A 118115-nucleotide genomic window follows, 5' to 3' on the forward strand; every position below is an offset into this window, starting at 1 on the left:
GATAAAGATATGAGAGAAAGGAACTATGACGCAGAAATAGGAACCAGCTCCATAAGTTTTAGGGAAATAGAAAAGTAATTACCAGGATCAACAAAAGGCATTATGACTTGATTGTTATATGATAGTCTATCAAAAAATTCTACCAACAAACATAATTACAAACCACGCCCCCCCCCTGTCGACTGGTTTCTCCATAAATGAAATAACAAGTGGTCAAAAACTAAGGAAAAACAAAGTATCGGGGCTAGATAATATACAGCAGAAAATTCAAGCACCTACAACAATATCTCGCTACCTATTTGCCCTCTTTCAATAAAATATTGGAGAGCGGAACTACTGCAGTGGGATGGAATAAATTCTACCTAAGTAACTACACAAAAAAACTAGGACCACAGAAATTAAAGGGTTTCTGAGCTATAGCCATCACATCCTGTAGCATGGAAAAAAACATTTTTTTTTGGTTCACTCAAAAAACCACAAGCATATCACCTATACCAAATCTTCCCCCTCAAAAATACATTAGTCTATACAGGCCTAAGGAAAAATATACTGGAGCCAAAATTATCAGAAAAATAATCATGCAGAAAAGTACAAACACCCTTCTACTTTACATTTGTAAATTGTAGCAGAGGTATTGATAATGTTAATCATGCAGCTTCGTTGTCAGAGAAAGGAAAGACCCCAACATCTTCCAGATCCAGAAAACCACTAATACATGTTTGGATTCTTCGAAAATCAAATACGAAGAAAATTCCCTTCCTCCAAGGTAAAAAAGAAGTAAAACAAGGCTAAACTCTTGCCACTCCTAAATAAAAACATAAAAATAAAAACAAAAGAGAAACACTGGGAACGACCAATATATTATATGTAAACTCCAATTAAGATGTAATGTTTTGAAAAAGAAAAAAAGTTAAAGACTTTAAATCTTGTTAACTAGCAATAATAAAGAAAAATAATAAAATGAATAAAATAACAGTTTTCCTCCAAAGAAAGTGGGGAAGGAAAAATAATATAAAATAAAATGAAATAGATGACTATAAACAAATAAATGTCTCAATCAATGATTTAAGCAGTTCTACAGTCTAACCGGTTAGAAATAGTTTTACTAAAAAAAAATAATATTCTAACAAATAAAAACAGCAATATATGATGTTTTTTTTTTAAAAAAAACATACAGTCTAGTCTAGTTATAATATTTTTGGTTAAATAGAAAAGATCACAAATTTATTATATAATGCAAATCATAAGTCGATTCTACTTTTTATAATAAAATTAAACCTAACAGAGCATAATCGGTGCAACAGTCATATAAAATAAACAAATAATTGTAATGATCGTAATTCTTTCCCTGTGCATTAATTTACAATTAAGATGGGATGCAATTTTTTAAAGAAAATAAATGAAAAATCTTTAAAAAAATATATAAACATAACATTGTGTTTTTTTATAATTTACTGTATTTTAAGTAATTTAATATGGATATCAACATTTTTAATCATAAAAAATTATTATATTTAGAATCCCCATTAAATTCTCATTTTAAAGATGTATCGATATAAAAAAAATTTCAATGGGAGGTGCAGTGCATAGAACCAAAAAATACAAACAATTAAAATATGATTTTGTCATCAAGTAATCATTGATTTTATTAGACATATATAATACTGGGTGGGCTGGTGGGGAAGGCGTATATAGCAGTATTATAATTGATGGTAAAGGGAAAAACACTATCTTTACTTGGATAAATTGGAGAGCGTAGATGTGTAATTTTATTGATTATTATTTTGATTTGAATTTCCGATTTGACTGATTTTGAAAGGGGACAAGAAGGCATAGAAGGTAAGTCAGGATTGTATATAATCATTACTTTAATAAAGAGTATTGATGTCCCTATCTTAGTGAAAAAACATAATGGCCTCAAAAATATTCTTTAGAAAAAGACTCCTTATTGGATTCTATGAGAGTAGTTGACTTGATCAATATTGGTACGGTTTAGCATCTCCTGTTTTCATTGTTACTTTATTTTCGTAGATTGATCGACTCTATTCGGTTCATTTTTTATTTATTGAATCACAGGGCATCCCGGTGTTATACGCTCAATTCCAGTTAGTTGACTTGACGGTCTGACCTTTTTCTTCTGATCCTTGATTGATCGTTTCTATTCGTCATTTTCTTTATTTATCAGCTCGAAACGTCCATGCTTAATTAGCTTAGTTCAGGTTGGTTAGTTGACTTGATCGGTTCGGTATTGTTTAGATTTTTCTGTTGTCATTGACTCTGTTCTTCCTGCCCTAAATTAATAGGCACGATTCAGCTTGTTATTGATTTATACTCTAGATACGGCTTATCCTGATGCAATCGGCTCGTTTATTTTAGCTGACTCGATCACTTTAAAACCATTTGTCTTCTCCTGAAGTCATCAGCTGCATTCCTATATAGTATGCCGCCTTTCGGCTTATTTTTGAATTATCGGCTAGATAGACTAGGTTCAGGTATGGTTTGACTTCTTATGTCTTCATCAGCTCTGGTTTGATTGACTTAGTTGAGATTAGCTGACTATCGGTTCGGTATGGTTTGACGTTATCGCCTCTTTTCTTCTTGTAAAGGATTGATCGACTCTGTTTGGCTTGATCTCGAGTTATAAATCGATACGGCTTATCATAGCTTGATAAGCTCAGTATGATTTAGATTCTTTTGCCTTAATTTTGGCTTTATATGGTTTGACCCTCCCTGTCATCGGTCCTGTTCTTCTCCTTGACTTATTTAATAGGTTCGATGCGGCTTATCTTGGTTCAATCAGCTTGGTCCAGGTTAACTAAAAATGATGGGTTCAGTATTATTTGATTAATTGACATTGTTCCCGTCCTGGATTAATCACCTGTTTTTGATATATTGGTTCGGTATGACTAATCCTGGATTGATGTACTGGGTACGATTTCATTTTTTTTTATCTTGACTTGCTTAGTTCAATTTGGATTCTTCAGTTGTCATCGGCGTTCTTCCTTTTTTAAAAATCGTTATTTTTGGTTCTTGGTTTATCGACTTGATATGGCTTATCCAGATATGGCTTATCCAGATATGCTTGGCTCAGTTCCAGTTAGTATCCTCATCGATTAGGTATGGTTTGGGTAATTTTGTCGTTATCAATTTATTTTTCTTGTCTAGGATTGATCGGTTCTATTCGACTTGTTTATAATTTATCCTTATTCTGGATTGATCAGATTAGCTGGTTTAATCGGTTCGGTATGGTATGGCTTCTTGTTATGGAGATCTGCTCTGCTAGGCTTTGATTTGGGATATCATGCCTACGCTAGCACGATTTAAATAAGCTTCTATTGTCTGATTAGCTCGATATAGTTTGATCCTCTGATTTTATCTTGGCTTGGGTTGACTTGCCTATGCTTGAGGGGCTTTATTTTTATCTTTAATCGATTAGTTGTGAGTTGGTATCCTAGAATGAACGGCGCTCGCTACTTTTTGTTTTTACTTGAATTGATATATTATTAAAAAATATGATATATAATATATATATAATAGAATTTTTTAATTACGAATATGAATAAATTCTTTATTGTATTTTAAAAATAATGTCATTAATTTATCTTAACCAATATCTAACTATACAAATAAAGAAAAATATATAAATATTTTTTGGATGTATTATTCTTTAAAAAGATTTAACTCGCCCGTTATGATTTCTCTTCAATATTTTGATATATGAATTGGGAATCCATTCCAATATCGAAGGTTCAATTGAAATATATAAACATTAAGTATCCACAAAGTTAGGAATTTAAAATGTGTCATTAAGAATATTTTATGTATATTGTCGAAGCCAATCATATTCATTTATTTTGGATCGAAAGATTCTTTATTTATTTTCACCAAACCAGTCATCTAGGTTTTTAGGCTAATTTATTTTTAGATAAAGTATATATCAAAAAGAATTTATAAAATAAATATAATTTTATTAAAATTTATACAAGTCTTTATAACCTTGTTTTCAAAGCTATTCATTATACTAGATTATATGATACTAAATGAGATTTTATACACTTGCCTCTCATCTTCGTCTTACTAGTTTTAGATTTATTTAATGTATATTTTTAAATAAAAGTGGAATTTCTGGATCAAGCGACATCTTTAAATATTTAACTACAATGTCTACATGAGAGAGGGAGTAAGAGCGATTCACCTGCAATTATTTTTAAAGGGTAAGGGGGTAGGCATCCAAAGGGAGTTAGGGTAAAATATAAATAAAAATATTTGTGGTTTATAAAAATAACTGATAAAGAAATTAAATTTATTAATAAATACTTATTTCTCATTCATTCACATTATTAAACACATTTGCTGCCAATATTTAGAATATGGTTTGTAATTTATTATTCATGATCAAAATAATTATGAAGCCTGAAAGATTTTATTAGAATTGTTTTGAGGTTATAAATGGTGGCTCATTATAAGATATTTTTATTAATATCATTGGGTTATTATTGCATACGAATTTTTTAGAAGGTAGGGACAGATTTCAGAGGATGTTTACCTTCAGATTATTATCTATTATGTGGACGTTGCCTACATAATAATTTATTATTGTCACGATATATCTGATAATTTCTTTTTATATGTCATTCAATCAAAAAAAAATAGCTGATTGGCAAAAGGACACCGAAGAACCTGCACTATCTATTTGAAAATTTAAATTCTTATAGAATTTTGTTAAAATGAGACTACTTTTTGCCTCTAGTTGCTGTTAAATCTTCCAAATCCTAGCGATAGAAAAAAATTTCTAAGCCTTATCGCAAGAGTTGATTTTTTTCCCAGAATTAAACTATCCTTTAAATTTAATCTGCGATCGATGATTAGATGATAGTTTTCGCTTAAAAATTTAGCCTTTTTAGAGTTGGCTCAAACCCAGTTAAAACAGGTTTTAAATCCGGCCCGGAATTTTAATTTTTATAAAAAAATAATCCATGGTACCTTTGCAGGTCTCTGCTATTTATCATCACTTCCTGTTGCTAGTGAAACTTATTCTATACCTTAAATAAAGCAGAAGCGGCCGTGGCTTATAAAAATAATGAAAATAAAAATATTGAAAAACAAAACTTTTTGTTTCCATATAAAAAAATACGAAAAAGATTTTTGATTAATGTTTTTATTCTTGTTGAAGAAAAAAATAGCATTTTTTGGAACATTATCAACCATAGCATTCAGCTAGTAATGCATCATAGGATTAACATTTTTACAATAAAAATTTGACAAATATTTCATTTTTTTTTTCTATCAAGATTTGAAATAGATTATAAAGCATTCTGCTGTAATAATATTTACAAAGTAATTTATCTTATAGTATTCTCTATATCAATATTGCAACGATGGGCTTGCCTTGCTTAAAGTAGAGGCAGACAAATATTAAATTTATAGAGCTTTACCTTTGACTCAACAATGGATTATAATTTCTGAAATTCGTCATCTACTTTTGCCCTGATTTCCATAAGTTTCAATATAATGCTTTCAGCTAATCTCATAGTCTCAATCAAATCGATGTTATTTTTTTTTAAATATTTAACTTTAGTTGATAAAAAGTTTCAAATGATTTGGTGGGTAATTTAAATATTACGCCAATAAAATTTTGAAATCAATATCAATTCATAATTAGTAGCTGCAGCCTTTAGATGGAGGTAATAATTACCTATATTTAAAAATTATAAATATATGCGAAAAGATGTAGGAACAAGACAATTTTTGAAAAATATTTTAGCCGGCACTAAGATGCTGCGAACGCCAATGATAATATAATAGTATTAAAAAAAGACCAACTCATTTAAACATAATATTTTTTATAGTAAAATATAATATTTATACATAATATTTTTTATAGTAAATATAATATTTAAGAATAGGTTACAGAGATGCAGAAGTTAAGCGAATAAATAGATAAATTTTTTTAAAGTAAATCAAGGTTCTTTATAAAATATATATAAATTTAAAATCTGAAGAAAAATAAATGGTGGTCATAAAACTTTTAGTTTTTGTTAAACTTAAAACGTTATATTTAATAATGATAAAAATAAATTGTTATACAAATGAGAAATTAAAATAATATAGTAAATAGATATATAATTAACTAAAATTTATTAAAATTTTATTACATCAGCTTAATATTATATTAATCCGATTAACATTTTATTTATTTAACTATGTTTTTGCAAATAAAGAGAGTGTTTAGATAAAAAATTAAAAAATTAAAAAATATATACTTTAGTTTCATTATACTATTTTAAAAATTCTTTTAAATTTATTTTTAAAAAAAAATATACACCATTTTTATTATTTTTACTAAATATGAAAAGAAGTTTGGTTCCCTCATCTGGAAAATTTTCTCCGAAACGCACCCGTAAGCCTATAGCTATTTTAATAGTAAAAAAAATGTTATTATTACCTTAAGAATATTATATGGTTATTAGTGCCTAATTGCATCGTGATAATAGTATAACTACGCGTTCCTACAATTTTAACAAATGATTTGTACATTTAAACGCTCAATAGACTAGATCGCTTATAACGCCATAAATTATGCGCTAGCATATAATCATGTGGGATTTTCTAAATATATGGAAATTTGGAGTTTCTCAATTTTAAACAATTCACCTCTTTTTAAATGTCAAGAATCGGATTTTGTTCAGAAATGTATTTCAGAATTATTAGAGTACACCTACCCTAATTAAAAATTATTTTATGTATTTTCATATTTATAACTAAAAAAAAAAATATAAATTAAGAGTATCATCAAAATTTAATTTAAAAAATATCTTTATTTAAATGTAGATAATTCTATATATGCTAGGGGTGAAATAAGATTTTATTTAAAAAATCACCCTCGTAAAAATTTTTAAATTGAGAGATGCATAATTCCTATAGATTCCAACCACATTACGACATATATTCGGTGATGCAAAAAAAGACAATGTGTTGGACAAAGCGAATGGCTAAACCGATTTCAATGAAATTTCATTAAAAAAACATATTAGAGTTTAATTTCTTAGTGGTCGATTAAATTCTTATTGTGAAAATTAGATTATTTATTTTGTAATAATCATAACTATATTAATACTATCAAAAGAATATCCTAATATAATTATGAATAGTTCTGAGAAGGAGAAAAGAATCCTGGAATGCTGCAACATTGATTAGTAAATTTCCTGATAAGAATTGGAATCTTCACATACTCCAAAGAGATGTCAAATGATTTCAGAAAGTCTGATAATGGAGGATCAAGGATATCTAAAATGGAAGAAAATATTGCCAATTACTGAAGAGAATTTATATATTATGCTAGAAAGGTCAACCCGATACCCATCTATCGCAAAGAATTGTGACAGGCTCTTTAGAAATTTCGTGAAGAAATTTACATATAACGATGACAAGTAGAAGTCTAGAGGAAACTTTGACATTCAAGATTTAAAAAGAAAAAAGAGTTGTAACGATGTCAAGCATTTTACTGTACAAAAACTCATAAAAATGTGAGAAAAATGGGCTGTCTCAAGATTTGAAAGATTTGTCTTTACATGTACTTCATTAATGGACAAAATATCGCGTCAGTTCTTTAAAGAGTAAAAAATAACAAAATGGAGTTTTTGAGTGAACTCATTCATCACTGTAAATCAATTCCGGTAAAAAGTTACTTTAAGCCCATCAATTTTAATTATTTTTGTAAAAATGCTTATCTAACTCTCTAAAATTTCTAAATTTCATTGAAATTGATTAAGTCATTACTTTTCGGCAGCGTTTTAAAAAAAGGCGTCATTTCTTTGATCCGGGGGTAGTAACATAGGCACTCTCCTCGTAAGATGTTGGGCCAACGTTTAATGTTGGGCCAACGTTTAAGTATTTCCCACTATGTTATTTGGAACTAACTCCTACTAATCTTACCCTACTCATCCCACCCTTCTTTTGGTCGTGCATTGCAATTGATTGGAAGGTTAATAGATATTTATACAAAATTAACTAATTAGGAACAGACAAATTATATAGTAAACGGTGAAGTAAAATAAATGAAATGATTAATAATTTGATATGAGGTATTTTCTTCACATTAACTTATTGCAGGATAAAACACTTCTTATTTAACACTTTAAAAAATATAAATAAATTTTACCGCGTAATACTGATTGATTTGCAGAAATCTATATTATTCTATTAATATTTCCTTTTTAACACCATTGTATCTACATAACTTGGAGGGGGAGGGGGTGTGGAGGGTGATGCCAATTGCCAAAAAATATTTTGGGGGTATTGGATGAATCTGGTCCCTTTGTCTTCAATTATTTTTGAATACTTTTCCAGTAATTGAACTATCAAATACTTTGTGCTTGAATTGTGTGTCTTTAAAAAATTTCTAAATTTTATCCATCATATACAAAATATTTACCCTAGACCATGGCTCAGCTTTACAGCCATTCTTACTTTATATCTTCAAGATTTAGGATTGGATTTTATAATGTGTTTAATTTTCGTTTTATTATTTTACAATAACTTTTATTAATTTTTCTTTAAATTTTATTATTTTTCATTAAATTTTATTATTTTTCGTTAAATTTTTATTTTTCATTATTTTTTATTTTAATTTTTATTATTTCCATCCTCGGGAACAAAAAATGCGAAATAATTTTTTCAAGAAATTAATAAGGGATTGGAGGAGGGAAAGGTAGTATTTAAATTTGTATCTAAAAAAATTTTTAAACTAGAAGTGACACCATAAATAATGGTAATGAGGCTATTAAATCAGTCAACCAGACCCCCATTTAATTCTAATAAAGTTATTGCATTACATCCCCAATGATACAAGACTGAGCCGAATTAGCCGATAGTTAGCCATTACCCTATAGGGAAAGGAATATAAAAAAAAGGTAGAATTTACATTGTTTTTAACTTTTTAATTTTATATCTATCAATATAACTTTACACCAGTATAAAAACTCATTAAATAAAAATTTATTTAAGTGATAAAAGTTCACAAGGTTCAATCTAACTAAAAATCTTTGTACAATTTTGCAAATTATATTTTGTCAAAATCGACAATTCCAATGGGAATAGGAAAAAAGGAAGACCATATTGATTAAATTATGACAAAAAATTAACTTTTAAAAATGTAAAAGTGATATAATTATGAAATAACAAATTAAATTTTTTCTATATTCTTTGAAGCATATGTAAAATGATAATTTATATTTTTTTATAAACTACAGAGATTTATGTTATCTGTTAGTTGTTGATAGAAATTCATCTAGAAGAACTAAAAGTTGGTGGGGGGGGGGGCAAGATGGATATTATTAAGTTAAATAAACTTTATATATTTTTGAAGTGGGTAAAGTTTATATTTAAATATTGTATAAAAGTTTTTTTGCATGAAAAATATTAATTTTAAATTTTATGAAAAAAAAAATTGATTAATTTATTTTTAAAAAAAATTATGGGAAATTGGTGGATATTCGATAAGCTTAAAAATCTTAATAAAGACCGATTAAGTTTGATATTCACTGTGATAATTAGGGATAAAAGTAATCAATAAACTTTACTATATTTATTATTAGAAGCCTGGAACCCGAAAGTAAATTTTGAAACTGAAATAAGTCTTGGAACCCAGATTTCTAGATACCGAGAAAAACCTTGGAATTGGATATCAGAACCAGGAATTTATTTTTTTAATATAATGACATAAAGATTATAAAATATTTGAATAAAGCATTTTTTTTACATTTCAAATAATCTGATGTGGCTAAAAATAAAATTTATTCTAGTGTGTGGGTTTATTTAATTGTATTTTAATATATCCAAAACACAATTCTGCTTCACATCAATAAGGCGCCTTTTATGTTCCATCTATACTTAAAAAAAATTTTAAGTCGATATTAGAGAATATTGTCAGCCTAAAATTTGACTAAAATAGTTGTCGACAAACCATGGTTCGTATAAAATTAGGTGGACCACAATCGCCCTTTTCAATAGTTTCTTTCCTGTTTATTATAACAAACAAGCAAAAATCATTCTTAAATTAATTAAACCTTTCGACATACTTTCTCAAGCTAGTCTGAAAACACATCCTTTGCCGCAATTTATATACTTTCTAATTTACACAGCATTGAAAGCAACCTCCTCCCTCCTCAAAAAATTACACCTACCCTAAAAAATGTCCTTGCGGCATTATGAATTACACGTTTTTAATTATAATGGTACTCCCTTCATATATTTTTAGAATTATCAATACACTACTACCAACTATAAAAAAGGTGAACTTAAAAGAAAAGAGTTATTGTTTAGAAAATTAATAATTATCCTTCTCATTTACAATGAATACATTATTATAGTATATTGTTTGGTATCAGATGGGCAGTATCGCGAATACTTGTATCTAAGATACAAGATCCTTTTGTATCTTGTACTCAGTATCTTATTGACAATTTTTAATAAGATACTAGTATCTGTATCTAATTATTTTGAAAAGAATCTTGTATCTTTTTCATTTTCTTTAAAAAGATACAGATACAGATTTTTTTTAATATTCATGTTTAGAACATTTACATATCACACAATGTAACTTTATTTTCTTCGTGAAATCTTGTATTATTTTTCTTATTTTTTGCTATATTTTAAATATATTGATAACCAAAATTAGTTGGAAATTTTACAGATCACAAAGATAGATATATTAAAAATAACAACACCAAAAATAAGAAAAGGATATATTTTATATGAAATATTTTTTAATTTGTAGAATGTCATATATAGTAGTGAAGATGAAATTATAGAGATAGGTACTCCTGAATCAAATCCGAATCTTAAAATTCTAGATAGAAAATTTTATAAAGGAATTCATGTGAAAAAGGACAAGGTACAACCGAATGTCAAAATTGCACAAGTAAAAAAGTTATTAAAGGTTGAATAAACTCCTCTACAAACTTTGCTAAACATATTAAAGTATAATATACATTTTTATTTTATAATTATTAACATAATAATACCTATACATAAGTCCCTCTTAGATAATTGTTATTAAAAATTTTTATAGAAGATGGATGGTTGATTATCAACTTAAAATCATTTTTGGATATATACCGATACCACTTTTTAGAGGTCGATTTGATCCGATATTCCCGATATTAAATTTATATCGTCCGATTACCGATCCGATATAATATATAATTTTGTATTCTGTAAAGATACCAATGGTTTTAATTTTTAATATACTTTTTATTAGTATAACATCTATAATTTAACTATACCATAACTTATGTCATTTAAATATATTATAATGATCAGTTATAGTTTATATTCAATTCGATTGCAATTCAAAAGTATATTAAATATTTTTATTGTTAAATCACTTTTATATAATAAGTAATAACATTAATCTATATACATATTAAGTAATAAACAATTATATTATGAAATTTGGAATAAATATTTAAAATAATATTTAACATTAATATAGCGAAGATTTCTTTTTAGAAATACCAATATTTCCAATTTATCAGAGGTCAGCTTGCGGCGATAGTAACTGTCAATATCACCAGCTTCACTAAAAACAGATTCTGAAGAGATTATTGCACACTTTTATAACAGAATGCGCAAAAAAATAACAATATGAATGTTTATTAATTAATTATTATTATTAAAAAAATATACATAAAAATGGATTCCGATTTTATTTATAAAAATAAATGATTTCAGATATAACTATTTTTTTTAATTTTATAACATTTTAATTTTGTTAAAGAAGCCATTTTTATAACGGATCAAATTTTATAATATTGACCGATAACCGATATTTTAAAATGGGTAAAATATCGGCCCGATGCGATCCGATAAAAAATATCGACACATCCCTAATATATTTTATATTTAATTATTTTAGAAAGTTCTTATTAGAGGAAATATTTAAGCTACAATTAATATATAATATTAGATAATTTTAAAAGGCTCTTAATAAAATAATTATAATAAGGTAGAATTTAACTTTATTAGTTTATTTATGATATAAGTAAAATTAAATTACAGTATTTATTTACAAAATTTAATCAATTTAAAATGCATTAAAGAAAATTGCTATGTAATTAACAATTAAATAATATAATGTTGTACATTATTTTCATATTTTTTATATATAATTAATGATTTTGCAAGAAATTTATAAAAAAAAATTTGAAAAGAGATTTAAATGATATTTATATATATATATAATATTACAAATGCAAGAATTAATAAGTCAAATTAGAAAATATATCTAATTTAAAAAATACATAAATATCACAAACAAGTTATCTAGAATATATTATTTTTTTTAGAGATGCCATTTAGCCATATACTCCGAATATGATTTATATTTAAAACAACAGAAAATAACCTGCAAATTTTAATTAACCATTTGATTTAATTTTTTTTCTTATTTGCACATTTTCCATTAAATATACTACTCTCCCTTCCCTGTTTATACTATTAATGGGCAAAAATTAATATTAAAATCTCTGATTATTATAAAAAAAATTTTGTGAATACGAATGATTTTATTAAATTTCTTTTTACATAAAACCTAGTCATCAATAAATATTTTATTAATTATTGCAAATATTCATTTTTATATGTGTATGCTATGTTCTTCACAAATAAATAATAAAAACTGTATTTTATAAACTATTCTAATTCAATTGGTAATAATAATTTAAAAGTATCTGATACTCTAATTTAGTAAAAGATACAAGTATCTTTTATCTTGTATATTTTTACTATTTTGAAAAAGATACTAGTATCTGTATCTAAGATTCATTTTTTTATAAAGAATCTGTATCTGTATCTAGATTCTTTTTCCAGAGGACCTGCCTAACTCTGGGTATGACTATGAGTTTGCTGATAGAATGTCTAACCCTTTTAAATTACATATAAAAATATAGCAGAAAATTATCCAGAAATAGGTTTTATTAGACAAATAGTAACTATGATTGTTTGCAATATATAAATTTGATCAATGTTTAGCAATATTATTGTATTAGGTCTATAAAAAGTAAATAATTTTTTACTCCAATATATTGTGCCCATTTTATCCAAAAAATTTAATAGATTACCCCAAATAAATTTATTCCATCTCTATCCTACCCTCATTAAATTCCTTATATCGGAAGTAAACAGCACCTACCCATCCCCCCGCTTATTTAGGAGCTATATGGAGAAACAAATGCTGTGTATACATTTTTACCCCATCTAATAATAATTACGATCCATTAAGTTTAGCGGAAAAAAGAAAATCCCAAAAATATTCACAACAACAATATATTTATACCCATTAAACTATCAACAAACTGCTCATTTGAGGAAGATGCTAGATCCTTAAACAAACTAATTAGCCAAAATAAAGCAACAATCTCGAGAACCCTTTTGATCCATCAAAAAATCAGCCTTTAAATTTTACGTTGCAAATTAAATTACTTAAAGATTCATGGCCGTCACCAGAGAAGAATTACAATTTTTAATTTTTTCAATAAAAATATTGTTAAATATGGATTTTAAGTTTTATTTCTATACAATGTCATTTTTTATATATATAGTTTAGATGTTATTTTAAATTACTTTACATAATATCGATTATTAGATTATTTTTAAAAAAATATTTTAATATTTATTATTAGATTTATTTGAATTTTTTTATTGTTAATTAACTGAGTTTAACCCTTATTTTGAAATATTCTAAATCGCAACCCGAACCCATCTGAGTCCATATTTCAAACTCTTTTTTATTGTTCTTAAGTTAAAAATCAAAATATCATTTTCTTACAATTAGAAAAAAAAGGAAATTAAATTCAACTTCATTAAACATTTGGTAAGAGTCGGTTGGTAAAATTTTTCTTTTATTAGTTAAAAATATGTATAAATGATAAATTTTTAAGATAATTCTATTACAAATCGAAAATGTCCTTTAGTGTTTTTGAAGCGGACCACCTGGATAATAATTTTTAGAAACATAGAGTTATGTGACATTATACATTCCACTTTAAAATATATATTGATCCTCTTTACTTTAGACTATAAAAAACATGATTTTTTTTTACACGTGTGATCTTTGAATTTTTGGTAAGACATCAATACTGCGGAACAATAAAGAATATTTTGAAAAAATCGGTTTAAATTTGTATATTAAAGGTTTTTATGATCAATATTTATAAGTTTAATGTTTATATAATTTAATTAGCAGTTTTTTTTAATGATTTAGGTCTGGCTAATGGAAATTGCTGCTACTACAACTGTTTAAATTTCTATTCGTCCATTTATAATCATGATCTGTCAGATTTGGCAGGTTATTTGTAAAGATGATTAAATCTTATTATGACCTATTTTTAATATATCTTAAACCAAATCATATCTCAAACCTTAAATTAACCCTAACCAATATCTATCTAAACTTTAATCCTACTCTTTATTTCCGATACTTGTTTTTTTTCCAATGGAACATTCCTTGAGTGGAGCTATTATCTTACTAATTTAATACTCTTTATCGGCCCAAATATCCAATATTTGAACTACCAGGAATGACTTTTTAGATCCGATAATAAGACCTGGAATGATCTCATAGAAGCGATGCCAATTTTTTGTTTGTAACTATTCTTATATAGATCCATTAGCCCTATCTAACCAAACAGCAATCATAGCTCAAAAATTTCCAAATATTCGGAAATTTCAGAAGTTCATATTTTTGTTCCTATAATATCAACAACCTTAAATTCCTTCGAAGCTTGCATTAAATCTTCTATAAAGATTTATCGGCAGAGATCTACTCATTATATTCCAACACCATTTGTTTAGGATTAAGCTTAGCGGGGATCGGCTAGGTTTTTTTTTATTGCCACTTAAAGTTATATAAATAACATTTAGCAAAATTAATTAACATTTTTTCCATCTTATGCGATCTATATATATAATATATATCTAAAAAAAATTATTTTGACAAGACAAGGTTAGTCTTTCACTTATTTTGATTCAAAGTTTAATATTGTTTGTAACGATTAATTTAGTATAATTAATACAAAAAAAATTATAAATATAAGTTTTCCTTTTTTTTAACAGTATATTTTTTTTATCGTTAAAAAGAATGTATATTTAGATAAAAGAAAACGTGTTAGATGGAAATATCTGCTAATAAATATCCAGCAAATAATTTAAAAAAATTTTTTATTTTGAATGTATTTCTTTTCTAAAAAATTAGTTAATATTATTCAATTTTCTATTATATTACATTAATAATATGTAAATAAGAATTAATATAATAATCCTCCTAAGAGAATATAACTATAAAGATGATATTTTTTATAAAATTAAAAACGATGAAAGAAAATGCTAGATTACACCAACTAAATATTAGATTAATTTATATCTTTTTAAAGAAAACTTGTATAAAAATTTTTTTAAAAATAATTTTAAAACATAAATTAAATATTTTTATATTTTTTTAAACAATATTTAATTAAAATCAAAGAGATTAAGTTTCTCCTATAAAATAAATATTATAGAGAAAACATTAAAAAGATTGCAAATTTTTTTTAACCATCTCTGAATTTTTTTTTATATTGCTATAAATGTAAAGGATTACTGTAATACAGTAAAGTAATAAATATAAATTATAATGTATATATTTATATATATAAATATAGCCAATAAAAGGCTTTATCAATCAACTTGAATACCAATTAATTTCCAAAAAAAAATTTATTTTTTTAAATGCTAGAATGAGTATTAATTTATTATCTACTTCATTTTTCGTTATTTTACTTTTAATTAATTTTAAAAAAAATTCTGGTCTAAGATTACAGTCATTTATTCAATACAAATTTGATTAAAATCAAGAAATTTATTTAATAAACACAATTTATTATTTGATGAATCTTATATATTCTATGTTCAATAGGGAGAACAGTAATCGAAAAGGAAAATTTGGAGGTAATTTTTTTTTGTATTAAGCCTCATTTGGGTTTATGTTCAGGAGAGTAAAATAAAATTTTATTGCTCGAATGTTCTAAAGGATCTCCATCTCCCTAGAATATGTCACTATACTTAGTAATCAGTTTACTAAGGAGGGATGGGGTGGGAATTGCGGGGAGGAGTAAGGGTAACATTTTTTTGTTAGATAAAAAGGATTTTGTCAAGTGAGTAAATTTATTTTCGGGCCTCCCATTGGCTAGGCCGGGTAATGGGCATCGCTTTGAAAAATATATTCATATTTTCATTGGCGTTTAAAAACCCGATTATTTTATTTATTATATTTGATCCCACAAATCGTGGAATCTTAATTTTAAAAAATGTATAATTAAAACTCTTTAATCTACTTTTATAATTATGCTTTTGATATTTTATTCCTTTGCAAAAAAATATTTAAATATTTTTCATTTCTTTTGATGCTAATATAACCACTGTTTTTACCAATACACTTTATTTTAGCGGTCTCTCTTTCAAATTTTAATCAAATTAAATATAAAAAAATTCCTTTAATTAATATTTCATTCTTTAAATAAATTTTTTAAAAAACAATTAAAAACTTGGTTAGGTTGATTCCAACTTCATTTATGATCTAAATTAAATTAATTGAATCAGAATCTAAATCCTTATAAGATGTCAAGGATTTATTTTTTCGGTAAGCAATAATGTACTGTCCCAAGTTTACAAAAAATCAACTCAAGAGGTATGCTATTTTTTTGTTGTTGAAAAGGCAAAGGAGAAGAAACATGTTCTCCGGAATACGTACAAGCCATCCCACCCAATCTTAATAGCATTTGTTCAAAGACCAAATTCGAAAGGAAAGAGATAAAGCTGCTTTATCAAATCTTTAAACAAGTTAATATATATACTATTTGTATTTTTTTTCCCCATTAGATAATTAGTGGGGTTATACAATTTGGTGATAAACACTTAAAATATAAATTAATTTTAAAAAATGTTCCCCCTATACTTTTCAATACATCATATTAGGAATAAATTTGTTACATTTGTTTGCACGATTCCTTTTTAGGCTGATAAGCAAATGAATAATTTCTATATTACATACAATTTGCATAAATTAGGATAATGCGCATATTATTGCTAGTATATAAATCAAAAATGATTAAAAGATTTATGACCTCGGAAATTTATAGAATTGATATTCTACACATACTTGAATACATTTTAGGGCAAAAAATTAGATCATTAATTTGGCACGTTGATTAAGGTTCAGAACAGCATTGATTTGATCACGTGATTTGACTTTATCACATTTAATGTTGTTAAACCGCTCATTTTGAGCCGATTTTTAAAAATGGCTAACTCAATATTTTAGCCAGAAAAATATTGCCTAAGCCTCTAGATTTCGCTAATAGATATCCAAACCTTTGTTCCTTCTACAGACAAAATCTTTTTCTTTCTTTCTTTTTTAAGAAAGAAAGAAATTGCGTAATATTATTCTGGGTGAAATATTGAGTTAGCCGTTTTTAAAAATCGGTTCAAAACGAGCCGTTTAACAACACTTATCACATTATACATTATAAAGGGAATAAAGGAATTTTCTTTTCGTAATTTTTTTTCCCCTCTACAATTATAATTATAATAATAAAAATAAAATATTATTTATAGCACTGCCCTCAAGGATTTTTAACCTTGAATATATTCAAGAGCATATTCGAAATTCTTTTCCCTCTAGGAAGTAAAAGGCCATTATAATTTAATATTATTTATCCCTAAATATTTTTTTAATTACCAATTTTTTAAGATTCTTCAAGATATGCCTCCTATTTTTACAGATGTTTAGATGTCAATAAAGATGGCATGGTGGGATTCGAAGTTTAATTTTTTAAAATATTTATATCTTCCGTGATTTTTGACAAATTTTTTTTAATGACCGAATGGCTTTTAATCAAAATTCAGAGGCAGATATTCTAGACTTAAAATAGAAATAAACGAGATATTACTTTTATTCTTGATATTCTGATATTAACGATATTAGGAAAATTATTAAAAATAGGGAAGAAATTTGCAACTCCTTCCATTGTGCATCATTTAATATATTTGTTCTTTTAATAGTAACAGATACCTAAATTTGTCCAGGATTAAACTGTATATATGATTAATAGAGTTATTAAATTAAATTTTACATATTTTGGAATATAAAAGTAACCCAAATTTTTTTAAAATTACTTGTGTCACTCACATTAATCGCTTCTGTTTCATTTAGTTTAAGGAAGCTTATTTATGGAGAAAAACTAGCATGGCTTTATAAAACAAATTTTGAAAATAGTTTCTTGTTAAAATCATATAAAAATTTATTAAGGCCAATTTTTTTGCAAAAGATCAACATGCAAATAATAAATTTCCTTTAAATATATATTTACAGAAAAAAAAAATATAATTTCACAGACATTATATTGAAAATTTTGGCTAAATTATAAATATTTGATTTGGTGACACTTTATCAAAAGGGCATATATCACTCGACAATTTATTAAGTAATGCTTTATCACAACATCACTAAATCATGTGATAAAGTGTCCCGTAGTAAAATGTCGCGTTATCAAACTGAGGGATAAAGTATCGTTATGATAAAGCGTTGTTGTGATAAAGTATCGTCGTAAAAAATTGTCGCATGACAAAGTATCGAATGACATAGTGTCGCTAGGCGATAATATTTATAGCAATTTTTTTTAGTAGATTTTATATTTATTTATATCATAATTTAATATTCCTCATTTTTTAACTTTTCTAAATTTTTTTATTTCTATTAGTAACTTTTTATAAAAAAATACCCCCCCCCCCTCCTTTGTCGCTAGAATATAAATATATTTTTTTTAAAAAAACAGACTTTTATAAGCACTCTATCGAAAATGAATTACGGAACTTTCGAAGAACGGGCTACCATTATATTCAAGATTTACGATTTAAAAGACGAAGGCTTTTTAACCAAGGAATCACTTTTCAATATTATCTCATCGGTGTACGACCTAGCTAATTTAACAAATGATCCATATTACACTTATTCCAATGCGCAGCAGCACAGTGAAAGATTTTTCAGGGTATTATTTTATAAAATGGGTATTCTAAATAATTCAGATTTGATTATCAATATAATATAGAAACAGATTTATAGTAAACACGTTATTTTCAATCGTTGCGGTATTATAGCTGATTCAGTTTTAGAAACTAATTTAATATAAAGCTAAAAAAAAAAGAAACAATTATTTTATATAATATTTAAGAAAAATCATATACTTTATCGAATTTTATTTTTAACGCACCGATACATACGTTTCCAAATTTTATCATATTATTATCATCAATAACGCTCCATATTTATAACTTTATACCTATTTATAATTTTGCGATAACGCTGGTAAAATAACGCAACGCTTGAACAAAACCACTTACTATAAATGGCCTTAGATATTCCAGATCTCGAATCCCTAGCTTTATTCAATTTTTTTTTTAAATATTTTTTATGTATTCCGAACCGGAAATTTTAATTTCTTACGAATTTTTTATTATCGTCTGCCTGGCAGGAAAAAAATCCTTACCTGTTTTCAAGTAAATATGATCATAATGGATTAAAGAAATCATGATTTTAATTAGCCCTCGTGACTCGAAAAGTTTTTTGAAAGAGTTATATTTAATAGAGTTCCTATTATTCTTGTTAAAGACTGGTAAGTGAAACCTCAAAAGGGGAATTAAAATAAGGATTATTATCATTTTTATAGTATCCTCTAAAACAAATTATCTGTCCTTTGGGTCGTTTTTCTGCCACTTCCTTGGGGCACACTATAAAGGGCCTAAACATTTTTTAGGGACAAATCTTTAAGAATGGACTGGTCTGGAAGATTTTTATTTTCAATGACAATATCGATATTATACGTTAAATTTTTTATGACCATTTTTTTCTTCTCTCTCATCCAAAGTTGTGGTAACGAATAGAGCTTAAAAGAAAATAAATTTTTGATATTTTTAGTTATTGCTTTCAATAGGGAAAAGTTTTGAATTTTGCGAACAAGAGTCCCAAGTTCAAAGTTCTCATTGGTCTGTAATTAGCCGGGAGTTTTAACCCGAATACCCACTAGCACATTGTTTCAAAAAAAAATTAAGGTTCGCCCGTTTATCCCAAAATTTTGATACCCACCATCAACAATATTTACAAACTTCAATGTGCTTACTCAGCAGCCAACAACCGCCCCAATTTTTTGCCCCATGTATATTTTAAAAAACGCGAGTTGCTTCAAGGTAATGACACCCTACCCTGCGCTCATTTCAATTGAAATCCATTGTGGGATATAAAAACATCTCCAGGGATCATCAGGAATTAAGCTCAGTTTTTGGGTAAGTAAACAGGTTTTAGACGAGAGGCGAGATTGCTTTTCAGATTCAAATTTGAAAAATTTGCCACTTTTAATGGTAAATGAAAGAATTATAAAATTTTTGAATACATCATTTTCTTTGAATATAATATATAGATTAAAAAATAATATTATTTTGTTTTGTGTTATATACTTTATATTTATAAAAATTAAAAATTAAAGGAAGAGCTAAGAATAGGAACTATTTTTTTTAAATTTTGAGCAGGAGCTAGTTCCTCTTAAGAATACGTAGCCGACAATGTATTTTTTTTAAAATCCCAATTAGACAATAAATTTTCAATTATTAAATATTATATTTTTTCATAAATTTTAATTTGATTTAAATGAATTCCATCTTTACTTAATGAATATATATATAATTTTTGAATAAAAAATTTAATCTAGAAATTGAAAATGGACCAAAACGGTAAAGTAGCTATGAAAGAATTTACGGGCATGTTAATAAGGGTAAAATATAATTGATAATATTAATTAGGATGACATCTCGTCTTAATTTATGTGATTCAAGGGAAAAATCTAATCTAATATGTTAGGCGCATCTTTATTAGCGATGCATTTGTCAATCAAAATTCATAGTATTCGAGGTTAAATTTAGAACACTGTCATTCTATTTACTTTTCTGGGCGTGTTGTACAAATTATCAAATCAGTTTTTTAGGACGAAAGCAACATAATTTTTTTTCTTAATTTTTTATTTATAATTACTTTTAAAAAAATTTTCCTTTTAAATTGATTAAACTCGATTATATAAATGTACCATTATTATCGCGCATATTGATAAAAACTTTATTTTGAGTAATAAAACATTAAAACTTTGTGATCAATTTAAAAAAAAATTAGGGGAGACCAGGGAGAGTAGCCCGGGCAGCTAATTTTTTCTCAAATAATTTTAAAATTAATAAACTTTTGATATGAAATTTAAACTATGAATGTTTAATAAGATGCTTCAATGATTCTTAAAAATGTTTTGCAGAAATATGCTAATGAAAAGTTTTAAATGGAAATTTAACTTCAAAAAATAACTTTCTGATTTTTTATATTTTTTAATAATAAATTTTTTTATGAATGTTAATCAAACTAAATATCAATTCTTAAATGATAAAGTAATCTCTATTACGTATAAAAATATTGACAATATTTATGGTAATTTAATATCTTGAAATTAAATCTTAACTAAATTTGGGGAAGGTTTTGACGGGGTACGTATTAGTCATTTTTAGGCAGGGATTTATATTTTAAAAAAATTTAACTATATCTGTAAGAACACTTGAAACCACAAGTTTAGGGCTACTAAAGATAATATGAAGATGGTTGACTTATTTTTTTATAAATTATGTGACAGTTTTAAGTGACAATAAATCCTTTAGGGTGATATATGTAATATGGGTGGACTTGGTGCATTTAACATTTTTGACAATGCTTTTTCATTTATCTCAGGATTAACATTTTTTATATAAATTATTCGAAGGCTAATAGGTACCCCGAGTTTTTTCATTTTTTTTTAAATTATCGTTTTTTAGTTTAATATTAAAGAAAAATTTTAAAAAAAATTAATTTACCGTAAAGATATATGTAAAGAATAAAACTAAGTTTAAATATTTTGGAAAATTATCTTCATAACTTCAATATTTTGGACAAGATAACCCTGGTCTCCCCTAATCGTTTTTATAAAAAACACAACTCTATACCCTTCTGTTCAATTATATAAATATTTACTTATTATTTACTTTTTTTCTTGAGAATTTCAAATTAATATATTTTTCGATTTTTTTTTAAAAAAATAGGAGGAATGTTTGGAGAAGTCCCATACTAATTTTCCGATAGTATCTGCTAATATTTAAAAATTAAATGATTTTAAAAGATGTATAGTATTTTATTATATTGTTATAATAAAAAAATCATTTTCAAATTTTGCGGTTTTATAAAATTATTAACATTATAGGTATTTGGAATACATTTAATGAAAATTTTAATATGAATCACACCAACCATAATGGAAATATCCATCATAGAAGTTAGGATTTCCTGCCAGATTTTCTCTTATACGTGTAGGACTTTTGTAAGATTCTCGATACATCACTAGTAAATCTAGCATTTTATAGAAGACTTTATCTTTTGTGTCTATATTATTTTTTTCGTAAGGATCCCCTAGATATAAAATATATTTAATTAAATTTATTTATTTATATTTTGACCTCATAAGCTAATTCAAACAGGGAATATTTCTCTGCAAGGTTGTCAATTATACTCATAATTTATTTAAATAAAAAATCTAAAACACTTAGAAAATTATATTTATATTAGCTTATATCCTTTAAGTGAATGATGATTTGATCTCACAAAATGCTTTTTGTCGGAGGAACAAACTCTGGGCTATTTGAAGTTAAAGTATTGCGGTATGAGATAGAATCCTCGTTAAAGATTTTTAAAAAAGAGCACAGAAAGGCGTACACTGTAAAAAAAAGAAGCTTAAAAAATTTATAGTTCTGGCGTTAAGGGTTTACTTACTTGCTTAAAACAATAGGAAAGGTGAGAATGAGTAAGGGTTAGATAGGAGAGAAAATATAACTATAATGTATTGTAACTGTTAAGTATGAAAAAAGTTATAAAAGTGAACTAAAGGAGAGTATATATCTTTTACGTGAAAGGAACAAGAGTGAATAACAATGGTGTAAAAATGGTTAAGGGACAATATTTTAAGGTGCTGAAAGGTAATGCTAGAAATTTTATTAAATAAGATGGAATAGGATAAGTAAGTTTTTATTTGCCAAAATTTTTACGAAAACAAATGGAGATAACACGCTTTAATCCCCCCCCCCCAACACACAAAAATATATTTTTATTACTTCTTAAAAATAGAAGAAAAAAAATGGAAATCCGAATAAAAACTATTCTGAGCCACTACTTCCTTATCTAACTCTAATTTTATTTAAATGACACGGTGTTATCTTAAGCAACCACTTACCCCCTATAATTTTAATATAGATGCGTTATACCTCCTATTCGATAAAACAGTCCCTAATCCCTACATACCCTGTAATTATTTTCAATGTGCCCTGTTTTCTTTTATTTAAAAATTTCAAATATTTTAAAAATAATTTAAATTAAATAATAGAGAAGTCCGAGAAGTCAGCTAGCCTAAGTAGAGTTATTCACAAACGCTTTTCATTAAAATAAAAGATTTTATGAGGATTTTTTCAAAATTTTGTATGTGCTTAGGTCTCTCTTACTGATATGAGTAGAAATAGATTTGAAATATACATTCAAAACGAAAGGCAAATAAACTTTAGATGAAGAAATATATTAAGCTGGAGGTTAGAGGAATGAAACCACGAAAGGTCCAAAAGCCTTAATTTAAGATTTTTCTCAAGATAATTTAAGTTGGAGGAATCGGATATGGAGACACACTGCCTTAGCCAGATGATTCTAAACAAATGCCATAAGAATTGGTTTTTGCTGCTGTATCTAGAAGGGAGAGCTCGAAATTAATACAAAAGTTATTTATTTGGGCATTCTTATTTTAAAATGAGATGTCTTATTCATCCAATTATTTTAATTCTTAGTTTTTAAAATTTTCGATTTAGCTTAAAAAAATCTAAAATTATAAGAAAACGGACATTTCAATAAACCATCAGATCATACATAACATTTAATATTATATTATTGGTCAGGTTTTAAAAATATTACTCATGATGTTGAAATACCAAATATCATTTCTATCTATTTTCAATTTTTCAATATAATTTTCGAATTTTGGGTCCAGAATCTCATTTATACCCGAATTATTTAAAGTTTGTCCGGAACCTAGAAAATATGATATGATATTAAAAAAATATTATACCTCCTGAATACATTCCATCATTTATATTAACCTTCTTATTATCAGGTTTATACCAATCATCCATTTCTCCAGCCATACCCAAGAGTAGTTTAAAATTTCCGAATCTTTCAAATATACAATATATCAAAATATTTAATATTATGTAAACCTGATCCCGGCGAAAATTTTTTTTTTTATTATCATATTGATCAAAAAATTATTTCTAGGTGATGGAGCACTTGCATTGATTATACCCTTCCATTGACTAATGCCATCTATATTTAAGGATGTATTTATTTTGGGGTTAGATTTGGATTGAGATAAGCCACCTCCAGCTAATTCTATAAACGTAGGGTACCAATCAACCGCATGAAACAATCTATTGTATGTTTATATAAAAATATGGCTGATAACAAAATGGCCATTTTAAAATACTTTATTAAAAATTGTAAAAATGTTTCACTAAACTAACCTAAAAAAATAGGTTTTAGAACAATAAAATCTTCGAGGTTTAAAAATTATTTTGAATTGAATAATCAACAAAAATTGAATTTAAATTTTATTTCAACAAAAAAAAATGAATTTCTTACAATTTATATTGCGTTCCTCATGAAATTTACAAACCTCATACTTACATATCCCCTTCGCAAGTTTAAGAATTTGGCATGAATAAAACCAGGAGCTCGTATCCCACCTTCCCATATTGTACCTTTGTTACCTCTTAGAGGATAATTGTTACCACCGTGTAAAACCTGACCACCATTCTTAATGCGTGAAAAAAAATATTTAAATTAATTTTATAAACACGAAAACATTTAATTTCTTTAACTATATTTTGAAAATTTAACAACATGCATGATATTTGTGTATTGTATATATGATTTCAAGATGGGCATCAATTTCAACATCAGGGTTTGTTTCTACTCCCTCTTAAATCAAAGTAGTGCTTTTAAAGAGCTTGATTAAAGCTGATTTTTAAAAACGGCTAACTCAATATTTTGGCAAGAAAAATTATCGCCTAGGCATCGAGATTACGAGATTTGTTAATAAATGTTCAAATTATTTGTATGGCGATGACATGGTTGTAAAACATCGACTCTAAGATACAAATTTATTGTTAAGTAACTTTTTTGCAGCGTAAACAGCCCACCAAATTAGCCTTCTTAAAAAGCCGATCAAAAACTATCTGTAGATCTAGGAAAGCTTTATAAAGTTTCTTGAGTTGGTCCCCAATTGTTTAATCCGTTGATGGGATCAATCTTCGATCTTCCAGATATGATGAAACTTATTTTCTGCAATTTCGACACTATTTCTTAACTTTCCTATAGTTTTTTTTACACAATCTTAATGTGTCATTAGTTTTATACATATAAAATTTGATGGAATACATGTGTATACCACCTTTACTGTTAAATATAGGAATCAGATATCTCTACCTCCATTATTGAGAAATTTCCTTCCTGTTTAGCATTTTATTGTAGAGGTGATAAATCTTATTCATTTTCTTGATTTTTAATCTATATATTTACTTATCTAATATCATTAAACTCTATAAAAGTATAAATTGCCTATTTATAAATTCCGACGATGTGCAATTTTGTTCTATTAGGTATTTTGTCATAATTTAAAACTTTTTAAATTTTAGGTCTAGAAGGAAAGCCATTACCTAGATAACATTTGAAATAAAAAATAAATTTAGTAAATTAAAATACTAATTTTTCGCAGATCGCAAACAGGAATTTGTAAGGCAAAATTATTTAGCATATTTTTATTAAATGAAGTTATAATTAATATTACTATTAAATGTGTTTCTATTTTACTTCCAAAAAATAATGCCAAATTCAATATAGGCCCGTTTAAAGATAGAAATTCAACTGTTTCTCTAAATTTCGAAAGAAAAATTGTAATTCCTCTACGAGTTCTAATTCCTTTGAGATAATACTTTTCAAATTTATTCCAAAATATTATCAATTAGATTTTTATTAGCTCCAGATATGGTTCCCGAGCATAATTAGTATATTGTGTCATCTTGTGGTTAACATTTATTTTGATGTTCTCATTTGAGTGACATTATGCTAGAATAAATTGGAAATGAAATGACTGATTTATGTAATATATTGTTCATTTTTTAATATACAATTAACCCTTTTAGCTGCCTAGAGCTAACTTTAAAATAAAATTCGGAAATTTTAATGGAAAGTCAACTCCAAACCTCCAAATCTCCCTCTTCTCATTACAGCAACCCTTTAACTATATTGAGGTGAGGTGATATATTTTACGAAGTGAAATATAATAACAAAATTATTACATCAGATGTGAAAATGAGGTGAGGTGATATATTTTACGAAGTTAAATATAATAAAAAAATTGTTACATCAGATGTGAAAACTATCAAAGTATCATTATAAAGCCCTCTTCTTTTTAAGGCCAACACGATTTTGCCAACAGCCAAATCAATTTGTTCTACCATACCTATAAGTTTTAAAAAAAAAATTTTTGTAAGTTCTACTTTTACAAATAAAAATTTAGTTACTTTTTTGTTATGATAAATGATGTTGAGTAATAAAATAATTAAGAAAAAATAGTCCATTTCAGCCTGACCATTAATCTTATTATAAATTTTTTAAAAATAGTTTATAGAGTTGAATCCAGTAAGTCGACCCGAAGCCCTAGATATTTTTTTAAAAATTGGGCAGGGTGTAGCCACAAGCGTAAAAACTGATTTCTTTATTAAAATAAAGTCTAATTAGATTTTCCCCGGGATTAGAAAAAAGTCATTATATTTATTTTGATTTTATTTAACTTTATTTTTAAAAAAATGCTCATTTTTTAATGACCAGATCTGGCTCTTACTAATTTTATATAGAGCGGAACGGACCAGTAAAGCGCGGGCATAAACTCAGGCGGGGTTCTATTATAAAATTAAACCTTACTCTTCTCTTGATTTGTTATGATGTGGAGCAAACATTTAACTAAGATTCCTAACCTTCCATAATCTTTAGATCACAGAGAAGTAATCTAGAATATAATTTTAAAAACTATAAAATTAATAATGACCAAGTCATTAAAACCTCAGATATTAATTTAATAAGAAATTCAAACACATATTATTTATCAAATTACCACAAAATAGTCTCCGATTTTTATTAGTAATATTTTGACATCCAGATACAGGACTCCCTTTTGGTACCTGTTTACATAAATAAATATGTATTAGCAAATTATGATACAACCAAAAGAGGTTTATTTTGAAAAAGTATTTAGCCAAGGTTATTAAAATAAAATTAGACGACATTTTATATGACTACACCAGCTATTCGTGTTGGTTATAGTAAACTTAGTCGTTTCTTCATTACCTATTATCTTAAAAGACCCTTTAAAGTTATGGCAAATGGCTCTTGCATATCACCTGTTCATGTAGACAATCCAACTCAATTTAGAATTCACATTATTTTTAAAGTATCATATAAGCGGACGGAATAGGAACACTATCAAAAAATTGATTGTGGAACATTCAGATGGTTTGAAAAATAATTGATATAGATAAATTTTTAAAAACAAGTGTATCAGATTATTTCAGCAAATTTTATCGTCTTACAAAACTTTTATCGCGAATGTCGTTTGTCGTTAATAAATTTTATAGCGAGGGTAATAACCAATTCCGCGAATATTTTTCTGCAAAACATTTATAGCAAAGACAATATCATTATCGCGAATTTATTTCTGCAAACCCTTAATAGTGAATACTTTAGAGCGAATATATTTTAACAAAACTTATCGCGAACCCTTTATAGCGATCTACCGCGAATGTATTTGCGCCAAGTCATTATCGTGAGCACATTACATCAAAAACAAGACTTGATTCTTTAAAAAACAGTACACACGTACAGATTATTTTCTGATAAAGAGAAGAAAGAATATTTTACTTATAATATATTATATTTTGCATAATTCTATTTATATTTTATATTTAGGGGAAAAATTATAATTTGAAAGAAAGAACTTAACGAGTATTTTGAACCTCTCTATAATATTTTCGCGAAATAGTTTTCGCTATGATTGTCTTCGCTATAAGGACTTCGCTATAAAACTTTCTTGATTATTGATTCGAGATAGAAGTTTCATTATAATGTATTAACTTTAAAGGTTTCGCGATAAGGATTTCGCTATAAAAAAATGGCCATATTTGTTTCGTGGTATTGCTTTCGTGGAATAGTATTCGTTAATGTGGTTCGCTATGTTTCGCTATAAAATCCATTCGTGATAAACGAAATTCGCAATAAAAGTTTTACTAAAATTTGTTTAGCGATAATTTCGCTGAATTGACATGGTAGTTTATAGTTAAAAAAAAATGCTTTAAAAATATCTAAATTTTATATTATAAAACATAATTTTGTTATTAATTATAACATAAAATAATAAATAATAATCTGTTTTCTTTATTCTTATATTGTTTGATAATTTTTTGCTAATGTACAAATATTTTAATTATTATGCATAAAGTGTGAAGGAATTAGTACAGAATTAGGAATATCAGAAGTATCTTTATTAAATCAAACAATGGTAAAATTCCAATAACACAATTTTGATGTTAAATAATATCATTTATATATAGTATGTTTAATTATTTAACAAGACAAAAATTAATGTCAATTTACAAGATCAACAAGAAAATAAATAAACTTTTACATTTATTTATAATTTAAATATTTGATTTACTGATCTGCCGCAATATACAAACATATATTAAAGATAACATAATTTTATAAAAAAAGGTAATAATATATAGCGTGGGTCATCATGGTAATTTGCTAAAGGAACCATTATATTTAACTGTTCAAAAACCCTGCCTTCAGGCAATGATTTTAGAAATATCTGCATTGTTTAGCACAAATTATTGCTAATAAATAATTAAAACACATTTGCCAAGGGGCAAAATTAGGGAGTATTTAGGAGTAAAGGAGGAGTTCCTTACTGATGAGACCCAGAATATTTGTGACCGCTCTATAGTTTATGGAATGATATCAATCATCTATAATTTACTTTATTAATAAAAAAGGAAGAGTTTTTATAAATCTAATCTAATTTTAGGTGTGTCTAATTAAAATTCTAAGTCATTACAATAATAATATTTTAATCATTCAAAGGTAGTCTTCAATTCCCATTTCATTTGTGTACATTAAATCCATTTTTATTATCATAAATATTAAATATATTTCGTTTGAATCGTAATTAATAGTAATTAACATAATAGGTATAATATTTATTTTTTTTAAAGGATATTTTTTAAAATTATTTATAAGGGACATAAACACATTCCAATCTAATATAATATTATATAAACACCTTCTATTAAAGGGGAGGTGGGACTTCAAGTTCCCAAAAAGTATGTTAATTTCTAAAAAAAGTCAAATTTTTTTTATAATATCTATTAGTATTTATTTATATCTTAACATAAATACAATATAATATTTTAATCTCTGAAGATACTTTCCAAATATTAAGCATATAATCTATAAATTATTAATATTTATTTTGCTTTAGATTCTAAACAATTACCCCTTATAAGTTGAAATAAAGATGTCAGGACAAAGATTTACTTACATTTTTAAATATCGCCTGTCAAGATCATTTAATTATATGCATGATGATTTAAAATAAATGAACAATGGTTGAAAAAAAAAATGATCACATAATCCATATCGTTTAGAGAATATTTTTTTGATTGCTAATGAAGAATTCATCAAAAAAAGTTATATTTAAATTAAGAATTCCTCAGTTCAAAACTTTTGTGAGATATGAATTTATGTTAAATCAAATTCCTACCATTAAATAGGTTCCGCTTTGAAACTATTGCGGAAAATTCCGAAAAACTATGACCATAAGAGCGGAGTTTCTTTAAATTTTAAATAAACCTGTAGGGAACAGTAAATATAAAATAACCGATGCTTTTCGGGTCCTTGGTTTTAAGCCTACTTTAAATTTTTATATTTAATATGATCTTAGATTCCTAATTTATTTTAAAAAGATAATTTCTTAAATAATTTTTCTAAATGGTCATTAATAAATTTCCCAATTAGATATTATTTTTGAACTGATATTGTTTGTTATATTTGGTCCTTTTTTTAAAATAATATAATATTATAATATCGCAGAACAAAATCAAATAACTAAATTATCGATAATTGTAAAGGTTAATAAATTTTCTTGTTGATATGGTAAATTGACATTTTATTACTGTATAAATGTGATATTATTTTAATCAAGGATTATTACTTTCAATTTATATTATTGGAATTTTACGATTGTTTGATTTAATAAAGTTAACTTCAAATATTCTAAATTCTTAGCTAATTCCTACAATTTTTAGTCAACATTGTAACCTGTGGGGGACTATGGGGGTTTTGGAAAGCCAGATATATGAAAAAGGGTTTGTCCTCATCAGTATTGTTTATTATTTCTATAGTTCTTTCGGCATAAAGATCCTTTAATATTTTATTTAAAAATACATAATAATATTTATAAAAAAAATATTTTGAAGTCAATAAATTATTCATATAAAAATTAATTATTTAACTAACTGTCGAATAAACTCCGATGGCCTGCGGATAGGGGTTATAATTGTAATGAAAATCGTATCCTCTAAATTTAGTACCATTCTTCGATACACCAGCTATTAAATTATAAATTCATCATGTTATTCAAACAAAAGAAGTAGAAGAGGATAAAAACATAAATTAAATATACCAAAAGTTAACATTTATATAATTTATTTCTCTGTTTGAACTAATGTATAACTAATATTAATTTTAAAATTACCCATTAATCTTTACAAATATCGGTATTATGTTAAATATTTTATAAAATTTATTTTAAGGTTTATTCTGCAGTATTTTTATACGTAATAATCAGCATTTTTTAGAAAGATATTTTCAAAAATTATAATGAAATTAGAAGTATTTTGTTAATAAAACCAGTATAAAAAAATGGGTAGTATCTTGTTCAATATAAATTTTTCTGTAAATATATCCGTTTTTTCCAGTATTTTAATTGATTTACCATTAAATATTTTTTTTTTCACCAAGATTTTAATAAATTTATCAGTAAATATATATAATTTTTCTCTATTATTTCAAATATATCAGCAATAAGTATGCATTATTAAAATTAATTTACCGATAAAATAAATTGATTATTCTAATAATTAATTATATCAATTATGAGATTTTTATTTTTAATAAATCTTAATCACTATAAAATGTTTAATATTTCAAAATTGATACAAATTTTATTAGCTCTTGATAATATTTTATTGAAGTCAAATTACAATAAGCTTCACTTAATATAAATATCTTAGAAATTAAGCCCTTTATAAATAGATTAAATGAAACATAATTATTAATCTATTATTACTATAAATATATCCGGTAATTGAATTTTAATAATTTGTTTAAAAGTGGGAGGATAATTTAATATATAAATAAATTATCCTAAAAAAAATTACAGTTTATCTAGAAAATAAATTTCTCTAACCTTCTAATCTTTAATCTGGTTAAGGGGTTGACTTTAGAATTTTTTTTACTGTGCCTTGACAGAAACAAATTTCAAATTCTCTGAACATCAACTTAGGATACTCAAACTCAAGGACTAATCTTAATTTAATAATCTTTACTAAATTACTCTGCTCTCGTTTAATTTTTCTATTTTATAAGTTTCAACTTAAGATTCGCTTCTTCTAAAATAAATGATTGATTTACACGTGTTGTGGTAAAAATGATCTTGGCTTCCTAAATAAAATCCGAAAAACGAATCGAACCCTCTTGAAGTTGGAGTAAAATTTTTATTGCAATATCCCAAATGCCATCTACATGTTCATGCGCGTTATGTAAGTTTATATATTTATTAAAACTGATTGGCTATCGAAATATTTCAAATAATAATAAACATTATCATTAATAAAAAAAAATACATTGTAAGAAAAAAGAATATACGTTTAAATAAATTTTATAAACTTTGGATTTTATGAGAATATTTCTTATCTGAAGGCTTACCCTGAATTCACAGTTAGTGCGAATTCGCGACGGAGTATTATAAAAATACAACACAAAAGATATTTTGTAAACTTTGCTGCGAATACCTGTAAATGCTGGGTAACCTCTCATTCACAGTTGGCATGAATTCTCGGCGGAGAATGCAAAAATACAATAAATTTTAAGTAATTCACGCTAATTATGAGTGAGGTTTATAGAATATTTTTAAATTTGATACAAATTATAATTATTGTTTCTGCAAATATTTTTTCTAAATTTTCCTATGTAAAAATAATTGGAAGTTAATTATTTTAAAATATTTTGTGTATAAGATTCTTCACACTATGGAAACTACCCCATCTCATTAATGTTCAACCATTGATTATTTTTTTGCCTTATTTAAAATTTGAATTTAAATATAAGTAAAATAGAAGTAAATATTGAACAACAAAATTGAATATAAATTGTCGTATTTAACCCTAAGTTTGCCAGATATTTTTTATCAACAGGGCCCTAGAATTAAATTGAACTGAAATAAAAAAAAAAATTTTATATTAATTTGTTATTTTTCATTATAACATTGCAATCATAGTTAGCACGAATTCGCGCTGAATTATAGAAAATATGCTATGTTTTTTGTATTCTGGGTCGCGAATTCATGCTAACCGTGATAGAGAGGTTTTCCTGCATTCATAGCACGAATTCGAGGCGAAGTATAGAAAATATGCTGTATTTTTGTATATTTATGTATTTCGCCATAAATTTGCGCTAACTATGAATGCAGGGCAACACAAACACATCATATCGCATATTTATAATATGGTGGGACAATAAAAATACTTTAAATGTGACATAATATGAATATTCATCATATATATTACAATTTTTATTTAGTATTTCTTTAAAATATTTTTATGCCTTTAATATTGTAATATAGCACTTCGAGCTTTTGTTTTTTATGATCGTAAATATCTTTTGAATACAATCTGGTTAATTTGTCTCATAATTCCATATCCAAATCTTTTAAAAATTGAAAATTTTTTAAACTAACACCATATAACTTTATAGCTAACTGCTATTTTTTGTGGCACTGGACTCAAGATTTTGGCACGCTTTGTGACTGATTAATTTTTTAATATAGTTTCCAATTTATTCTTCGTTGCTGATTTCTAAGCTATCGTTCGAGTATATTCAAATGTCTTCGATAGGATCCCAACATTAATATTATTATCTATCCAGGTGTTTGTAGATTTAGCGGTAAAATTCAATAACAGAAGTCTAGTTAGATAATATTAAGAACCATTTTTTGTAGACTATCCTTGTTTGGGAGTTTTCTTTAAGTGTCTTCCGTTTTGAGTAAGCTCAAAAAATATATTTACTTAAAATAAAATCTCTAGTTTATATGTGAAATTCAATATTAAATTAAATCATATATATGATAGCTTATTTTTCATCATTTATAAAATATCTGTTATTTTCATGCTAAATCTTGAAATGATATTTTAAAATTGTTAAGATTATATTGTCAAGTTCATGTAGCGAAGAAAACAATAAGAATAAGTAAATATGCCAAATTTAATATAACTACTGAATTGATGGTAAGGCAGAATTTAGACATGAATTGAGAAGAGTTCCCAAAATCTATTTCCAAGATGAGAAACTGTTAAATAGATTCTTTAAATATGTTGAGATTTATATTTCGACTGTAAATATGCATAATATTTAAATAAGGATTGATATATTCGTAATTTTACAAAATAAAATTCGCCATTACTTATATAAAATGTGATTGTGTGCTCCACTTAATTTCTCTTTTCAAAATAATTTTAATCATTGAAAATTTGGCAAACTCATTTTTAGAATAAAGTATGTCAACACCCATTTGAATAAAACTTAAAAGAGCTATAAATTATTTAAATTACAATATAATTTTAAAATAATAAACAGACAATAGGTAATTTTTTGAAAGTATTATAAATAAATTAACATGAGCGAACAATTTAGTGATCTTATAATGGGTGATATCTATGCATAAGGTAAAAATTATTAAAACACTAAAATCTATAAAAATTAAATTTTAAATATATTTTTCATAAATTAAATTTAAAATTAAGATTTTAATTTTTTTAGAGGCTAAAAATTTATTTTTGTTTTTGAAAATGAATGAAAGATAAAAATCTAGAGTGGTCGGATGTCAATGTAAGATGGGGCAATATACGACAAAATTTTAATATCCTAGTATACCTCCATTTTAAAAAATGTTATGGCACATCCTACTGATTAGCCCCGGTCTCCCCTACTATAATATTTTTTTTTGTTAAAATTATACTTTCCAATCATGTGGGTCGAATAATTTAATTCCTTTAGCTTCTCTGGCATCATTGTGTAATTCAAACTTACGGCATTGGATTCAAGTGGTCTTAGACCATTTTGCTAAACGATTTTAGATAAATAAATAAAAATACGTAATAATACTGATCTAAAAATATTAAGTAAAAAAAAACTACATCATTTTAATGTAAATAATAATTAACATTTCTATATATTGATATAAATAATTTGATCCTTCCTCATTTGGTTACTATTAAAAGTTAAAACTTTCAACAAATTATAAAATATATAAAATTCCAATATCAAAACTTTAATAAAATGGATGCCCACCCCTATTATTAAAGATCTGACAATCATATTCAATTCTATATTTTTATTGGCTGGCTTATCAACCGGATTTTAAATGGTAGTGATTTGATTTGTGATCAAGAATTTTGTAATAATTTTTTTTTTGAAAATATACTTCATAAATATTTTAAAAAATTTTAATTAAATAAATATTGCTATCATTTTAATCTTAGTTATAAGATGGGTAATCAGGAAAAATATGAACAATAAAATTAATTTGAATTTGATTTTAAGTTTCAATTGTATTCTAATATGTTAACAAAAATATTATGATTTATTCATGGAAACCAAAAACAAAGATTTTATTATATTAATTGAAATATTTAAATAATCTCTATCAATTATAAATTTAATCATTAACAGGTATATTATATCTAAATCTATCTTTAATGAAATGTGTGGCATGAGAAAATTGTGAAATTATATTATATAAAAAATTGTTAAACACTTATATTAACCGCAATAATCTCTATTCTATTAATAATAGGTTAAGGCTGAATATATCGATAATTTTTACCAACTCCAAAAAAATTATCGATCTGCAGGGAATATGGTTGAAGAAATCGGATGTTTTGATAATTCTCGTTTATATTCCTCATTATTAACTATGAATTTTATGATAAGATTGTGGATAAGAATAACTAATCCTGGTAAGTTCTAAATTTTATGGCCATGAAAACCCCATTACTAGGATATTTTTTTCTCTTGAAATAAGGTAAAACTTAATTGAAGGTCTCTTTCTAAAAAGTGTTTATCCATAGCGCGAAATAATATGGACCCCTTGCTTCATCTAGGAATAATACATATCGAATGAAATATTTTTCATTTTTTTGCAATATTCCTTGCGATTTGAATAAAATTAAGAGAGCTTAAAAGGTTTTGCCCAACCTTTTCCGGCTTCGCCCCATTGATTTGATTCACTTAGATATTGCGGAATCACTTATTTTAGGGGAGTTTCGACAATTTTTTCATTGTGTAGACATTATTACTTTTCCAATAAGTCAATCTTATAGGATTTAAGTTATGTGAGGTCCTTTTTCATTCAGTTTCTTCGCTCGATTATATAATAAGTTATAACTGGTTATAATATTTAGGAAAAATCTCCCGCTTGAATTGATTTTCTTAATAGAATAGATAAATTTAACTTAAATCAATTGCATTTGAGTGGGACACCAAGCTTACTGAGCCATTTTTTTATGGAAATCAATAGTTTCTTCGCCATAGCTGCTCTTTAAGATGGCTGCGAATGTAGTTTTCAAGTTATTTTGTTTTTTTTTCAATTCGTTTTTAAATATCAATAACTTATGCCTTTGTATAATTTTTAAATTTATATACTTAATGAAAATAAAAAAAAAATTTAAAAATTATGATGTTAAATTGTATCATTATATCTCAATCATGCTTTCATTTGCCCATTTCACGTTCAATTTCAATATTTAAATTATTAAAATGTTAGCAAATGATAATTTTTATTGCATGGTATTAATAAAGTAATAATTTATTTATGGTATACATACTAAAAACTTGGTAACTTAATATATCGTTTAAAAATTAGTCAAATACTCATGTAAAACTTCAAGCAAATTAATATATAAATATCTTCCCCTTTTTTTCATTTCAGTTCAGAAATCAAATTAATTTGAATTTGATTCTAAATTTAGGCATATTATATAAATCCTGATATAGTTTTGATGACCAAATGCATCTATATATAAATAGTATAATCAATACTAGTATTAGAAGATATAAATATATAGACATTAACTTGATCAATAATCAATGGGTAAGAAGCCTCCTCCTTAAACTTATACCCTTACATTGAGGGCGGTCAAATAATGTTTGTACCACTAGAAAAAAAATGCTTATTTTTAAATATTTTATTTTTAGCCGTATGAAAAGTCAAAAAACATTTTAAAATTCTATAATCTCTGCCAAATGGAAAAGTAGCCACTATCAAATAACTTCATATAAAAAATTTTAAATAAAGATTTCCGAGGGGATAAAAACCATAAATGATTATTTTGGTGATGGCCATATTTATAAGCTTTATTTGTATTTGTAAATATCAGCAAAAATATATATTATGATTATGACCCATTATTACTTGTAATCCCAATTTATAAGGAAAGTATCCCGTCATAAACGAAACTCTGGATCTTATAAATATATTAAGTAAATTTATTTTTATGCATGATATAAAACTAGTGTTGTAAACGTTACTTCAAAAATGAAACGCGTTAGACTAAATCTTAATTCCACTTTTGATATGCCAGTTCTTTTCCCTCCTCTAACAATGTTCTTATAAACGTTTAAAATGATCAAACTCGTCTTGACATGCCTCATTGCATCTTGGCAAAAAACTGATACTTCTTATATAATCCCCCATCCCCCTAATAATTTTTTATTAGTGGAGTTTGATTGGCATGAGAAGAATCAAGCGAAACTCCTTTTGTTTTCACAACACGAAAGGGCAATGCTATATCAGAATGATGTAGAGATAAAGAAACATTATTGATAAATTTTAAAAAATTCTTTATTATAAGACATAAAGATTAATGTACGGATATATAGAACTTCACTTTTGTCATCCTTATGATTCACTTTACATTTAAATTCGCAATAACAAAAAAAATCAATACTAACGGGGTACATGTAGGCTGGACATATGACTGATTTAGTATTATACCATTCTCCGCTAACGTGTCTAGATTAGGAGTATGCATATCTGGATTGTTCCATCCTACATCATTCCATCCTATTATTTTTTTTAAAAAATCATTTATTTTATTTATTGAAATTGTAATCTTAAAAAAAATTAAATTTAAAAGATATATATAATAATTATTAACAATATTAAATTGTGTTCCTACAAAGGAAAGGAGCAGGAATTATATATAGAAATCCATTTGAATTTTTTGCCCTCATTTAAAAGTTTAATACTGTGCCCTTAAGGTTCATAAAATGATATGTTATAATGGGTCCCAATAAAAATGTTTAAATTTTTGTATTTTTTGATTTGTTAGAGATTTAAATTGATATTAGCGGGGAGTGAAGACAACATGTATAATCTCAGATTGAAGATTTTCTAGAATCCTAAGGAGCCCATCGGGCCTTTTATCATTATTTGGAGAAAAATTAAAAGTCTTTAAGTGATTTGGCATGTGAGTTCTCTGTTTAAGCTTTTTTGATAAAACGATTTAGAGAGGATTTTGCGTCTTCCAAAATTAAGACCACATATGCCAGATCACGTATGCCAGACCACGTATGCCAGACCACGTATGCCAGACCACGTATGCCCTTAAAATTAATTTGTAGATTTCTTTGACGCAGACATGAGGTTGAATAATGTCTCGCATCAAAGCCGCAGGCCTATGTTTGCATTCCGTTGTTTATTTTATCATAAAGAGGGTATCAAGACTATGACTCGGGTTTATGACAATTAAATATTTAGCTTATTAAAACCATATTTATCGACATATATAATTAAATTATGTAACAAAAACAAGTTTTCCTCTAGAATTTCTAAGATTGAAAAATATTTAAATGATTTTGAAAACAGTTTAAAACTTATTCTGTAAAATGTACATTTAAATTGACACATGAAAAGCAGGGATCCCACTTGAACCGAACCGTTATACAGGAATGAGCCTTTATAATTTTCTGAATAACCGAACCTCAACTTTTATATGAAATCACTAAAAAGGAGCAAATCAAATCTATATTATTTTTATGACCGGTTTAAACCCGTTTATTTTTTGGTCTAATATCTGGCATATTTATTTTTATTTATAACCTTCGATAAGTTAGATTTTTTTTATAAAAATATTTGAAAATATTTTTGTTGTTTGATTATATTTTAAATTTAGATAATTTTTAAAAGTAAAACTTTCACGATGTATAATAATATTTGTTTAATATATAATTTAATGTTTTATTTAAAATATACATTGGTTGTTGACTAAAATATATATATACATTCCTTTACAAAATATAAAATTTCACGTAATTAATTTTATGTGAAGGATTAAAATTATCTTTATTGATAATATAGTTATAAATTATTGCAAATATTTCTGGGTCCGAGTTTGGAGTTTAATTTAACAATAAAATGGTAGATTCCCTAATTGATTCTAATTATTTGGTTAAAATAACTTCTAAAGATACTTCCTTAATGGTTTTACTGAGAGTAGAAAAATGTTTATTTCGGCTAAATTCAACGATGCTAGAAGTCCACTCAACCAAACCTTCAGTTGAAAAGGCGCTCTCAGTGAATATCCCAAAAATTTTAATCATAAATCCAAATTTAATTTTAAATTGTAAAATTGAATAGAATATTATATATCATACCTAAATCATCTGCGACTATAAAGAGTATATTTTTCCTTTTTTCAGTTTGAGAATCAGTGGATATACTTGAACGTGAAAAGATTGATAGGTATATAATATTAAATGTTAATAGCCAGTGCATTTTTCTTTATAAAAGTTGTACAATTTATATATGGCTAATCTTTTAGTAAGGATTGGTTAATATTTATTAAAATAAATTAAAAAAAATTTTAATATAACTATTATATAAGTAGAATAAAAAAAATTTAATAAAATTATTAGAATTACCTATAAAAATATTAAGATAATTATTTTTAAAAAAAAAATAATTCTGGGAAATAAATTTATAAATATAATTGTTATAGTAAATATGTTGGCATAAGCATTTTTTAAGGAGATTAAAAGAAGGCATTTTCCCCTCCACCATCGCCAGGAAGATATTTTTAATTTTTTGTAAGCAAAAATATTGTGGTAGAGGGTGGGCTGATTTTTATGTTAAAGAATCTTTAAGACTAGTTATTCTTCCTATATTATAAAATTTCCCCAATGTCAAACTTGGTCCGCGGTAAAAAAAAATTATTATAAATTATTTTTAATTTAGCCAAGTTTTTTACTTAAATTAGTCCCGATTTTTAAATAGGAATTTCTGTCAATATTTTTCTTAATTAGCAATAATTTTTTTCACCTTTAAACCATCCATCAAACAGAATAAATCAGTAAAATTAACACTAATACCACACTTTATGGTTTGATATAGGTTTCAGAATTAAGATTTCTAGAAAATTGGCTCACTTCACTCTTGAAACTTAACGTCATTATTTTATTTATAATTCGGTTCATATATTTAGGAATTAATAAATATCTACTATTCATAAAATATTAGCGCAAAAAAACTAGATATTTAGCTCTTTTTTATTTCCCATTTTAGTATAATACCAATTGCAATTGTTTCTTATCTTGCTTTATAACGTTTTTATGCACTCTACCCAAACGAATTAAAATAATTTACAATTAATTACTAAAAATTGATAAAATTTTCAGGAAAAAGCTTTTAGTCACTTTTTAAAAGTAGGGTTAACCAGAACTTTGATAACGATCAATTCCTAGAAAATATACTTAATAACGAACCAAATTTTTTTCTTAATAACAACCAAATGAAAATGCAATAAGACACATTTTTTTTTAATATTAAAAGGCAGAATCACGTGATCGCTTCCGATATTCTACACAACATACCCCTTAGCACAGAACTACTTAGGTGGCTTTAGGAAAAAAATTTGTCCTTGCTGAATTCTAACCCAGATATATACGATTGGTGATAACATCCTTACTTGCCCACAAAGGCTATTCAAAAATATCAATTTTCGTATAGGAACAAACTACTGGACAAAAGTTATATAAAAAAATGCGGGAGTTATCATTATTCAAAAATTTTGTTCATTATTTATTTTTTTACTTTTATATTGTGGATTAAAGCACTCATAAGAAATAATCGAACACAAAACTTTTTCATAAAATTTAGAATTAGTGCATCCAATTGTTCAGTCAGTCTTAACGGATGTGATATATAGGTAATACACCTTATTCAAAATAATACTTTTTTATAGGAAGTGTCAGACCAAAGGCTGGGCAGAGCAAAACCCTTGTAACCCCCCCCCCCTTCTGGAAAATCCTGGTTAAGCTAAACCATCAACTTACTAAATTATTTTAAAAAAATAATGAAATATAAAATATCTTTATGTATTTATTAATTCTACCATTGTTTTAAAAAAAATTACAAAATGTATAAATTTATAAATTCAAAATTTACATTTTAAATTGTAAAATAAAATATATTATTTGAATCTTAACTAATTTATATACGACTATAAGGAGAATATTTTTCCTCTTTTTTTAGCATTTGGAGAAGCAACTATGATATTTTTTTTTTTTCTCTTTAGCTTTCACCTTTTCTGGTGGTAAGCTCCTTCAACATCTCTCTCCACTTTATGTTATTCGTACAATCTCTTTTATCTATTTTATACTTCTTTATATTGGCTCTAACTTTATGGCCCCATTGAAGTTTTGGCCTTCCTCTTTTACGTTTGCCCATCACTTCCAATCTTTCAACTTTATTTCCTATGTAGTTCATTAGGCCTTCTCATTGTGTGCCCATACCACCTAAGTCTGTTTACCATTAACTTAGTCTTAATGGGCACTACCTTTAAACTATTTAGTATTCTTGTACTGCGCACCTTATCCTTTCTTGTTACCCCAGCAATCATCCTCCAGCATTCTCATCTCCATAGTTTGTAGACTTCTCTCGTCTGATTCTTTGGTTGGCCATGTTTCCGAACTATATAGAATTAGTTGGTTGTACTATGGAACTGTAAATTTTTCCCTTTAATTTGTGTGGGATTCTTTTGTCAAATAGCACTCCAGATAAAGATCTCCACTTTAACCACCTTTGATTAATCTTATTCTTTATCTCTTTTTCTATTGTGCCGTTTGTTTGTATAGTGGAGCCCAAATATTTGCAGCTTTCAATTGCGGATATCTGCCAATCATTTACATCAATACTCTCCGTTTCATCTCCTCCTATCACCATATACTCCGTCTTTTCTCTATTTACTTTTAATCCGTGCGTTTCTAGGATATTTATCCAATTCACTAACCTTTCTTTCATTTCATCCTTGGATTCGGCAAGTATCACAATATCATCTGCAAATATCATATTCCACGGGACTGTTTGAGGTATAGACTGTGCTAATACATCTATTACTGTAATGAAGAGAAGTGGGCTGAGAGCCGACCCCTTGATGAACTCCTTCGGCTATTGTGAAGCCTGCTGAAGTACCTGTTGTGCTACGGACCATTGTTGTATGTCCCATATACATATCCTCTATTATTCTTATATATTTTTCGGGAACTTTTTTGTGGCGTAGCGCCCACCAGTTTTCTTGGGATTCTATCGAAGGCCTTTTCTAGATCGAGAAAGACCATGTGTAGCTTTTTGTTCTTTTCCCTGTATTTTTCACTCATATGCCTAATTGTGGATAGCATCGGTTGTTGATCTTCCAGGCATAAAGCCAAACTGTGTCTCTCCTATTTCGATTATATCTCTTAATCTTTTTTCTATTATTTTTTCGTATACTTTTAGACAGTGTGACATTAGTTTTATGCCCCTGTAATTTTTTGTGTGGATCCCCTTTATTTTTGAAGATAGGAACTAGATAGCTCTGCCTCCATTTTTGGGGGACCTCTTCATTTCCAAGTATTTTATTGAACAGATTTGTGAGGAGATGTATTCCATCATCTCCTAGTGCTTTAAGGCTTTCATTGGGGCTCTATTGGAATATCGTCTGGACCCCTAGCTTTGTTGTTTTTCATATGCTTGAGGCATGTGATTATTTCTTGTTCTATAGGTTGTACAAGGTTTTGACAAGGGGAGTGTTCGTTGAGATGCAATATGTGGGAATTAAAGTTGAGAAGCTCCAAATATTCTTTCCATCTATTCATTATTTCTTTTTCCTTTATTATCAATTTCCCATCTTTATTTTTGATTACTTTCGGAGCTCCGTTTATATCCCTAGAGTTCTTTTCTCGCTGTTTGGCTAATCGTATATTTTATTTTGCCCTTCTTCGTACATGTCATCGTATGGCCCTAGCCACCGCCTTTGTAGCTAATCTCTTGGATTTTTTGTATCTTGACTTGTCATCTGCATTTTTGGATTTGTACCATATAAAGGGCTTTTTTCTCCTGTATAGTGGTTTGTACCTCTTGATTCCACCACCATAGTTCTTTGTGTGATTTGTTGCCTCCTCTTGTCAAGCCTAACGTCGATTTTGCAGTGTCTATTAATCTGGAAGTGTCTATTAATCTGGATGAAAGGTCTGTCCATATTTTTTCACTGACTTGTGAGCAATTTATTGTTTCAATGTTTGCATTGATTGCAAAGGCATCTGTCATTGTTTTTAATTTGCCCCATTTGATGCATGGTTCCAGTTTTATCTTATTTTGAGTTGTAAATCCATGATTAGTAGCTTGTGTTGCGCGGCGATATCTTCTCCTGGGATGACTTTGCAGTCTATTACATCTTTTAATCTTCTGCGAGAGATTAGTATGTAATCTATCTGTGTTTTCCTAGTACCACTTTCATATGTTATTAAATGACTGTCTTTTTTCCTATAGTAGGTGTTGGTTAAGGCAAGGTCGAAGGCTTGCGCAAATTTCAGTAGGTGTTGGTTAAGGCAAGGTCGAAGGCTTGCGCAAATTTCAGTACGTGCTCTCCTTCATCATTTCTTTCTCCGTATCCAAAACCACCATGATGCCTTTTGTAGCTATCTCTTGCTTTTCCCACATGCGCATTTAAGTCACCACCAATTATGAATGACTAGGTCATCCTTAGGGATTTCCATTACAGCTTCATCAAGGATAGCTCTAAAGTCATCTTTCTCTTCTTCCTTGCAACCCGTTTGAGGAGCATATACTGATAGGATGTGTAGTATTGATTGACCAATGCAGAGTTTTATCTTCATTAGTCTATCAGAGATCCTGTTGACTTCTACTACTGAAGAGGTTAGGTCTTGGCTGAGGATGATGCCGACACCGTTCCTATTGCTAACAAGTCCATTATAGTACAATTTATACCCATCTCCAATCATCAAAGTTTTCTGTCCTTTCCATTTCGTCTCTTGTATACACGCTATATCAACTTTTCTCCTGTTCAACATTGATGCCAATTCTCTCGTCTTACCTTTAAGCGTCCCAATATTCAAACTTGCCAGTCTTGTCTTCTTTGCTTTGACCTTTACTTTATTTTTCACAGGATGGAGGTCTACACCCTGCGCGTCGCATGGAGGGAACGCCCTAGCTTTCATATTCATATTTTCATTTGTGTCCTTCATTTTGTTGTTTATTGGACAGGTATCCTTAGCACCCGGCTGTCCAGGCCTGTCGGTGACCGCGGTGTCATCTCTAAGCTCCGAAATTCATCATACCATATGTCTTTACACATCAGTCATCGAAGAAAAACTTGAAAGTTTTTATGGTTCTTACCAGGATTGAACCCGCGTCCTTGTTCATGCTCGTGTTTCCAAGCCTACATCTTACCCATTAGGCCACCCCGGCGATAGAAGCAACTATGATATACTTGAGCTTAAATCGATAGGAATATATATAAACAAATAATTTTGATGACAACTGCATTTTTTTTACATAAAATAAAAAAACAGAATAATTGACCCCCTTTAGTAACGATTTGCTCATCTTTTATATAATTTTTTATAAAATAATTTTTGATAAAATTATTTTTTGAATTATTTTTAGATCGAATTATTCAAAAAACAACATCTTATCTATTAAATAAATTTATATATATAAAAAAAAAAAATTTTTCGTGTAAATATTGTTAACTATGCATTTTTAAGGGGAAATGTAGAAAGCATTGACTCCTCCACCTAATCTCCAGATAAATGCTTTTTCTTTTAGAAAAAAATAAACATATATAAGGCCTACTGTGTTCATATTATTCATTGAAGAATGATTACTTTAAATTATGGATGTATTTTGACTTTTTGCCAGAAAATAATTAAAAGATTTCGTAGGTTTAAAACTGCTTGTTAATTCTACATTCAATTTCTGGAGTCCCCCATAAAATAAAAAAACTATGAACTACCTTAAGAATGAAGTCAGCTAAAATTTTTGTAGTACTAACTTTGAAATTTATATAAATAATCATTCCGTATTTATTACACTTTTAGTGCTTCGAACCGTTTGGTAGATAACTTAAAGAAAAACTCATAATTGTCAAAAATAAATTAAGGATTGATATCATGTTGAAAGGAAAATCATAGAAATATACTGAATATCTTGGGTGAGTCAAAATGCAATGCATACTAATTCCAAAATCAGTTTTTCCTGTCAATAAAAAACCAGTTATAAATGAAATAGAGTCTCAAATAATGGATTTACATCTTAAAAAATAAATAAGATTTTTATAATATTTTTAAATCTTATGATTTTATTTCAAATTTATTATTTATTCTTTACAGTTTATTTGATTTATATGAAAATAAAATAATTTAAATCTCATTGTATTTTGGAACCATTATAACTTCAAAATTTGGTATGAATCTTAACTCATATTAAGACGCACTAGGCATGAAGTATGCCAAACTACTTTATTTCACAGCCTTAAGGACGATATTAAATGATTAAATGGTATATGGTGAATTCCATATCAAATCAACCAAGGTTTCAACCCGACCCCTTTCAATTTTTTTTAAATTTTGCATACTGATGGTATATACTATAACTAAGAAAAAAATGAAATTTCTCCCAAAAAGGCTTACCCGCTAAGATATGGGCGTTTAAAGCGCGGAAAAATGGTAGATTTTTGACAAAAAGTGCCTAATTTATTTTCAAATATCTCGAGAAATAATTAAGTTAGAAAAATAATTTAAATTTTATTATGTAGCTTAATAATAGTTCTTTAATATGACATAAAAATAAATATGATATAAATTTGATTGATGAATGTTCAAAACCGGATGTATAAAACCGGAAATGGCCATAGAAAAAAAAAGGTATTTTTTTTTTTCGAAATTTTTTTTCTATAGATAGATATAACACTGCTTTATATTTGTGCCAAATCCTAGCCTGGGATAAAAAAGGGTCTAGGAGTTATGACTCTTTATATGGCTTAAATTGATCAAAAATATCTTCATTTAATGAATACTTATGAAATAATGTTTTTTTAAAAATTATTAATTAGGCCCTAACTTTTTTTTATTTTTAATTGTTAACATATTGTGAGTGAATAGATTTGCATTCTTACGACCCAAAAACTGTGTTTTAGCAGGTGGTCCAGGTACACATACCATGTGTATCTGCACACTACACCAAAATTTTAAGCTTATTTTAATAGGGGGAAAATTAAAACAGCTTACAAACAATAATGATCATTATAATTATCCTCCAATAAACGATTATAAACATTGTATTGCACAAAGTCTTTGCAATCCTGCCCAGCCTGGATGTTACTTCAATAAATGTAAATTTTGTCCTGGATCATCCCAAATAAAAGAAAGACTTATTATATTATTTGATACGAATTCAATAGATTATTTATATATCATTTAAACAATGGTTGGTAGTTGATAGAACTACGCTCGAAACGCTGACAAAATCAGCTTATAAATTCCTAGATTATTTAATTGAGAAATTAGACAATTTGATTCCACATTCATTTATAGCATCACAACAATCATTATTTCAAAACAATTTAAAATCTAATTTAAATGTTGGCGAATACTAAGTTATTGCTGACTTTTCGGAAAATTATGCATTTTTAGTGCAAGACCATGCACAGGGATTTCATTGGACAAATAATCAGTCCACTATTCACCCTTTTATCATTTATTATCGTCAGGACAACACTATAAAACATATAAGTTTAGTGGTGATATCAGATTGCTTAAAGCACAATGTCTGTGCCTTTTATTTATTTCAAACTAAAATGATCTTATTTTTAAAAGAAAGATTTGATACATTGACCAAAATTTATTATTTTTCTGATTGGGGCCGTAATCCAATATAAAAATAAAAAAAATTTCATAAATCTCTATAATCATGAATGTGATTTTGGTATAAAGGCCGAGTGGCATTTTTTTGCTACAGCTCATGGAATAAGTCCGTGCGACAGTTTAGGAGGTATTACAAAACAAAACGGCTAGCAGCTCGAGCTAGTTTGCAACTGCCATATCAAAACCATATTTTGACACCAATGGATTTATTCGACTTTGCAACAAATAATATACATGGAGTAAATTACATTAATGAATACAATAATATGGAAAATCATCTAGAAAGCAATTTTTGAGAGCAAAAAGAATTCCGGGAACACAAAAATACCATGCTTATATTCCCCTTGATGAAAATAAAATTAAAGTCAAAATTTATACCAATTCTTTAGATAATTTAATATATGATATATTGTAAACATAATTATGAATTATTATATTATATGTAATTATGCATTTCAGAAAAATAAAGTTATAAATTGGTTTAGAATTATTTTGTCAAGTAATTTTCAGTCACAACATGTTAACAATTAAAAATAAAAAAAAGTTAGGGCCTATCATTTAGACATAATTTAAAAAAAAACATTATTTCATAAGTATTCATTAAATGAAGATATTTTTGATCAATTTAAGCCATATAAAGAGTCATAACTCCTAGACCCTTTTTTATCCCAGGCTAGGATTTGGCACAAATATAAAGCAGTGTTATATCTATCTACGGAAAAAAAATTAAAAAAAAAAAAATACCTTTTTTTTTCTATGGCCATTTCCGGTTTTATACATCCGGTTTTGGACATTCATCAAATTTATATCATATTTATTTTTATGTCATATTAAAGAACTATTATTAAGCTACATAATAAAATTTAAATTATTTTTCTAACTTAATTATTTCTCGAGATATTTGAAAATAAATGAGGCACATTTTGTCAAAAATGTACTATTTTTCCGCGCTTTAAACGCCCATATCTTAGCGAGTAAACCTTGTTGGGAGGTAAAATTTCATTTTTTTCTTAGTTATAGTTTATACTACCATTATGCAAAATTTAAGAAAAATTGAAGAGGGTCGGGTTGAGAATCGACTTTTTTGGTTGATTTGATATGGAATTCACCATATATATTTTAATGTAATCTTCAATCTTTGTGGTAAACTATATAAATAAAAAATATATTACCAAAATACGAAAATTAAAATTCATATCCTGATTCAAGATATAACGGAGGATCTAGAACTAAAAAAAATATCAAATTTTTTATAATCGGTCGATAGCATAAAAATTAGTAAATATACTTATGTCATCTTTGGAAAATGTGATACCAAAACAAGATGGGTTGGTTACGGTGAAATTTAAAACGATTATCCTAGCTTAATAAGATGGTTTATTCGTATATTTTTAAAATCTCTCCACTCACTTTTTCTAGAAAAAAAAGATTCTGAGATTATTTTATGAAAATAGATATTTAAGGGAATGAGTTTTATTTTATTATTAATATAAAAGAAATGAAAGCAAATTTTCGTCTAGATATTAATATAAAGGTTTTATGAATGTGAAAAATTTGAACTAATCATTTTTTTATGGGGGTTATCTTAACCTTAAACCTTCCACCCTTGTCTTCGCCACTAGCAATTGTACACATTTAAATTTAGCATTCGATTCAAACATTGAATTATAATTTAATACATTTAATTGAATTCTCTTTGCTTCTATAAAGAGTATATTTTTCTTTCTTTTTTCAAGTGGCGAATCATCATAGACTTGAACTTAAAAAGACCGATAGGAATCGTTAAAAAACATAATAAAAATTGGCCCCTTTAGTAATGATTTGCTCATAATTTTTATAAAACAATTTTTAATAAATTTATTTTTATGGTCGAATTACTCTAAAAATAACCTCTTGTTTATATAAAAAAAAGTAAAATAATTTCATTCGTGTAAATATTGTTAACATATGCATTTTTTTAAGGGGAAAGCAAGAAGGCTCTTCATAGTCGTAAGGAAGATACTTATTTTAAAGGGGCAGAATATTTTTGCTCAGTAGCCCCTACCTTTTTGAGCGACGGAAGCCCCCCTTTCCCCTTAAAAAATGCCCGCCTCCACAAAACAGTTTCCCTAACCTCAATTATATATTTTAAAAATATATGCTTTCAATGAATCGAAAAATTAATTAGCATTTTAGAAATTTTAAACGCAACGCCTAGAATTTTTATAACAATATAGTAAAAAAAGTTTTTAAAAATTAATAAAAATTTTTGGCGAGTCTGCATTAGGCCGGTTTTTCCTTTTTTTTTGGACGGGCGTGGTGGGTTCTCTAAAATATTTACATTGGGCGAGTGGGGCATAAAAAAACATTTTTAAGTGATAGGTGGGCATGGGCGGGAGAATCTTAATTATTTTTCAGTGGAAATAAGCGGAACAGACTTTTATTTATTAAATAATAGTTTAAAAACATTAAAATAAAGGAATAAAGAGCCAAACCAGCCTTAAAATAACATTAGGCGGGCGAGTTTAAAAAATTACAAACAACGAGTGGGTGGGCTTTTTGGTTAAAAACTCGGCCATTGCAGACCTCTGGCTCAGCCCCTCCCCAAAATTTGGAAAGGAGGCTAAAAAATTAAAAATGAAGTTAGAGGAGAAGAGAATATATTTTATAGAGTAACATTTTTACAGAAAACAATTATAGGGAAGGCATTTATAGAGAATTATTTTTTAGCGAATGTAGTTTATATAAAAGATTTTAAGAAAATGTTTTATAAGAATAACGTTTGTAGAAAATGACGTTTATGGATATTTATTTTATAGAGAATGTCTTTTATAGAGAATGATTTTAAAGAGGATGATTATACAGTGAATGTCATTTATAGAGAATGATGTTTATAGAGAATGTCGTTTATAGAGAATGATGTTTGAGGGTGATTATACAGCGAATCTTATTTATAGAGAATGATTATAAAATAGAATTATTTTATGAGAATAATTTTATTGTTTATAAATATTTACCCACAGGGACCCAAAGCAAAAATATTTTTGCGTTCCTGTTTCGGTAAAAAAAAAATGTTCCATTTCTGTTCGTTCTACGTTTCGGAACACGTTAAAATATCAAATTTTATTCCTTATTCTTACTATATAGTTCAATTATTACAACTAAGCATTCATTAATCTCTAAAGATTCATTTTAATGTGTGTGGCAATTTTGATATAAATTCGAGTGTGGAAAAGCGTCTACCTATAACCATACAGTAATACAACAGAAAGGGGTTATATCAATAATACCTTGCATAATTTAATAATAATTTTATATATATGTTAGCGTCAATGTGTTATTTTTTAAATAATTTATTAAGCGCGTTTTTTTAAATTTAAAAATCTGATTAAACCAGAAATATATTCCAACATGTTTATAATACCTATCTTATGAATTGTAGACAATTTTACATTATAACTTTGAGTCATTCTAAATTTATATAATAAATCTATGGGCAAAAATAAATATTAATTATATTAAGGGATAATTTAATAATAACTTTATATATATGTTAGCGTCAAAGTGTTATTTTTCCAACTTTAAATAATTTTTTAAACGGATATTTTTAAATTTAAAAATCAGATTTTACCAGAAATATATTCCAACATGTTTAGAATACCTATCTTATGAATTGTAAACAATTTTTTCGTATAACTTTGAGTCATAAATTTATAATAAATCTATGGCAAAAATAAATATTAATTATATTAAGGGATAATTTAATAATAACTTTATATATATGTTAGCGTCAAAGTGTTATTTTTCCAACTTTAAATAATTTTTTAAGCGGATATTTTTAAATTTGAAAATCTGATTTTACCAGAAATATATTCCAACATGTTTAGAATACCTATCTTATGAATTGTAAACAATTTTTTCGTATAACTTTGAGTCATAAATTTATATAATAAATCTATGGCAAAAATAAATATTAATTATATTAAGGGATAATTTAATAATAACTTTATATATATGTTAGCGTCAATGTGTTTTTCCTGGCAATGTATTATTCTTCCAACTTAAAATAATTTTTTAAGCGGGTATTTTTAAATTTAAAAATCTGATTTTACCAGATTTAGAGTACCTATCTTATGAATTGTAGACAATTTTTTCGTATAATTTTGAGTCATTTTAAATTTATATAATAAATCTATGGCAAAAAATGAATATTAATTAAATTAAGTTCAAAGGTTCATAGCAAAATTGCCTTAAATTCGTAGGTTAGGTATTCCAAACATGATAGGATACATTTCCGGTAAAATCAAATTTTAAAATATTTAGAAAAGTGCTCAGAAATGATTTAAAGTTCAAGAAATAGCACACGGGAAAAATACATTGACATATATAAATAGTTTTAAAAATAATAAACGGTAACTTGCGGATTGAATATTATTAAATTATAATAAGTTTGGTATTACTATTATTTAGGATTATTCCTATATCTCTAAAACAATAATTAATGTGTTTCTTAATATAAATCTTCAATTTAGATAAGCTAAGCTAACATTGCATTAAATTATTTTTATACTTTTACTTATTTATGTCTTTTATATGTTCTTACATTGTGTTAAAAATAATAGTAAGTTTTATGTTAAATTATATGATTAATTTTTTAAAAAAAAAATCATATAAAAACCAGAATGAAACGAAAAAAACCGCTATAAATTATAAACCGGAAAAACAGATATGAAATCCTTCATAAAAACAGGAATGGAACAAAACCTTTATAAAATTTAAAACTAAAAAACCGAACCGCTATAATTAACGGTTCGAAGCCCTGAAACAGAGAACCCCAATTTAAATGTTCGATTTAAAAAAAAAAAGATATTGTAATATCGTATGGATTTTATTTATGCGCCAATTTCCGAATGGTGGAAACGTCCATCCTTCGCTATGCCTATGGTTTTGCTTTTAATAAATGATTTTATCCGCGTAAAAGATAGAAATTCGATAACTCATATTGGCCGATTTATGATTACGTTTTAATAAATAGGTATATCTTAATTAAAATTAAAATGTCTCGTCATTCGTAATATCCTCCTGACTAAACAATCAGTTATATACAGTTATAAATAAAAAAATATGAATGTGATACGCGATATATTAATTTATAATTTGTTGTATTAAATTTAGGTTTGTTTATATATATATAAAAGTGAGCTATAATTTACTATAAAAAAAATTGAGCGATTGTTGTTAAAATTAAGGCAGCACCGTGTTGATCCATCCAAATTTCCTTTCTAAGTTATGAGTTATTCCCCAATTACTCGCACGTGAACATTAAAAAAATGGCGCCCATCCTATATACATTTGGCAAAGTAAGTTTTCGTCGGTTGTTTGTCTTATCAAGTAGTCTACCTGTATATAAATATAAATAATTAAGGCTGTGTCCTAAATGTTTTGAAAATAAAATCTCAAATTATATAAATTTTCTCAAATTAAAAATTATGAAACATGTCCGAAATCTCAAAAAAACGGAAAAAAAACAAAAAAAATAACCATGAAAACAAGAAAACGAGAATAAAATACGAAAAATAATATACTTTAATATTACTTACAAGTTATTTCATAAAATTACCCAAACAAATCAATTTTTAAAAATATTTTATTCAAATATTAATTTCAATTATTTATTTAGGACACTATTTTATTTTTACATTAAAAATAGTTATGATATTTTTCTTCCTTAAAAATTAATAAATTTATTTTATTTATATATTATTTAGATTTAAGACACAGCCTAAACTAAAATAAAAATATCTAATGAAATCAATAAATGTTTATAAATTTAGAATCACGTGTTTTAATATTGGATCAATCTTGATCATTCGTATTTTTAAGAATATCGGATATCGGCAGATATCGTTTAAATTGGCTCCCGAATTAATATATCAAAATGGCTGATAAAAAAAAATAGAATATTCTACCTCCACTTTTTGTAATTTTAGAGAGCAATTTATAAAAAAATTAAGTTTCTAATATTTTTTTAACATAGGATTTAATTTGAGGTATTTTATAAATATTTAGGATATTTTGTATAATTATATAAAAAAAGTGATTTATGTTTAAAAAAAAGTCATTTTTGACAAAAAGTGGATATAGAATAATCTAATTCTCAGGTGACGATATGTTAATATTATTCTGATTTAAATTATTTTTTATAAAATGGTATAATTATCCCTCTTTTAACAATGGAATAGCTCATTTCACTTTATAATATTATTTATTTAGTTTTATTTTATTTTATTTTTTTTATAATTTATGTATCAAATTTATGCTATAATATCTTACCTGTCCAGCGATAGACAATGGCAGGCCTACTGACTCCGTTACTAAGATAGTAGAACTAGAATTGCAATCTTCTTTGTTGCCATTTGAGTCAATTCCCAAATTACCATTCAAGTGTTTATTTCGTTTACCATTATTTTCGGGTTTATTCGAATCGTTTTGATTATTCCGGTAATCCACGTGACCTGTCAGCCTTAGCTCTATGTTATTGACATGAATTCGAGCCTGAATATTGTAAGTCTCGATATCGTGTCGTTGCTTAATTAAACTTTTATCGCACGCGACTTGACTCGGTTGCAAATGTAAACGATTGCGGGACGGAACACGTTCCGATTTAAAACTGTTGTTACAACCACTCCATTCGAGGAGCGGGTCGTGAATGAAAGGCTTTAAAACGCTCATGAGTAAATCCTTTTGGTTTCTCATTACCTATTAAAACAATATTTAATAATCTCATGTAAGTATTTTGTAATTTGCCATCTCATATTATTATAATTAAAAAGTAAAGTATATAAATAATTATTTTTTGTCACAAATATCATTTTTCAAAATATTAACTAGTTTTTTTTCTAAAACATAGTGCTCTTCTTATTCTATCTAAAAAAACAAGAGGTTTGTCAAATAGTCTAGTGGTTAACCGTCAAACTCTACTCTATTTTAGCCAATGCCTTTGTTGGCCTAAATCTCCCTCTTCCCTTTATAACTTGAATCTTCGATAACTTTTGATTTCGTCAAATTGATATCATGGGTTTAAAATAGGAAGCTTTATTTTTATAACTTATAACACCCATTAAAAAAGTTTTCATTTTCATTACATGTTGCATAAGTCATCTTTTCTAACACATTTCATCCTCTATTACATGTTACCAACTTACATTAACCCCTAGTGTGTTTGAAAGCCCCACCTTGGCACATATGAAACATAAAATGGGCTAATAAATGTGGTTTATACTATTTATTTATAGGGTTTACTGATTCAAATACCATTCGTTCAAAAATTAACCATCCAATGTTCATTAAATAGGAAATTATAAAAATAGCACCTTTCCAATTTATCGAATATTATACTCAAAATGTGAATATTCAAAAAATTTTTTACCATGAGAGTAACTTCGCAAGCTTGCCTAAATATACCTTCGTATCCGAGTGGTCCCATGGCATCGACCATGTTGTGGGTTAATCTGAACTCTACTTTTTCGGGGTATTCAAAGGTAAGGCCTAATAAATAAAGAATATAGCTGGTTTGGGTTGTATATTGAATAAAAAAACAATGGTTCTTATTTTCTACTTTTCAAAAATTTGTTTATTCAAACGATTCTAGGCAATAAATAAGGAAAAACCTTTATTGAATAGACAATTAAAATCGACGTGAAGAACTTCGCCTGAAATCTTATCGATGAGTATATTTTCGCCATGTCTGTCGCCCAGTCCTAATATATAACCTACCATGCTCATGACTGCTAATGTTCGAGAATACGACAATTTGGCCAGGTACCTGATAAAGGAAATTGAATCGTATCAAACAAAAAAATATTAAATATATTATAACTAGGTTCAGTGTTGCAAATCGGCAGTAATGAAAAAATTGATAACCCAAGAGGAGCGAGCTAAAATCTCTAAGCTGAGGTAAATATTCCTATTGAAAAATTCGGTTTCGCATTTTTTTATGCTAAAACCAGTTTATAAAGCAAATTAGCCGCATTAGCGCAGTCAAGTCAACAGATGTGCAGTAAATTTAGAATTTTAAAGAGCCCAACGAATATAAGCAAGATAATCAACTTAAAGTCTTTGTTAAAAAATTATGAATAAAAGTATGGTTCACAAATTATCACGTTTTCCGAGATGATAAATAAAAATGGTTGTTATTATTAAGATGTAGGAAAATTATCGAAATATATTTAATCTAGAAAAAAAATTTTTTTAAACCATTATATTGAATAATAAGCAGGTCATAAAAAAATTTACTTTGTTTAACTGCTTTATATTTAATATATAAATTATATAAAATCATATTTTAGTTATAATTTTTTGTAAATTAAAAATTAATTATTTAAATAAATTTTATCACCCCGGGCTGGGCCGGACAGGAATTTTATTAAAAGGGTAAAAAAAAAATTTTTAAATAATCCGAGCGACTTTAAATTATGGAAATTATATGGAATTTTTATAACCAATAAGCAGAGGATAAAAGTTTTAAATTTAAATTTTTGTAAAAGACATTTTGCAGTTATAATATTTTTGGCTTGCCATCAACATATGCTTTCGAACGGTTGGTATGGGCATTAGACTTAATCGCACTCATCTAAACTTTTAATTTGATGAGTAGTGTGGGTGGAATTTGAACCATAACTATCAGAACCGCATCTAAAATTTCCAGGAACCAAAATCAGATTTTTTTAACCATAAACACTGATTATGTCTATAATAATCGGGCAAGACACTATACCACTAAAATATAAGATTGGTAAAGAAAATATCGATAAATGAAAAATAACCATGAAGTAGGATCCGAAAACGAACGAGTAAACCATTCGTGGAAGATGGGAGGGGAGAAAAACGGTAAGAGTTTTTTCTTGTAAACATTTAATTTTTTTTCCAAGGGTGAATTAGCAGGCAGGCGGTGTTCGATCATCTCTTTGCTACTCATCACCTTTCCGTTCTCCTTTAAAAAATATATAGTAAATATTTGTAATTGGAAAATATTAAATTAAACATAATCTGAATGTATCGAATCTAACCACAGAATCAACAATTCATTAAACAACACAATATCATATTTATTAAGGCTTTAAAATAAAGAGCAGTTATAAAATATTATAAGTTATGTCTTTTTAGAGTCACGTACGGCTAACATATCATCGTTTGATTATTTTGTGTTCTCGAGGTCGAGATGTACTTTTGTTTAAACCTAATAAATCATCATTACTCAAGATGACACTTTATTTTTAAATAAAAATGGATCAGATGTTTTATCTGATATCTTTAAAAATGCAAATGAAGCAAAGATAGTATTATACAACCAAATAAATCAACATTTTTCCAGATGACACTTTTTTTTAAAAAAAATTTTCTTAACTTAAATTTTTTAAATATACATGGGCCTTGCTGGGTCTAAATTTAAATACCGGTGCCGGGCATTGTAAAACCGAATATTTTAAATAGCTATTATTATCTATTAAAACATAAATTTATTTTATAAAAAAACGAGGCCAGGTCAGGCTGAAAATATAAAACATGGATCGGGCAGAAAAAATTTTGTAAAAAAAAATCAAAGCCAGGTTGAAATTATTTTTATAAAATCTGGGCCAAAAAATATATAAAATAACTAAAATTTTAGGCATATAATTACATTTTATTAGAGAATTATTATTTGTAACTTATCTTTTATCCACCACCTCTATCATATAATAATGATTGAATGATTAATTATGAAGAATATTTTATATAGATAAAATTAAAATATTTTATCTAAATTTTTATTTACACATAAGATATCCTAACATCTCGTCCAATTATTAAAAAAATTGGCCCTGGGCTCAGGTCGGCCGGGATAGAGTACATTTATTTAAAAAATATTTCAAATTTTCTTCCTTATTAAAAAAAACATTTATTTTTAATATAAATTAAGTAATAAAAATTTTGGGATCATAGAGCAATAATAGTTAAATTCTATATGTTATTCTAGCAAAAAAAACATTTTGTAAAGCATATTTTTTTACAAGAGATATTTCACGATTGAAATTCTTGGCATTTTTATCTTTCTTAAGAGTTAATTATTTTATTTTTTTTACTCGATAGAGCTCTTGTAAAATGATCCTATAAGGCTGCATGTTGGGCACCCATTCTATTAGGCCGCATTCTTCGTTTAAAGGAGTAACAGAATATGTTTTAATTTTGAGATTCCTCTTCCTAGATTCGTGATTCCTTAGAAGGCAATCATTGACTAAAGCATTGAATTCCATTAGCCTAGAATCCTTCCTTAGATCGTCTTTAGGCTTGCAAAGCATGGGGTAAGATTTTCCTTAGCGCAAAATATCACATGGGATAATATATAATTAAGATACAGCATATCTTTATTTTTTATCAATTATATGATTGAACACGTGGGCGAATAAAATTCCTTAAAAAACACGGTGAACAACGGCGTTCCTTTCATTTCAAACAAATTTTTTTAATGCGAACGTATCTAGATTTTCTGTTTTTTCGGTCAATTAAGAAAAGTTCAAATATTTAAATAATCTGATACTCAACTGTTTCCTTTAATTATTTATCCATACTTTATATTGTTTCGTTTATAGTTTATTACGTCTTAGACTTTAAAGATTTGAAAGAATGAATATAATTATTTATACACCGTTATAATTTTTAATCTATGGCTAAGGATAACGAAAATTAAATTTTTTTAAAAAAGTAACGTGCCCAACCCTATCCCTTTGAATATAATTGTCCAGTCTTAACATTAAAGATAATTGATCATAGGTTTTAATTTTGATTCTCATATATATTATACTAATATTTTTCAAAAAAAAAAATTTGATAGTGAAATATTTGGAATTAAAAAATAAATGTTATTTAAAGACTAATATCAAAATTTGGGTACAAAAAAGTAGTTGACTGTATATTTCATAATAATTAAGCCATTATGATTTGGGAAAAGGAACTTTGATTAAAATTTTTGTTTTTAAACTAACCATTACTAGTTCGGAAAGAAATCTTTTTGGGTCTTTGAAGTGATGGCAGGACTTCAATATCATCTTCTATCCCAACTATATATATTTTCTCTCTATAATTTTCTATATTATCAAGGGAATTCATGTTTAAATTAGATAAATCGGAAAATTTATCATAGAATTTAGCCTTTTTAGAAGGTGGAGTCTCATTGTTATCTCCATTCGTGGGCATCGATTCAGAAGAAGCGTCGGAATTAATGGAATAACAATTGGGATTTATTGACATCTCGGATAACAAAGGAATTATTATGTGGCTCAAATTGGGGTCTTCCAGTAATCTTTAAAAAAAAGTCATCACCATTTTTAAATAAGATTTATAGTAGAAATTCGTATATACTTATAGTAATTTATGATTATCATAAGATTTAATAAATTTGGGACAAGAACCTTTATAACTGGGCAAAATCTAAATACCATAACCTATTTTTGGAACCATATTTTGAAAAATATGTAGATGCAGTGGCGTAGACAAGTTGGGGAGAGGGGTGTTTTTTAAAAAACAAAATTTAATCATATAATTTATATTGTTAAATATTACATAAAATGAAAAGAACAAGTAATCTATAAAGATCATAAAATCATAAGATTCAAAAATATTTTGAATCGGGGAAAAAATGTATTTAAAATTCGACATTTAAGATTCCGCCGATGTCGTGCCGTAGTTTTTATTTAGCTTATAACTTATTTTTATTTATTGATTAGAAAATCTATTGCTCTTTGCTTCTACAATTTTCCCACTCATGATGTCAATCTTAGCAATTTATTTTTATTTTGCCAATAATGTTCCTTAAACTACAAATAGTTAGAAGTATTAAAAAGTATGAAATGCAATAATTATTGCAATAAATATCTGAGATAATCCTTCCATATCTTTGGATGACTTTACGCTTTATCATAGTTTGTATTTGGTTCTTAATTCGGTTATTTTTTTTGTGGCTGTGAAGTTGATTAAAGAAAGTAGGCACTAAAAGCAAACCAGATAGTTATACAACTTCTATATTCTCCGTCCTGATATGATGCTAATTTTGACAATTTTATATTTTTTACCAATAATTCTTTTCCCCTTTAGACCATCTACCAAAGAGAATAAAACAATAAAAATTCTTATAAAGCTTTACATAATGGTTTGGTAAAAGATTTGTCTAAAAACTTGGCTAACTTTCTCGCTTAAAGCGTGACGTCGTAGCTATCATTTTTTTATAACTCAATTTCTTTTTGTGGATCTTTAACTATATTTAATTGAGGTATTAAAAGCAGTTTTTAGGCACAAATATTAGCTTACGCCAGATATATATTTTTTAAATATATTTCCCATTCTAGCATAATGCCATTTCCTATACTGTGTATCAAACGAATTAAATTAATTCATAATTGAGCATTAAACATTGGTAAATTTTTTAGAAATAATGCTTTCAGTCGCTTTTTAATAGTAAGGTTGGCCAACATTTTGCTAATAATTTTTTCATTTATGCTGGCTACTATACTGCTAATGGTCAGACGCTAATAAAGCACAAAACATTGGCATATTTTAGAATTATTACAACTTTAACGTAGATGATATAAAGATAACCGAGAAAAAAATCAATAATACATCATATTTTTTTATAGGAGGGACGAAGCCAAACAAAAAAAATTCACCCCCTCCCCTCCGTAGATAAAATCAGGCTATGCCACTGTTTAGACGGAAGCCCTTTTTTTAGTTCAGGTTCCAAATTAGACTGATTATCCAATTATTTAAATTTGGTTCTAATAAAAGGATTTAAATTTAACCTAAAGCCTGAGCTGTGGATAATATATATTAGTTATTATATGGAGAAAGGTCTGATGTTGGTTAGGGTTATGAATTTATGGAAGTATACATCCCTAGCCAAACATCGGACATTTGAGCACATCTAATGCTATCCTCGACATTAGTCCCCAACCAGGGCCATGGCTTAAATGTGAAATTCTTTTCATATACCGTTATTAATTTAAGTAATGTATTTGGATGTGTACGTTATGTTGATTAACATAAATTTCTAAAAAAATAATTGGTAACTAATTTTAAGAGTTAGGACGGGGACCAAGCTTTAGGTTAAATTTTTTAACATTTTATTATTTATGTAAAATTCTTGACATTATTTTTGAAAAAATTTTTAAATAAAAACATAAAAAAAAAACTTTTTGAAGTTTCTAAAATGAACGGACATCTGAAGAGTGGTAAACCCGGGTTGTTCAACTTCTCTATTCGCGATCTCGAGAAGTTTATCCGCCAATTTAGTGGCATCGGATAAATATTTTGCCAAATCGGAATTGGATTTGTCGTTCGAAACTATATAATCAATAAATTTATAAAAATAAAAAAGAAGGAAATAATGAAATATATTGAAAAAATCTCATTTGTTAAATACTTGAAATCGACCGATAAAAATTTGAAAGGATATTTTAGCCGATAAAAATCGGTTTTGTTGCAATCATTAGGAAATTTTGAAGAGGAGAATCGAATGCCCTTCCTGACATTAACCCCTTTAGGTGATTTTTACACTCAGTCGAGGAGACAGTGATCCTATTTTAGCGCCAGACGACAGGAACCTTTTAAACCTCCATTAACCGTTCAAAGACGTACTCTCCTGCCATGATGAGGCTGAAGGTAAAGAACAAAATTTTAGCCGATACAAAAAAAAAATTGAATCGCAATAAAATATATCATGATTAAATAATGATCAAAATTATGTCAAATGAACATGAAAGTGTTAAAGATAATTTTAATCATCATAGATTGGTTATTTGATCATATAAATAAGAGTATTGTGGAGAGTCAAAATATTCCTTCGCATACTAACATTAGGCTAATGGAGTAAAATTACAAGCTTTTTATTATCATTAAAAAAAAATTATCTAACTGACCATATATCTTCTTCTTCTTTTTTTTGAAAATTAAAAAATAAATAACTTTTAAAATAATATCATCTAAATAATTTTGCAACAAAATAATAAAATATTTTACCAGGCAAAATTGTATAAAAGTAAATCGAGGGAAATAAAGGAACCTTAAAATAATAATTATTTTCTCATTATAGCAGGTTAAAACTTTTTAAGGCTCGAGTACTAAAAGGGAGCGGAAAGGAAAGGGGGGGGGGGATAGATAATGTTTTATTTTTTATAACGAACAGAAAATTTATGGCTAATACCAGATCAGAACATTCCATTAAAATTGAGTGTTTATTATAAAAAAAATTAACATGAATATACATTAATTACACCATGTGTTGTTAAAAGGCTCGATTTGAGCCGATTTTTAAAAATGGCCAACAAAATATTTTATCCCAATATTATCCAAGCCCGAAGATTTGTCTCATAGATGGTCAGAGATTTCTATGAGCGAAATCTCGAAGCTTAGATAATATTTTTTTCTGGTTTAAAATATTGAGTTAGCCAAAAATATAGAAATTATTCGGAATATAAATAGTAAGCTGGCGATAAAAATTATAATGTTTCAAATTTCTGGAAATGATATTTTGTAACGGTCGATTTTTGGCTTGCTAACTTTTAAAATGATGCGCACCGAACGCTAAAGGGCTTTGGTATGTCCTTGGTAGGGTTGTTAAAAAGCCCGATTCGGGTGAATGTTTGTTGAAAAGCGAACCCGATTTAGATCTTAGGCAAAATAAAATTATGTAAGCCTGAAGATAGCGCATAGATTGCAGAAAAGGTTTAGACCTCTATTTGCCAAATCTCGAGGCTTCACAAAATACTATTTTGGCTAAAATCTTAATGGAGTTCGTTTTTAAAAATCAGAATCGAGCTATTTAACAACCATTGTTGGCCTAATCTTATCACAAATATTATTATTCTATTCTAAGTATTACTAATCTTATGGGAATGCCCCCTAAAATTAAGAATAAGTTGTATATTGTAACCTTTCGAGCCATGATCGATTCTAATGGCTTCCAGGTATATTTGTTTGCATCGTTCAGCCCTAATTTGGTGAGATGATTTAGACACGGCCACCGTCATCCAAAAAACCTTTTCCTTATTATTCCTTAACACGGTGACAAGACAATGCTTCAAGACTTCCCAAACTTGGACGTGGGGGTGACATATACGAGAAATGAGTTGAGGATACGCGGTTAGGAAAATGCTAGACGACATACCATCGTCTATGAGGTCGGTCACGCAATCGTTAATGAGGTCCAAGTTATTTGACAATATTTTCAATGTCATGTCGTTTTTAGAGTTATTTTTAATGTCTTTTAGATATTATTTTTTTGTGAGTTGAGGTATATATTCATATTGAGATGTATTTAGCTAGTGTATAATAAGACTATATAGAATTCCAGGTTTTATCCAAATTCACAAAAAAAGACTAAATTCTATAGAGACAGCTGGAATTAAACATAAATTAAACTTATACTATAAATGGAAATAATCGTTTATTTCATCATAACAAACAACCTTATTTGGTTATCAAATTTTACCAACTCTAAATTTAAATATAATATGATGGGCATTCTTATTTGTATTAAATATTTGTCTAAGATTCCGATTAGAAAAAAAACAATTTTAATTATCAAAAATTTAAAGAAAATTAGTTCCTTAAATTTACCTCTTTTATTGTATTAACTTTTTGTTTAATAATGTATGTCATTTTTAAGTCTAACTAGGGCAATCAAATTGGATAATACTGAAAAATTAAATTATTTCTTCCATTTGATGTGGTATATGATCAAATTCAGATATTTTAAGATATTACTGAAACACGCCAATTGGTTTTTATAATACTTATACCTTTAGCTATTTTATACATTAAAGTAAGGTATAAATCTAAAATGATAATCATATTTTATTATGAGAGGCCCCGCATAGCATCTAACCTAACAACTCCAGCATTCAATTTAAGATAGAAGGTGGAGGTGGGCTCAAAAAGTGAATATATTCATTATAATTCTGTGTAAAAGGTTTAAAAAAAACCCTCATAAAAAAATCGTAATAGAATATAATTAAAAAAAATATGAAGAAAACTAGCAAAAGTCTCGGCCCCGTAATCGAGCCAAACGCTGAGCAAACGTGGCAGAGCTTGATGACAATATTTAGTGCCTCTCTTCAACGCGCGCGAATAAAATTCGACGGCCCTCCTAGCCGCCTCCGCCCTAATGCTGGAGCATGGGATCGATCGCTGATAAAGCTTGTCATAATGGCGAGCGGAGTGAAAGTACCCATGTTCAAGAGTGGGCTCAACCTTTATCGATCTTTCGTAATAAGCTAAGATGGCGGGGCTGTCCAGCTTTTAAGCCATTTTTTTGTTTATATATAAATTACATATATAGTAAAACCTGGGTAATATGGGCTGTGTTGGAATCAATATTTATTGACCAACTTAAACAGTTGCCCGATGTATCAAGAATTTTAGATACTATATAATTAAAGACTTACGTGACAGGCCTCTTCCGTATAATTTCCAAGTAACGTTAGCGTTTTGCACAATTCCCGACGCCTCTGATAAGAAAGCGTTGGAAAGTCGCCCTGATCGTCTTGTTGAGGAAAATGAGTATCGAGACAATCTCTCAAAGCTTGAATGGCCTGTTGTCTCAAGCCTTTACGCGCTAGCCATTTGGCTCTTTCGATTTGGTATTGGGGCAGATTAAAATCCTTCGTATGGAGCAAAAAGTGTTGTGCTGTTTGTAGGTAACTAAAATATTTATGGAAAATATTTCAAAAAACGTATGTATCATAACTTATATATTTAGACGATAAGATTCAAAGTTGAATAAAAAAAAAGATGTAAACTTCAATTAATAAAAAAGAGATAATAAACAAAAAGTTAACTAGAAGTTTTAGGAATAATCCTCTATTAAATATGAGCAAAACAACTCGCGCAGAAAAAATAAAGATTGAAAATTATTATTGATATAATATACCCGCATTTCCTAGCCAATTTAGCGCTTTCTAGGTAAAGCCGCCCTCTATGGAGTTGAAGCTCGGCTTCAAACTTCGAAGGTAATATATGACGAGCCACATCGGCCAGCGTTCTGTGCAAGCTTAGCAATGGTTCCATACAAGTAAAACTGTGTTGAACGTTTTTAAGTCGACGTTCGCTGAGAGAAAACAAGCGGTTTAGATCGGGTTTGGGGTCTTCTGTGGAAATAATAGCTAATTGGCAAGGTTTGATGGTGCGTGATGCGTTTGAATAGCCCCTCAATATATGCGCGGCCTGTTCTAAATCACTTATCAAATGAAATTTCAACAGGGTTTGGTAGTTTCCTCGATAATAATCGGCAAAAACGAAAGGCGCTCCGGTTACAAAGTGAGGCGCATACCGGAGCGAATTGGATTGATGTAGAGTCATGCGCTTAAGGATAGCAAAAAACTGGGAGGATCCTGAATCGTTGCGGATTATGGATAAAGCGTGTCCTAAAAAATAAAACCAATTATCGCTTTTGTCTATATCGTGATAGGGTGGATTGAAAGGTTTAGAAGATGCGTCAGGTTTGATCAATGCGTCAAGTTCGTCCCATCGATTTAGCCTCCTCAAACACTCAACCTGATAGGGCAATATTTCGTTAGCCCAAGTCTTGTTACTAAATAAGACTCCGCGGGAGTAATTAAAGGCGGTTTCGGCTTGTTCGAGGCACAGCAACGATTCTATTTTGCCCAAGTAATTTGAGATATTTAGGGGTTCCGAGGTAATTGCCAGCTCGTAACAAGCCGCGCACTCTTGATAATGGCCCTGGGACTGAAAATACATAATCTGTTGCTTGGTCGATCTTTTGTTCCCCGATCCAACGCTATTGTGAGCGTTTACGCCGCCTATACCATCGGGCTCATTTAAGGCACCGTAAAGTTTGATAAGTAAGTCGGCGTCAAAGCATTTCGGTGATGCGCGAGTTCGCCAATCGATTTCGTGATATATGAGGGCTCGGTGATAATCTTGGATAGAGTAAGCGGCCTTGGCCATTCCCTCGTAGGGCAAGCGTATGTGAAAACGCTCTAATGCTGAGAACTGGGGGTCTGCTTCCTTGATTTTTGGGCAAACCTTAGGCGAATTTGGACCAAACCGAGAAGAAATCAGAGGACTGGTGAGGCGAGAATGGCTCAGTATGATGGCCAAGTGCCTGCGTCTCCATTTGGAAATGTAGTCTAGAATGTCAAAAACGGTGAACAAGCATTTCCTGATCATATCGAGCCGTTGATCGTGTTGTATGCGATCCGTGGTGATTCCTTTATTGCTAGACTCGAAATTGTTATTATTATAGGAATCGTCACTTTGCTCAATTTTTTTATAAGCTTGCTTAATGTGGAAGAGGCAGTTAATGATGGCCTCCAGTTCAATTATGACAAAGTAGCATGTGGTGGACTCATCGCTGGAAAGTATGAGGTTCAAACAGACGAAGGGAATTACGAACCTAGCTAAACCAGCGTCGTACTTGAAGGCGTAACTACAAACCTTAAAAATTTTATAGAGTCTGCGTTCGGTATTAATACCGTCAGATTCGCGTCTAGCTAGGTTAGTCGTAGTTAAAAGGTTGATAGCACATCCACACCAATCGATGAGCCAACGATCAAAATCGAGCCATTTGGAACGGCAGCGTATATCTGTTGGAGAGTTGTAATAGGAGACAAAAAGGGGAGTGGAAGGAGGAAATTGATCGTAGGTTATGGTGTTAGTCATCCTATAATGAGAACTAAGGAGTGGCGTCAAGGTTGGCTTGAGCTCAGCAGGTATTTTGCTCCAAAAGAAGTTTTTTTGATTGACATCAGTAGTCATAGGAATTTCATTGAAAAGAGCCAAAATTTCTTGCATAACGAAAGCCGCACAATCCTGCATGCCAGCGTCCGAAGCCGCGTTGAATATTTTGTCCAGCATGGCTAGTAAGGTAAATGTAAATTCGTCACTGTCCAGATTGTAATAAATTCCAGCTAGGGATGATGGCATCTTTATGAGTTGCTTATCGGTCTGATGATGGATATAATGTAATAGACGTCCCGGGTCTAATGCTCCTATTAATCCCACGCAGTGAGAGAACAAATTCAAGCATTCAGACATGTCCTCGGGCAATTCCGTGTACGTTTTCCTTTTGGTGCATATATTAGTATGTTTAGCGATTCGATTGTGATTACGGAAGTTGGTTAAGGCGGTTAAAAGGCATATAATCAGTTCGTAAATAGTTTCGTCAAGTGAGTCCAGTGGAGTTAATTTTTGAGCATGATACACGTATAACTGTATAGTGGCAAAATTATTGAACAGTAAACGCTTTAAAGCTTTTATATAGCTAATTAGAGCGCCGGCCTGATTTTCTGAGCATGATAGACCCTGGCGTATGGTAGATATAAGATGACGAATATTAAATTTACTAGAATCAAATGATGGGCAATCCATTTTAGTTTGTAGACACCTTACACATGGTAGTTGAATAAAGGAATAAGAATCGAAATCAGGGTATGTTCGCTCTAAACAAATGTGAGGTATAAATAAACGTTCTATCAAAATATTATTTTCGGATAATAAAATATATTCTTTTGTTAAGGTCATATCGGAAGATTGGTGTTCAAGTTTTTTAAAGAGATGGTTATAAATCAAAATAATTCCATTTTGATAGTTCTCACTCAACGCCAAGCTTTTAATGAACTCCGAATCAAACGTTATCAAAATTTGACTCGCTACTTCCCTTAAGATAGAAGGTTCGAGATAATCTATCACGGTCGTGTAGGCTTGAATTAGCAAACCAAAATTAGTTGTTCGCGTTGATTCCCTATACTTTCCAATGTTATTGATTCCTATTTTGAGAGTAGCTAAAATTTTAATCTTGTATTTCAAAATAGCGGCTGGTCCCAAGAACTTGATCAAGGATACAAAACTGCCAGTTAGGTCGTTTGATTTTTCCTCTTCATCTTCTGTCATCGCATAAAGATTCATGTATTTCCTGAACCGCGCATCAAAGTAATAAAGAATTCCAAGAATCCTGGGATTTAGAGAGTTTCTAACCACTTCTTCCAATAATACGTTATCTCCTTCCAATATAATCTCGATATTCATAGAACCCGTTTCGTCCGATTTATACTTATCCTCGTACTTGGAAAGCAGATAAAGACTCTCGAGGGTCCGACGTTCGTGGCAACCGGGGATCCGGGATACTAAATGATTGCAGATGTTCTGAGCATCCTGAATGATGAGTCTCCCGAACTCAACTTTTGTCACGGAATGCACGTAGAGAGCCAAAGATTGCATGAGAGTCGGGTGATGTAGAGCGAAGTAAGGATAAATGTGTTTCATATTGTCCACGATGACGCGCAATTTATCAAGTCCAGCTGCACTAATAAGAGCTGAACATGAGTCAATTTTTACGATTTCCAAACTTTCTCCGTTCTCGTATGATTCGTTTTTGTGCAAGAGGCACATTCTAATGGCTTCAGGAAGAAGCCACTTCAAAGATAGATCAAAAAATTTCGAAAAATTCGTGAAGCCTAGCAGTTTAGAAAATTTAAAAAGGACTTCTTCGGGATTGCGTTCCAGGAGTGATTGCTCATGGATCGCGTTAACTATGAGATTAGACACCGATGCCGAATATGTCTCGTACAATTGAATCAAAGATTTTCCAGACCTCTTGGCGATGGCTAACAGATGATAAACCGCTTTGGCAGACACTAATGGAGTTAAAAAAAGACTTGATTCGAATAAATTAGTTATGTGAGTTTCTAATACTCGATAAGATAAGGTGCAATTAAAATCACCAACCGATTTTTTGATGAATGAAATATAATTTATCAGGAATTTTCCCATAAGATCAATTGCAAATAGAAGTCGTTTAAGGTTTCGTTCAACTTTGCAGAATAGATAAGCTTTTTCGACAGATAAGCTTAATCTTTTGATAATTGTTTCGAGCTTTGATGGTTCAAGGAATGACAAAAACTTTAAAATGGCTGGCATCGATAGCATTAGCCGATCTAAAACATGTCCATCGGTCGAGTCGTAAATATAGGAGATGTGATGATGCAAAATTGGATCAAGGTAAGATAAAATATTCTTTCGATTACTTTTGGCTGATTCGAATAATAAAATGTCTAGATATTTAGTGGTAAATTCCGTGTAACAACTATAGTAGGAGTCAGTATCCATTAATGAATATGCTGAACTCAATTCAAGCTTAGAATCGCAAATTAAACAATTAAAACCAAACGCACTCCGATAATCAATAAAAAGAGGTTTGGAGTGAGAGGCGGCAAGGGAACATGGATATTTAGTCAAATGGCGGAAAATATTAAAATTGGTGGAAACGTCGATTAGGGACACCTTATATTCCTTCCAACTATGCAAAACTTTTAAAAGTAATTTTTCTCTAAAGGTGGATAACATTAATGGAAACAGGCGTAATAAACGATATCTAAGGTTTCTGTCAAGTTTAATATTGGTAACTTCTCGCAACCATCCATCCATCCTTTCCTCGGGGAGAATCATGGGAGATATTATGGCTAATAATGCAAGGTTTTCAGTGTTTAGGAAGGGCGAGTAATCAATATTATCTTGAAGAATTTTTTTTTGGATTGGAGTTATTGAATTGAATTTAAAAAAGGGCAAGTTAGAGGAATATAAAATTGTTTCTAGGGTAAATTTTTGACTTTGACTAAGGGATTCATCGGTAACAAAAAGGTTGTAGGTGAAAATGATACGAGTAATGAGTCGCGATAATATAGGCAAGATGTGTTTAAAATATAGATTTCCTTCTTTGCTATCATAAAGGTACCCTTCTGATTCGTCGAAATAAGATAGAGAGATTTTTGAAATACACTGAGAGAAGTCGGATTTCCATAATATATTGATAATATCAGTTAATAATTTATCTAATGGGGCAAAATAGGGGTCGTTCAGTATTGACGATTTTGAATGGATTAATGCTGATAATGTTAGGGATAATTCAAGGCTAAAGAGGTATTCCTTCAAAATATATAAAATATCAAATAATTGCATAGATTTTTGATCAGAGAGAAAAGATGAGAGGGTTGCTAACACTTGAGAATTAGATTCTTGAGTAGATACGTTTTTGAAGGTCTCAGTCATGGCTTTTGATTTAATAATATTAGTAAAATGTATCTTTAATTTTGAGGGTTCAATGAAAAATTCTGAAATATCCTTGAAAGCAACATCTATGCCTAGTGAGAATAAAGTGGAACTCAGAATGACATTGATCAAAGATTGCCTTAATTTTAAACATTGAGTAAATTTTTGTAGTAATTTCATCTTATGAATAATCTGTACATAATAATCGATATTCAGAGTTTGATCTAAACTTTTTGAGGAATTTTTATTTTTAAATTTATTATCCAGAAGAATGATAATGATGTTTAGCATGTAAGTAGTAAATTTAGTAACAGGCATACACTCTTGTATTATGGGATTATATTTGTCAAAAAGTTTCTCCAAATTTTGGTCTATTAGAACTAACTCATTATTAGTTATAGACCAAATATGTGTAAGTTCATCATATTTTGCAAGTCTGTGAACATAATTCAACATATCCTTGATGACATTACAATAACTATCTATCTCATTAAGATAAAATACTCGTGATTCAATTGTGTGTGGTGATATATAGGATTTTAAATAATTTTGTAAAATATTGAAAAAGGATATTAAATTTTTAAAAAATAAATTGGAATTATATAAAATTGATTTGATTTCTATTTGATGGCAATAAGAAAGTTCCATGATCTTAAAACTATATTTAGGATATTTACGAGAATTTTCCATGACTGAAATTTTTCCCAATATATGTGCAATTTTAAATTTAAGCCCACAATCCAAATTATTTATTACAGGATTAATAATTTCACAAGATTTGAAATGTAAATCAAACATTATTTTTAAAGTATCGTAGACAAATTTATAACATATATCATTATTAATATCTAAGGAATATGGATTAAACTCATTAATATTAACAATCTGAACTTTGGCCTCATTTGTAGTATTACACAACACAAGAAAAGGACTTAACATATCTGTTATGATTGAATTTTGGATTTCAATATCAATGTTTGCCAAATTTTGAAAATAGAGTATAAACAAATTTTTTGAGTTACCTTGTTCTTTATCATTTTTTTCTGAAGAGATATTTGAAACATATTCAATAATTGTGTAAATATAATTGATTATATATTTTGTTAACTCGTGAAATATTAAATAGTTTTTAGAATATAGGCAATACAAGAGAGAATATATAACATTAGATGACTTTAAACTGAGTTCACTGTATTCACAGAACCATGAATGTAAAGCTAATAATTTGAAAATTAAAGCCCTATTTTTTAGTTTTAATTGAATATAACCTCTGTCAATAGGTAATGTGTTTTTTAAGGTAATAGCTTCATCATCATTTGATTTGTTAGGTACTGTAAAGGTTTCAGGGAATTCTTTAACACAATGTGTTATAAAATCAAGGTAATGTTTATTCCCTAATGATTTTTTTACCTAAATTATATAAAATTACTAAATAAATTTATTTGATTACCTGAATTTCTTCAAGCATTTCATTGATTAACATAAAAATCGTTTTATAAATATTTGACTCAATGGGATCATCCATTTAGTGGGACTTTTAAATTTTAAATTTCAAATTTTAAAATAGATTACTTACATTATAAAATATGATCTATTAAAATGATTGACATGCGTCATTATTAGAATGATAACTATAAATGCTATATAAATTTACTTTGTAATTTATTAAGTTTTTTTGTAGTAATTTGATTGTGTGCTTTTCATTATTTTCTTATATCATTAGTCATTTTCTTTATTCTTCTCTAATTTAACTAAAAATAAATATAGAACAAAATAACTCACAAATTGAGTTTCAGATGTATTAACAGATCCCTATATAGAATAAAAATAAGAAAATTCACTAAACACATTTTTGCTGCCCTTCTAGAAATAATCGGTCTTTTTAGCTAGCAATCAGCTGTTAACTCAAAAAATGATTGACATATTTATGTTTAGTTTTTATATTGTATTAAATTAATTTATTCTAGGCTATATCATGGAAAATTCTATAATAAAGCATATTTTTATAACTAATTTTCACCATAAGAAAGGATGTGAGGTATATATAATATTTAGATAAATCTTATTATAAGTATATTAGATAGAGGTGATATATCCTGAATTAGATCTAACTGCAGCCAACAATGATTTTTTGAAAAATTTGCCTAGTCTTAGTTTGCCTGATGGTGCCCATAATTTTTCCCAAGGTATAAAAATTTAAATATCATGTATTATGATAATTGTTACAGATTATGTCTATTTTACTCTTCCCAGATTTATTACAAAAGCCCTTCCTTTTTATGGTGTATCATATTATAAACAAATAAATGCAAAAGTATAAATTTGACATTTTCTTTATTTAAAAATCTATTTGCATCAATTAGACAAAAATATCTGCATGGACCAGCCTGAAGCCCATTGGCTGGACAAAATAAATTGATGGGCTTCTCAAGTTGTTCATTATATTTATAAGGGCATCATTTAAAATTATTTTTAAAAAAAAATTGTTAGAAATAGGCAAATATATTCCATGTTCTTTTATAAATAATTATTTCAAGTCAGGCTGGTCCTATATAAAATATAGGGGCTGAAAAATTTTTATAGGCCCATGGTTCAGTCCACACTGACCTCTAATTTCTAATATAACTAATTTGCAACTTGTGGCATTTTTTCTTTTTCTATTATATTATCATCGTAATCTATATAAATTTAAATTGATTTTTATGTTAGATTATTTTATAAAATGCTTTAAAACAATTATCAGAGATGCTGCCTAGCTTATATATGATGGCCATATTATAGAATGTAAAACAAGCCCCTTTCAAATTTTTAATCTCCCCTCAAGTATAAAAATCTAGTAATGTCCCTTGACTATACCATATAATTTTAAATATTTGGCCTCTGCCTAAAAATAAAAAGCCAGAGTGGTATTTATTAAAATTTACTAGGAATATATATTTTTTATATTTAGATTATATCAAATGAATACCTAAAAAAAAATTGTAAAATCATATTAATTAAAAAAGCATTTGTCAAAATCCTTTTGTCCAGCAGAAAATATTTGTTATGACATTAAACTTTACATTTTTATTAAGTCATTTTCAAAATATAGCTAAAATTATATTGAATGATCAAATTTTAAAAACTCCAAAGTTTTGTCATGTTATAATATTGAAAACATCTGTATTCATTTTAAACTTGTTTAGAGAGGCTTGCTTTTTAACATGAATTTTAACAATAGTTAAATTAAAATCAGGGACCTAAAATGAGAAGATTGATATATCTCATTCCAGATTTATACACATAATCTATACTATAAAAATTTTATAAAATAAAATAAAAATTAATATACACAGATATTAAAAAGAATTGTTCTTTATTCTAATTGCAATATAAACAATGGTTAGCATTTTCATTATTTGATTGAATTATTTGAAATTATTCATAAGCATTCAACATGTTCCTTGTTATTTCCTTTCGATAATGTTAAAAAAAAAGAAATAAAGAAAACTTGAATTTTTCTTATATATTCTTTAAAATCTAAAAAATATTAATATTATAATGCTTCATTTTTTATCGATATTTTTGAAAATTCAATCAAAATATAAGTATTACGTTTCCTAGCATCTACCAATATTATTTTCTAGATTTATAAAATATTCCCTATTTTTTTTTGCACTAAGCTTTATTTTCCATATCTATTAATCTTCCTTCATATTTTTTAGTTTTTCGTTTTAAAAAATATAATTTTCAAATTTAAATCAAATTAATGTTTTAATTATACGTACAAATACAAATAATGCAATTCATCAATTACTCCATTCATATGTAGCTTGTAGGGGGCCAGGATACATTTCAGCTTTTTATTTTTATTTATTATCAAATTTATGTGGCCATTATTATGTTTTCGAAACTAACTCGCTAGATATGTTTATTATTTCAATATGTTAATTATTTAAATAAAGAATTAAAAATGGAGGAAATGAGAATTTTAAAAATGAAAATTTTTTGAATATTTTTTTTAAATGTCTTATTTTGTTCAGAAATACATCGACGCTGAAAAAAAATTTTTTTTAATATTTTGATACTCCTTAAAATGAATAGGAATTTATTTCTACCAAATATATCGTTGCTTGAGAGTCAGATTATTCTATGTCCATTCTTGTCTAAAATGACTTTTAATCATACTGAAAACAATAGAAACTTTATTTTTAAAATTGCTCTCCTGTAGAAATTACAAAAAGGGGAATAATCTAATTCTAAGGTGAAGATATATCCAGGTAATTTGATATTTTTAAAACCAAGTTCTAATTTGTATTAGAGCTGCATTCATAGTAGGATCCGATCCATCACTATTTTTGATTATTTTAAAATTGTTTATGAGATCAATTTTTTTTTATTAATATTAATCTTTATCTCTAATTCCATTCATGATATTAATCTAATAATTATTGATTTTAATAAAGTGAAACTGATCTCACACATACAGATTTAAAAAATCAATCAGTTAAATCGCGACGAATCCGATCCCACTATGAATGCACTCTTAAACTTTGAGGCCCCATAAATCCGAATCTATTAGAAACTTAAAATTGTGATAGGTCGGTGAAATTATTTAATTGAACTTGTTCCAGGTCCCTGACCTCTGGTAAACCTTTTTTTTGTCCTGCTTGCTAAACCATTTTTATTAATATTCAAGGATTTTGCCAACAAAGACAAAGATATCACTAGGAGCACCGTACAAAAAAGTATATGCGTTTTAAGCACGATGGTAAATATAAAATAATATAATGATTATGCATTTTTTATATGAACTTTACTAAAATTTTATCATTTTGAAAGGTTATTACTTCCTTTTATCGATAAAAATTCATCCTTAATATATTTATAATAAAAATTAAATTGATAAAAAAAAGATAATAAATTCACGATATTTTTCTAATTTATTACGTTCATTTTTTTTAGCCCTTATTTGAGTACATCAGAAAAAAATTGAGCGAAGCCCTTGACGAATATTTTTCCTACGAAAATTGCGATTTTCAAGAATTCTTAAAAAAAATATACTGCGAACTCAACACTTTGCTACCTTTAGAAATGAAGGAAAATCCGAATCTCACCTATCAAGGTATCGGATTAAATTACAATAAAATAAAAGAAATTAAAATTATGAATTTACTATAATGGTAAGAGCACCCGATTTTAACTTTCATTGAGGGATCCTATATTTAAAATTTAAAACCTGGAATGCCCAAATTAGTGATGCATTGCATCCACATTTGAACCCGATGAATTCGGACTCGTTGCCGGGTTTAATATCCGTTAGATGCCCAATATAAAATTTTGATAACATCCCATTTTTTCATGAATTTTTTTTAAAATAAAAACCAAAATGTATGAAATAATAAATAAATAAAAAGAAAAAGAAGGAAAAAATCTAAAATAGAAATTCCGAGAATTGATTTTTTTTAACGTGAAATTTATAAGCATCATTAGCGATATTGTCATGGTCAGCGTCCATGTTGTTTACATCTATATTGAATAAATTCTATCTTTTCTTTTCAATTTTATCGTTATCATCATCATCTTCCTCATATATATACACATTTCTGCTGTCTTTATTTTAAAATTGTGTTCTATTATAGTGTTGGCTTGTTGTATATTGTCTTATCATAATTAATAAAACTTTGAGTAGATTTCCCATTGTTATTAAATCTTTGATTACATCTTGAGCCATATGATTGTCTGTAGTTATTAGTTCTGTAATTATTTTTCATTATTAAATATAATTTTTGTTCATAATTGCAATTTAATCTATTATTTAATCCTGAATATTAATTATTATACGATCTGTCTAACCTATCATAGTTGTATCTTGGATTACTATGATTTTTGATATCTTGAAATATAGTAGTTGTTGCTTGTAATCTTTGTCCCGCTGGGTATTTTGTCGTACTATATTATCGTCGTTACTGTATCTATATTTTTTGTTCGCGCGTTTTTTTTATCCTCCATCTTTTTAATTTTTTTTTACTCCTATTAGTTTTATTGCTGACTCAGCTTCTATTTATTATCTAAACGAATCAATTTTCGCTATAAATTTATTTTTAAATTCTAATTTTCCAACTCATTACTTATATTGAATACTTCGTCTAATGTAGTGTTGATTTTTGTCCGATATCTTTGTTAATAGAAGAAATCGAACATTCTCAAAAAACTCTGTCATATCCTCTAAATTTATGATATAATTAAACTCGCAAAAACGAGCTACCCAATCACATTATTTTTTTCTATTCAACAGCATCGAAATTGATAAGTTTGCAATTCTTCGATTTATAGGGATATAATAACCAGAATTTTTTTTGATGCGTTTCTAGGGTTTGGTGAACTCGGAGATGGTACAAGTAGCTTGTAACTTTATAAATTCATCATCCGGTAATTGATGCGTGAAAGATTTGCGTCAGGAACTGGACTGTCCTTCAAAACGATCCCAACTCTATTCATATAAAAATTTAAATTAGAATTATCAATTATAGATTTTTATTTTGGTCGACTTTATTTTGGTATTCAATTATTAAAATATTAGTAATTTATTTTTATTAATTAAATATATTATATAACGTATGCACATCGAACGAAAATAATTAATTCACGAATTTTTTTTATACATATCGTCGAGCGTGGATAATAAACCATTCGCCGTCACCTAGTGTTGCTAAACGGCCCGATTCTGGTCTAAATTTTTTAAAAACGGCGCTATTAATTTTGGGCCAAAATAATAATTATGTAAGTCTCGAGATGTGGCACAAATCGAGGTAGAGGCCTTTCTGCCCTCTATGAGCAGAATGTTTCATGCTTGCGTAATATTATTTTGGCTAAAATTATAATCGGATCTTTAAACAAGCTTCTGTATCGTGATAAAGATATAGTTTTTCATTTATCCTCATAATTTTGGGAAAGCTCCTATTCATATCCGGTAAATATCCGACGTTACTCGACATCTGCGCTGAAAATTTGATAATTATCAAATATCTTTTTCCATTATACTTATATTTATTTATAGGTTATGATATGATATAAAAATTCATTTTAATAAAATTTAAAATGAAATAATCTTACAAAAAAAAATACTGTGATTTGGGTAGCTCGTTTTTTTTTTTGAAAATTGAATATTGATTGTAAATTTATAGGCCTATGACAGAGTTTTAGAGAAGGTTAAGATTTCTTCCATTAAGAAAGATATTATAAAAATTATCATTTAGAATATAATGTAAAACACGGAGCATAGATAATATGGAGAAAAAAAAATATGAAATTAGATTACTTAATATATAAAAATAAATCTTTTAAAATGATAAGATGTAACACGCCAATTTCAGTAAATAATGATCTTAAGACATTTTTTTTTGATTGAATTACTTTTTATTTTCTAAATCAAAAAAAAAGATGAACAATTCCCATGGATATAAGATGAATGAATGACTAAATATCTTTATTTTCTATTTATCTTTGTATAGGTCTATCACCTTTAATACTTTTTGAATTGTTCCCGACCAAATCCGTGCTTTTATTGTTCAAACTCTTGCTCCTGGAGAAAAAAGTATGCCTTTTTTTAAAAAAAATGTTTATTTAGTCTCATAGTCTACTATTAGTGTTGTTAATCGGCTTAGCCGAGTCGGCTCGAACAGAGCTGACCCAAATTTTGGGTCGTTTTTTTCAACTTCGACTCAGAATTTGGTCGTTTTTTTCGACCTCGACCCGAGTTCAAGCCAGAAAACGACCTCGACCCAAAATATGGGTCGTTTCGACTCCGACTCAAAGCTTGGGTCGTTTTTCGACTCAGTCTTAAAGTTTGGGTCGTTTTTTCGACTCGCATTCAAACATCGGGTCGTTTTTTACGACTCCAACTTATTTGAATTTTTTTAAAGCAAATGGTTAAAAATACATATTGTAAAATGTTAAATTAATAGACAAATGGGTAAAAATATATTTTACAAACATGTTAAATTAAAATTTCATTGAAGTTGTACCATAGAAAAGTGACAATTGTCATAATCGTTATTTTTGAATTTTTTTAAGGCAAATAGGTAAAAATATATTTTGTAAACATGTTAAATTAAAATTTCAGTGAAAATGTATGTGACAATTGTCATAATCGTTATTTTTGAATTTTTTTAAATAAAATGGGTAAAAATAAACCACCCATATTTTGGGTCGAAGTCGTTTTTTAGGGTTGGACTCGGGTCGGAGTCGAAAAAACGACCCATATTTTGGTTCGAGGTTGTTTTTTGGCTTGAACTCGAGTCGAGGTCGTAAAAAACGACCCAAACTCTGAGTCGGAGTCAAAAAAAACGGCCCGAACTTTGGGTCGGGGTCGCGACTCGCGGCGTTTTAACAACACTATCTACTTCTCTTTTTTTTAAGCTATTTTAAAATATATCTAGCTACGCGATGTCTAAATTGTTTTTGTCGACGACTTGTTTTTTATGGAGTGTCTCGGGTGAATTTTCTCGTTTGGCTTATTACATTACAACATACTTTCAACCATTTTCAAAGTCTGAAGAGATTTGAGCTTACGTTTAGATTGTTAATAATAGGGCTGTGCCTATATTATATACCGGGTGACAGCCGACGCTAAGCATATTTTAATTGAACCGATCCGATTTCATTGTTGACTTATGATTTCGGCTGTGCCGATCCACCAATTTTTCGCCGATCTGATATTTCCTGATTTTACTACAAAACCGATCCGATATTTTTGGATTTTATAATACAATATGAAAAAAAAATTAACATTTTCTATTCCAGAAAAGGGCAAAACTAAATTCCACGAATCATTGAAATTATTTGTATTTGTTTTCCATCCTCAACAAATTAATTATCTCATTAAAAACATGGGCGATGTTTATGGCTGGATGTAGCGTAGTTAAACGATTCGATTTCGGATTTTTAAAAACGGCTATCATAGTTTTGACCAATCCATTACTACTTAAGCCTCAAAATTTCGACAATTGAATCCGGGCTGGGCCGTACAAATGGTGCCTCTGCAGGTCTCTGTTAGATATACAGTCATAATAGAACCAATAACCATAAAAATTGGGGATAGATTTTTTGAAAATATTACTATTGGCACACCTAGTGTTGTTAAACGGCTATTTTAAGGCGATTTTAAAAAACGACCAATTCAATATTTTAGCCAGAAAAATATTACGTAGGTCTGAAGATTTCGGGCAATAGATGGCACAAAGGTTTGGATATCTATTTAGCGAAATCTTGAGGCTTAGCCAATATTTTTTTGCTAAAATATTGAGTTCGCCATTTTTAAAAATCAGCTAAAATCCTGTCGTTTAACAACACTCACAACCCTACTGATAATTGTATATTTATTTATTAGAATATTTTAACAGAATATCCTGATATTAATAAATAAATAAAAGGAATTTTAAAAAATGTCCTAGCTTAAAAATGCAAAATTATTATTTTTTTGTTATAATTTATATTATTAAATCAAAGAGAAAAATAAGATTTTAATTGATTAGTCTAACTTATTGTAGTATTATTTTTTTTAAATGTAAATGTCGGTTATCAGATCAGTTTTGGTTGAATCTGGGATAGTTGGAAAATTTGTGGATCGGCACAGCCGGAGTTATTTGTATTATCCTCGTGAGTGTTGGCTAAAACATGCTGTCAATAAAGTGTGAAAAAACTACTATAGAAAAATATATACTGTACTATGGGACTATATTTTTTTTTAAAAAAAAGTTATATCACAATATCGTCGGTTGTAATTGCAAACGCAAACTCTAGTATCTGCCCATTTTTTAAAAAAATTATTTTTTTTTGTATAAATAAATATCGCATCTTATGAAATTGCCTTTCATTTTTTTTAAGCATTCTTAAGATTTTAATTATTAAATCTATGAAAAATCAGATACGATGGTTTGCAAATGCATTCGACGACCTTAATAATTTTATATTTTTTATGTAACAATAATAATAGGTATTATTTTACGGTTCTAACACGGGCATGTTAACCAAGACCATCCTGCTTTTGCTGTCACTATTTCCTAGTAACCTTTTAATTTTATTCATTATACCTCTCATCTTCCGTAGCGTTGCTTGGATTTAATATTAGGGTTCTTCTAAACTAAAGTTGAACCTGAACCCGGTCGAGTTTATATATTGGCGGTATCCGACAGAGTCCTTTTCTAGTATAAGATCCAACTATCCAGTGAATCTTTAGTTATATTTCTAATACTTTGCCCAAATCTTATATGGTTCCCATTCATAAAATTTAGCCGTGAAAGTTACGGTAGAGAGAACCCTATAAACGACCAAGCGACGTTTAAATTAGTTTTTTAATATTATTTTATGTTATATCGTTAATCGATATCGACTACATGACGATATTCCGATAGCTAAAAATTTTATACATGAACTAAACCTCTCATGAAAAATAGATTACATTTTAAAAATTATTTGCCTTACTATATAATAATATTATAATTTTTATGATTTTGAGACATTTTTGTACTTCTTTAAAAAAATATGTATTCACTTTTAAATCAATGCTGTGCATTTTTTTTCGTCCTGAAAGAATTTCTCGTCAGAGACCTATCATCTTTAAAGCCAGCCCAGTCCCATAATAAGACTCATAACTCAATTCCAAGTCAATACTTATCTCTCATCAATCAAACACACGGTGAATCCCACCAGAAGCCGTTTTCTAAAACTGAACCATTGTTGACCGATAAATTAAATCAGAGTCAATTTTTTATAGGCGATTTTGGCAAAGAAATGAATGGCACATCAGGATTTCAATCTTATATAAAGGACATTAGGGGGGATGATATTGGTTGCGAGATGAAAGATCGAAACAATGGTATCGATGCTAATTACTGCACTGACAAGAATAGGAAAACGAGCAATTTTTACGATGTCTATGAGACCAATGGTAATATATATATAAATAGATATAATGTTAAATATTTTACTTGATTTTTTAAAGTATAACATTATCTCCGCCTTTTTTTAAAATATGGCAAATTTATATTTAAAATTTTAATTCAATTATCTAAACATTTTCATTCCAGTTTTTTGCAAATTTTTTAATGGGTAGCAATTTAGAATTAATTGGGATACTCCTTAAAAAGATCTAATTAGGATTATATTACACAATTAAGAATGATCATATTAATCTTAGAAAAATCTTTTAAAATAAAATTTTTTTTTTGCTTAATGCATCTGTAGTTAATTTTAACTAATCACTATAAATATAATCTTTATTTACATTGATTAAAATATGTTATTATACTTACGACAAATACACTCACCAGAAAAATTTTAAGATGTCCTGGAGAAAAAGATCTAGACAAAAAAAAACACCAAAGAAAAATATCAAAATTTCCCCAAAAAAGAAATTTTTTTTGTTAATTATCGCATTGAACAAATTTCTAAAATTTGGATATTTTTGTTCGATGTCTTTTTTTTCCGGGGTAATTTCCTCGTCTGCTCATGATTTTATCAGTGTTTCAAAAAATTTTAATAATTTTTAACAATCAATGTTATTTTTTTTAAAAAGCAATAACAGCAATCACGCAAACGCAGTGCTGCAAACCATTGAATTATGATTCACCAGAAATTTTAGATGCATGTGGTTTTCCTTTGTCGATGTACGAAGAAATTGCCGTCTTAAATGATAATGATAGAGTAACAAAAAAATTAAATTTAAAAAATTTGCCCCGTTATTCTTATTTTGCATATAAATATAAATCCCCCTATTTAAAAATCCTCCCAATTTTACCATTTAAAATTTTAGTCCGGAAGAAATAGAATTTTATAATACATTTAGATATTCTTGCAGTTTTTACGTGTACAATAATTTTTCTATAGATACTTACAATTGCATAAGACCCTGAGAGGAAATTAATTTCGATAATTATTGCAAAAACTGTTTAATATTCTTTTGAAAATTATATTTAATGAATCAAGTCAATAGAAATTCTAAATATAAAATCTTCTTCAGATTCAGATGTCGAAAACGTACCTCTTCAGCTTTTATCAGGGTATCTGAACCGTTATCTCTGAAGGTTACTGTTCAGGGCGAAAATTTTTGAAAGTACTGTTGGGTAAGGCTTAAAAAGGGTTTACAGTTTTTAAAAAATTTATAAAAGAAATTTTTTTTATCTAAAATATCTATATATATATATATAGACATCTTCAATAAAATATTTGATAAGAGCGAATAGTAGAAAAACTTTTAAAATAAATATCTACTCTTAACTTCTCCCCCCTCCCCATACCTTTATCACTTATAGTAAATCTGATACCTATTATCATCTGGTATCCGAAAATTTTAAAGAGATTTGTAGTCTAGAAATCTTTCACGTAGGTTATTAAATTTATAGTGAAGAGCATTTATGTAGCTATTTCGATTTCTATCTTCTTTGATTTGATGTTTCTAAATTATTATGATTTCTGATATTTGCGCTTCTTGATACTACTATTTCTTAGATTTCCTCGCTGAGATATTTTTAAATTTATTTATACCTGGGGTATAAGACAAAATCCGGTAAAGTTCGTGGAATGTTTCCATATTAACTTTTTGTTAAAAACTGATTAGACTTTTGAATGAAAAATAAGATTGTGAATCATTCGATATTTTCTCAATATCGCTAGAATTGACTATTATATAAAAACAATATACATTAATATAATTTGAATACGAATGAATAAACTACTCTATTATATATAGTTTATTTATGCTATAAAATCACAAAACGTCTTATTGGATATTGTTTTATATTCATTTTTTAATTGCATTGATATTTTTTACTCCATATTTTTATATTGCGGACATCTGGACTGAGGTGGGTTTTTAATAGCTGTTTATCTCAAAAATATTTTTCGTTGTTCATCGGAGGGATAATTCATATTAACATTATTTATTAACCCGCATTCATAATATATAAACTTTAACATAATTATAGAAAAATTACATCTAAATTTATATTTATTGATCGATTAAAATTATATGCAAAAAAAATAGGAATCAGAAGAGGTGATTGAAATAGGCATATGGTGCCCTTACCTTTCCTTACCATATCTCGATCTGATGACAGACACTTCGAAGGCTACCGGCATAAATAATTGCTTAATTGGGGCATCTAACGTGCTCTTCAAACAAAAGGCTTCCTCGAATTTCGACGTTATTGTTGATGTAAAATACATTCATTTATATCTTAAAAATTTAAGAATTTTCGAGATTTTTATAAAAAATATTGTTATTTTACAATGTAATTACCTCCGGTTTTGAGACGACTCGAAAAAAATCTTAAAGCGCTTAAACTGTTATTTTCGCCATAGGATTATCACCTCAACCTTGAGTTTTTCTAAATAATGGAAAATAGCTCAACCTTGATGGAAACCTTAAAAATCAACTTAAACTTCAAAGCGTATTCGCGTATTTTTTTTTGTGAAGAAACCTCTTAAGATTAATTTTTCGACACTAATGGTTTACTCTATAAAATTAATTCACACAGGAAAGATATAGGTAAAAAGGCTAATGAAAAATAAAAGTAAAGTTAATTTTATCTTTCTTCGTAGTTTAAAACTTTTTTTTCCTCATATAGCTTTTACCATTTCGGGTGGTCAGCTCTTTCGTTAACTTCTTTTCATCCTCTATTAACATATATTCTCTTTATTCCCCTGTTAACTCTCATCCCGCGATTTTCTAAACTGCAGATAGTTATCAAATCATTATCTTTTTACTCGTAAATTTATTCTATTCAAGGTTTAAATTAGGGGAAGGCCATGCTAATGAAAAAATTTCGCTAGTTTTTGATATATTATATATAATATACGATTTCTTCTGATTGGAAATGCTGTAAGAACGATATAATACTAATTTTGCATATCATTAAGCTCGACACCAATCGCATAGATTTCCCGCTTAGCTTTAATCAAAATGTTGAATCGAATCATTCACTCAATGATATCGTCGGGAGGAATAGAATAAATCCCCAAATAGATCTCCGAAAGATTTTAAGTCTTACCTCAGCGGATGCTAGATTTCTTCAGTATTTGATCAGGAGGATTAAATTGTTTAATTCCGATACCTTTCGTTCTGACATAACTCCCTTATCAAATAATATATTTTCGATAAATAATGGCGATAACGTAATATCTTCAGCGAATACCATTGGTTCTGATCTCGATGATATTCCAACAAACACTTTAAATAATGACATTCATTCCAGTATTTCAAGGTCAAATGATGAGATTTTAATAGATGATGTAAAAGTATTATATCCATATGAACGCCAGTTAGAAAATAATGTTGGACATGTGGAGCCCGTAATGGATACATCCTCCGAAAATGTAAAACTGGATATCGAATACCCTACGAAACCTAAGAATGACAGATTAGACGTGGAACACGACGTTGCAGGAATTAGCGACGAAAAAATAAGTTTGAAAGAAAATTCCGACAATCGAATTATTGGTGACAATTCTAAACCGCTTGGTAATGCTGAAGATATAGAATTTGAAGTCGAATTACCGAATGACGAAATACATGAATCCCAAAATATCTTGGTGGATGTAAATATCGTAACTTCCATTAAGGATTATGAAGATGGATATGTTAATTCATGCGAACCGAATGAATTGGGAACGAATCAAATTTATCCAGATGAAGAGGCGCGAGAAAACTATTTTTCATCGAGTTCTGGAAAGGAATCCCAACTAATCGAAATAGGAACAGAACCTTATCGAGTTTTCGGAATGGCGGGTTATATTTACCTCATTATAATTTTAATATAGATATTTATATATAGTATTAACACAAGGATGTTTGCAAAATAGACCCGAAAGGCACTCCTAAGAAATTTATAGTTTATTTAAATATATTTTTGTTTTAAATCAGTTCGCGCTTTTTCGGGGGTTAATTTGCAGTCCACTAACATCATATCGCTATCAACCATTTCTCTGTATCTTAAAGTTTTAACGCGTTTTCCTATATTCAAACTTTAAAATTTCTCCATCAATTAAAGAAAGGAAGAAAACATAATTTACAATCAATAAACGGAAGCCATTTATAAGTGGATACACAACGGCACGCCTTAGGCTGTTTTTATAATCTCATATTTTGTTTGACATAAACTACAGATATTTTTTACCTAATCATATTTTCATGAAAGGGGGAATGGAGGGGTGAGCCCCAAAGTTTCCATCTTTTATATTTGCCGTGCATAAAATTTATACCCCTAAATAATTGCGTTAAATTTTGTCAAAATGTACCTGGAAACTTAAATCTCGACCTAAAAATATCATGAGATTTGGACTGGCTAATGCATTTATTAATTCGTTTCATTTCTGACACTACACCGATAATAAAGAGAACGCCCATTTTTGTTTTCTAATTTTCTACCAAATACATTAAATCAATATCTTACAATAAATACAAAATAATTTTCAACAGATAGTAACGGTGACATTGATTTAGACTCGTGGATACGAAATCAGTTCGAGCTGTACCTCATTTCTTTGCTAAGCACCACTCTTATGTCGGGTAACGTCTTTTATTTATCATTCTTTCATTATTTTGGTGAAAAAGATTGCACCCGAAAACCGATATCAAAAAACCAGACTGATTTTTTTTTATGAACCTAATGGGGGGTTTACGTTGTTTTAGTAAATATATATTTTATTTTATAGGTATTTTAAATAGCAGGAAAACGACTCAAGTAAGTTAATAAAGAGGGTGTTTCATTATATTTAAGCTATTCCGATTTTCCATAAACATTATAAAATAAGACACATTTATTAATCATTATATATATAAATATATCCTATATAATATTATTAAATAAATAATAAATTTCTTCCAAAAGAATTTGATTTTATTAAAAATTTTATAATAACATTTAAAATAAAAGTATATGTAATAATAGAAATACAAAGATAAAATGAAAAATTCTACAATGGTTAATTGTGTATCCAAATACGTATCATAATTTATATATGTTAGCGGCAATGTGTGTTTTTTTCAACTTTAAATCCTTTTCTTGGGTCTTTTTTTTTAAACTAAAAAATCTACCGGATATATATTACATCATGTTTGTAATAGCTACGCTATGATTTTCAGACAATTTTGACATGAATTTATATAATTTAAATTATATATTTTATATAAATTATGAGTGACTCAAAGGCTAAACGCGCTCAAAAAAAATGATTTAAATGAAGAAAAAGACACATTACCGCGAACTTATATAAAAATTGTATTTTTTTCTTACTAACTATTTTTTTAAATATTAATAACATTAAAAATTATAGCATTTCTAATGTGTAATACTTTTAAAAAAAATAGCCATAGTAGGGCCTTCCTTTTATTTATATACTAAAGTAAACTAAATATTGATATTTTACACTTCGAAAAAATTTGTAGTAAAGATGCTAAGAAGCACATTTTAATCCTTTGTTTTTTGCTTTGTTCAAATCCCGAAATAATTCAAATTTTCATCATTTTTTAGGGCCGATCTTGGTCAGGGCTTGTATATTAGGCCATTTAATATTGCTATCATTATTTAAGATGTTTTAAATCATTTAACCCCTACTAAATTTCAAGCTTAAATTATACGATCTCGCATTTTTGTAAAATATTAAAGAGTTCGGTAAATTAGTGAATAGTCACAATTAATGTTCTTGTGCATCAACATTCTTAAATTTATATATGATATAAAAGACTTTCTTGATACAAGTTTATGAAAACACTAAAAAAACCTTTATTTAATATTCCAATATAAACCAAGGTTGGGCCTGATCTAGAGGCTGAGACCTTTGCAACCCGCACACATTTTAAATTAGAACTTTCTCTTAGAATATTTTTAGGAACTTTATACTATTTTTTGTTCTGATAAAAATGAACGAATAATTTATACATTTTTTATATTGTTTCAAGATTTTTGCCTGAATTATTTTAGAGGGTTATAATGTTTAAATGAATTTACAAAAATGTATTCATACAAAGTTAGAAATCGGATCGAAGATCCTGAAAGTAGAACCTGTAGGAACCAAGACGAATCCTCTAAATTTTTCCAGGAGTCTGAACCTGAATCTTGTTTAGTCCACGTTCCAAATAAACCTTCATGAGCCTAGATAACCAATCCCATTTTATATAATTTAATATATTTTATATATATAACATATAAAGATGATACCAATCGTCCCAGATTCGAAGACGATTTTAATCGTAGTTTTGTTCGGGCTTATAAGGGGACCAAAAATTACCGTATTTGGAAAAGACGGATTCATTCCGGCATATCCGAAGTTCAGGCCGGGTAAATGATTCTTAATATTGAGTATACAATTTATTTATTTATTTTTTACTAATTTTTTTAAATAAAGAAAGTATAAGTTAACTAAATAACCAAATTCACTTATTATTTCATATTATAATGTTATAAATATAAATATTTTTCTTAAATATTTAAAGCCATCCATTTCAGGGATCGATAGGTGGTATGGACGTGAAAATAAAGCTTTCCAAGTGAGAAATTACTATTAAAATCTACGAAAAATTCTTTTGATGCTTGACATATCATTTAAGGGGTACTTCAATTCCCCTTTACCAAATTATCCAGTTTTCGTAAATATGATTCAAAACTAATAAAATGTTACACACCCACCTCCTTAACCCAGAAATATAATATGTCATAATATTAATATATTTTAAATATAATCCGGGCAAAAGCCTTCTCTGTATAAATTACAAATAGTAGGAAATTTTTTAAAAAAATTTGTTAAAATTAATAAATATTGTATTACAGCCTAACACATAATTCTTAAACCTTCAAAACATAGATAGGTTAGATTGTTTAACTACGGAATCGATTTCTGTTTCCTTATATGAATGAAATATTTTCTTATTAAGATAGATGCTCAATTTATTTTTGTCATGATTAAAATAATTAATGATGTGTGTAATTATATTATACTCTTATGCAGAGCACTATGACCTAAATTTTAGTAAAAACTTGATAAAATTCATTTTTGTACTATTTAACATCGAAATTTTGCATAAATTGATTAAGTCTTATTAGACATGTAGAATTCTTAAATTATCTCAACATTTATTTGAATTTTAATAATATACAATTTTTTTGGTTTTACTTCTGTTTAGTGCTCTGGCCTACGGAGACAAAAGTAAGAAAATAATAAACGAAGCCGCCTTAACAGCTGGAAAGAAACTTGGTAAATTATATGAAACTTTATTTTTTTAGAAGAATGATTAAGATGAATTATGTATTACTATGGCTTCCCGCTAGCCAGACCCTCTACTAGGAGAGGCTAACTAGCACATCTAGGAGAGCGGCATGTATGGTAAGCGCGATGGGGAATAATTGCTAGCGATTTAACAGCTGGCCATGTTTATAATATATTTTGAAGCATTTTTCTAATATGAATGATTCCTTTCATGAATCTATTTTTTAAGAAAAATATGGTACAATTTTTATAGAGAAGAATTGATCTCATTCAAATTTTTTTTTATTGATTCGGTCAGCAGTTAAATGTTAACCTAGCCTAAAATAATACATAGCTCCATTGCATATTAACTAATTAGGCTCAAATCTACAAGCGCGTGTTGAAAAAAATTGATATGCCTCTATCAGGGACTTATGCACTCCCCCCCCCACCTCATTAAAGTCTATGGCTGATTATTACCTTCTATCAAAATTAGCAAAAAATCCAAATTAAAGCCCTCCCCCATCTTTAATTTTATTCAAATGATTAATGTTGTTAAATTGTCTAAACCCCGCGACAAACTCGAGTTAGGGTTAAAGAAATTAACCCGACCTCGTGCAGGACTATCAACGCAAACCCAACTAGGCTTGGTTTAAATATTGTAAAAATATGGTCAAATAATGGCGATAGCGTCTTCGTAACTAACCTGCCCTTTTCAATTTAAATGATGATATAGCATCATACTCACCCCTCCCTCCCGTGTTAGAGATCCTTGACCCTGAGGCAGATTTTGTTTTTTCAACTTTTCTCGAGATGGGGTGATCTTTGATTGTTCTTGGACCGGCTAAATGGATCATATTGCCTGTATTATTATTAGTAATAAACGATACTGTTTAACTTTTTTTAAATTATATTATATGCCTTTCCTATTTTAGGCTTTGTTTGGAACAACACAAAATCTACCATATCTTCCTTATTCCAATAATTTTACATAACACGAAAATTATTTTGCTCAAAATGGATGCAGTGTTATTTCATGCTACAAAGAAAATCACTATTAAATATATTTATTTTTGTATTTGCTTTTTTTCAACAAAACTCAAAAATTTAATATATATTTTTATAATCACGTTTCAATTACTTCATATTTATTCCATAACTTATTAAAACATTATAATAATTAATATTTTATATTATGGAAAAGCATTTACCTTTTTCAATAATATTAATAAAATGCGTGTAGTGGATCATTTTTTTAAAAAATAAAGGTTAATCACATTTATATTTTTTTTATTCTTTTTATAATACTCAGATTCTTGTATTTTGGTTTGGAATAATATATAAAATATATATTTGGGTATCTTTTTATAATATTTTAAATTCATCCAAACAATTTGAATTTTCAAATATTTTTTGATTGAAGGTTGATAAATAAATTTGGTTTCCAATTTCTATAATTAAATTATTGTATTTTTAAAAAAATTCAAAAAACAACGTTGAATTATATCCCAAACACGGTTAACTTTTTTTTAGGAATTTAACAACTTGATGATTTCAACTACTAATATACAGGGGGAGGTAGTAATGCAAAATCGCTCCATCTGAGTCTATTTTTAAAATGTCTAACTCATTATTTTATCTAGAAAAATATTACGTAAGCCTGAACATCTTGCTCATAGATGGGGCACAAAGGTTTGGACATCAATTAGCCAAATCTCGAGACCTAAGCAATATTTTTCTGGCTGTTGATTGATTGATTTTTTTATTTAACTTAAATTTTTATTATAGCCTTAAAATATATATTTCGTTTTAAATTGTTTTTTTTATAATACATATATATATATACCTTATTTTATATTTATTTTTAGTATCATTTTTTAGTTTTAAATTAAAATAACGTACATATCATCTTTTATAAAAAAAAATACATAATATTAATATAATATTGATTCTTTTCTGTTTATTTAAAAGATTATATAACTTAGTATATTAAAACATGTAAAAATAAATTAAATACTAAAACATGTAAAAATAAATTAAAGACTAAAACGCTAAATAAAAATAAAAACGCTAAAAATATTATCTAACAATCTTGTTGATTTATCATCCTTTTATTATTATAACATCCAAATTTGATCAATTCTCTAATTATTGATATATTCTGAAATCCTATTTAATAATGATAATTTTACAATTGGTGATAATAACAATTTTGTAAAATTGACAATGATAACGACGGAGCTTGACGACGAGCCAGCGTACTCAAAACGATATTATCAAACCAACATGATAGAATCAAGCCAACGACTACAATGCCTTATGAACAACTTGAACAACCATTTGAACCACATATTTTCTATGATAGCTCAGATGGATTATGGGAAGGCTTTTCAGAAGAAGGGGAATGTTGATTGATTGATTTTTTTATTTACCTTAAATTGTTATTATAGCCTTAAAATATATTTCGTTTAAATTGTTTTTTTATAATACATATATATATATATATATATATATACCTTATTTTATATTTATTTTAGTATCATTTTTTTAGTTTTAGAATAAAATACTTATAACTTAAAACCGTTTTTCTTACCATCGTTATTGTTATATAACACTGGCTAAAATATGGAGTTAGCCATTAAAAATCGGGTTAAATGAAGCGATTTTGCATCATTAGGAGAGGGTGGCTAAAATAAGATAGATCGGTGAGAAGGTGTTTAAAAATGCGTCTAAATCCTCTTTGTACTATTTTCTCGTTTTTACTTAGAGAAATACGATTCTTGTTATCTGTTAGTTTCTCAGAATAATTGAAACTTATATTAATATACATATATATATATATATTTATTTTTTTAAATTCCCCTATTTTATTTTTAAAATTTTAAATCACAAAATACTTCATTACCGAACTACATAAATAAACCACATAATATGTTAAATTTTTATCAATAATCTTGCTTCTTCATATTTTGAGTATTTTGCGAAATGTTTTCCATAGCTACCTAAGGATCAATTACCTAAGATGTCGCAATAATATTCTGCTAAAGGAGCTCTCATTACCTATATATTATATTAGTTATATTTTTATATATGGATTTCGGATGTTAAATAATTTATAAACACATAACTAATTTTAGCATCATAAGAAAAATCACTTTTATTAATAGGATGCGCTACTTATAAAATACTAGTAAATTTATGTACACCTGATAGTCCGGGAAACAATGAAGTTGAAATACGTTATATTTTAATTCCATCCAAAACCTAATATAATTGCTGAGAGATATAATTTTTATATATATATAATGAAATATTTATAAAAATATACTAGATTATATACAAAATATTCGAAAATTATCAACAATTGCTTTAAGAAATAAATCCATATTTGGACTAAAAATCCTAAAATATTGCAAAGATTACACTGTGTGACAAATTTTGACTTGATTTTTTGGGAGAAAATAAAATAAACATGTTTTAAGACATTTTTTATGCATATTCTAAATCCGCTGTCAGTTTTTTTCTAGCACGACAGGTTTTTTATTTATTTTACGGGAAAGTGGCCAAAAAGGTCATTTTTAGCACTTTTTGAAGGTTTATAACTTCGGTTCTAATGATCCCTACAACTAAAAAATTATCTTAATTTTTGCAGCAAACCTTCCTTATTATTATTATACATATTTTTTTATAAAATCCTTACTCAATTTTTAACAACCTATATTTTTTAAATTTTCCCTAATTTATAAAATCCTTTTTAATATAGTTTACATTTAAAATATTTATTTATTGTGGCTTTCGTTCTCTTCGCTACACTGCACGCGGTACGATTCCCAAACAATTTATTTTAAATGAAAGTTATATTTCTCATATTTAAATAAATATATTATGCTAAGCTAACCTATCTCATATTTTACTTATAATAAACCTTTTATCGGTCAGTTGTCCCACCCCCTCCTTCATTATTATATAGGATTTAACTTGTAATATACAATAAATTTATTGAATTTAAAACAAATTAAACAATAACATAAAATTTATCGAATTTAAAAACATTTAATGGTAAATCTAAATATATTTCCGCGAATATGAAGTTGATGATTTATCTTCAAAAAAGATGCTCCAGCAGTAGTCCGCCAACATATTTATACGATTCTTGCCGTGATAAAACTCTTCGAGATTTTCTATCTTTTGATGGAACCGCTCCCCCATTTCTTCTGAAACAGCACCTATGTTTTCTGGAAAAAAATCTTTATGGGAATGAAGAAAATGGATTTTGAGGGACATTCGGTATCCCATTTCCTTATTATTTGTTAATAGGTCATAAATTTTCTCACGATAGTCGGCTGATTTATGATTTCCTGAAGAACGATCTGCATATCCATTTAAAAGATTCCCATGCTTTTAATTCAGGCCCACTAAAATCCCCTCTTTTGGGGAAAAAATTTCTAAGGTATATCGTGGAGCCCTTGGACAATTTTTTGATAAAATTTTTATTAGTCCTAATTTTATATGCAACGGAGGCAACAAAATCTTATTTTTAGAAACAAGCGGGATATTAATGCGATTTTTTTCAAGATCGTTGGGACGATCCTCCCATTCAGATACTGTATAATGTTTTAGAGTTTCTCTGGTCCAGAGACAAAGAAAACACGAATGCTTGGTGTAGCCTAACTGAAGGCACGTCAGTATTGCGATCATAGCATATCTTAAATTCGTAAATGGAATAATTTATTTTTGACAATAAATATTTCATATTTTCATATGATTCATTTAACTGGTTGGAATAGGCGATGGGAATTGATGGCTTAGAATTTCCGTTATGAAGCAAAACTGCTTTCAAGCTGTTTTTGCTTGAAGCGATGAACAAGTGCCATTCATCGGGCACCAATTCAATATTAAATTGTAAAAAAAGTTGACCTAGATTGTAGGAATAATATAAAAAATTTTAGTAAGAGAATAAATTTTTAAACGATGCTCCACGGAATCGGTATGAAGTTCGAACTCCATTTTTGTTTATGCATAATAGATAAATGAGCCAGGGTTAAGGTAATACCTCCTAAATATGTATTATAGCGTTTAGCGAACAACTAGACAAAATTGTAAAATTCATTATCAAAACTATTCATTACATTAAAAATAACAAAACCATTCAATACATTAAGAGAAACATAATAGCAAGGGGGAGAACACTAGGTGGGATTTCTCGAACGCAGAAAACTTCAAAATAAACTAAAAATATTATAAAACTGCCAATTCATAATACATTAAAACTAATATTAAAGTTTTTCCAAAAAAAACTAAGACAAAGGAACCTAGATGAAGAAAAATGATTATAAAAATATTTCATGAGCAAAAAATATTTTACATGAACAGAGAAATATAAATCAATCAAAAATCAAAACGGCGCCTCAAAGAGAAAAGAGAAAATAATTACAATTAACATAGGCGCCGAAAATTTAGAAGGTATTAATACAAATGAATTATTTTAAGTTGAAGTTATTAAACTAGAATACCCAGATATAGCTTATGTAAATTTTAAAACCTTACAAGTAACTAAAATACAACAAATGCTGAATATAACTATATACAAAAAAATCATCTGTATATAACGTTACAAGTTTAAAAATCTAATTAAAGTAAATAAAATAAAAGTAAATATAATTTATTAGTTATGTTAAGGTATACAGACATTAAGAGCAAAAATGATTAAATTCAGCTGATGTATAATCAGGAACCATTGAAAGCTTATTAAAGCATTTTACCAATATTAAATTTCAACTATAAAATTTAATGTCATAAATGTTTAGGGGATAAAGAGTATCTTTAATTAAGAATGGACCTAGATTAATTAAGTTATTATGTAAATTGAAACATGTTTAAACAGAAAAATTCAAATTAAGAGAAACAAACTATATATTTAACTACTTCTGTATTTATATTACCATACAAATCTGATATATCATGTAAATAAATGTGAAAATATTGGTCCTATAAAAGTAAGAGGACATTATAAGTTAAAAAAAATATCCAAATTTAGCTAATATTAAGTCAAAGTATTAAGAAATATAGAATATTAAGTTTCAATACTAACTTTCAACAATAAGAAAATAATATTTATGATAACGATGAGTATTTCTATTAAAGAGGGGATATAAATTAATTAGTACCATGCAAATTAATATAATTTACAAACAAAATTACTGATTTAGAGAGACAAAACTTCTTTAAAAAAAATACAATATGAATTAAAAGGATATATTTAAGTTTATGGTGCTGAAATTACAATAGTGTAAATTAGAAATATAAGTTTAAATCAAACATAGGCCTTGAGTGGAGTTTAACCTACAAGCTATAAGTATATTTATATAGTAGTAATGTTTAATTGTAAAAAAAAAATTCTTCCGACTCTAGTCCAAAATAATTATTTTTAGTTTCCTTGCAATGATTAAGATAAAAATAAATATACTTGAAAGCAAAGGAAAAAAATTATTCATCCTCGATTTCAAATGAATTAAAGTTCGAAAGATCAATAGACGAATATAAAAATTGCATTATCATATTGGATATGTGAATCAAAATAGTAAATAAAATCATTATTTAAGAAATATTTGAAAATCAGAGTGTCCTTTTCAAATCTTTCATAATTAAAGGATTTTTCTAAAATTGAAAAAAGTCCTATCGATCTAAAATAATAAACGAAAAAAATAAGATTCCAAAAGAAATTTTGAATTCATTTTTTAAAAATAAAAAATTTGTTAAAAAAACAGAGCATATAATAAAAAATTTTATAATTAATAAAAAATTTAAAAAAACTTTGGAAAAGAAAATTAAAACAAAGGTGACGGTAATTTTTTTTAAAGAAAAATTAGATGAATGTAAGCATCTTTTATTATGTCAGATGATTACGTTAATTGGACAACTTATTTGTAGATTGGTATAGGTCAGACTCAGAAATGATAATTTGATGATATAATATCTTTTAAAAAAATTTAAAAAAATTTTCAAAAACATTTTTTTTATTTTACATAAATCAATTTTTAATGTAAAAAATTGATATTAAATATCAAATAATTTAAAATTCAATTTTTACTTAATATTATAGGGAAAAAAATATATTTACCAGCTTATTACAACTTAAATTTTATTTTTTAACTACAAAATTTAACAAATTTATATTTATAAGAGGGCGTTAAATACATAAATATGAAAATATATTCTTAGGAAACCAGAATAAATATTGGATAGCGCTTATTTTGTATTTGGGTGCAAATACATGTGAAAAACCTAAAAAAACTTTAAAAAATAGAGGTTTCTTTGACATAATGAGTAGAGTAGGTTTAGAATCGAAAAATATTAGAAAGTTTGTAAGGAACATATTGCTGGCGTTATTGATCAAAATCTCTTCATTTTTGGTTTATACGTATATATTTAAGTGTTAAACTTTATCCTAAAAAATATTTTGAAAATATTATTATTTGACCGAATGGCGAGCTCAAAACCGACCACTTACTAATATTCGATCTACCAAATTTGGTAGTAATATTATTTGGAAAATGTTCATTTTTGGTTAATTTATTTGCAAATACGTGCAAATCATCATCCCAAAAAATATTTTAAAAATATCGTGATTTGACCGATAACCGATTTGAAACCAAAATACTGCGTTGCTGGCGCTCTCCATGGAAAATTTTTCATTTTTGGTTTATAAGTGAACAATAAGATGTTAAGCATTATCCTAAATAATTTTTTGAAAATATTAAGATTTGACCGAATGGCGAGCTCAAAACCGACCTCTTACTAAATATTCGATCGACCAAATTTGGTAGTAATATTATTTGGAAAATGTTCATTTTTGGTTAATTTATCGATAAATACGTGCAAATCATTATCCCAAAATACATTTTAAAAATTTCGTTATTTGACCGATAACCGATTTGAAACCGAAATACTTCGTTGCTGGCGCTCTCCATGGAAAATTCTTCATTTTTGGTTTATAAGTGAACAATAAGGTGTTAAGCATTATCCTAAATTATTTTTCTAAAATATTAAGATATGACCGAATATCGAGCTCAGATAATCTTAATTATAATAAATTTTTAATCTCCAAAAAAAATAATTTCTATAAAAAATCATCCCTCTCCTAAGCTCCATCGAAAATTCTTGGGTTCCTGTTATTTTTTTATTTCATAAAAATTAAAAATTTATATTCGCCATTCTGTCAAATCATAATATTTTCAAAATTATTATGGGTTGAGCTAGGCTTGAGAAATTTTTTTAAAAAATTATAAGGTCTTGGACGCTTGAAAATTTTTTCCAAATATTATGAGCTTGGACCTGGCTTGAAATTTTTTAATGTTAAATGTTAGTTTTATGTAATCAGTAATATATTTACAAAGAATTTTGGTATTGGGTGCAAGCTCATTTAAATATATTTTGACTCAAATAATAGCTTCCACTCTTAGTCCTAATGGGTTGGACTCAATGACATTGCTTGGACTTGACCTAAATGGGGAGGGGGGGAAGGGGGGGGGTTTAAAAATAATATAAATTGGATATGATTTTTAAATAAAAGGTAACATCTTTCTTAAAAAAACTTTATTTTATTTAAATTTATTCATTATTAAATGTTGAGCCGAGTTTTATATTGATTTTTCATCTAATCATTTTAAACATTAAACATCAGTTTTTCCTTTTTATATTGAAAATTTTTTGAAAAATCTTGTAAGTCATATTAATATTCATTTTATAGATATATAATAAAAAAAAGTTTTAGATATTATGGATTTAGAGATCATAGAAGTAGAAACCGAATTTCCATTTCCAGGTTATGGGGCCTATGAAAAAAGCTCTATAAATCCTTAAAGTTATGCTTCATATGGACATGAGTTTCCTAAATCCAACCATTTCTAAACTTATTTCAAAATTAAACGAATTAACAGATTTAGAGTTTTGCCAACCTCTTGTAAAGTCTCTTATAAGCGGTATTAATAAAAGGTTTATAATAAAAAATAAATTATATCTATTTAAATAACTTTATTGCAGATTTTCAAATTGTCGAGTTTTGAAGTTTTTGGTATAAAAAATTGTTAGATAAATATATTCAATATAAATTTAATAATACCCTTTAAAAGATTACAAGTTATTTATTTTCAAATACACACTGAAATACAGATTGATTATTGAATTGATTATCGGATTGATTGTATTTTATAAAAAATTACGAGTTTATATATAAAACATTTGCTATGCAAAAACAAAACATTTTCTATGCAAAATAACAATAATCTATAATATTATTCGTACATAGACGTTCGTTAATAATAATGGGTTTTTATGTTCAAAAAAAAACTTGTTTATGCAAAATTTAAAATAAATGTAAGTTCATTACAGATAACTTTAATATTCATCTATCATTTAAATATTCAAATCATAACATAAAAAAAAATATATCTTTTTTTTTAATAACTTCAACACAAATATTTATAATGATGATAATATCATTGCAGCGATTGTCCATCCTGCATTCAAATTGAATTGGGAATGGAAAAAAGATCCAAAAAATATGGAACTAAAAGGCAGATTAATTAATTTTTTAAGGAAACAAATACCCGACGGAAAAATAGCTACTACTAGTTCACGGGAACCTTGCAATTATTTGGAAGATTTCTTTGGATTCCATGAAATTGATCACCATGAAGATAATATATTGGATAGATATTTTTTAAATAATGAGAGCAAAATTACTATTTTTGAACAATTCCCTGAATTAAAAAATATTTATATAAAATACAATACCCCGCTTCCCTCTAGTGCTCCTGTGGAGCGCCTATTTAGTATTGCAAAACAGGTCTAAGGGGAGAGGCGTGGGTGTTTGTTAGATTCTAATTTAAAAAATTTATTACTTTTAAAAGCTAATAAAAGATTATAAATATTTTGATATATCATATAATATAAATAAAACGTTTTGATAAAAAAATATGATTTTGTTTCGTGTACCTTCTAAAAATGAAAATCAAAGGAGCGGTTATGGAGCGGCACTCCATTAGTTGGAGCGGGAGCGCTCCTTTTAATATGTAGTAGCGGGAGCGGGAGCTCGCTCCTCTTGAGAAGGTAGGAGCGGTAGCGGGAGCTCGCTACTTTTAAAAAGGAGCGTTTACAACTCTGAAAAGCTCCATCAAACCAAAACAAAGTTTTAGTTGCAGAAAAATTAAAATTTGATAAATATATGGACATATCTTATCATTTTATATTACATATCATGACCAGTCTTGCCACTTTTCAAGTTCAAGACTAATCAGAAATTTGGCAGACAAATTTTTATCAAAACTGAGGATCCCATAAAATTTTATGCTTTCCAAATACTTACAATCAAACTATTCAAATCAAATTTCCATTGTCTTAGGAACTGATTCCCATCTTCATTCAATAGTAATATAAAGCCACTTAATTTGTCATTTATGTATATTTATTATTGTAAAATCTGTCATGTGGAAATACCAATGACATTATTATTATATGTCACTGGGAAGTATTTTACATTTCATTATTTCCTAAATTTTTTATATCATTTGCATTTTTTATTTATTTTTAAATAATTAATAAAAATTGTTCTTTTAATTATATCTTATAAGTGATTTATTATATTGATTTTTTTTAAAAAAAGAAAAAGACCGTTAAAATAACTTAATTCAGACTACTGTTAAAATATTTTATACAGTAAAAGTACGATGACCATAATTCGCTTATATTTAAAAGACAATTTTTTTTTTAAATTAACTTAATATTTTTATTAAAAAAGTAAAATAACTCCTATCTTTTATTGAAATTGTTATATAATAAATATTCAAATTTATACTTTTATTTTATTTTTGCCTTTCGACTTACAATTTAACCTTTTAGAAATTAACCTTTTATGATTTAACCTTTTACAATTTAACCTTATACAATTTAACTTTTTGTTAATCATGGATAATTATTTTATTATACTGGTTGTTATATAGCGCAAATTTTTATATGGCGCATTCATTTAATTAACACAATTTATATTAACTTCACTTAATAGTTTCATTTAAATTATTTAATAGATTTTTTTTATATATAAAGAATAAATTTATTATATTTTTTGAGTTAAATATTTTTAAAATATATTTATTTAATAAAAGTTTTAAAATCACTTTCTTAATTTTATTCTTCTCCGTGCCAACCTTAACATGGTGGCAGCGGAATTTATAATTTTAAAATCTTTTAAATTTTTTTTTTTCTGCAAAATATAATTTAAATCATGACACTGGAATCTTACCAAATGGTGATCAAATGGATAAATCAACAATGAGGAGAATTGTTAAACTAGATATCAAACTAGACGAACTAATTAAAATTGGGCTATGATGACTTACAAAATATTCTAAATCTACAGACAATATGATTTTTGCTACTGGAACATAGACAACTAGATAAAAAAAAAGGAAGTTCTATTTCATTCTAAAAACACGTAAGAAATGATTAATTTGAAAAAGTGAAAAATAATTAAAATTTTTAATTATAAAATCTCTAAAATATATAAAATAAAGATATGTAAAAAATAAACACATAAGAGTAGAGCGGCGACATGCAATCTTATATTGCTAAGGCTGAGAATTTTTTTTTAAAGATAGTAAGCTCAACAGTAGATGTGAGGCTATGCTATTAACTACCAATTTACCTGATAACATCTTTAAATTAGTTAGGGCCATATCGACAGATGAGAAGTTTGAATCTCCAGATGTTTTGCTGAAAAGGCTAAAATTATTTTATAAAAATTATTAAATAAATCTTATAAATAAAAATATTGATAAATATATAATCAATACTTATAAATTAAAGGAAATTTTTGTTTACATATTATCATTTGAAATAATTTTAATATCTAAAGATAAAAATGATGAAAATATAAATAAACCCATAAGATCACATGTTGAAATTTTAAAATAGTATTATGACTGTAAAAATAATGATATAAATCTTGGTATTGAAAAAATTAGTGAAAATGAGATAGATGAAATTCCCATACACAAATTTTAAAAAAAATAGAATCCAAATCATTAAAGCTCGACACTTACAAACATAAAAAAATCAAGAGAATAGACAATACAAATAAACATTTGCCTTATACAATTAATGATAAAGTGGACGAATTTTCCAAATTTAAAATTCTAAAAACAATAAAATCTAAATTATGTTTAAAGGACAAAACATATGTAAGTAATAATGACTACTTTAAAACATTATTTTTATTGAAGATAAAAGAAAACAGTAATTTTGAGTTATTATTTGCTTTAAAAAAATAAGGGCACAAAGTTTAAATCTCTGAAGAGTGAGATGGATGAACAGACGTACATATTATCTTTTATTAAAAAATACATATAATATAAAAAATAATTTTTTTAAAACGCTTTATTAAAAAAAAATAATACATTATGAAATCTATTTATAAAACGCGAAATAGAGAAACGTAAAACGCTATTATCTAAAACGCAATATATATAATATAAAATAAAAATAAAACGCGACCAATTATTCCTTTTATTTCGATTATTCAATATTTGATAAATTTATTCTGCTACAATTATTCTTAATTAAATTCGATATTCGTTATATTTTGATTACTCGACGATTCTTATTTTATTACGACGTTATTCAATAATACCTATATTCTAAAATCATTCAAAATCTTCGCATATATATTTAATAACAAACATTGATAATAATTTACAGGATGACAAAGTCAAATCATATACTAAACCGTTTTTCAAAGATTTGGAGGAAGTAAGACAAGATAAGAAAGTTTACGAACAAAAACCAACTAATACTAGATATGACAATACCCAGATGATGCCATATATTGAGAACAACAGACTTTATGATAATAATTACAAACATCAGTTTAGACAACCATGGCAGATTTGACCATATTATGGCAACCAAAGATTTTACAACCAAAATAACTATCATTTTTTAAGACGAAACTATGACAGATTTTATGATCAAAATAGATGGGAAACTCCTTGAACACGAAAGATTTACGTCTAAAGAGAACCTAGGCGGGGTTCCTTTAGAGGGATGTTAAACAAGGATAATTATTTTATTTTACTGGTTGTTATATAGCGTAAATTTTTATATGTAGCATTCATTTAATTAACACAATTTATATTAACTTCATTTAATAGTTTCATTTAAATTATTTAATAGATTTTTTTTATATATTATAAAGAATAAATTTATTATATTTTTTGAGTTAAATATTTTTAAAATATATTTATTTAATAAAAGTTTTAAAATCACTTTCTTAATTTTGTTCTTCTCCCTGCCAACCTTAACACTTTTTACAATTCAATTTTTATAATTTAACTTTTTATAATTTTTGTTTTTCGTTTTGATTATATGTATTCTAATTTATATTATAAATAATATAAATAGTGTATAAAAGATGAACATTTTTTACGTTCAAAACACATATGAAAAGGAATATTGAAATTGACCTAGATATCGCACTTGGCAAGATTTTATTTAATTACAGAAATACGGGTAATGATACTACAGGAGTTACACCATCTCAGAGAATGTTTAATCGAGATATTAGAATTAAATGGGACTTATTAAAACAGTTGGAGGAGAAAGAGAATAAAATAAACGTTACCTTACCACGAAATAGAACCTTTAACGTAGGAGATTTTGTTTGGTATAAAGTACAAGGTGATGATAAATGGTGCAAAAGCATGATCACACATAAAGAAAGTGGCATTATGTTCCAAATTAAGACAAAGAAAGGTATTTTGAGGAGACATTTACAATAACTATTGTATATAATTATCATATTAAGGAACTACCTATTGATATTTTTCGTATTTTTGATTTCTGGAATAATTACTAAATGTGGGAAATAACTGAATTACCTAAAGATTAATTCTTAGATATAATTAAAAATATTATAATGATAGACCATTTTTAGTTCAATTCCATGATCATTATAAAAATCTGACTAAATTCAGTCTAAAAAAAGTTATAATACTAATGATATAGGTTATAATAATAATAATAGAAATCATATAACAAAAGTAATTATAATGATTATAAACTTAATGAGTATTTTAAAAACAACTAGACAAAATTATGTTAAAAGATATGATATATAAATGAATATGAAATAAAATAAGATGCTGTCAAGAAAATACTTAATAATCAACATTAATATCTAATAATTAATAATACCACAATTTCATCCTTATATTAATATAAAGGCATTTCAGATAAATACAAAATATGTTTAAATACACAACATGTTATGTCTGTTCTAAAATCATTTCTGTTACCAAAAATGGGAAAATAGCTACCCATGGCCTTCGGAAAAATAGATGTCCTCTCTCAGGTGTCTCACTACCAATAGCCCAAATAGACCTCCCTTCATACAGCTACCTTGCTTTAAATAATGATATTCAACTTGTTTTTGATGCACCCTCCCAACCTCTGGAATGCTCTACCAATAATTCTCCAATCCCAGTATGGATAAATGATCATTTATATAACACACTACCCTTGACGATATCTAGGATTCCTCGAGGAGTTAGAACACTCACAGCCAATAAACTTAATATGACTATTCAATCACTCAATAATAATATCACCAATACTGACAACTGGAAAAAACTCTTTGACTTTTGTTTTACCCACTTGAAGGCTCCATCAACAAAATTGATCTTAACAAAACAAATTAAGTGTCAATTAAACAACCCAATCCCTAACAGCAGACTCTTGCTCTTCAAGACCTAACTATAATCATAACATCCCAAATTTAAAGGCTAAACTTATCAGCCGTAAAATTAACGCATGTAATATTAAAGCAGCTTTAAATTTAGCAGTGTCCGAAGACACCATATCCCCTGACAATTTGGACACAATACTCTTATTACAATCTATACATCCCCAAGATTTTAATGAATTACCACCACCACCTCTATCCATTCCTACTCCTCCTTTAACTGTCATAGAAGTTACTAAGGCAATAGTCTCTTTCAGAAAAGACTCCTCAGGAGGACTTGACGTTTTAGAGCTATATACCTTCAGGACCTTACCAAATCAACAACCACCAACATTGAACTCAGCGTGTACATGACAGGATTTTCACTGGATGCAAACCCCCTTGATACTCTTTTCAAAGAATTTATAATGGATAACTTAAATTAATTTATCTCTACTACCAACTATCGATATTTTGTGAATATAAAGAATTTATTTTTTAGATAATAAATTCAATTAAAACCTCCATTATTTACAATGAATTAATTATTATGGCATTATGAGCTTGCTGAAATATCTAAACCTTTTAAATTACATTTAAAAGGATAGTTTATTTGGAAAACAATGTGTATGATTGTTTGCAATATATAGATTTAGTCGATGAATTGTATTATAATAATACTATAATAAAAGTATTAATTTTTACAGCAATAAATTTTGTCCTATTTCATCTCAAAATTTAATAGATAACCCCCAAAATATTTATTCTACCCCCATTAGAGCAGCTTACCCCCTACCCCCTTAAAAAAATAGGATGCAAACTGTTCCTACCCCTCTCGCTCATGTAGACGTTGATTGAACTTATACACAACATAACAACTCTACTTAATCATATTTTAAACGACAACATACCTTCTACAGTACAATTTCTTATTCACGGTGTACGCTTAATAGCCTTAAACAAAAAAGATGGCGGCATACGCCCAATCGCCATCGGCTCTATTTTCCGTCGAATTATATCCAAAATTATATGTACCCGCATTAAAAACAAGCTCACCGAGCGATTAGTTCCCCATTAGCTAGGCTTCAACATACCTTCCGGTTGTGAAGCGGCCTCCCATGCCACACGTATCCAACTTCACTCCACTAAAAACTGCATACTAAAAGTGGATTTTAAAAACGCCTTTAACTCTCGAAAACGAGAACATTTTCTCCCCATTTTCTGCGGCGCTTTTCCAGAATATTCTCCATATCTTTTTGCCTCTTATAACAATTCATCCTACCTTAAATTCAACAATACAATAATTGAATCAAGGCAAGGCATTCAACAGGGTGATCCCCTTGGACCCGCCCTTTTTTGCTTAGGTATCCAGTCGATCATTGAATCGATAAATCGTGAGACAAGACCCTCAATGTTTGGTATTTGGATGATGGAACCCTTGCTGGTCCACATAAAGAACTCCTAAAAATAGCGCCTATTATAAATAATCTAACCAATATTACAGGGTTGTCTCTTAATAACAACAAATGCGAATTTTATTCACCAGATGAAACCTTTATCGTTCCTCATAACTTCACACCCATTAATTTATCCGGGTTCACACATCTTGGATCTCCAATAGGCGGCAATAAAGCAATCGAATATTTCAAAACAAAATTTCTCCGTAATTTCCACCTTTTACATAAAATCCTTCAAGTCCTTTCATCCCATCAAGCTTTCTTCCTTCTCAAAGACTTTTTCTTTATCCCAAAAATCCAACACGCCTTCCGCTCTGCCCCACTTTTCTTATACCCGGAAATTCTCACCCAAATAGAATCAACAATCAAAGACTCTTTAGAAGGCATCCTTAATATAAAATTCAGCCCTAATTCTTGGATGCAGGCCTCCTTACCCTCGAAATTTGGGGGTCTTGGCTTAAGATCACCCGCGTCACTCAGCCTTGCTGCCTTTTTAGCCTCAGAATCAAGCTCCCGCTTAATTATGCTATCACTTAACAATAACCCCACAGACCCCCACTTCCCCACGCCCTAGCAATCTGGAAAGAGAATTCCTTCTCCGCTCCAATCCCCACATCACGAAAGCAACATGACTGGGATCTTCCCTTAATACGCCACTCCGTTGAATATCTAATATCGAGTGCTGCTTCTAAGGGATCCCCATCAATCCTTTCACATTTATTATTTCCCATTACAGTTGATGAATCCTTAACAGTTGATCATCTCTCTTTCCCACAACTGCAAGTTCCACAACTTTTGCCTTCCCTATCGGGCTATGAATGGTTAGAAGCTTTGCCCAGCTCAAACTTAGGACTTCTCTTAACAAACGAAGAATTACGCATAGCAATAGGTCTCCGTCTTGGTTGTAATATACTGGCCAACTCCACATGTACATTATGTTCCCAACCCGTTGATTGTTTTGGACATCATCCTCTTCATTGTCGATTCTCTAAAGGTAGACATTCTCGACACAGTGCAGTTAACGGCCCCATTCTCCGTGCTCTACGCTCAGCTCAAATTCCAGCAACCCTCGAACCCTGTGGCCTCTCAACCGAGAATAATATACGTCCAGATGGGCTGACATTAATACCATGGAGTAATGGAATTCCATTAGCATGGGACTATACCTGCATCGACCGATTTGCTCCCTCCTTTAATAAGAACTCATTCATGCGAGCTGAAAACTCGAAAATTAATAAATACATTTCCCTAACCAATTGCAATCTCATACCAATCGTATCCGACACAACAGGTTCTTTTGGCAATCATGCCCTAACCTTCTTCAAATCCCTCGGTAAAAAAATCCGCGCCATCACTGGTGACCAACTGGAAGGCTTCTATCTCAGACAGCGCATATCTATTGATATATGCAGATCTAACTGCATTGCCATCCATGGCTCTCTTTCTTGACCTCCTCCCACCCAACATACAATTTACTATACTAATTATTTATTTTTTTTATTATACAGTATTTTATATAGATTTTATATAAATAGTTTACATGACATTTTTAATATATATATTTTTTTAAATTACGTATATATGTTTTACTTTTAACGTTCAATGTATTAAAAAAAATTTTTATATTTTTAAATAAAAATATATTATTAAAGTGATAAATACATAAATAAGTTATTTCCGAAATTAAAAAAAATAAAAAAATAATTGTAATAGAAATAGAAATTATAATAATGATTATAATTCTAGATATTATGAAAATCGTAATTGTAGAGACAATAACAATTATAATACTAACAACTATAGAGGGCATAACTGTAAATTCTATGATAAAGAAAATATTCGTAATAAAAATTATTATGATGAACACAACACATTCATAATAAAAATTATGAAAATGAAAATTTATACTCTAAAAATAAAACTTGTACTAAATTATGGAAATAAAAGATAACATTCCTCATAGTAGTTCAGAAAATTATCCCATATCAAGACAAAATAAAATAAAAAAATAAAAATTTTTTAAATCAAATTGATGTTAATAAAATGGGCATTTTCGTGTGAAAATAGAGATAATTTGAGAATCACTACTAAAAATTTTGAGATAACTTTAGTAGAAATTATTAATGAAGAAATTAAGGATGCCAATGTTGAAAAGGAAAATAAAACTATAATTTCAAGTCTATATCAAAATGTAATTGAAACATATAAATTAAAAGATATAAATCATTTGATTAAATTTAAAGAAGTATTTGTGATTAAAGAAGTTAATGATACAACAAAAATTAAAATTATAAAATTCAAAAAACTCTTATAAGTAATACTAAATGTGATAAAAGATTTTTGAAACTTAAAGTTTTGAGGACAAATATAAGTACTATAAAGAGAAGTTGTAAAAACTAAACTTCATTTTAGAAAAATATTTAAAGATGTGATGAGATTATTTTCTAAAAATTGAAGCTTAATAAATTATTTTTTACTATAAGCAATCTTATGAAGAATTATTATTTTAAAACACTTTTTAAATTAAAAAACAAGGGTGTTAAACTCAAAAAATTTTTTAAAGAGAGGGAAATGTGCATAATCTTTATTTGCATATTTTAACCTCATGGATTAAAAACATTAATATATAAATAAAAATTATTTAACACTAAAACGCAACGATTATTCTATTTATTCAATTTGATACATATTCTATATATTCCATATTCTATATATTATAAATTCATATATTATTCCAAATCCATATATTATTCCGATTATTCACTTCTTCTCATAACCAATTTGATTAATTATTATTCCTAATTATTCACGACTGACTGATTATAACAATTTTGAAAATTGATAATAATAATGACTGAGTACTACAAGCAAGCTACATCATGATTTATGAAGACAACTTTCGATAAGGATAATAAACTTACGATTTAAACAAACCAACGTGCAAACTCAATTTAAATAAACCGACGATTGGGACAAGCCGACGATCGCAATGACATGCTACAACTTAACAACCATAACGATGAACCATTTAAACATCAAACTTTCTATGACAGCTTAGAAGATATTATGAAAAGGCTTTTTAGAAGAAGGAGAATGTTATATAATAAATATTCAAATTTGTACTTTTATTATATTTTTGCCTTTCGACTTACAATTTAACCTTTTACATATTAACCTTGCACAATTTAACTTTTTACAATTCAATCTTTTATAATTTAACTTTTGATAGCTTTCGTTTTTCGTTTTAATTATATATATTCTAATTTATATTTATAAATAATATATATATAGCGTATAGAAGATAATAAAGATGAACATTTTAATATTTTATAAACAAGTGTTCCCACACCACACGCCTTTTTAGAAATCAAAGTATAAGATGAGTAAAATGTTCATTACCTTTTCATACTTCATAATTTTAATTTAGGATTGTTTTATATTCTTAATATATATTTTTAATATTAGGTATACAAAGATTAAAATTTCATCTGAATATTTTTAACACATTATTTTAAGAAAAATAAATTTGGGAAATTTAATATATAAAAAAAACCCAATAGGGATATTAAGATTAAGTTATTAAATTAAATTAATAACTAACAAAAATTAAAACACTTTTCATTTCCCTATATTTCGTTAGCAATCAATAATTTATTCAGTTATAGAGGATTAATATAATGAAATTAATTTGCAAAAAATGAAACAATATTTTTTAAGATTATTATGGTATGGATGCATAAAAAATACATTAATAGAGTTGTCAAGAATAAAAATTATCATTGTTAAGTCTATAATATAGATATAAAATATACAAGTAAATGTAAAATTGAGTTATCAAATATATTAAATATTAATCTATATGATTATAGATATAAAATATACTGATAGAGGTAAAAATATGTGAGTTGTCAAAAATATATTAACTTCTGCTATGTTTGTTTCATTTTCTCTAAGGCAAAGCTGTAGACTGGACATTAATTTTTTTGATCCATATTTAACACAGGCGTAGCCAAGGGGGGGGGGGGGCCAAGGGGAAATCCCCCCTTTTCAGAAATTTATCACTTTTGTGAATATCATTTTAAGCTAATAAAAAATATCCCTCTTAGCCCCCCCCCTCCTTAATTTCTGACCCCCAAAAATGTATGCATATATCTTAAACAATAATTTTAAAGAAAGAATGTAAAAGTTGATATTTTTTTATAAAACTATTCATCATAATTTATACATTTTTGGAAAAAAGAATTTATAAATAAAAAAAATGAACCAAAAATGCTTTTTAAGAAATATAATATAAGCCAAAGATAAGTCTTAAGACAAAAATGAAATGTATTATAATTATTAATAATATATCCATAAAATTACTAAATAATATAATATATCAAATATAATTTTTTATAAAGTGAGTAATTTTAATATATTTATTTTAATAAAAGTAAAATATAATTATAAAACTATTGATATAATTCAATCATAAATTAAATAAAAAAATTAAAGCACAATACAAACAGTGGAATATTATATGTCGTAGATTAACAGTATATCTAATTATCACTTATCATATGACAAAAAGTATTTTTACCAATATAGCGAATTATATATTTTACAGAAATCTATAAAATATTGATAAGGACATCATAAAATATATTTTAAAGAGATGATGAATAATATAAATATTACGTGATACGTGATAAAAGCGTTCGCCCTCTGGTTGTGGATACAACAGATCTACGCTAGGTTTTCCTCAAAAATCCATCAAACTGGATAGTTAATTAAGGGGAGAAAAAATGAGAAGCCCTTCACACGTTTGTGGGCAAGCCGCACGTACTTGTACGCGCAACAGTCCGAGAACTGTTGCTTAAACGTCTATAGGCTAATAAACAAAAAGAAATGGGCAAAACAAAAGCCTATACCCATGAACTGCCAAAATAATTTAATTACTTTAAGGGTGGGTGGTGGCTAATTTTAAGTTTAACATCTAATGTAAGCCTTGATAGTTACTAACAATAATTGAGAATGTGTTCATATCAATTGAGAATAGAATTTATTCATGAAAATAAGGAAAAGCTAAATGGGTTTACCGCAAATTGTTTAAATAGGTGAAGATTCCTGTGAATAGGCAAAAACTAGTCAGTAATAGGTTTATGACTATCCAGCAACGAACACCACACAACAAACGGTTTTTTTTCTTTTTCCAGAGAAACAAAATACTCTATGGAGTGATAGATAGATTATATAGCGAAAAAGGTCTTTGATAATGATAAAGATATGAGAGAAAGGAAACTATGACGCAGAAATAGGAACCAGCTCCGTAAGTTTTAGGAAATGGAAAAGTAATTGTTGGCCAGGATTAACAAAAGGCATTATGGCATGATTGTTATATGATAGTCTATCACTCACGGAAAGACTATACCAACAAAACATATTTACAAACCTCGCCACCCCCCTGTCGACTGGTTTCTCCATAAATGAAATAACAAGTGGACAAAGACTAAGAAAAAAACACTAAGAAAAAGCAAAGCTCTGGGGCTAGATAATATCACAGCAGAAAAACCAAAAAATAGCACCTATAACAATATCGCTACCTATTTGCCCTCATTGAATAAAATATGGGAGAGCGGAACTACTGCAGTGGGAAGGATCAAATCCTACCTAAGTAACTACCCAAAAAAACTAAGACCACAGAAATTAAAGGGTTATTGAGCTATAGCCATCACATCCTATAGCATGGAAAAAAATTTTTTGGTTCACTCAAAAACCACAAGCATATCACCCACACCGAAAACTCCCCCCCCCCCAAAAAAAAAAAATACATAAGTATATACAGGCCAAGAAAAGAAAATACTGGAGCCAAAAATTAATTTAGAAAAATAATCATGCAGAAAAACTAAGTACAAACCCCCTTCTGCTTTACATTTGTAAATTATAACAGAGCTATTGATAATGTTAACCATGCAGCTTTGTCAGAAAAGGGAAGACTCCAACATCTTCCAGATCCAGAAAACCACTAATACATGTTGTGCTTCGAAATCAATGACGAAGAAAATCCCCTACCTCCAAGGTAAAAAGGAGTAAAACAAGGCTAAACTCTTGCCACTCCTAAATAAATAAAGATCATAAAAATAAAAACAAGAAGAAACACTGGCAACGACCAATGTATTTTATGTAGACTTCAATTTAGATGTAATGTTTTGAAAAAGTTAAAGACGTTAGATCTAGTTAACTAGCGATAATAAAAGAAAAAAAGTTTTTTTTTTCCTTATTTTTCCCAAGAAAAACAAGTAATCACTTCAAAAACTTATAGATAGAAACAGGGTAAATGTAGTCACAATGTATTTAAGAAATATACTTAATAATGGAAGTAGTTGCAAAGAAGAAGAGAAATTAGAATACAAAGGCGAGTGGAAACTTTTAAATGTATACAAAAAGTATGAAAGATAAGAGAGAAATCGGTAATTTCTAGACTGAGGACACATCCACTATTTCTATATTAGTCTATGGAGGGGGCGGACATGTTAGAAGACCAAAGAAACTAGGGAAGAGAAAATAGATAAATAAAATAAAATAAAAGAAACAGATGACTATAAACAAATAAATGTCTCATAAACAAAAGAGGATACCCTCTACCCCAGAAACATTACAAACTCAAAAACTATGGAAAGATTACAAAAACATACCCAAAAACTAAGTTAAAAAGAGCCAAAGAAAAATTTTAGCCCACATAGGAAACGCAAATCACAAACTATTCCTCAAAAATGTCATTAATATCTTAACTCATATAATGGGAATGCATAGAAGTACAACGTATATGTAATTAAAAATATGGGACGGACTGATTTAAATTTGTACATAGTCAATAAGATAAATAAAAGCTGAAGTCAGTGAAGTAAGTAATTCACAGAAAAGGTGAAAGACAAAATCAAGAGGTAAAATTGAGAGATGAAGAAATCAAATAACCTGAAAAATACAGAAAAAAAAATTATGAGAGGTTTAGGTAGTTCGATTTAATTTTTAGTAATTTTTTTATAGATTTTTTGTTTTTATTTAGCCTTAGGAACTGCTTCAAATTTAAGTTTAGATCCATTATGTCCTTCAAGGCTCTGTAGAACCATAATGTCTATTAAATAATTACTATTTTAATTATTAGATTAGATTAATACGTATAAATTATATCTTTACTATGTTAGTTTGCAATCAACTGTATTAAAAATGGAATATCAATACCATGCATAATGTTTAAACATCAATTTAGCATTAAAAATTGAAGTTTAATTGATTTTTATTATTTTAATTATTTTAAAACCCTAATTAAATAAATATAATCATTTATTAATTGATAATTATAATTTAATTTTTAATTATCGAGTTCAAAATCACTATTTATCCCTTAAAATGCATGTGAAAAATTCATCTATCAAAATTTTTTAAAAAACAAAACATGTGGTGAGTAATTTAATACAGTTTTTTAATTTCAAACTATACCTTAGATAATGAAAGACGATTAATTGTGGTTCTAAAAGATATAAATTGTGAAAACCAAAAAAAAGAAAGACAGGTAATTAATGAATATATAATCTAAGATATTTTATTTATAAAATAATAAAAGATAAACCTGTGGGTCAATCTGTAGATATATATGAGATCCAATGTATAGATATCTCAGGATGTATTAATTTTTTAAATATAATTAAATATCAAATTTTATATATCTGATAGCAGTAATCCATATAAAGGTATGAGTTGTATTAGAACAAATTATATGATGAAATACATTTTAAAATTAATCTTATTTAGATTGTTTGGTTAATAAAGAAAGAAGGCTTATTGATGAGAGGACTAATGTAGGGACAGTAGAAAAGAAAAAATGGGTAAATTAATTTATATTTAATATAAAATATTTTATTTATATAATAGAAGTTAAACCTGTGGGTCAATCTGGTAATATATGTGAGATCCAATGTATAAATATCTCAGGATGTATTAATTTTTTAAATATAATTAAATATAAAATTTTATATAGGCATGGAATCTGATAGCAGTAATCCATATAAAGGTATGAGATTGGAACAAATTACTTTGATGAAATACATTTTAAAATTAATCTTATTAAGATTGTTTGGTTAATGAAGAAAGAAGGCTTATTGATGAGAGGACAATGTAGGGACAATAGAAAAGAAAAAAATAGGTAAATTAATTTATATTTAATATTATTTTTTTATATAATAGAAGTTAAACCTGTGGGTCAATCTGGTAATATATCTGAGATCCAATGTATAGATATCTCATGATGTTTTTTAATATAATTAAATATAAAATTTTATATAGGCATGGAATCTGATAGCAGTAATCCATGTAAAGGTATGAGTTGTATTGGAACAAATTACTTTTGATGAAATACATTTTAAAATTAATCTTATTTAGATTGTTTGGTTAATGAAGAAAGAAGGCTTATTGATGAGAGGACTAATGTAGGGACAGTAGAAAAGAAAAAAATAGGTAAATTAATTTAAATTTAATATAAGATATATTTATAAAATAATAAAAGCTATACGCATGGCTCAATCTAAAAGTGACAACCATACAAGTATTTTTTTCATTATAACAATATTTTTCTTCAAATTTATAATATTTGCCATAATTTTCATAAAAAAATTATTATTTTAATTTATATATTAATATTTGTCACTTTTTTAGAAGAACTTATACAAGTATTATTTTTATTTTAACAATATTTTTCTTCAAATATATATTTGTCATAATTTAAAAGCAATGATTTTAATTCAGATTAATATTTTTACTTTTTTAGAAGAGCTTGATCTGGGTACTAAAACAACTGGACCTATGCAACCAATATTAGGTGCATATCCTTATACTGGATTGGGGAAAGATAGAAGATGTTTTCAACCTCAGTGGTACAAATCCTTTCCTTGGATAGAATATAGCATTACCAGAAATGCTATTTTTTGTTTTCCTTGTCGTAATTTTCCCACACAACCTCAAAAAGGTTATCTCTTTGATATAGGTTAGCAAAAATTTCGTAAGGTAAAAGAATTCTTAACACACGAAGCAACAAATGGTCATGCAACGAATGTGATTCTCTGGAACCATTTTAAACAATCTTTAATAGACGGGACCATTAAAGAAAAATTTGTAGCTCTAACTAAATCAGCAATAATGGAAAGAAGAGAATATTTGAAACGATTATTCAAAATTATAATACTATGTGGTAAGTTAGAACTTCCCCTTAGAGGACATCATGAAAGTAAGACAAGCAATGATCAAGGTAATTATTGTGAAATATTAAACTGTTTGAAAGAGTATGATTCATTTTTAATGGCATATAAGCCACCAGGCAATGCTCATTATTGCTCACCTCCATCATAAAATCAAATGCTATCTGCAGCGGGAAACATAATCTTAAAGTACATAGCTTCAGAAATAAGGGAGGCAGGTTATTTTGCTGTCATGGCTGATGACACTCGTGATGTTAGCTCATATGAACAATTTAGTATATGTGTTAGATATGTTGATTAAACAAAAACACCAAAGGAATCTTTTATATCTTTTGAAAAAGTTGTAGACTTAGATGCAGAATCATTAACAAAGACATTGATATCAACCTTAAATAACAATTCTATAAATGCGATTTGCGTTGCTCAAGCTTATGATGGTGCCAGTGTTATGAAAGGGCATCTTTCAGGAGTCCAGGAAAGATATCGCAAAAATCACAAAATGGCTATATATGTGCACTGCTATGCACATAAACTCAATCTTGTATTGATCTCAGCATGCAAATATTTACCTCAGTCTAGAAAGTTTTTTAATGTATTAGAATCTATTCATGCTTTTTTCTCAATATCTATTATCCATCATAACAAATTTCTTGAAAAATATTGTTGCCTTGAGTTCTACACTTTGGGGATCCCATATTAGAACAATAGAGGCAGTAAAAAACACTTTCCCTGCAATTATTTCTTATCTAGAAAATATAAAGCATGGTGATATGGTGAAAGCAAATGGAATTTTATATATTCTTTTACAATATGATACAATTATGTGTGTTTATATTCCAAAAATTATTATCTATGTGTTCCAATATTTCTATTTTTTACAAAAATCATATTCTGACATATCAACAGCATCGGATCTTATCGAGTCTCTTATCATTTCTTTGTCAAATTTAAGAAATAATTCCTATTTTTCTTCATTATTTACCGAAGTAAATAAATTCTGCAACTTATATAATATAAAAATAACAAATAAAAGAACAAATATACCTTCTACCATTTTAAACGATTCTATTTAAATAGATAATATTGTTTCTCCTAATTATTCTGATCAAACCAATGACATATAATAATATGTCATTGGATCAAACAGAAACCTTTTATAAGTGTCATGTCTTTTATCCAATTTTGGATATTATGATAAATGAATTAAAAAAGAGATTTTGTCAAGAAAACACAGATATATTAATAGCTATAAGGGCTTTACATCCCTCCTCCCCCCAATTTTTAAATAATGATATCATTAAACCATTTATCTTACATTATATCCTGATCCAATGGAAGAATACGCAATATTAAAGATTTATATTTTTACCTATAATAAAACACATGAACCTAGTGCACATCGATAATAGATTTGATAAAAATTGTACCCATCGCTATATTCCCTCGTTTATATAATTGCCTTAAAATTGCCCCAACTATACCTTTTAATTCCTGTTCATGTGAAAGATCGTTTTCAGCTTTAAAAGGGGTGAAAACATATATTCGATTGACAATGGGTCAGGAACGATTAAATTCGTTGGCTCTATTGATCATTGAAAAAATGTTATTAATAACATTCCTATAGATCACATTATAAATGAATATGCAACAATGACTAACCGTCGTAGAGAACTTATTTTATTAGATAATTTAACCTTATAATTTATATTATGAAACGTAATTTTAGCATCAGTAAAGCGGGTAAATATATCGTTTAATATTTATTTTATAATTTTTTTTATCATTTCTAAAATTAGCTAAGATATGGCACTTATAAAAAAATTTTTTTTGAGATATATATTGACAATACAATAATATATAAGATCTTAATTGCTTTCATCATATCACTCTTATTTTTTAGCTATAATTCATTTCTAATTTGGCATCCTTACCATGTGTTGCATGTGCTCTATTGTACGCTATTATTTTATTACTTATATTTAAAATGTCAGTTATATTTAAATAATTATATTTAAATGTTTAGTTACATATCTTAAGGCAACAGAATATATATAAAAATATATATATATTTTTATTTTAAATTACTTTTTTTTTTTGCTTGTATGATAATAACTTGTAATTCTTTCTTTTTAAATTATATAAATAAAAGATATATTTAATTATTCTAAATTGAACTTTTCCACCATTGCTCAATAATATATTCAAAATTATTCTAAATCAAAATTATTCTAAATTGAACTTTTCTCCCAATTCAATATGGTGGAGGATAGGAATGATGTAAAGATCAAAGTATTGTTAAAGACGTTGGATCTGAAATTTCTTGCGGAGAACTTTATAGATGAAGCTACAAAAAATATAAATTATTCGAAACATTGGATAAAGATATGGCTGTGAGTATCATGGATAACATTGATAATTTATCATATCAACAAATGAAAGATTTAGTACAAAAGAAAGTCGAAAAGAACAAGATCACGCGTATTTTGGAGTTGTTCAATACAAAACCGGACAGACTTGAATCTTCCAGAGAGTATTTCGATAGACTGAAAGGGTATGGCTCGGGGCTCAATCCTGAATTTTTGTCGGTGCAATTTATTTTGAATTGTTGTAATGAAAAGCTAAAAACTAGGTTGATAAAAGAAAATACTACATAGATTAATATTATAAAGGATATTGTTGTCAAATTTCAATCGTTGGAAATTAATAATAATAAAACATATTTAGCGAAAGATTCTTGGAGAAGAGAGGATAGAACCGATTGGCAAGGCTATTCGTCTTGGAAAGAGAACAAGCAGACTTTCAAGGCTAACAATAACAATAACAACTACAACAATAACAACAACTACAACAATAACAACAACTACAACAATAACAACAACTACAACAATAACAACAACAACAACAATTTCAAAAAACAAGAAATTATACAAACGCCATATAATTTGAGGCCAAGGAATAAGATAAATTTTATTAAAGATTTTATGATTAATATGCAACTTAATAATCTTAATTTTACTTTTTTGATAGATACGGGTTCTCCGGTGACATCCTTGCCCATTAAAGATTTTTAAAAATTGGAGAATTATGAAGAAATTGAGTTGGAAAATTGTTCTAAAAAATTATTCTCTTATGAGAGTTCTCCTATCACAGTCGTTGGTCAGGTCTCGAATATTAAGGTTAAATATTTGAATACAATTAAATATTTAAATTTTTATCTATGGATGGGGAGGGACCACCTCTATGTGGTCAAGACTGGATTAAAGAATTTGACATAATCAAATTCAACGTTGATGTAAACACTATTATAAAGAATGAGATAGGAGATAGAGTGAATTTTTTAACTTTTGACAATCCTTTCAAAGATACTGAGAAATTTTATAAAAAAAATGATGTCATTCAATCGTTATTTACTAAAAAAGGGTATTTTGAAGAGAGTTGTGACATCAACAAACTAATTAAGAAATTTGACTGTGTTTTTAATGATAGAATTGGAAAAGTCAAGAATTTGGAAATAGACATTTTATTAAAAAATGACTTTAAGCCAAAATTTGTGAAGGCCAGGAGAGTGCCCTTCGAGTTAGAAGAAGAATTAGAAAACACTATAGAACAATGGCGACAGCAGGGAGTAATTAAGCCTGTCAGATTTTCACAATGGGCCACTCCATTAGTGTTAGTTAAAAAAAAAGATAATACGTTGAGAGTTTGTGCTGACTTTAGAGTTACTGTAAACCCACAATTAGAAAGGTTCGAATATCCGCTTCCAAGGATTAATGACATAATTGCTAAAGTAGGTAATGGAAAGTTTTTTTCAAAGATAGATTTCTCATCAGCGTATCTGCAGACTCCTGTATCTAAAGAAACTTCCAAATTTTTGACCGTCTCCACACACAAGGGTCTTTTTCAATTTAATAGACTGCCTTTTGGGCTTACAGTATCAACTGCGTATTTCCAGAAGACTATGGACGAAATATTTTCTGATATTAAGGGGGTCATTTATTATTTAGATGATTTATTAATTTTTGGTATGGATAAGTTAGACCATTTTTATAAATTTAAAAGAGTGTTTGAAAGAATGTTGGAGTTTGGGGTGATTGGAAATATAAAAAAAAGTGAATTTTGCAAAGAGAGTATTAAGTATTTAGGTTATTTGATAAGTGACAAAGGTATACAGCCAATTAAAGAAAAGATTGATCCTATAAGTACCATGACTGAACCTAAGAGTAAGGAAGAATTGCATTCGTGGTTGGGTCTGATGAATTATTATTCAAGGTTCATAGAAGGTTTTTCTAAATTGGCATCTAATTTATATGAATTGCTTAAAAAGGGTAAAAAATTTTATTGGGGAATTTAGGAAAAAACTAGTTTTGATGATATTAGAGAAAGATTGTGCAATGCACCAATTCTTGCACATTATGACAGAAGTAAAAACTTATTTATTTCTACTGATGCTTCTAATAAAGGTATGGGTGCTGTTTTATTTCATGTTGAAGAGGATGGTCTTGAAAGGCCTATTGAGTTTATGTCAAAAGCATGGACGGGTGCTGAGAAAAGATATTCGATTATTGAGAAAGAAAGATTGTCGGTTGTTGTGGCTGTTAAGAAATGGAGGGAATATGTAGTAGGGAGGAATTTTAAAATTTTTACGGATCATAAACCTCTAGTTAATTTGTTTGGAACAGATCCGGTTAAACTTTACAATATGTCGCCAAGGCTACAGAAATGGGCTTTTTGTTTAGCCGAGTTTGATTTCGACATTAATTACAGGAGGGGTAAAGATCAATTTATTGCTGATGGTTTATCTAGGTTAATTATGGAAGCTGTTATTTGTTTTTTTAATATTAATAATGATTTAAGTGACCAGAGAATTTTGAATAATTTAGATATGATAAGAAGAGAGACTGTGGAAGATTTAGAACTTATCAAAGTTAAACAATTTATTTTAATTGAAGTGGGAGATTTCACACAGATTAAAGTATATATGGAGCTAGGTAAGTTGTTGTTTATTAAAAATGATTGTATTTTTAAGGGAGAGCAGATTGTTATTCCCCAATCGCTAAGAAAAGAGATTCTAAATGTTCTTCATGAGGGACATATAGGTTTGTCTAGGATGATTGATATTATGGAAAGATATTTTTGGTGGCCCAGGGTTAAAAGAGACATCAAGGAAATGGTTTTTAGGTGTAATATGTGTATGGTAAGCTCCAAAATTACCAAAGGTTAGAAATAATCATTGGGTAGATCCGAACAGACCCTGGTATCGTGTTTTTATTGATTTTTTTGGACCCATTAAGAATTATTATGGATTAGTAATAATTGATGGGTACTCTCGATGGCTTGAGATTATCAAGGTTAAAAATATTACTACTAATACCACTATCATGGTATTAAATAATATTTTTTCTAGATTTGGTTACCCCGTAGAGTTGGTTTCTGATAATGGACCAGCTTTTAGGTCGTATGATTTTAAAAATTTTCTATTAAAAAAGGGTATAAACACATATATTTACTCCTGCATACCATCCGTCTTCAAA

The 118115-nt window shown here is 27.6% G+C and overlaps 4 protein-coding genes and 2 long non-coding RNA genes across 10 annotated transcripts; 3 read left to right on the forward strand and 3 right to left on the reverse strand.

Annotated features, from left to right (window-relative positions):
* Positions 1-6274: 6274 nt before the first annotated feature.
* On the forward strand, positions 6275-22297 carry LOC135930046 (Kv channel-interacting protein 2-like). 2 transcript variants are annotated; one of them, XM_065466827.1, is made up of 7 exons: positions 6275-6400; positions 16751-16875; positions 17650-17719; positions 17786-17856; positions 18870-19082; positions 20796-20858; positions 22195-22297. In XM_065466827.1, the coding sequence occupies exons 1-7, from the start codon at positions 6349-6351 to the stop codon at positions 22249-22251; spliced, it is 651 nt and encodes a 216-aa protein (XP_065322899.1). In that variant the 5' UTR covers positions 6275-6348; the 3' UTR covers positions 22252-22297. The 2 variants fall into 2 exon arrangements, with proteins under 2 accessions (XP_065322899.1, XP_065322898.1); XM_065466826.1 differs by lacking the exon at positions 6275-6400 and adding an exon at positions 15846-15984.
* Positions 22298-22379: 82 nt separating this feature from the next.
* Positions 22380-39407, reverse strand: LOC135930292 (arylsulfatase B-like). Its single transcript, XM_065467073.1, has 14 exons — positions 39287-39407; positions 37583-37694; positions 37044-37095; positions 34590-34693; positions 31988-32094; positions 30812-30903; positions 30614-30715; positions 27354-27420; positions 26605-26702; positions 24855-24994; positions 24400-24609; positions 24252-24355; positions 24098-24214; positions 22380-22558 (listed from the first exon to the last, which is right to left on the reverse strand). The coding sequence occupies exons 1-14, from the start codon at positions 39405-39407 to the stop codon at positions 22380-22382; spliced, it is 1605 nt and encodes a 534-aa protein (XP_065323145.1).
* A 12593-nt stretch (positions 39408-52000) lies between these two features.
* On the reverse strand, positions 52001-69358 carry LOC135930293 (serine/threonine-protein kinase atr-like). The gene is made up of 12 exons (XM_065467074.1): positions 63768-69358; positions 63283-63538; positions 62872-63133; positions 61770-62099; positions 60031-60181; positions 57832-58148; positions 56932-57161; positions 55636-55802; positions 54481-54635; positions 54240-54358; positions 53144-53569; positions 52001-52210 (listed from the first exon to the last, which is right to left on the reverse strand). The coding sequence occupies exons 1-12, from the start codon at positions 69356-69358 to the stop codon at positions 52133-52135; spliced, it is 8082 nt and encodes a 2693-aa protein (XP_065323146.1). The 3' UTR covers positions 52001-52132.
* A 1462-nt stretch (positions 69359-70820) lies between these two features.
* Positions 70821-88369, forward strand: LOC135930462 (late secretory pathway protein AVL9 homolog). 4 transcript variants are annotated; one of them, XM_065467261.1, is made up of 16 exons: positions 70821-70940; positions 70983-71088; positions 71131-71216; positions 73581-73652; positions 73847-74006; positions 76396-76478; positions 78879-78948; positions 79659-79832; positions 80460-80587; positions 81927-82097; positions 82802-83669; positions 84360-84449; positions 86094-86220; positions 86376-86429; positions 87063-87133; positions 88060-88369. In XM_065467261.1, the coding sequence occupies exons 1-16, from the start codon at positions 70878-70880 to the stop codon at positions 88107-88109; spliced, it is 2373 nt and encodes a 790-aa protein (XP_065323333.1). In that variant the 5' UTR covers positions 70821-70877; the 3' UTR covers positions 88110-88369. The 4 variants fall into 4 exon arrangements, with proteins under 4 accessions (XP_065323333.1, XP_065323331.1, XP_065323332.1 ...); XM_065467259.1 differs by having other exon boundaries at positions 79476-79832; positions 88060-88368; XM_065467260.1 differs by having other exon boundaries at positions 71131-71186; positions 79476-79832; positions 88060-88368.
* On the reverse strand, positions 72241-72790 carry LOC135930453 (uncharacterized). The gene is made up of 2 exons (XR_010572771.1): positions 72699-72790; positions 72241-72355 (listed from the first exon to the last, which is right to left on the reverse strand). It is a non-coding gene; the product is annotated as an uncharacterized LOC135930453 (long non-coding RNA).
* Positions 88370-111269: 22900 nt separating the features above from the next.
* Positions 111270-111847, forward strand: LOC135929651 (uncharacterized). Its single transcript, XR_010572627.1, has 3 exons — positions 111270-111310; positions 111372-111404; positions 111773-111847. It is a non-coding gene; the product is annotated as an uncharacterized LOC135929651 (long non-coding RNA).
* Positions 111848-118115: the final 6268 nt, after the last annotated feature.

Source organism: Gordionus sp. m RMFG-2023, chromosome 5, assembly GCF_954871325.1.
Source record: "Gordionus sp. m RMFG-2023 chromosome 5, tfGorSpeb1-WG-v2, whole genome shotgun sequence".
Lineage (NCBI taxonomy): Eukaryota > Metazoa > Nematomorpha > Gordioida > Chordodea > Parachordodidae > Gordionus > Gordionus sp. m RMFG-2023.

Coding starts and splice junctions, on each gene's coding strand:
- LOC135930462 (XM_065467259.1), top strand. CDS start 70,878: ATGGAAAATTCTATAATAAAGCATATTTTTATAACTAATTTTCACCAT. Junction 73,653..73,846: donor TATGCGTTTTAAGCACGATG/GTAAATATAAAA, acceptor CATTTTTTTTAG/CCCTTATTTGAGTACATCAG. Junction 80,588..81,926: donor TCTTAAATGATAATGATAGA/GTAACAAAAAAA, acceptor CAAAAAAAATAG/GAATCAGAAGAGGTGATTGA.
- LOC135930293 (XM_065467074.1), bottom strand. CDS start 69,358: ATGTTGAATTATGTTCACAGACTTGCAAAATATGATGAACTTACACAT. Junction 58,149..60,030: donor CATTTTAGAAACTTCAAAAA/GTTTTTTTTTTA, acceptor TTTTTTTTAAAG/ATTACTGGAAGACCCCAATT. Junction 54,636..55,635: donor TTTTCGGATCCTACTTCATG/GTTATTTTTCAT, acceptor TTCCTTTATCAG/GTACCTGGCCAAATTGTCGT.
- LOC135930292 (XM_065467073.1), bottom strand. CDS start 39,407: ATGCACTGGCTATTAACATTTAATATTATATACCTATCAATCTTTTCA. Junction 24,995..26,604: donor TGATAGTTTTCACATCTGAT/GTAACAATTTTT, acceptor TCACGCATTAAG/AATGGTGGTCAGGTTTTACA. Junction 24,356..24,399: donor AAAATTTTCGCCGGGATCAG/GTTTACATAATA, acceptor TATATTTGAAAG/ATTCGGAAATTTTAAACTAC.
- LOC135930046 (XM_065466826.1), top strand. CDS start 15,924: ATGAATCTTATATATTCTATGTTCAATAGGGAGAACAGTAATCGAAAA. Junction 15,985..16,750: donor TCGAAAAGGAAAATTTGGAG/GTAATTTTTTTT, acceptor GTTGTTGAAAAG/GCAAAGGAGAAGAAACATGT. Junction 16,876..17,649: donor TTTATCAAATCTTTAAACAA/GTTAATATATAT, acceptor TATTATTTATAG/CACTGCCCTCAAGGATTTTT.